Source organism: Muscardinus avellanarius (assembly GCF_963383645.1).
Source record: "Muscardinus avellanarius genome assembly, chromosome: 14".
In the NCBI taxonomy this organism is placed as follows: Eukaryota; Metazoa; Chordata; class Mammalia; order Rodentia; family Gliridae; genus Muscardinus; species Muscardinus avellanarius.
This window is the reverse complement of record NC_137800.1, coordinates 91,782,408-91,920,261: the sequence shown is the minus strand read 5'-3', so window position 1 is coordinate 91,920,261 and position 137,854 is coordinate 91,782,408. Positions and strand designations below refer to the sequence as shown.

The following is a 137,854-nucleotide window of genomic DNA, read 5'->3' as shown; positions in this document are numbered from 1 at the left end:
GATATCTGACCAGGGAGAGGCATTCCCAGTCTGTTTGCCTGGGACTACGCTGCGTGCTGCAAGTGCAATTTCATGGACCTTTACGGAACAGATGAGGTAGAGGCTCTCCTAAATCGAGTGCCACTGCGCCTGGGTCCTCATATTGACATTTCTTTTTCATTTTCTTTCTTTCCTTATTTCTTGTGGTACTGGGGATGGAATCCAGGGGATTCCTACCTCTGAGCTGTACCCCCAGCCTTATTTTTGGGTCTGGGGATGGAACCCAAAGCGTTCGTCCTCCGAGCTACACCCCCAGCCCTATTTTTTTTTTTTTTTTGTATTCTTTATTTTGAAACAGGGTCTCACTGAGTTGCAGAGGGCCTCACTAAGTAGCTGAGGCTGTTCGAGAACCTCGATCTTTACTCTCAGCCTCCTGAATGCTGGGATTACAAGCGTGCCCGCCATGCCTGGCTAGGACGCTTTCTCTCCACTTGTTACACGTGGAGTGATGGCGCGCCCTTTCAGTGGCTCTTTGGTGGCCCTGTGCTGTCTGTGTCTGTGTCCTTCCCACAGGACTCTGCAAGTGACCTTCTGAACCCAGCAGACCCATCTGCTAAGGTCTAGCTAGCTCCCAACAGTGACCCCTGGCGCTGGGGTCTTATTCATGCGGTCTTGGGGAATAGAAATTCCACGTAGCCTGGAGCGGTGGCTCACACCTGTGATCCCAGCTACTCAGGAGGCGGAGGCAGAAGGAGCCCAGGTCCAAAGACAGCTTCAGCAACTTGGTGAGACCCTGTTTTAAAATAAAAAAGTAAGAGCCGGGCGTGGTGGCGCACGCTTGTAATCCCCGCGCTTGGGAGGCTGAGACAGGAGGATCGCGCAGGTTCGAAGCCAGCCTCAGCTACTTAGTGAGGCTCTCAGCAACTTAGTGAGACCCTGTTTCCAAATAAAATATAAAAAAAGGTCTGGGAGTAGAGCCCGGAGGTAGAAAGCCTCTGGGTTCCACCCCAGTACCACCCCCCCAAAAAAATAAAATAAAATAAATAAATAAAAAAGTAAGCTGGGCCTGGTGGTGCACACTTAGGAGGCTAAGACAGTAGGATCGTGGTTCCCAGACAGCCTCAGCTACTTAGTGAGGCCCTTTGCAGAATATAGGGAAGACCATGTCTCTCAGTGAGACCCTGTTGCAAAACACAGAATAAAAAACAGGTCTGAGGGTGTAGCTCCAAGGTAGAATGCCCCTGGGTTCCATCCCTAGTACCAGAAATAAAATAAAAAAATAAGACTAGGGTGGGGTGCAGCTGGGACGCCGTGGGCCCGTCCCGGGGGTTAGAAGCGGGACACTAGCAAAGCCGCGGAGGTCACCCGGGGACACGGGCAGCTCCCTGCGCGCAGCTCCGGGGCTGAAGCTGAAGGGGCGAAAGGTGTTTTAAAAACGCACGCCTGGCGCCGCCTGTCCCGTGTTTCTGTGGGAGATTAACCCACTCTCCTGCTCCCGTTCGGTGGGTTCGACACTTCGGCGGTTCCGAGTTCTCCGGCAGCATCTTTTGGGCTGCGACACCCATGCGGCGTCCACGACGAGGCTCCCTGGTGGCCCCGCGGCTGGGGTCCCTTGGCCCGTGCGGCCTGCGAGGTCAGCAGGCGCGATGGCCGCTTCTCCGGCGCTCCTTCGGCGCTCCTGGGCGGCCTCCCGTCCCCTCCCGGGCCGCTGTGGGCTTGGCGGCTCTGGCGCCTTCCGCTCCTCCGTCCCGTCCAGGTCCTGGCCGTAGCCCTGCACCCACCTCTGCCCGATACCGCAGGGGCTTGAGACACTTTGAACTAGGTCCAGGGGTAAAAGCAAAGGCCACAGATGCCATGCCCGCGTGCTTGCCACCTGCCCTGTTACCACACACACACACACACACACACACACACACACACACTCTTTCTTGTGTGGCCCTGGGGGTGACTCCCGGGCCCTGCAGGTGCGTGGCAAGGCGAGCCTCTCCCACTTAGCTACGCCCCAGAGCCCTCTTTTTATTTTATTTGCAGTACTAGAGATGGAACCCGGGGACACTCTAACTCCGAACTACACCCCAGCCCTGTTTAATTAAATTAAATAAATTAATTAATTTTTGTGGTACTGGGGGTTGGAACCCAGGGGCTTTCCTACCTCTGGACTATACTCCCAGACGTATTTGATATTTTATTTGGAAACAGGGTCTCACTAAGTTGCTGAGAGCCTCACTAAGTAGCTGAGGCTGGCTTCGAACCTGCGCGATCCTCCTGTCTCCGCCTCCCAAGCGCGGGGATGACAAGTGTGCGTCACCACGTCCGGCTTTGTTTTTTAATTTTTATTCTTTTGTCCTGTGATTCCACTTAAATTAGGGAAACTAAGATATCTAAGTGCGTTGTACCAGTCGTACAATGGATGGCACTTGTCATCCCAGCATTCTGGAGGCAGAGACCAGAGGATCACAGTTTGCGGACAGCCTCAGCTACAACTCAGTGAGACCCTGTTTCAAAGTAAAGAATAAAGTATAGGGCTGGGGTGCGGCTCAGAGGTCGAATGCCCCCGGGTTCCATCCCCAGCACCAAAATAAAACCCCAAACCACAGGAGATGTCAGGACTAGAAGGGGACAGGGCGTCAAGGCTGGCCTCGGGCTGGGTGTGGCGGGCAGGCCTGCGCCCCCAGCACCCGGAGGCTGGAGAGGACGTCTGCAGGTTGGAGTGGAGCTCAGCAGCAGTGGGCTCGCAACTCACCAGGCCGAGGGTCTCAGTTCTCTCTTTTCTCCTTTCCTCTTCCTTCCTTCTTTCTCTTTTGTACTGGGGGTTGAACTCAGGGGCATTTTACCTCCATATACACCCCCAGATCTTTTTCTCTTTTATATTGAAACAGGGTCTCGCTAAGACATTGCGAGTCTTGCTGAGTGAGGCTGGCCTCACACCTGTGATCCTCCGGTCTCGGCCTCCCAAGTGCTGGGATGACAGGCAGGCGCGCGCCACCTGGCCTGGCTGCGCGGGCATTTCTACTTGGCTCCCATGCTAAAGAGTCAGGCCTTGCTGTGGGTGTGGGGATGGCACTCCATTACAAGAGTTAAACGCGCACCTTCGTATTTTGCAGATAAGGACGTCAGGAAGTCGGGACAGAGTGATACTTGCTCGGGGCAGGCTCTGAGTGTGTGGCTTTGCCTGGGGGCGGCGGGAGCCGGTGCAGGGCGCCTTTCCCTGAAGACGCTCGCCTGAGCTGAGGCGGAGGAGCGGCCCCTCCCCTGCTGCTGGTTTCCCGCTTCTGGCCTCTGGAATTCTTCTGGGGATTCCTTGAGATGTCTTGGCAATAATTAGACCTCTTGCATGCGCCGAGCTTGCGCCTACACTTTGTCTTGTTTTCCGTCCAATGCTGGCGCGTTGCGCAAGCTCTCGCCGCCCGCGCTGCCGGCGGTGAGTTAGGGCCTATGGCCTGCTCCCCTGACGCCGAGGCAGAGAAGGCTCCCGTTTGCACACAGAGATGCCGAGCCCAGGACGGATCGTGCCTGGGCCGGTAGAGACTCAAACCGCTTTCTCGCCCTCCCTGAAGGAAGGCTAAGAGAGCTAATCGTTCCTCCTTAAAAACAGAAGAGCGCACGGGGTCCCTTCCTAACCTTGGAGGGCGACATCAGAGAAGGGATCCCTGCCTTGGGCTTCTCCGTCGACCCAAGAACTGACGTTTTAGTCCTGGGATCTGGGGATGGAACGCAGGGGCTTTCTACTTCTGACCTCCAGCCCGGTTTTGTTTTTATTTTGAGACAAGGTCTCACTAGGCTGAGACTGGCCTCAAACCTGTGGTCCTCCTGGCTCGGCCTCCCATGCCTGGCTTTTTGGAATCTTTTCTGATAACTAATTTCCAGATAACAAAACTCAAGAAAGTTTTCATACCAGAAAGCATTAGTAGAGAGTTGCGGGCATAGCTCAGTGCCAGAGCCTTTGCCTAGCATGTGGCAGGCCCTGGTCCCATTCAGCACGCCGCGCTGTGGGGGACAAAACCCAACATGCGCAGCCCCTCCCTAAGCCAGGTCTGTGTCCAGCACTGAATAGAACTTTCCTTCAGCACTGCAAACAGCCTCTGCGAGAAGGCCCTGTCGCAGGGTTAGGACATTCTGGTCTTCCCAAAGCACTTGTTACCTACGCGCCCTCCTTGCACAGCACTGTCCTGGGCCTTCTATCTGGAAGGGACAAAGGTCTGAAGCGCCTCGCCCGCTGCGCCTGCCTGCGGGCCAGAACCCGCCCTAGGCGCACAGTCCAGGCCCGGCTGACTTTGGAGCCTGCCCCCCGGGCTCCAGCGCAGGAAAGCGGAGGCTCGCTTTGGGAGGCCGGCGAGCGGGGCCTCCCCAGCCCGGGGCCATTAGTAGTCGGCTTTGTGAATGGAGGCGAGGAGGAGGGCGCGCATACTTGGAATTCCTTGGTCTGGGTGGGCTGCTTCTCTCCACACTTTCAGGATGTGGGAACCGGGAGATGAAAGCGGGTCCCCGCCAGCCTATCGGGTTACAAGGGCGGGCGGGGAGCGGGGCCGGGAAGCCCAGTGAGGGAACGGCCGGGGAGAGTGAAAGAAAGGCTGGGTGCCCGCCGGCCGCGGCTCACGCTTCACGTCACCTCAGCGCTGTGGAATTTCCTCTTTTGGGGGGAGCCCCGTGAACGGAGCTGGGTCAGGTCAGTCGTGGTGCACAGGCCCGGCCGGCCGCCAGGCGCTCCCGAGCCGGGCGCTGTGACCAGCCCAGCTGGCCTGGCAGGCTGGGCACCTGGTGCCGACAGGTCCCGTGACCCGCGCGGGGAGTCCATGTAGGGGTTTTATTTGTGCTTGGCCTCTGTGGTATGCAGGGCCTGACGCCGGGGAAGCCAGGCAAGGCATGGGGAGGTGATTAGCAGAGGCAGGCGGGCGGGCCGGGCGCAGTCCTCTCTGCTGCGGGTCTGCCACGTCCCTGGGGTGCCCGGGGTCCTCTCCGCTGGCTAAAGCCGCGTGCTCGGCACACAGTCGCTCCCGGGAACTTTCCTCCCAGGGATGGTACCCTGCCCAGCACGGGCCTCTCTCTTTCCGTTCTGGGAGAGCAAGCAGCCCTGGACAAGGGTGAACGTGTGCATGGTAAGGCAGGTGCTTCCCAAGGGCAGGTATGCCCTCTGTTTTACAATCAAATAAAAATAGTGGCAGCCACTGGGCATGGTCGCGCATTCCTGGAATCCCAGTGCTTGGGAGGCTGACACAGGAGGATTCCAGGTTTGAGGAGGCCTCATCAAACAGACTCTCAGCAGTCTAACAAGACCGTTTCCAAGTAAAAAATAAACCCGAGCTAGGCATAGAGGTGAATGCTTCTAATTCCAGTACTTGAGAGGCTGAGACAGGAGGATCGCAGGTTCAAGGACAGCCTCAGCACGCACTGAGACTCTCAGAAACCCAGTGAGACTCTGTTTCAAAATAAAACCAAAAACTTGGGCTAGCAGTGCAGATTGGTGGTGAAATGCCCTTGGACTAATATAGTGGAAGATCGTCTGGGTCAAGTTTGTACCTAAATAAAATCCAGCTCTGGCATCGAGCGCAGGGCCCGGGAAGCTGGACCCCAGGCAGGGAGGGGCGTGTGCAGGGAATATAGAGGGAAGGAGTGTTGGAGCCCCCACCCAGGCCCATTCTGGTATTGTGACGGGTAGGGAGTTACTGGGCAGCCTGTGCATCATCGCATGCTACAGAGGCAAAAATATTGCTTTTTTTCAAAAACAAATTAGAATACAGTAACACTGGCATGTCGCCAGGACGGCAGCAAGCTTAGTGGGTGTCCTTCCCGCTTCACAGGCCACTTAGGACTTAGGGCCGCTGCGCCAGGGCCTCCGGCCAGAGCATCCAGCAGCTGAGGGCCTCCCCGCGCTGTCTGTCCTGAGGGTCTGGGATAAAGGTTTCTGGTTGGTAGGTCGCTGGAGCACGCGGACTCTGCACTATTTTTTCTTCCTCCGGGTCTGGGGATGGAACCCATGAGCGTTCGACTCCGAGCTACACCCCCTGCCCTATTTCTTATTCTATATATTTAAAACAGGGTCTTACTAGTTGCGGAGGGCCTCACTCAGTAGCTGAGGCCGGCTTCAAACCTGTGCGATCCTCCTGTCTCAGCCTCCCGAGTCCCAGGATTACAGACGTGAGCATCACACCTGGCTTGTTTTTGTTTTTGTTTTCTGGTACTGGGGGTTGAACCCAGGCTCGTTCTACCTCTGAGCTACTCCCCCTGCCTATGTCCAGCTAGAAAGAGGGTCCCTTAAAGTTATCATGGCGCCAGGCGTGGTGGCGTATGTTTATAATCCCAGCATTCGGGAGGCTGAGAGAAGAGGCCTGCGGTTCACGGACAGCCTCAGCTACTTAGTGAGGCCCTCTGCAACTCAGTGAGACCCGGTTTCAAAATAGAGAATACAAAGTAAGGCAGGAGGTGTAGCTCGGAGGTCAAATGCCCCTGGGTTCCATCCCCAGACCACGAAAAAAGAAAAAAAAAGTTATTGTGGCTTGGCTTTGAACCTGTGATTCTCCTGTCTCAGCCTCGAGCAGCTGGGATCACAGGCCTGCCATACTGTGCCTGGCTCTGGCTTTAGTTTTTTTTTTTTTTTTTTTATGAGGCTTATAAATTTGAAATAGGCACTATATTTGAACTGGTACTTCTGGATTTCTGAGTGATTTCCCAAGAACAGGTAAGGGTAGTAACTGGAGTCATCGTTCCTGCGTGCCCAAAGGAAATAAGTCAACAACCTGTTTTTCTATTCTAGGTCAACACAAAAATTCATTTTTGAAAGTCCTCTAGCCAGCTTAGGTCATCCTAGCCTGCTGATGACCTCAGTGGTTAGGACCCAAGCACCCGAATGTTAAAATTAGAACCGACAGTGAGTACTGACCCTATTTACCAGCCGGGCACCTTGTTTTTATTGAACTAACACTTCTACAGCGTTTGTTGCGTGCCAAGCGCTGTTCTAAGCATTTTACAAATATTTGCTCGCTAATCCTCGCGCAGGAGGTGTTGTTAGGTAACACCCCAGTGGAGCGGCCTCCTTCGCATCCTCAGTAGAACCTGGAGATGTGAAGTCATCTGCCCACCTGGGAGGATTCCAGCGGCTCCCCTAGCGCAGCTCTAGGGGGAACCCAGCCCCGTGTGGCCTGCCTGTCATCCCAGTCCTTGGGAGGCTGAAACAGGAGGGTCGCAGTTGGAGGTCAGACTCAGAGACTTAGCAAGACTCAGCAATGTAATGAGACTATTTCTTTTATTTTTCTCTTTTACTAATTTTTGTTTGTTTGTTTGTTTTGTTTTTGTGGTACTGGGGGATAGAACCCACAGGCATTCTACCTCCGAGCTACACCACCAGCCCTATATTTATTCTTATTTTGAAACAGGGTCTCACCGAGCTGCAGAGGGTCTCAGTAAGTAGCTGAGACTGTCTGCGAACCAGGATCCTCCTGTCTCAGCCTCCCGAATGCTGGGAGTGCGCCACCACGCCCGGCTCCCCCACCCCTTTTTGTGTTTTATTTTGACACGGGGTCTCACTAAGTTGCCGAGGCTGTCTTCAGACCTGCGATCGTCTTGTCTCAGCCTCCCAAAGACTGGGATTACAAGCCTGTGCCACCATGTCTGACATGGGAACCTATTTCCAAACAAAAATAAAAAAGGCTAGGAGTGCGGCTCAGAGGTAGAATGCCTCTGGGTTCAGTGGTTTCTATCCCCACTAACCAGGGCCTAGACACACACACACACACACACACACACACACACACACACACACACACGCCCCTCCCCAGCCCTGGCCGGCCCAGCACCCTCTTCTCATTGGCTCCTCAGCTGCATCCTGGACGGGATGGTTCCGCTTCCTCGAGCTGCATCTAGACCGATTCGGTCCCAGCAGCTCTGACTCCCCGCTCTTGCTCTTGCTGTTTACCGCCTGGCCGCGCCTCTCCGCTGCCCCTGATTCCCCAGATAGGAATTTGGCTGCGGTCCTGGGCTGTGATTCAGGGCGCATTGCACCAGGCCCTCCCGGGTTCACGCCCCACTGGTCAGACTGGCACCCCGGGGCCCTCGCCTACCGAAACCCCTGCCGGGCGTGGCAGGTCCGCCCCAGGAGTCTGGGCAGGACCTCGGAGCGCCTGGAGTGAACGTGGGGGCACCAGGGAAGGCTGGAGTAGACTGGGATGGTGCGAAGAAGGGGCTTTGAGGAAGAGGAGGCCGTCGTGGGGGAGCCCGGAGGGAGGCCCACCACCTGCCAGCGCCTGTGGGACTCACCTGTAATACTTGGGAGGCTGAGGCTGGGGTCGCAGGTTCAAGGCCAGCCTTGACAACTTAGTGAGGTTCTCAGGAACCTAATGAAACCCTGTTTCCAAATAAGAAAATCGGGTTGGGGTGTAGCTCGGAGGTAGAATGCCCCTGGGCTCCATCCAGAGTGCCACAAAAAAAAAAGTGCGTGTTCCCTGTCCGGATCTGGGGGTAACAGGGCAAGGCCCATGTGCCCGCCATTTCCCAGGGGTACCCAAGTGAAGCTGCCACCCGCCCACCCGGTGGGGCCGGAACGGGGCGCAGCGAGGGGCTGGAGGGCCGAGCCCAAGGCCTTGACAAATGTTGACAGGACATACTAATCAGCCCGCAGAGCCCGCGTGGTGGCACACGCTCGTAATGCCAGCACTCGGGAGGCTGAGACAGTGTGCAGCCGGCCTCAGCTACTGAGTGAGGCGCTCAGCAACTCTGTGAGACCCAAGGATAAAATAGGTCTGGGAGTATAGCCCGGAGGTAGAGAGCCCCTGAGTTCAACCCCCAGAAACCCCCCCCCCAAAAAAAAAAAAAAAACTAATACCGCCCTGCCGCAGCAGTTCCGGGTCTGGTCCTCACATAGGAACGCAGCACGGGGCGCGGAGGGGTGAACCCCAAGGCACAGCCGGCCCCGGCGCACCCGTGTTCAGGAAAAGGGGAAGGTCCCGAGGTGAGAGCCCAGGCCCAGCGAGCAGGAAATGGGGGTTTCCTGCCAGGAATCACCTGCTTTTAGAATGAATCCCAGCTGGGCGCGGTAGTACACACCTGTCGTCCAGTACTTGGGAGGCTGAGACGGGAGGAAAAAGTAAAATAGTATAGAGGTCGGAAGTAGAATGTCCCTGGGTTCAATCCCTGGCACGGAATAAATGAATGAATGAATGAATAAATTAATGATTTTTGTGGCACCAGGGATTATATCCAGAGGCAATTTACCCCTGAGCTAAAACCCCCAGCCTGATTTTATTTTTATTTTACTTTATTTATTTATTTATTTATTTATTTATTTATTTATTTACTTTTGCAGTTCTGAGGTTGGAACCCAGGGGCATTTGACCTCTAAGCTACATTCCCAACCATATTTTATTTATTTATTTATTATTATTATTTATTTATTTATTTTGCGGGTCTGGAGATGGAACCCCGGGGCATTCTACCTCCGAGCCACACTCCCTGCCCTATTTTTTATTCCTCACTAAGTAGCTGAGGCTGTCCGCAAACCCTGATCCTCCTGTCTCAGCCTCCCAAATACTGGGGTTACAAGCGTGAGCCACCTTGCCTGCTTTATTCTTTATTTTGAAACAGTGTCTCACTGAGTTGCAAAGGGCCTCACTAAGTAGCTGAGGCTAAGAACCATGATCCTCCTGTCTCAGCCTGTCTCAGCCTCCCGGGTGCTGGGATCACAAGTGTGTGCCACCGTGCCCAGCTCTTATATTTATTTATTTTTTTGTGTGTGTGGTACTGGGGGTGGAACCCAGAGGCTTTCTACCTCCGGGCTATACTCCCAGACCCATTTTATATTTTATTTGGAAACAGGGTCTCACTAAGTTGCTGAGAGCCTCACTAAGTAGCTGAGGCTGGCTTCGAACCTGCGGGATCCTCCTGTCTCAGCCTCCCAAGCGCGGGGATTACAAGCGTGCGCCACCACGCCCGGCTCTTATTTTATTTTTAAAAATTATTTATTTATAGCCAGGCGTGGTGGTGCACGCTTGTAATCCCCGCGCTTGGGAGGCTGAGACAGGAGGATCGCGCAGATCTGCAGCCAGCCTCAGCCACTTAGTGAGACCCTGTTTCCAAATAAAAAATAGAGCTAGGGGTATAGCTCAAAGGTAGAATACCCTCAGTATGGCAAAAAATAAAATAAAATGAAATGAAGTAGGGCTGGGGCTGGGGCTGTAGCTCAGAAGTAGAATGTCCCTGGGTTCCATCCCTCCTACCAAAGAAAAGACAGAAAGCTCGGGGTGGGATTTGGTTTGAGCCCTGAAGTGTTCGCAGGGAGACTCCCGGGGCGGCCCGCTGCAGAGGGGAGAAGGCCAGGCCAGCTCCATCGCAGAGGGCGAGCAGCCGGAGCAGCGGGAGGCGGCGCCGGGATCTTCTGCGGGTGTCATGTGAGTGCAGACAGCTCGGCTCCCGGGCTGGCCGGCGCTGGAGATGCCCAAGTTGGGGAGTGGCGGGCCCGGGACCCCGCTCTGAACGTCAGCTCTCATGAGTTGGCAACAGTTCCTTCTTTCTGAGCTCAGAGCTTCCATTTAGAAATTCCTGGGTCACAAGACAGGGACCGCGGTGGCCCCGGCACACTTGTGGCCGCGGCAGGTGACCTGCACTCGCGCCAGCCTGCGGACGCCCAGGGATCCGGGTGGGCGAGGGATGGCCGTGTGCGGTGCGGCCCTGGCCCTCCCGTTCCCCAGGACGCTGGAGGCCGGCCGCGGGCCGAGCCAGAGACCAGCACAGCAGCCTGGCCCTCCCAGGGGGCCTGAGCAGAGCCAGCACTCCATCTCAAACCAGGGGCTCAAATCCACCCACGTGTGCGTTTCTTGACCTCTGTGGGGGGTGTGAGGAGAAGGGAGGAATGTTCTCTAAATTTGAGGGTGACCAAAAGAATCCTTCTGTTTATTTTTTGGTGCTGGAGGTGAAACCCAAGGGCCATTCTACCTTTGAGCTACACCACAGACTTTCTTATTTTTTATTTGGAAACAGAGTCTTGCTAGGCTGCTCAGGGTTTCACTCACTAGGGGACTGAGGTGAGGAGCCAGCCGGTTGTCCTGGAACTGGCCAACTGGCCATCCTCCTATCTCAGTCCTTCAAGGCTTGGGATTAGAGTGTGGCCGTCACTCCTGGCTAGGAGCCTTTTTTTTTTTTTTTTTTTTTTTTTTTTTTTTTTTTTGCGTGCACCACCATGTCCAGCTAATGCTGTAAATTTTGGGCCTAAAATACCTTTTGGAGCCGGGCGCGGTGGGCACGCTTGTAATCCCAGCATCTGGGAGGCTGAGACAGGAGGGTCGCAGGTTCAAGGACAGCCTCAGCAATTTAGTGAGACTCAGCAACCCAGCGAGGCCCTCTTTCCAAATAAGAAATAAAAAGGGCCTGGTGTGTAGCTTGGAGGTAAATGCCCCTGGCTTCAGTCCCCAGACAGACAGACAGACACACACACTGATGGTCAAAGGTGGGAAGTGTGCTTCTGCAGACAGACTCTGGTTCTTCGGTTTTCCAGGTTGGATCTGTGTTGTTTCCTAGCTCGGCCCCACTGGGACGGCCACACGCAGGCTCCTGTGCTCGCAGAGCCCAGGAGGCCACCGTTTCTGCCCAGAAGGAAGGTTGGGCTATGGCAGCTGGGGTTGGAGTCTAAACCAGCCCCCTACTGAATCCAAACTTGGCAAAACGGCACCTTCCCTTCTTCCCTCCCTCTCTAAAAAAGCAGGCTCGTAATCCCAGCATTCGGGAGGCTGAGACAGGAGGATCGCGGTTCTCAGCCAGCCTCAGCTCCTTAGCGAGGCCCTCTGCAACGCAGTGAGACCCCGTTTCAAAATAAAGAATTAAAAATAGGCCTGGGGGTGTAGCTCAGAGGTAGAGTGCCCCTGGGTTCTATCCCTAGTACCGCAAAGAAAAAAGGAAATAGAAGCAGCTCCCGCCCTGCTGCCCCCAGTACTGAGCTAGAGGCCTCCAGCCTCTGCAGCGAGCCCACTGCCAGCAGGTCTAGGAGAATACTCAGGCAGGTAGGACCCTCACATTCCAGACTCCGACCCAGTGTCCCTGGGAAAAGGCCGCAGTGCAGCTCTGGGGAGGCTTAGGGGGTGGGCCAGCAGCCATGACCAGGGTGAGGAGGTCAGGGCGGCGGCCTTTCATCTTGGCAGGACGCCTCCTTCTAGACAAAGGGCTCTGGCCAGGGGTGCGGCCCACCGCTGAAGGGGGGCTGGCAGGCCCATGGCCTGAGCCCAGGAAGCCAAGCCTCTTGGGTGACTGCTATCTGAGAGAGACCACCCAGCTTCTGCAGGAGGCCTGCAGGGCGGGCAGGCGGCCAGGAAGCCCGAGGCCCAGCAGGGAGACTGGGGCCAGGCCAGGCCAGAGCTGTCTCCGTTCAGCCATGTTCAGCCATGCGCCACAGCTCGGCTTGAGCCAGGGACATCCTACCTCTGAGCTGCACTCCAGCCCCCTTTTTCTATTTAGGAACAGACTGACTAAATTGCCAAGGGTCTCCTTAAGAGGCTGAGGCTGGCTTTGAATCCCTGATCCTATCCTGAATCACACACACACAAAAATCTTTTTAATATTGCGGCCGGGCGTGGTGGCGTACACTTGTAATCCCAGCATTCGGGAGGCTGAGACAGGAGGATCGCGGTTCGTGGCCAGCCTCAGCTACTTAGTGAGGCCCTCTGCAACTCAGTGAGACCCGGTTTCAAAATAAAGAATACAAAAATAGGGTAGGGGGTGTAGCTCGGAGGTTGAATTTGGGTTCCATCCCAATACTGCAAAACAAACAAACAAATAAATTGCTGAGGCTAGTCTTTTTTTTTTTTGTACTGGGAATTGAATTCAGGGGGTATTCTGGATTCAATCCCCAGTACAAAAAAATTCAGGTAGTTACACCTCCAGCCCTATTTTTCATTCTTTATTTTTATTTATTTGGGTTTTTTTGCAGGTTGGGGATGGAACCCAGGGGTATTTGATCTCCGAGCTATACCCCCTGCCCTATTTTTTACTCTTTGTTTTTGAAACAGGGTCTCAGTAAGTTGCGGAGGGCCTCACTAAGTAGCTGAGGCTGGCCACGAACCGCGATCCTCCTGTCTCAGCCTCCTGAACGCTGGGATCACAAGCGTGCCCACCACGCCCGGCTAAACCTTGTTTTGAACCAGCAATCCTCCTGTCTCAGCCTCCCAAACACTGGGATTCCAGGTGTGCACCACCACAGCCCACTGAGAGACTTTTTTTTTTAAAGATGGGTGAAATTTTAGCCTACTTGTTTATTTACCGATGAGAATGATTCAGCAAAGAGGAGGAAAAACCCAAACCCAACCCAAACAAAACAAACGCCCGCTGCAGGGAGAGGAGGAGGTGGGATGGGATCTGGTGCCCAGAGAGGGTGTCGGCCTCAGATAGGGGAAAGGCCGCTTTATCCCCAGAAGGCAGGAGGCAGGCAGAGGGGTGACTCCTGGTGTGGCGGGCGGCCGACCTGCGAGTGAAACAGGTCTCACTAGGTTGATGAGAGTCTCACTTCACTGCCTGCTGAGGCTGTCCTTAAACCCGGGATCCTCCTGTCTCAGCCTCCCAAGTACTGGGAATACAGGCGTGCATCACCACACCCGGCTTTTTTTTTTTTTTTTTTTTTTTTTTGAGGGGAGCAGTTTTGTAGATTAAACCAGAGTCATTCTTCCTTTGAGCTACACCCTAGCCCTATTTTATTTTATTATTTATTTATTTTGCAGTGGTGGGGAATGGAATTCAGGGGCAGTCTACCTCCAAGCTGTACCCCCGTCCTATTTTTCTTATTTTGGGGGGCGATACTGGGGATGGAACCCAGGGGCATTCTACTTCCAAGCTACACCCCCAGCCCTATTTTTTATTATTTGAAACAGGGTCTCACTGAGTTGTGGAGGGCCTCACTGAGTAGCTGAGGCTGTCCGCGAACCGCGATCCTCCTGTCTCAGCCTCCTAACTGCTGAGATGACAAGCGTGCCCACCACGCCCGGCTCCTGTTTATTTTTATTTTATTATTAGTCTTACCGTTTTGTGGTACTAGGGACTGAACCCAGAGGTGTCCTACCTCAGAGCTACATCATAACACTATCTTATTTTTTAGTTTGAAAGAGAATCTTGCCAAGTAGCTGAGGCTGGCCGCGAAGCTGCCATCTCCGGTCTCAGCCTCCCAGGTACCGGGACGACAGGCTGCGCCCGCGCGGCTTTGGCCGTGGTGTGTGCCCGCTGCTCAGTCTCGCCACTCCTCGGTGTCCCCGGTCAACTCGGTGCCCGGCACGAGCGGGTGCGGTATGCGGAGACCGTCTCCAGTCACTGCGAAGAGAACTCCTTGGCTGTGGCTTCCAAAATAGAAATTACACACTGCGCTTGGGGACAGTTCTTCCCCTGCGAGCTTGCTGAGCGCGCGAGGCTTTCTCCAGGGTCCTTGGCTCCTTGAATCCGGCCCAGGTAGCTGGAAGCCCGCTTGCTTCACTGCGAACAGGAGAGGGGCCTGCTGACACTCAGTGGCAGGGCGGAGCCTTAAGCCAGCACTCGGACATGTTTGTTTGGGAATATTAAGCAGGCACAGTTGGTAACTTGTCTGCTCCCTCTGTGCCCAGATGATCCTGGAAGAGACCGCGGAGCCGGGCGTGCTGCCTCCTGCCTGTCAACCCGGTACTCAGGAGGCGGAGACACGAGGACAGTGCTTCGCAGCCAGACCCCGCTGCTGAGTGAGGCTACCCAGTGAGCTACTGATGAGGCCCTCTGCTACTCGGACCCTGCTTCAAAGGAAACAATAGAGCCGGTGGCACGCTTGTAATCCCAGTACTTGGGAGGCTGAGACTGGAGGACTGCAGGTTCAAGGACAGCCTCAGCAACGTAGGAAACCTACATTGCATCCTAGGAAAACACGGTTTAAAAAATAAATAAACCGGACGGGCGAGGTGGCACACGGTTCTAATCCTAGCACTGGGGAGGCTGCAACAGGAGGATCCGGGTTCGTGAGGTCCTTTGCAACTCAGTGAAACCATTTCAAAATAAAGAATAAAAAATAGGGCTGGGGGCGTGGCTTGAAGGTAAATGCTAGTGGGTTCTATCCACAGTACCACAAAATAATAATAAAATAACAAAAATAAATAAGTAAACAGCTGAATGTGGTGGTGCACAATTGTAATCCCGACTTGGGAGGCTGAGACAGAAGGCTTTCTGGTTTGAGGACAGCCTCAGCAAGTAATGAGACTTTCATCAACCTAGCAAGACCCTGTTTCAAACTAAAAAATAAAATAGGGCTGGGGACGTGGTACGCCCCTGGGTTCAGTCCTGAGTGGGCATCCTGAGGTCGGCGGGGGGCAGGGAAGAGTGGGGTCACCCTGAGGTGCTGCGGGCACTCTTGGGAGGCCTGGGCACCCTGTCTTAATTCCCGGGGCCTGGGCAGCTGTTTCCCAGCGCCAACTTTCCGTCCACCTCAGTCCCCAGTCGGGGGGGGCCGTTTCATTATCACGGGTTGGCAGCTGAGCCTCCAGGAGGCCGTGACTGCCGGGTGACGGCTAATGAGCGGCTGGGGGAGCCCAGCCAGGTCTCCTGGCGGGAGGCGCCCGCTGACTGGCGTCCTCGAGGGACGGCTGCTCCCCAGCGCGCCTGGGCGTCCGTCCCAGCCGGGCAGGTTGCTGAGGGCTCGCCTTCCTCTTCGGAAATGAGCAAAACAAGCCAGGCCGGGGGCGCGCTAGTAATCCCAGTCCTTGGGAGGCCGAGACCGGAGGACTTGAGGCCTGTGATGCGTGGTAATTTAGCAAGACTCTTTCAAAATAAAACAAAAAGGGCTGGGGGTGTCGCTCAGAGGTAGAATGCCCCCGGGTCCCATCCCCAGTACAAAAAAAACCCTCAGATAAACGGCACCCACACTTGGCTTCCCCTCAGGAGCCAGGCGAGTGGGCCTGCGGTCGGCGGGGCAGGCGCTGGGCCTCTTCCTCCGCTCATTTCAGTTCTGTGTTCCTGGAAATCTCCAATGGTGTGGGTTTCCATCCCCGCTTTTGAAAGCGGGGGCCAGAGGAACTGAGGCCTGCAAGCTCCGGTTTCTTTCTTTCTCTTTCAGTACTGGGGATGGAACCCAGGGGCATCGACCTCGCGGTCCTCCTGTCTCAGCCTCCTGCATGCTGGACTACAAGCGTGTGCCATCACGCCCGGCTTCGGGGTTCATTTGACAAGAGAAACAGAGGGCAAAGTGGTTAGCAACTGAGGAGCCCTGGCTCTGCCCACCCCGGCCTCCGGGCCTCGGCGGGCCTGGGGACGCACCTGCAGTTCCCGCACTTGGGAAACTGAGATAGGAGGATCACAGATTTGCGGCCAGCCTCGGCAAGTAGCGAGACTCATCAACCTAGTGAGCCCTTGTTTCAAAATAAAAAAGAAAATATCAGTATCTAAGGTAAAATGCCCCTGGCTTAACCCTCAGTATCACCCTCCCCCCAAAAAAGTCTGAACCTTGGGCTGTGGGTGCAGCTCTGTGGCAGAGCATGTGCCTAGCACACAGCAAGTCCTGGGTTCAATTCCCAGCACCCCCCGCCCCCCAAAGAAAACAAGTTGTAGGCCGGGCGTGGTGGCGCACACTTGTCATCCCCGCGCTTGGGAGGCAAAGACAGGAGGATCGCGCAGGTTCGAAGCCAGCCCCGCGCGCTGGCTTAGGAGACCCTGTTTCCAAATATAAAAATGTAAAAAGAGGTCTGGGAGTGTAGCCCGGAGGTAGAAGGGCTTCCAGGAACCCCAGTACCACAAAAAAAAAAAAAAAAAAGAAAGAAAGAAAACCAGTTGTAGGCCTGGGAGCTGCAAAGGCTAGCCAGGGTAGGGGCAAATTCCAGGTCCAGCTCAAGACCAGCGGGGCGCCAACTCCAGCCAGCAGGGGAGGGTTGAAAGTTCAAAGGGCACAGTTCAATCCAGGATTCCTGCATCCTCTCTGGATATCTGAGAAGACCTTGAACAACCTGGGTGCATCTTGGTTTCCTCTTTTATAACAGGAAGACGCGATTAGATAAAGTCCCAGCTGCCTTCTGATAAGCAAAGAGATTTTTTTTTTTTGCCGTACTGGGGATGGAACCCAGGGACATTCTACCTCCGAGACACACCCCCAGCCTGATTTATTTTGAAACAGGGTCTCACTGAGTCACAAAGGGCCGCAGTCTCTGAGGCTGTCCGCACACCTGCAATCCTCCTGTCTCAGCCTCTCAAGCACTGGGATTACAAGTGTGCACACCACGCCCGGCTTCCTACTTATTTGTGTTTCCTTCTTTTGGGGTGCTGAGGCCTGGCCCAGGGTCATTTTCCCTCCGAGCTGTTGTGGGGCGCTGGGGATGGAAGCGGGGTCGCCTCGGAGCGTGGCGGCCTTCTCTTGTGCTTCTGTCCCAAGGCCTGTGCCCGGCTGCACCTCCCACAGGCTCGCTGGCCTTTTCCCCACACTTATGCTCTCAGTTTCTTCCCTCAGTTTTCTTCTTTCTTCTTTCTTTCTTTCTTTTCTTTGTTTTTTCTTTTCTTTTCTTTTTTTTTGCAGTACTGGGGCTAGAACCCAGGGGCATCCTACCTCCGAGTTCCACCCCCAGCCCTATTCTTTTATTCTTTATTTTGAAGCAGGGTCTCACTGAGTTGCAAAGGGCCTCACTAGGTAGCTGAGGCTGGCCGCGAACCGCAGTCCTCCCGTCTCAGCCTCCCGATGCTGGGATTACAAGCGTGCCCACCACGCCCGGCCTCTTCCCACGGTGGTTGGTGGTGGTTGGTTTTCTCTTTCCGGCCTCTTTCCTACAAGTGCGCTCTCCTACCTGCCACTGCTTCGCTTCCTAAAAACGTTACTTCCCCGCGGCCTCCCGCGCCCTCTCCTCAGGCCTCAACCCTTTGTCTTTGGGGTCTGTTCATGCCCTGCACACTCAGTGCTGAGCTAAAACCCCGGGGGCTCAGCCCAGGCCAGTTAGCCAACAATGAGGAGTGGATGGATGGATGGACAGACAGATGGACAGATGGATGGGTGGATGCAGAGGACCACATCTGCTGCAGCCGCCTTCAATCCAGCAGCAGCACTGTGCTCCACGGAGCGCACGGGGACCACTCTCTCTGCATCCGGCAAGAAGCTATCTATCTGCGGCCCCCTCGGGAGCCCCAGCCAGCGAGCTGACTTCCCGGCAAAGGCGAGGGGAGGACCCTCCTCCTCCACCTCCCTCCATTAAAAAAGAGGGCGCGCGGCCAGCTGGGCTATCATGGCGCTTCCTGTTTTCCTCCCTTGAAAGCATCCCGGGGAGGTAGATGGAGCAGAGATCAAGGGGGCCGGCGGCCTCTGGGGCCTGGGGACAGGAAGGGCTTTCGACCCTCTGCTGCCTCCCAAGAACGCGAGTGCGCAGTGGAAGCCGCTTCCCGGGTGGGTTTTAGCTTCGTTAAGGACACAGAGACGGACGTGGCACCATTCCTGACCTCGAGCCCGGACAGTCACCACGAGCGCCGACCACGAAGGAGCGCCGACCACGAAGCGCTTCTCCCCCGCCGGGCGCTCACGGTGCCATGGCCCCCATCGCCCAGATGAGGCAAACAAGGCTGTTGGGCATGAAATGTACTGCCATAGCCTGGCGCGGTGGCGCACGCCGGAATCGCCAGCACTTGGGAGGCTGAGACAGGAGGATCGCAGTCTCAGCTACAAAGGGAGACTCAGCCTGGCGAGCCCCTGTTCCAAAATAAAAAACAAAAACCAGGCTGGGGAGGAGCTCGGTGGTAGAATGTTCTGCGCTCAAGCGCGCAGGTGAGGGTCAGAGGGCTGACTGCGTCTCAGCCGGCCGGAGCCGCTGTTTCCGCCCTGCTGTAGCCGTGTGTAGGGAGGTGGGCCGGCACCGCGGCCACGCGGGTCTCACTTGAAGGAAGGGCCTCGGTCTTGCTTCCCTTCCTGAAAATTTTCTGAAATACATCAGATTCCTCAGATTTGTTTTGATTTGCATTTTTGTCAAAGCCTCAAAAGAAACCTGGCTACAGGAAGTTTTTGTTTGTTTTGTGGCACTGGGGATGGAACTGGGGCAGTCTACCTCTGAGCTCCACCCAGCCCTGCTTTGTATTTGGGACTCACTAGACTGGTGAGATTCTACTTTTTTTTTTTTTTTTTTTTTTTTTTGTGGTACTGGGGTGGAACCCAGAGGCTTTCTACCTCCGGGCTATACTCCCAGACCTATTTTATATTTTTATTTGGAAACAGGGTCTCACTAAGTTGCTGAGAGCCTCACTAAGTAGCTGAGGCTGGCTTCGAACCTGTGCGATCCTCCTGTCTCAGCCTCCCAAGCGCAGGGATTACAAGTGTGCACCACCACGCCCAGCTCAATAAATAAAAAAAAAAAATTTAACAGTACTGGGGTTTGAACCCAGTGGGGCTCTACCACTGGGGATGAAACCCAGGGGTATTCGACCTCTGAGCTACACCCCCCCTGCCCTATTTTTTTACTTTTTATTTTGAAAGAGGGTCTCACTAAATTGCGGAGAGCCTAACGCTGGGATTACAAGCATGCGCCACCACGGCCGGCTCCCAGCCCATTTTTTAATTAATTAATTATGATGCTAGGGTTTGAACCCAAGGGCATTCCATCTCCAATCTACATCCCCGGCCCTATTTTTTATTCTTTACTTTGAAACAGGGCCTCACTAGATTGAGGAGGCTCAATTTTTTCTTTCCTTTGTTTTGCGGTCTGGGGATGGAACCCAGGGGCATTCAACCTGTGAGCCGCACCCCCGGCCTTACTTTGTGTTCTTTATTTTTGAACAGAGTCTCGCTAAGTTGCAGAGGGCCTCACTAAGTAGCTGAGGCTGGCCTTGAACCTACGACCCTCTCACCTCAGCCTCCCAGGCGGTGCTGAGCTGGGCAGGAGGAGGAAGGCGCCCTCCCACTGAGCGGCAGGGAGGGCGGTGCAGCACCCTGAGGCCTGCTGTTTAGGGAGGCTGGGTGCAGATGGGCCTCTGCTTTGGCCTCTGTGATTCCAAGACCCGGGGCTTCGCGGCCACGCCTGTGCAGGGATTCTGGGGTCCTCGGAGATTCCCAGGGTGGGGAACTGGGAACGACTGTGTTGATGTACAAGAAGGAAAAGTAAAAAATAAAAGAGGACCTCAGCCTGTTGGCTGCGCCCCGTGGCTCCGGCCTCCTCCTCTCATTTATTTATGACTCCCTTCCTCCCTGGCCCTGCTGCTGTGTCAATACTGATAAAAGCAAATCGCCCCACAAACAGGTGCGGCTGGGAGCTGGCCCTTGGACAGCTGCCAGGGAAACACGATCTGCCTCGGCTCAGCTGGGAGACCCGCCCCCGCCCGGCCCCCTCTGGGACACAGCACACGCACGCACGCCCGCACTGTGCTGGAGCACGTGTCCTCGGCTGTCCCTGTGTCTGGTGTCCGAGCCCAGCTGGCCATGTGGGCCCTGGGGCTCTCCGTGTGCGGCTGGGGTGGGCGTGTGCAGGCAGAGCCGGCAGCACACAGTCATATTTTCTCTTTCGTTTTCCTCCAACATAGTCAGATAATGCCATTTCAAAGTCCCCAGCAAAGTATTTAAAAATATTTTCTAATCTGGGCATGGTGGCACACACGCTTGTAATCCCGGCATTCAAGGGGCTGAGACAGGAGGATCATGGTTCATGGTCAGCCTCAGCTACTTAGTGAGCCCTTTGCAACTCAGTGAGACCCTGCTTCAAAATAAAAAACAGGGCTGGGGTGAGCTTGGAGGTAGAATGCCCCGGGTTCCATCTCCAGTACCACAAAAAAAAATTAAAATTAAAAAAATAAAGAGCTGGGCGTGGTGGCGCACGCTTGTAATTCCCACGCTTGGGAGGCGGAGACAGGAGGATGGCGCAGGTCCAAAACCAGCCGCACTGGCTTAAGAGACCGTTTCTAAATAAAAAAGTATAAAATAGGTCTGAGAGTGTAGCCCTGAGGTAGAAGGCTTCCAGGAACCCCAGTACCACAGAAAGAAAGAAAGAAAGAAAGAAAGAAAGAAAGAAAGAAAGAAAGAAAGAAAGAAATCTCTAAGAATATTGCCAATCCCACCCCTCCATAAGTATGTAGAAATATTTCCTTTCCAGGCTCACCCATTTCCAAATATGAGCCCCCCAGCCCCCCATACACACACAGGATAATGACCCCACTGGCTAGTTGGTTTGTGCTGCTGGGATTGAACCAGGGGCATTCTTCCTCCCGACCACACCCCAACCTGATTTTATTTTTTGTTTGGAAACGGGGTCTCGCTAGGTTGCGGAGCTGTCCTCACACCTGAGACCCTCCTGTCTCAGCCTTCCAGGTCCTGGGATGACAGGTGTGCGCCACCCACACCCGGCTGCAGAGACATTTTCCTCCCAGGGCTGAGCTGTGGGTTTACCTAAACCAGCATCTCCCGAGCCGGCCGGACACCTCCTCCGGGATGCATTGGGAAGACACCAGCCATATGACTTGGAGTCTGGTTGAAAAAGATTCTCTTTCGCTCCCCCACCCCCCGCCCCTCGGGCACGGCCTCCTGGGAAGGCCTCGGGCTGGGCTCGCGTGCAGCTGGTGCTCCCTGCGGACCAGGAGCAGGGCGGGTGCAGGATGCTGGCACTGCGCACGCGCGGGCCCCGGACCCAGGGGCCCTCGGTTGCTAAAACAGACCATTCCCCAGAACGGTGGCCGGGAGCCACGCTGCCAGAGCCAGCCTGCTGCAGGAGGAGCCAGGCGGGCGCCAGCGGGCCTCTCTACACGCCTCCCCACCTGGGAAGGGTGGACGGCACAGCTGCTGCAGGCGAGGCCCTCACAGGATTGAACACCCCAGGGAGGGGAGGCAGGGAGGCTGCGGCTGTAAGGGGCTCCCTGGTCTAGGACTGGAGGGCCAGCGTCTTGTAGACAGGGGCTTGGATCTGAACTCAGCCTGGAGAGCCAGGGCTCGCGAAGCTCGCTCTGCTCCAGCCCCGTGCAGCGGGCTGACCCACACCGGTCCTCTTCAGCCCCTGGACCCTCTGTTCAAGCAGCTCCGCGCATCCGCCCGCCATGCTGGCCGGGCCCTGCAGAAACCTCCCACGAATCCACTTCGAGTGGCACCAGGGGGGCCGCTTCAGCATTAAGCGTGCGTCTAACCCAGCCAAGCTCACCTGCAGCTGAAACGTCTGAAAAGCAGGCTTGTGGCCGGGCAGGTGCAGTGACGCACGCCCATCATCCCAGGACTCGAGAGGCGGAGGCAGGAGGATCGCAGGTTCAAGGCCAGCTTCAGCTAGTTGGGCCCTCCACAACTCAGTGAGACTCTGTTTCAAAATAAAGAATAAAGAGTCGGGCTGGGGGTGTAGCTTGGAGGTCGAATGCCCCTGGGTTCCATCCCCAGTACTGCAAAAAAATAAAAAAAATAGTGGTAGAGTATACAGCCCTGCATGGCCCACCTCGACAAGAATAAGACAGATCTGAGGAGCGGCTTGAACTGAGGCGCCAGTGACCTCGGCAGCGTGGCCCAGGGCCCACGGTGGCCTCCATCACGGCCGGCCCCGGGGGAGGCTCAATGCAGCCTGGGGACTGACAGCCGGTCCCTCAGACCCAGGCTCAGCGCCGGTGTGTTCCAGCAGGCAGTGAGCGCGCACGCTGGGGTTGGGAGGATAGCCACGCTTCCCAGTCCAGAGCCCCAGTCTTTGATTTTTATTCGCTTATTTACATATGTATGTATTTACTTATGGTAGAGATTGAACCCAGGGGCATTCTGCCTCAGCTACACTCCAGCCCTATTTCGAAACAGGGTCCTGCTAAATCGCTGAAGGCCTCACTAAGTTGCTAAGGCCGCTCTGTCTCAGCCTCCCAAGTCCTGGGATGACAGGCGTGTGCCTCCACGCCCAGCAAAACGCAGTCACCATACAATACGCAAGTGACTTTCTCGCTCCCTGCCTCTCCACCCCTTTTCTTCCTTGTGTATGTATATGTATTTCCTTCCTTCCTCCCTCCTTTTTTTTTTTTTTTTTGGCGGTACTGGGGATTAAACCCACAGGCATTCTATCTCTGAACTATACCCTGGCCCTATTTTATTATTTTTATTTTATTTTACTCTATTTTGTGATACTAGGGATTGACCCAGGGGCATTCCACCTCTGAGCTACATTCCCAGCACTATATTATTTTTATTTTGAAACAGAGTCTCACTAGGTGGCTGAGGGTCCCACTATTTGCTAAGGCTGTCCTCAAACAGGTGAGCCTCCTGCCTCAGCCTCCCGAGGCCTGGGATTCCAAGCATGCGCCACCTCGCCCGGCTGCCGACACCTCTGGGTCAACTTTCCTGCTCGCGGGTTCTTCCTAAACCCTAAACCCCACTTCCCCAAAGCAAAGGGCAGCAGTTTCTTTCCCCAGAAGTCCTTGCAAGGAAGGGGTAGGCACGTGACCGCCATTCCTTCAGTCAGAGACGAGTTGGAGAAGAGCCACAGAGAAGCAGCGTCCTGGGGAAGGGTCTGAGGGCAGCCGCGTCCTCCCGAGCCCAACTTCGCCATCTTTGAGGGGCGAGAGAGGTCAGTTGCAGACTTTCTTTTCTTTTTGGTAGCGCTGAGAATTGAACCCAGGGGTCTTCTACCTCCGAGCTATATCTCCAGCCACCACGCCCGGCTCCTGTGGTCTCTTATTCTTGGGTTTTCCCCTAGGGATGGTCCAGCTCCAGTAACCTCCCCAGCCCTTTTTTGTTTTTTTTTAATTGGGAAACAAGGTCTTGCTAGGTTGAGTGTCGCTGCGTGCTGAGGCTGTCCTTGAACTCGCGTCATCTGAGCCTCTCAAGCACTAGGGTCGCAGGTGTGCGCCACCGTGCCCAGCTCTCACCGCGGCCTTGCCTTTCCGCACACTCCTGGAACATGTGGACCACTTTCTCCACTGGTTTATGTATCTCTCTTGCTATCCAGCTGTGACGCTGGGTGTGTGTGTGTCTGTGTGTGCGTGTCTGTCCCCAGCAGTGTGTGGCACACCCAGGCACTCATCAGTGCCTACCAACTGAATGGATCAGTGAATTCAGGAAAGAACGACGGGCCGTGCGTACACACGCTTAACGTTATGGAGCCAGGCGCCTGGCGCACACCTGCGGTCCCAGGCCTTGGGAGGCTGAGACAAGAGGATGGCAGGTTTGAGGACAGCCTCGGCAAGTAGTGAGACTCTCCTCAACCTAGCAAGACTCTGTTTCAAAATAAAAATAAAATTGGGTTGGGCGTGTCGCTCAGAGGTAGAATGCCATTGGGTTCAATCCCCAGCACCACACACACACACACACACACACACACACACACACACACACAGAAAAATTATTATGGAGAAAGTCATCAAGATGAAAATAAACAATGTGGTTCTCACCCGTGTGTGTGCATGTGCTCTATTTTTTATTCTTTTTCCCCCTCAGTATTGGGGGTGGAACCAACACCTTCTACCTCCGAGCTACACCCCAGCCCTATTTTTTATTTTTTATTATGAAACAGGGTCTCACTGAGTTGTAAAGGGCCTGAGTAGTAGCTGAGGCTGTCTACAAACTGTGATCCTCTTGTTTCACCCTTCCAAATGGTGGGATTACAAGCCCGGCTATTTTTTATTCTATATTTTGAAACAGGGCCTCACTACGTAGCCGAGGCTGGCCTTGAACCTGCGATCCTCCCTGCCACTTTTCCCCAACCGCGCTGAGTTGGGGTCCTGCGTCTCCCCCGTGCCCTGGCCCTTGGAGATGCCCTGCGCCCTGCGGTGGTCTCAGCCTCTGGTCGCCTCCCTGCCGGCTGTGGAGTGTTTGGGAAAGTCGTTGTGTGTTTGGGCGTCTCTAAGTAATGTCTGGTGGGAAGCCGTCTGGCCTTGGCTCCACGGTGCCGAAGCCCTCGAGTCCCATCACTCCGAGCTTCCCCAGAGGAATAATTCCCCAGTAACTGCCCTTCTCACTGCACCCCGGTCCAGGAGGAAAAAGGAGCCCTCTGCTGGGGCCTCAGCTCCCTTCGGCCCAGGTGACAGCGACTGAGCCTGAATTGGTCGCTAATAAGGACACGGTTTCATACTCGGCAGAACACCAGATCCTTTTCTCGGTCTCTGAGCTGCCAGCCAAGGGCTGCAGCCAGGGCTGACCTTGGTCAGCTAAACATTGGCTGTCAGCCCAGCTGAGCACCGAATGTTCAAACACAGACCCCTACACTTAGGAGAAGAACGATATAGACTCTCACAATAGTTTAGACTAAAGTTAAAAAATAAAAAGCAAACCTTATTAACCTGACACTAATGACTAATAACGCAAACAGTTATAATAGCTGCTCAAACCTCCGTGCTTTTTTTTTTCCCCGGGTCTGGGGCTGGATCCCAGGGGCATTCGACCTCCGAGCTACATCCCCCGCCCCATTTTTTATTCTTTATTTTGAAACCGGGTCTCACTGAGTTGCAGAGGCCTCATTAAGTAGCTGGGGCTGTCTGCAAACTGCGATCCTCCGGTCTCAGCCTCCCGAATGCTGGGATGACAAGCGTGCGCCGCCACACCCGGCTTAAAAGACCACGTTCCTGCGCCTTTCCTTCCTTTATTATAAAACAAGTTTCCAACATAAGTATCTTCTGGCAGACAGAGATAGGGAAAGGCTGAGAACTCCCCAAGGACATAGGTGGACAGTGCCTGCCTGAAACTTCAAAGCAGGCATGGACCATGTAGCCCCTGACCTTGCTAACCACGTAACACGTTTTGACCCGTGATCTAACAGAAAAGGCTCACACAGCAGAGATGACTGGCGGCCTGCACCTGCATTTGGGGGGGGGGGAGAAGATTACTGGCTAGACTGCATGGGAAAGGGAGATAATGAATTCTTACAAGAATGTCCCGTGCTCAGAGACCTGAGTCTTGCTTTCTGGGCACCCCGCCGCGTCCCTCTGACCTGCTCTGACTGTTCCGTCCCTTCTTTCTACCTGTGTCATAATGAACCTTGGCTCCAGTTGGCAGCAGGGTGGTGCTGGCTATTTTTTCTAAACTCGCCAAGAACAAGAGGATGGTTACCGGGTACCGTTCGGCCCGGCCCTCGAGGTGGCAGGGAATGCCGCTGGACACCATTTCCCCGGGTGCGGGCTAGGTTCCTAGCAGAGAGGCGCATGTCTCACATTGAAGGCAGATATCACCACTCTCTGATGACAGGCAGATGTCTGCGCTGCTGCTCAACGGCCTGGAATCCTCGCCCCACGCCTCAAACAACCCACAGTTACGAAATTTCTTCCTAAGTATTATCTGCAGATGGCATAAGATATGCAAAGGTCGGGAAGAGCCCGGGGTGAGCGGGGTGAGCCGTCGCCCCGGCCCGGCGGGCCACGAAGGTTTCTCCCCGACACAACTCTGCTATCAGACTGATCCGTGGAAAACGTAACCCACCAGCTAAATCTCACTTACTTGGGTGTGAAAACCAGAGCGCATAATTGGGCAGAATGCTGCGTTTCTGTGAACTTTAAAATAAAATAGAGCAGGACGCAGTGGCACACGGGGCTAAAACAGGAGGATCACAGGTTCAAGGTCAGCCTCAGCAAGTAGTGAGAAGCCCATCAGCCTAGCAAGACTGTTCCAAAATAAAAAATAAAATCGGGCTGGGGTGGAGGTCGGAGGTAGAATGCTCCTAGTTTCAATCCCCAGTACCACAAAAAATAAATAAAAAATTAAAAAGGAGCTGGGTGTGTTGGTGCACGCTTGTAATCCCAGTACTTGGGAGGCTGAGACAGGAGGATCTCAGGTTCAAAGCCAGCCTCAGCTATTTGGTGAGGCCCTCTGCAACTTAGGCCCTGTTTCAAAATAAAGAATAGAAAATAGGGCTGGAGGTGTAGCTCAGAGGTACAATGCCCCTGGTTTCCATCCCCAGGACTGCAAAATAAATAATTTTTTTAAAAGGGCCGGAGGAGTGTAGTTTGGAGGTAGAAAGCCCCTGGATTCAATCTTTCCAGCCCCCCCCCAAAAAAAAAGAGGCCAGTTTTATAGCTCAAAAGCAGAACACCCCTGGATTCAACCCTCAGCCCCCCAACGATAAAATAGGGGACTTGAAAGGCATTTTTTGTCAAGGCGGGGCAGGCTCTGCCCTGCATCTCTGCCAACAGGCGGGCTCAGCTCTGCGCACCAGGTGACTCGCGGGTGACTGCCCTGCGCTGCCTGCCTCTCCTCAGCACCAGCCCCTGGTGGGCGCCCTCTGAAAAGACCCTCCCAGCCCCGCAGCAGCTCACCTGCGGCTCCACCCGGAATCGCCACATCCGCAGGCGTGGGCTTCCCGCTTACCAAGGCAGGCGGCTGGCGTTCCAGCGCCCAGGGCCGGGCGTGGAAGTCAGAGATGGCACGGGCTCCTACCGGTGGCTGACCCAGAACCTCGCCCAAAGAAGAGTGCGCACGGCTGCCGCTCCACGCCTGGGACCGTGGGTGGGACGGTGCAGCGGGACACCTGTCCTGGGCCCTCCAGTGGGCCCCGGCCGGCAAGGACACGCGAGCCTGAGGTCTCCCCGTGGACCCACCCTGGGCTCCCTTCTCTGGCTGTGCCGCGAGTGGGGCTCTGACAAGCGAACACGCTGGCACACAGAATCCCAGGACTTGGGAGGCTGAGACAGGAGGCTCGCAGGTTCCAGGACAGCCTCAGCAAGTCCTGAGACTCAGCACCTGGAGAGACCCTGTTTCAAAATGCAAAGAAAAGCTGAGCATGGGGGTGCACGCTGAGACAGGAGGATCGCAGGGTCAAGACAGCCCCGGCCACTTAGTGAGGTCCTCTGCAATTTAGTGAGACCCTGTTTCAAAATAAAGAATAAAAAATAGTGCCGGGGTAGGGCTCAGAGGCTAAACGCCCTGGATTCAATCCCCAGGACCACCACCAAAGCAAGGGAGCAAACAAGTAAATAAAATAAAGCTGGGTGTGGTGGTACAGGCGTGAAACCCCAGGACTCGGGAGGCTGAGACGGGAGAGCTGCAGGTTTGGAGCCAGCCTCAGCAATTTAGTGAGACCCTGTTTCCAAATGAGAAAAAAAAAAGAGATCTGAGGTATAGCCTGGAAGTAGAAGGCCCCTGGGTTCCATTCCTAGCATCACACAAGTAAATAAACAATAAAAACAAATCAGGGTGGAGTGGAGCTCGGAAGGCTTCAATCTCTAGTACCAAGAGGGGGGAAAGAAAGAAAGAAAGAAAGAAAGAAAGAAAGAAAGAAAGAAAGAAAGAAAGGAGCCGGACGCAGTGGCGCACGCTTGTAATCCCAGCACTGGGAGGCGGAGACCGGAGGACCGGGGTTCGCGGCCAGCCTCAGCTACTTAGTGAGGCCCTTCACAACTCAGTGAGACTGGGTTTCCAAATAGAGTGAAAAATAGGACTGGGGGTGTAGCTCGGAGGTAGGATGACCCTGGGTTCCATCCCCAATACCAAAGAAATAAAGAAGGGAAGAAAGAAAGAAAGAAAGAAAGAAAGAAAGAAAGAAAGAAAGAAAGAAAGAAAGAAAGAAAGAAAGAAAGAGGGCCTGGTGAGATACGCCCTCCCATGTGTGGCCCGGAGGGGCCGCAGGTCCCGTGGGGGGCTCAGCGGCTGGCTCCAGCCCCGGGCGAGCTCCCACCTGGGCAGGTGCACGCCCAGCTGGAGGCTGTCGCTGTCTGCCCAGGCAGGTGGTCTAGCCACACCTGGATCCCAGACGTGTGGTTTTACGAGTGGAGACGGTGCCAACTGCTGTCAGCTCTCCTTTGCCAGAGGTTTGGTTGGGCTCCTGAATTTCCAGGGATGGTGTGAGGCGGGTGCCAGCCACCCACGGCCGGTGGGAAACAGGAAAGGTGTGGGCTGGCCGTGGAGTCCGGGCTGGTGGCCTCGCGTGACACACACACTGTATCCCGAGCACTGCCTCCAGCCCCCCGGGCCTCAGCAGACATTTTGTCGAAGCTGCTGGCAGGGTCTCCTTCAGTGAAGGCAGCTGGGCGAGCAGTCTGTGTCTCAGCCGGGATGGCCGTGGGGGTGGGAACCGGGGACCAGGGTCCCAGTTGTAGGCAGGACTGAGGGAGGCTTGTGCCTGCCTCGAAGGTCCCACACACACCCCTCTCCTGCTCTCTGGGGCAGGGCGGCTTCCACACTTGTCCAGGCTGCAGTCAGGAGCTTCAGCTGGAAGGCTCACATCCCGGCGGTCCCAGCCTCACCTGGGCGCAGGTCACTGGCATCTCCACTCTTAGCCCAGGTCTCTGAGTAGGAGCCCTGCAGCTGTGTCTGGGCCGCCATGTTTGGGAAATGCAGGAACGCGCGGGGTGGAGGTGGGGCAACGTCTCAGGGGAAGAGGTGACTTCAAACCGGGTTGGGAAAGTTGAGACAGGAGGATTGCAGGTTCAAGGCCAGCCTCGGCTGCTTAGTGAGACTCAGCAACCTGGCAAGACCCTGCTTTAAAATAAAAGATATAATTCGGGAGGCTGAGACCGGAGGGTCGCAGTTCGCGGACAGCCTCAGCTACCTAGTGAGGCCCTCTGCAACTCAGTGAGACCCAGTTTCAAAATAAAGAATAAAAAATAGGGCAGGGGGTGGAGCTTGGAGGTCGAATGCCCCTGGGTTCCATCCCCAGACCCGCAAAATAAAATACAATAAAAGATATAACAGGGCTGGGGTGTGGCTCAGAGTTGGTTCCAGCCTCTCCTGTCCCCCACATGCACAATAAAACCGCTTCAGGGAAGAGCGCTTGTCTAGCATGCTGGAGATCCTGGCCCCTTCCCCAGCACCGATCAATCAATCATTCAACGCGCATCAGCTGTTGGAAACAGCATGGTGGTTCATTAAAATACTAGAGGCCGGGCGTGGTGGCGCTCGCTTGCAATCCCAGCATTCGGGAGGCTGAGACAGGAGGATTCCAGGTTCACAGCCAGCCTCGGCTACTTAGTGAGGCCCTCTGCAACTCAGTGAGACCCTGCTTCAAAATAAAGAATTAAAAATAGGGCTGGGGGTGGAGCTCGGGGTAGAATGCCCCTGGGTTCCATCCCCAGTACCACACACACACACACACGCACACACACACACACACAGTAGCATCATATCCAGGAGCCTTAGGTATTAAAATTTTAATGTAGTTAAAATTTTCTTAAACATTCAGGCCTCGGTGACATCGCACTTCATGCACCTGATGGCTGCGAGTGGCCGGAGGCCCCCAGGCTGGCAGAGAGCATCTTCATTAGACAGGACGGGTGCTCCGGCCACACTGCTACAGGGAGGAGGAGGTGGCCGCGCCGCGCCAGGTGGCTGGCTGTGAGCACCCTACCTGTTCCTCAAAGGATCGGGCCGCCCAGGACAGCCCCCGGCCACCTGGCCAGAGCCCGCCGGCCGAGAGGGGGGCCGGGCACGTGGGCTGGCCCAGGTCAGGAGTGGGGCTGGCCAGGACCAGAGAGGCGCGGGGAGGGAGGACGGAGGGGACACCTGGGGGCAGTGCCAAAGGACAAGGCCGCGTGTCTCAGGGGCCAGTGAAGAAGGCCGGGGAGAGGTTCCCTGTCCCTCTTACGAGATACTGTTATCTGACCCGCTCAATCACAGAGCCCAGCCGCCTCCCTCCGACACCCAGTCCAAAGGCCGCCGAATGGGCTGCAATTAGAGGATTTTGTGGGCTGGTGCAAGTCTGGACACGCGGTGCCGACGGCTGCCAGGCCCAGCCCCGCGTCCGCTTTCCAGTGCTTGAAGCGAGCCGAGCCCCAGGGGCTTCCTGCAGTCCTTCCATGCCAGGAGCTAACGCGGGAGATGGACGCCGCCTGCCTTCTGCCCTAGTGGTACCGGGGACCGGTGCACTGGGCAAGCACTCTACCACTGAGCCCCGTCCCCAGCACGCCGCGGATTCTTTTTGAGAGAGTTTGAAAGATGGTCACTAATCTGGAGACAGTAGCCCACATCTGTCATCCCAGTACTGGGGAGGCTAAAACAGGAGGATCACAGGTTCGAGGCCAGCCTCAGCTACTTAGTGAGACCCTCTGCAAGTTTCTGAGACCTTTCCAGATAAAAAATAAAAAATGGGACTGGGGGTGTAGGTCAGAGGTAAGATGAGTAAGACGCCCTGGGTTCAAGCCCCACTACAAAAAAAAAAAGTTTTTTTTTCTTTTATCTCGAGGCATATCAGACTCAGAGCAAAGTGCACAAGTCTGTCCAGTCCGGCGCGGTGAGTTCTGACACATGTGTAAACCCGTGTGAGCTCTACCCCTCGAATCAGGCCGTTTCCTGAGCTCTCTGAATTGCCTTCCTCGCCAAGAGGCCCCAGCTCACTCCAGAGGGGTTCACGCGGGGTCAGGGTTCGCAGCCCAGGCACGGTAAGACTCCTCATCCCAGCCCTTGCCTGGGAGAGGTTTGCGGAGTGTGTGTGTGTGTGTGTGTGTGTGTGTGTGTGTGTGTGTGTGTTGTGGGGCTTGAGCTGAGAGCATTCTACCTCTGAGCTTCACCCCCGGCCCATTATTATATTATTATTATTATTATTATTATTATTATTAATTATTATTATTTATTTCAAAACGGGTTCACAGCCACAGCCAGGCGTGGTGGCGCACCCTTGTAATCCCAGCATTCAGGAGGCCAAGGCAGGAGGATCGTGGTTTGCCGACAGCCTGAGCTATTTAGGCCCTCTGCAACTCAGTGAGACCCTGTTTCAAAATAAAGAATAAAAAATAGAGCTGGGGTGTAGCTCGGAGGTCGAATGCCCCTGGGTTCCATCCCCAGACCTGCAAAAAAAAAAATCTTTTTGTTTGGTACTAGGGACTGAACTCAGGACCTCACACATGCTAGGCAAGTGTTCCGCCACTGAGCTGCTGCCCAGCTTGAGTTTTCTAGATTGCCTTTCATTATTGCTTATAATTCCATAATTAATAGACAGGTGTGGTGGCATATGCTTGCAATTCCAGTACTTGGGAGGCTGAGACAGGAGGATCGCAGGTGTGCAGCCAGCCTCAGCTACTTAGTGAGGCCCTCTGCAACTTAGACCCTGTTTCAAAATAAAGAATTTAAAGCCAGGTGTGGTGGCTCACGCTGTAATTCCAGCAATCGGGAGGCGAAGACCAGAGGATCGCAGTTTGCAGACAGCCTCGGCAATTTAGCGAGGTTCTTTGCAATTCAGTGAGACCCTGTTTCAAAAAAAAAAAAAAAGACTTAAAAAATAGGGCTGGGGGTGTAGCTCGGAGGTAGAATGCCCTGGGTTCCATCCCTGGAACTGCAAAAAAAAAAAAAAAAAAAAAAAAAAAAAAAAAAATTAAAAATGGGGCTGGGGATGTAGCTTGGTGGTAGACTGTTCCTTTGCTCCTGGGTTTAATTCCCAGTACCACAAAAAATAAAAATATAAAAAAGTAAAGAATACAAAATAGCTCAGAGGTAGAATGCCCCTGGGTTCAATCCCCAGTTTCACACAATAATAATAATAATAATAATAATAATAATAACAATTTCGAGACTCCAGGAATAAGGCACCCACTTCACGCACCACACCTAGAGCAGCCCAGCTCCCAGAAGAGGCCGGGCCGGGGCAAGGACGGCCCAACTGGAATTCCCTGGGAAGCCTTCCCGGCCCTGCAGCCAGCTCCCCGGCCCCCCTCTCTGTCGGCCCAGGCCAGGCTGCACATCTGGCTCGGTGGTGAGGTGCAGGGCAGGGCGGGCAGCGACGTCAGGACAGGCCGCCGCCTGTGCCCGGCCCCGGGACAGCGGGAGGCCTCCAGGCCAAGGCAGACACTCAGAGCTGCAGGCTCAGGCCTCTGGCCCTCAGGGCTCCGGGCTGAGCCCTGGGGTGGCTTCCACCCCAGGAACCAGCCACCGGGCGAGGTGGCGCAGGCCATAATCCCAGCACTTGGGAGGCTGAGACAGGAGCATCACAGGTTCAAGGCCAGCCTCAGCTACTTAGGAGGTTCTCAGCAACTTAGGCAGACTGTTTCTAAACAGAAAATAAAATAGGTCTGGAGGGATTCTTAAAGGTAGAATGCCCTGGGTTAAAAAAAATGTGATCAACCAGTCAATGAAATTCCAGAGCCTCTCAGCTCAGCCCCAAAGCCCCTCCTGGATGGCACCCCTTATCCATTATCATAAAACCCACGGGAGCCGGGTGTGGTGGCGCATGCTTGTAATCCCATAGTTGGGAGGCTGAGGCAGGAGGATCTCAGGTTCAAGGACAGCCTCAGCTGCTTAGTGAAGCTCCCTACAACTTATTGAGACCTTGTTTCCAAATAAAAAAAATGAAATAGGGCTAGGGGTGTAGCTGAGAGGTAGAATGTCTCTGGGTTCCATCCCCGGTACTGCAAAAATAAATACATAAATATAATGGAGTTTTATACTTCTCCAATAGAAATATAATGTGATTACTTGTGTAATTGGGGGAGGGTGTTTTATCATTTTCATTTTGGAATAATTTTAGATTTACAGAAAAATTACAAAGATAGTCTGGAGGGTTTCGGTAAGCCCTTCAGCCGCTTCTCTGAGGTTAACATCTTGCATGACCACGGTACAGCTGCCAAAACTAAGAAATTAACATCGGCACAACATTACTAACTCCACTGCTGGTACTCTGTAGATGCCAGTGATTTCTCCAGCCACATTTTTTTTTTCTTTTGGTGGTACTGGGGGTGGAACCCAGAGGCTTTCTACCTCCGGGCTATACTCCCAGACCTATTTTATATTTTATTTGGAAACAGGGTCTCACTAAGTTGCTGAGAACCTCACTAAGTCGCTGAGGCTGGCTTCGAACCCGTGCGATCCTCCTGTCTCAGCTTCCCAAGTGCAGGGATTACAAGCGTGCGCCACCACGCCCGGCTCTCCAGCCACATTTAAAAAAGTAAAAAAGAAACAGTTAAAATTAGCTTTAATTAACCCAATATATCCAAAATATTGTTCTGTCAGTTGATCAATATAAAGACCATAACGGGGCTGGGGCTGGAGCCTGGTTCTGCAGCGCTTGCCTGGCATGTGTGAGGCCCTGGGTCTGATTCCCAACACTGTAAAGAAATGTAAACATAAAGCAGCCAGGCGCCAGCCTGTAACGCCAGACTTAGGAGGCTGAGGCAGGAGGACCGTAACTTTGAGACCAGCCTCAGCAATGTAGCAAGGCTCTCGGCAACTCAGTGAGACCCTGTTTCAAAGTAAAAACTAAAAAAGCACTGGGGGCATAGTGTGGGGGCCCTGGGTTCAGTCCTTAGCACAAAAGAAGAAAAAAAGATGTCTAGCTGAGTCAGTAGATTCACAAATCCAAGTTGTTTCAGACCTTCCATCCTTCTGTCTCAACCTCCCAAGTGCTCGGGTCACAGGCATGTGCCGCCGCGGCTGCTCTTGATTTTCATTAGATTAATTTTGTTTATTTATTTTTGGTTATACTGGGGTGGAGTACAGGGGCCTTCTACTTCCACGCAGTACCCCCGGTCCTATTTTTATTTTTATTTTTATTTATTTTGCCATAATGGGGATGGAAGCCAGGGGCATTCGACCTCCGAGCTCCACCCCCGGCACTTTTTTATTCTTTATTTTGAAACAGGGTCTCACTGAGTAGCTGAGGCTGGCTGAGAACTGCAGTCCTCCTGTCTCAGCCTCCCGAATCCTGGGAATACAAGTGTGCGCCACCACGCCTGGTTTACACATTTGCTTTTTAACTTTTGTTCTTTAAATAGTTGTTTTGGCCGGGCGTGGTGGCGCACACTTGTAATCGCGCAGGCTCGCAGCCAGCCTCGGCTACTGAGTCAGGCTCTCAGCAACTTAGTGAGACCCTGTTTCCAAATAAAGTATAAAATGGATCTGGGAATATAGCCCGGAGGTAGAAAGCCTCTGGGTTCCACCCCCAGGACCACCAAAAAAAAAAAAATAGTTGTTTTGTGTGTGTGTGTATGTGTGTGTGCGCGCGCAGGTCTGGGTACGAAACCCAGGGGCATTCGACCTCCAAGCTACACCCCTACCCTGTTTTTTATTCTTTATTTTGAAACAGTGTGTTGCTGAGTTGAGGAGGGCCTCACTAAGTAGCTGAGGCTGGCAGCGACCAGACCGTGATCCTCCTGTCTCAGCCTCCAGAATGCTGGGATTACAAGCATGGGCCACCAAGCCCGGCTTAGTTTTTTCTTTTTAATAGCACTCAGAGTCCGGCGTGGTGGGCACGCTTGTCATCCCAGCATTCGGGAGGCTGAGACAGGAGGATCAGGATTCGCGGCCAGCTTCAGCTACTTAGTGAGGCCCTCTGCAGGTCGGTGAGACCCTATTTCAAAATAAAGAATAAAAAAATAGGGCTGGGAGTGTAGCTTGGGGGTTGAATGCCCCTGGGCTCCATCCCCAGTACCACAAAAATAGATAAAAACAGCAGTCCAGGCGACTTTTGTTTTGTGCCTACGTGGGTTTGTTGGTAGTTCTCAGTTTTTCTGTTGTGAATACCAGAGACTTCTGCAGCCCGGGGACACCGAGGTCACGAAAGCAGTAGCCGGCCGGTTGGCCGCGGGGCGGACGACTGTCCCCTCCAGGCTGCCGGCCACCTTCCCGGCCGGCCGGAGCCTGGGCACGGAGGCAGCGGGCACCCTCCCAGTCCTGTGTCCCCACTCTGACCCCGGCAGCCCCGCTGCCAGGCCGCCCTGCTGGACGCCAGCCCGGCCTCTGCCCAGCGCTCTCCCGGGGCGGGAGTGCCCGGCGCCACGCGGCCATTCAGCGCTGCCGCCGCGATCTCTTCGTTTTAGTTTATTTTATCTTGCAGCGGGGATTGAGCCCAGAGGTGGGCTGTCATTGAGCTGCGTCCCCAGCGCACACGCGTGCGAGTGCGTGTGTGCGTGCGTGTGTGTGCGTGTGTGCGCGTGCGTGCGTGTGTGTGTGTGCATGTGCGTGCGTGTGTGTGTGTGTGTTGCTGGGGATTGAACCCAGGAACATTCTGCCTCCAAGCTACACCCCTGCCCTATTTTTCATTTTTATTTTTAAAATTTATTTATTTATTTATTTTTGCGGTACTGGGTATGAAACCCAGGAACATTCTACCTCCGAGCTCCACCCCCAGCCTATTTTGTATTCTTTATTTTGAAACAGGGTCTCACTGAGTTGCAGAGGGCCTCACTAAGTAGCTGAGGCTGTTCGCAAACCTCCATCCTCCAGTCTCAGCCTCCTGAATGCTGGGATGACAAGCGTGCGCCACCACGCCCGGCTTAATTTTTACTTTGAAACAGGGTCTTGGTAGGTTGATAAGAGTCTCACTACCTGTTGAGGCTGTCCTCAAATCTGTGATCCTCCTGCTTTTGCCTCCCAAATCTCTGGAATGATGGGCCAGCCTCTGTGCCCGCTTTACAGCTGCAATCTCAGGACAAGCGAGGCTGTGGGCTGGGGTGGCGCTCACTGCTCACCTGACACCTGAGGCCTTGGGCTCATGCTCCAGCACTAAGAATAAAGTAGAAGGGAGAGCCGGGCATGCTGGTGCGCACCCGGAATGCAGTACTTGGGGGGCTGAGACTGGAGGATCGCAGGTGTGAAGCTAGCCTCGGCAACTTAGCGAGGCTCTCAGCAACCAAATAAAAAGTAAAATGGGCCAGCCATGGTGGCGCACACTTGTCATCCCAGCATTCGGGAGGCTGAGACCGGAGGATCCGGTTCGCAGACAGCCTCAGCTACTTAGTGAGGCCCTTTGCAACTCAGTGAGACCCTGTTTCAAAATAAAGACTAAAAAATAGGGCTGGGGGTGTAGCTGGGATGTAGAATAGCCCTGGGTTCCATCCCCAGTGCTGCAAAAAATAAAATAAAATGGGGCTGGGGGTATATAGTCAGAAGTAGGATGAATGGCCCCGGGTCCCATCCAGGGCTCCCAGTCCTCCCAGCTCTGCTCCTCCAGCGTCTACTTGGCGGGCGCAGGACTTGCCATCCGGGCTGGAGGCCGCCCGCCCCCTGGTCAAGAGCCCCAGGGTTCCTGCCCCCACCCCGTGTGCAGACACGCGGGGAGGGCTCCGGCCTGTCCTATCCGCCAGGGCGGCCCAGCTGTGTGACCTTGGACAGGGCCTGGGCTCTGCGTCCTCTGTCAAAGGGGCCGACCCTGACCGCCTCCACCTGGGGACTCGGAGGCTGAGGCCAGCCTTACCCACTTAGCGAGCCCCTCAGCAACTCCCTGAGACCTTGTTTCCAATAGGGGTGAGGGGTAGAAGGGAAGTACAGGGCCGCTGGGTCCCCTCCCCAGAGAGAGAGGGGAGAGAGGGGGGAGAGAGGGGAGAGAGGGGAGAGAGGGGAGAGGGGGGAGAGAGGGGAGAGACTCCTTCCACACTACTTGTGGGCGTGTTAACAGCAGTAGCGTGGAAAGTGGAAAGTGCGGAGCTCAGTCAGTATCGTAAATTCTTCTGATTTCAGGAAAGCAGCCCCTCCATTGAAAACATGTTATTTATTTTTAATGGTTTTCTGTGGTCCTGGGAATGGAGCCAGGGTGCTGAACACTCAGTGACAGTCTAGCCCCTTTTCTGAGGTGCTGTGAACGGAACCCAGGGGCGTCTACCTCTGAGCAACGCCCAGGACGGCTGTGCTTATTCTATTTATTATTTATTTATTGTTTTACAGGTCTGGGGATGGAACCCAGGGGCATTCAACCTCCGGGCTACACCCCAGCCCTATTTTTTTATTCCTTATTTTGAAACAGGGTCTCACTAAGTTGCGGAGGGCCTCACTAAGTAGCTGAGGCTGTCCCCGAACCGCGATCCTCCTGTCTCAGCCTCCCAAGTACTGGGATTACAAGCCTGTGCCACTATGCCTGGCTCCATTTCATGTGTTTGTGTGTGTGTGTGTGTGTGTGTGTGTGTGTGTGTAGTACTGGGGGTGGAACCCAGGGGCTTTTCTTCCTCCGGGCTATACTCCCAGACCTATTTTATATTTTATTTGGAAACAGGGTCTCACTAAGTTGCTGAGAGCCTCACTAAGTAGCTGAGGCTGGCTTCGAACCTGCGTGATCCTCCTGTCTCAGCCTCCCAAGCGCGGGGATGACAAGCATGTGCCACCACGCCTGGCCTTCATGTTTTATTTTGAAAAAAGCCTCACTAAATTGCCGAGGCTGGCCTCTAATCCTGTCTCAGCCTCCCAAGCACTGGGGTTTCCGGTGTGGGCCACCATGCCCGGCTCGCTCCGGCAGTCTCCTAACCCCCGTGGTCAGGGGGCTGACCCAGCCTTCGGCTGAAGGAAAGTGCTCTCCCTGCCCGCCTGGTGTGTCCAGCAAAGCTAGGCGGGCGCGGTGCCGCGGATGCCCGGTGCCGTCCCCAGCCCGCGTGGCGGCTGCAGAGACGGCTGCACTGAGAATAGCCAAGCCGCAGCACCAGGCACACGTGTGCCCTTGGGCACCCTCACCTTGTCCTGACCCGGTTGCCGGGGTCACCCCGGGTGGGAGATAATGCAGCAGTTCAAAGCCCAGGCTGTCCTGAGGAGGTAGAAGGCCCCTGGGTTCCATCCCCAGTGCCCAAAAGAAAAAGACAGCCGCCCGAGTCCAGGGCCCCTGACACAAGTGTCTCCGCTGCCCCGCGTCCAGCAGAACAGTTTCAGAGCCTCGGGCCCCGCCTGTCTCAGGGACGCCACCCCCTCTGTACAGGAGAGACGAGATTTTCAAAGAACTGCGGGCTCCCGCCAGCCTGGGAGGTCCAGCGGCCAACCCAGGGCCCGGGCAGGCCGTCCCTCCCCTCCTCCAGTTCTGGCCTGACCGCCAGCTCCCCTGGGGACGCTCTGGCGCTGAGCTACACCTCCAGCCCTCGGAGGTGGGCTGCGAACCTGCGGCGTTGGGGAGAGCACGCGGGATTTGCCAGGTCAGTAGGCAGGGACAGGGCCTGGGCGAGGCCGCCTCTCCCACGGCCTTTGTTTGCGGAAGGCCCTTGACCCCGGGTGTCACCTCACCAGGCCAGGTAGCGAGCCCTGACTCTGAGTCACGGTGACTCGGGAAATTCACAAGGACACAGGGAACACCCCAGTGTCACCCGGGGACAAGCCTGCTTCCCCCTGCTGGCCTGCAGCGAAACCAGGAATTTTTAAAAGTTTTCTGCGGGATGTTGGCAGAATTCTATGAGGTCATTCAGAGGAAGGCTTAGGCTTTGGGTATTTTTTTTTTTGGGGGGGTGAGTTACTAAAAAAATTTTTTTTTTGTTGGTACTGAGGATAGAACCCAGGGGCCTTCTACCTCCAGGCTACACTCCCAGACCTATTTTATATTTTATTTGGTAACAGGGTCTCTTAAGCCAGCTGAGGCTGGCTTCGAACCTGTGCGGTCCTCCTGTCTCCGCCTCCCAAGTGCGGGGATGACAAGCGTGCGCCACCACGCCCGGCTTTACTAAAAATTTAAAATCTTTATATCTCTGTGTAAGTTAGCTCCTTTTCTCTCTCTCCCTCTCTCTCTCTCTCTCTGTCTGTCTCTCTCTGTCTCTCTCTCTCTGTCTCTGTCTCTCTCTCTCCCTCTCCCTCTCTCTCTCTGTGGTGCTGGGGATTGAACTCCGTGCATTCAGAGCTGTGCCCCAGGGTCTGGCCAGGTCGCTGAGTCTCACTACTTGCTGAGTCTGTCCTGGAACCTATGATCCTCCTGTCAGTCTCTCAGTACTGGGATTGGGGGCGTGCACCACCACGCCAGGCTTTCCTCCGTTAACTCCAAATGAAAGCCGCGCGTGGTGGCTGGGCCGGTGGCGGTGGCGGTGGCGGGGCTGGGGTCCGCTCTTCCCTGTACTCCCCGCACCGGCCACGGCGCCAGCATTCAGCAGGTGCTTACTAAATGCTGGCTGACCGAATGCGTTTGGCAGTGCCCCTGGCAGGCCCTGCCCGTGATACCCCAGGAGGGAGAGGTGGGGCCGTCTGGCTGGTTCCAGCCACAGTGGGACAGGTCCCCGGCAGCGCCTGGTGAATCACCGCTGATGAGACCGGGAGGGCCGCGCCTGCGCTTCCCACACAGGCGGCTGGCAGGCCCCTGCCTGTCGCAGGCTCCCGAGCCAGGGCCGCCGGACCGGCTGCTGGCAGCCCCAGACCTACCCACCCCTCAGAGTCCCTCAGCTGGGCAGCAGCGTCCTCCAGCCCGGGCTCCAACTTCCTGCCCCAAAGAAGTTTCACTGCAGTGGCGTGCCGCGCCCATCCCCAGGGCGTGTGTCCTCCCCTGGCCCCGGGACCTTGGAGGGGGCCTCCGGGCAAACCCTGGCAACAAAGACCCCCCCAGCCTGTACGGGGTGATGGAATTTATTTTATTTATTTGTTTTTATACTGTAATTGAACCCAGAGGCATTCTACCTCTGAGCTACATCCCCAACCCTTATTTATTTATTTACTTATTTACTTATTTATTTATTTATTGTGGTACTGGGGATGAACGCAGAGGTATTCTACCTCCAAGCCACATCCCCAGCCCTCTTTTTCATTGTTTATTTTGAAACAGGGTCTCACTAAGTTGCAGAGGCCTCACTAAGTAGCTGAGACTGTCCGAGAACTGCGGTCCTCCTGTCTCAGCCTCCAAAGTACTGGGATTACAAGCGTGCGCCACCGCGCCCAGATCCCCGCCCCTAATTATTTATGTACTTATTTATTTGATCAGATTGGACGCCAGGCTCCGGGGGGCATTCTTGCTCTGAGCTATACCCCCAGCCCTCAAACCTGCAGTCCTCCCAAGACCTGGGACCTCAGGCTCACCCCACCACCGCTGGCTTGAAGGCCTTCGTCTGAGTTTGTGGAGCACGTGGCCAGGATCAGCGGGGTCCGTAAAGCCAAGGGGACCATGTGCGCCCATTACCCCTGCCCTGTGGAGCCTGGGCCGTGCCCGGCGACCTCGCCAGGCAGGGCGTCATGCCCGCGGCGCAGCGCAGGGGAAGCTCCGCCTGCGGGTGGCTGCGGTAGTGAGCAGGAGGAGCCCATGGGTGCTCGGGAAGGCGCGCAGGGGCAGCGGGCCTCCACCCGGGGGCTCAGGGCCTGGCCAGGCCTGGGAGCAGGCGGAGCTGGCCAGGGTGGCTCCTCCTTCCTCAGGGCCTGGAGACCTGCCTCGAGCCGCAACCCGCCCCGCCTGCCACCTGCAACCCAGGGGACTCGAGGTGGAGGCTGGAGCAGCACCAGCCTGGGCTACCAGCCGGAAGAATCCAGCTCTTCTTTCTTTTTTCTTTTCTTTTCTTTTCTTTCTTGCTTTCTTTCTTTTTCCTTTTGTTTTTTTTTTTTTGGGGTGTGTGTGTGTGTGTTACTAAGGATTGAGCCCAGGGACATTCTACCTACCTCCGAGCTACACCCCCAGCCCCATTTTTTATTCTTTATTTTGAAATAGGGTCTCACTGAGTTGAAAAGGGCCTCACTAAGTAGCTGAGGCTGTCCGTGAACTGTGATCCTCCTTTCTCGGCCTCCCGAATGCTAGGAGCTCTTGTCCATGTCCAGGGAGATCTTGTCTCAAAAAAAAAAAAAAAAAAAGGCTAAAGAAGCCGGGCGTGGTGGCGCACGCTTATAATCCCAGCATTCGGAAGGCTGAGACAGGAAGATTGAGGTTCTCAGCCAGCCTCAGCTGGTTAGTGAGGCCCTCTGCGACTCAGTAAGACCCGGTTTCAAAATAAGAATACAAAATAAAGTCGGGCGTGGTGGCTCACTCTTGTAATCCCCGCGCTTGGGAGGCTGAGACAGGAGGATTGCGTAGGTTCGAAGCCAGCCTCAGCTACTTAGTGAGGCTCTCAGCAACTTAGTGAGACCCTGTTTCCAAATAAAATATAAAATGGGTCTGGGAGTATAGGCCGGAGGTAGAAAGCCTCTGGGTTCCACCCCCAGTACCACAAAAAATATATATATATATATATATATATACAAAATAGGGCTGGGGTGTAGCTCGGAGGTAAAGTGCCCTGGGTTTGGTCCTCAGAAGTCCCTGGGCTGGTGTGTGCACGTGCGCACACACACACACACACACACACACACACACACACTCTGGCGTCTCTGCTGGGCTCAGGCAGGGAGCGGGTGCCCGCAGCGTGGTGTGGTTGTGTAAGACCGGGGTGTGCTTTGTGACCTGTCATTTCACCCCGCTGCCGGGCAGGGACGCTGGCAGTCCAGGCACCATCACGCCCATTTTATGGATGGCAAAGCCAAGGTTCAAAGAGGTGAGATGACTCTTCCCAGGCAGGCTCAGCGACAGAACGGCGGGCGCGGGGCAGGGCAGGCTGGCGACTACGAGGGCCGCAGGGAGCAGAGGAGCGAGGGGTGCCAGGGAGCCACGGACCCTAGAGGCCCGCCTACGAGCTCTTTGACCTGAACAAGAGGGGAGACACTGGAGGGTGTGGAGCGCAGGAGCCACCCGAGTTGACCTAGGCTTTTTTCTTTCTTCTTGGTGCCAGGGATTGAACCCAGAGAGTTTCTACCTCTCAGCTACATTCCCAGCCTTTTCCCACTAATTATTACTTTTTATTTTTTTTTTTATGGTACTGGAGGTGGAACCCAGGGGCCTTCTACCTCCAGGCTACACTCCCAGAACTATTTTATATATTTTATTTGGAGACAGGGTCTCACTAAGTAGCTGAGGCTGGCTTCGAACCTGTGCGATCCTCCTGTCTCAGCCTCCCAGTGCAGGGATTACAAGCGTGCCACCACGCCCGGCTTTTACTTTTTATTTTGAAACAGGATATGAGTTGGAGAGGCTGTCCTCAGACCTGCAATCCTCTGACTTGTGTTTTAAAAAGGATCTCTCTGAGCCAGGCGTGATGATATACACCTGTGAACCCAGTACTTGGGAGGCTGAGACAGGAGGACCTCAGGTCCAAGGCCAGCTTCTGCAATGCAGTAAGACCGGCTGCAAATTTGTGAGGCCCTATTTCAAAGTAAAAGAATAAAATCGGGCTGGGGTGTAGCTCAGAGGTAGAACACCTCTGGGTCCACTCTTCGGAGATTGAGGAGGTGGCCCTGGGCCGCCTCTTCTGCCCCAGCACATGTCAGGGCCCAGCAGGCCTGGCATGAGCCTCGCCCGGCAGCTCTCAGGCTCTGCCAGGGGCTACCGAGCGCCAGCACCTTTTTGGAAGGCAGCTTGTCCATGCCAGTGAGGATGTTATGGCTTCCGCGCCCTTTGGCCCAGTGGGCCCCTTTCTAGGAAGCCCCCTGGGCAAGCCATGCAGACTCAGGAAACGCTGGCAGCCGGCCTCCCGCCCCGGGCACTCAGAAGAAACACTTCCCTCAGCAAGCAGCCGGGCTGGGCCAGGGCACGGCCGCGCGGGACGGTCGGCCGCCCACGGAGCCGCGTCCACCGGAGCTTCCTGTCCAAGGACGGGGCTTGTGCTCCGGTGTCAAGCGCAGCCGGGGCAGCCTGGACGACCCTCTTTTCTCGCGAACCCAGGGCCAGCATTCCACCCTGCGGCGCCCCAGCCCAGAGATGCGCCCGCGGCGGTCCTGAGCACCGGCCTGGGGGGACTGGTGTTTTCTTTTTTCCCCACACTTTTCTGCATCGCTGTGATGTCCAAAGGTGGCCTGCAATTGCCTGCCTGATACCCTGATAAACATCTAGTGTTAGAAAAAGAAAGAGAAAGGACTTGAGTTCCCAGAAGCCGAGGCCTGCTGCCAAGCTCAGGGCAGCCGGGCCAGCTCTGTCCACCTGCCCGCAGGGACAGCGGGCGCCCGGGGGCACAGCACGTCCACAGCCTCCAACCCGCGTCGTAATCAGCCTCAGGGCTGGAGCTGAAAACCACCGGCTTATGGTAGGGCCCACTGTTTATCATTGTTTTATTTTATAGATTCCCCTTCAAGGAAACCAGCTCAGAGAGGCCAAGAGGCTTGCCCAAGGCCACACAGCCAGACAGAGGAAGCTTTGGGCCATCCTGTGGTCCAGCTCCGAGCTGCACACACGGCCTTCACAGACAGGGGTCAGCCTGGCCTTGGGCCACAGCTGCGCCCAGGCCCTGGGGGCTGGGTTGGAAAAACAGACTGACCCCTGCGACCCTGGCCCCTGACCCTGTGGGAGGTGGGCTCTGTGCAGCCTCTGGAGTGGGTGGGTCAGCGCCGTAGAGGAGGGGCGCAGCGCCACCTGCTGGCCCCAAAAGGACCCACAGCAGCCGGAGGCCTGCGCGGGCCCCTGTGCCGGCCACGCTGCTGCCCCCGCCTGTGGCCACGCGGGCGCCCAGCTATGAGCCTTGATGTGGCCAGGCGGAGGGGAACAGCCCGGAGAAGCCACGCCTGTAATCCCAGCACTTGAGAGGCTGAGACAGGAGGATCAAAGGCTAGAAGCCAGTCTCGGCCGCTTAGTGAGACCCGGTTTTGAAATAAAAAATTAAAAAATCAGGCTGGCTGGGTATGGTGGCGCACACCCGTCATCCTAGTACTTGGGAGGCTGAGACAGGAGGATCGCAGGACAGCCTCGGTGAGGGGTGAGACTCATCAACCTGGCAAGGCCCTGTTTCCAAATAAAAATAAAATAGGGCTGAGTGTCACGTGGAGTTGGAATGCCCTGGGTTCAACCCCAGCCCCCACAGGCCCAGGTGCCTCCCCGGGCCTGGCCCCGGCCTGCACCCCGCCTTGCGGTTTTCCTCCGGTGATGCTTCCGAGAAGTCCCACCGAGACTTTCCCGCCAGTCAAGCCCAAGTTCCTCTTCTGAGGGAGGGAAGTGGCGGCCTCTCCCCAGGGCTTTCCGTTTCGTTCTAAGAAGCTGAGGTGTCCCAACTCCGGGCCGGGCAGAGGCGAGCTCGGGGAACACGGCCCACCAGACTCATCCTTCCACAAGGAGGGCAGAGGCGGCTCGGCTCCTGCTCACAGCGCGTAGGAGCGTGGCCGCCCCCTCCCTCCCCTGCTCAGGCGTCTGGGGAGAAGGCGGGCTTCTGAGCCCTGGATCCCGGCTCCCCCGAAGGCTGACTACTGAGGATTTCATTTTTAATTCAAATAAGGAGCTGGCGCTTCCAGGGCTCCATACGGTCTGGTCCAGGCGTCCTGGGAACCTCAGCCCCAGCCACCAGAGAACACCGTCTGCCCGGGGCCTGGACCCGGGGCGTCCTACCCCCAAGCTCCACCCCAGCCCTTCTTACTTGTTTTTTATTTTAGTTGTTAGTTTGAAACGGGGTCTTTGCTAATTAGTTGCTGAGGGTCTGGCTAAGTTGCTGAGGCTGGCATTCAACCTGCGATCCTCCCGTCTCAGCCTCCCCAATCCTGGGATCATAGACAAGCATCAGAGGTCCCAGCTGAGAATGGGTCTTCTTAAAATGGCATGCTAGGTCGGGCATGGTGGTCCATACCTGTAATCCCAGTACTGGGAGGCTGAGACAGGAGGATTGAAGGCCCAAGGCTTTGACTTAGACCCTCAGCAACCTAGCAAGATCTGTTTAAAAACTAAACAAAATAAAAAGGGCTGGGGGTGGAACTCAGAGGTAGAATGCCCCTGGGTTCAATCCTCAGTATGCCCCTCCCCTCCAAAAAAAGAAAAAAGAAGACCCATTCATTGGCTCAGGGATAATAATGCAAAGGACCTTCCGGTCTCAGGACCAGGGCCCCACTGATGGCCGGCACTTCCTACCTGCTACAATCGCGCCAGCGTCCTGCACAAACTTCCCTCTGACCCCCTCAGCCAGCCCAGGTGGAGCCTCCCAGGAGGCCTCCTCCCAGAGGCCTTTGCGGGCAGAGGTTCCCACGCCCGGCTCGCGGGCACGGTCCACGCTCAGCACCTTTCCTAAGTTCCCTCCCACAGAACTATCTCTACTATGACAACACGTGTGTTTTGGGGCCGTGAGGGGGACTCCCCCGAACCATGACGCTGCTCCGTTCACAAGCAGCTGCTGCCGCCACAGCTGCCTGACTCTGATCGCTGTAGAGACGCCTGCGGGAGGGCCAGCCCCGCGGAGGGGCCTCACCAGGTGGCGGGTTCAGGACGTGGAAAAGCCGGTGCCCAGCTGAATCTGAATTTCAGAAGAACAGCAATGTCTGGAGCATGGTCATGCCAAAAAAGGGGGTTGTTGTCTCTCTGATGTTCAAATTTAACTGGCCCTGCTTTTTTTTTTTTTTTTTAAGTGCTGGGGATGGAACCCGGGGGCATTCCACTTCCGAGCTCCACCCCCAGCCCTTTTTTAAATTTATATTTTGAAACAGGGTCTCGCTGAGTTGCAGAGGGCCTCACTAAGTAGCCGAGGCTGTTTGTGAACCACGATCCTCCTGTCTCAGCCTCCCGAATGCTGGGATTACCATGCCTGGCTTCTGCTGGGTTTTATCTGACAACCCTGAACGCTCACTGGCACCAGTGGCAACTCACAGGTGGTTCCTCCAGGGCTAAGCAAAGCTCTGCGAGAGAGACACCGCGGGCAGCTGGGATGGCCACAAGCCTGAGGTTTCAGTGGTCAGAGAAGTGTTGAGATGCCCGGCTTCTGGAGTTCTCCCTACGACGGCAAGAGCTCAGCCTCAGCCCAGGACAGAGATCATGCTCAAACTCCACAAAATGAGCCGGGCGTGGTGGGCACGCTTGTCATCCCAGCACTCGGGAGGCTGAGACCTGGAGGATCGCGGTTCCCGGACAGCCTCAGCTACTTAGTGAGGCCCTCTGCAACTCAGTGAGACCCGGTTTCAAAATAAAAGAAAAAATAGGGCAGGAGGTATAGCTCGGAGGTCAAATGCCCCTGGGTTCCATCCCCAGACCCACAAAAAAAAAAAAAAGAGAGAAAAAATTAGGCAGGGGGTGTAGTTGGGAGGTTGAATGCCCTTGGGTTCCATCTCCAGTACCACAAAATGAGCCAGGCGCAGTGGTGCAGGCTTGTAATCCTAGTACTTGGGAGGCTGAGGCAGGAGGATTGCAGGTTCAGGGTCAGCCTCAGAAGTTTAATGAGACCCTTGCTAGCAACTTAACAAGACCCTATTTCAATTATAAGTGTTATTACAGGCATGCACCACCACGCCCAGCTGTACATCCCCCTTTGTAGACAAGAGCCAGGAATACATAGGATAGAGAAATGTGTCGGCTTTTTTTTTTTTTTTTAATACTGGGGATGGCATTCTGCCTCCAAGCGACACACCTAGCTCTATTTTTTTTTTTTATTCTTTATTTTGAAACAGGGTCTCAGTAAGTTGTGGAGCGCCTTACTAAGTAGTTGAGGCTGTCTGTGAACTGCAATCCTCCTGTCTCCGCTTCCCAAGTACTGGGATGACAAGCCTGCGCCACCACGCCCGGCTTGTATCGGTTATCTACTGCTGCGTAACAAACCGTTCCAAAACAGCGACTTAGGGGGCTGTGGTGGGAGCGGACAGAGGCTCAGGCCTCTTCTCGCAGGGGACCGCCACTGTAGCGATCCTCTGGAGAGAGCCATTTGCCCCCACCGAGCCAGCCCGCCCCACACATACACCCTGAGACCGGGAGGCTCGATCTCACCCTCGGCCATGACCCGGGGCCTCCCAACTTGCCCCACACCCACTCTCGGCTGGCCCCGCTGCGGAGCCTGGCCCTGAAGCCTTGGACTAGCTGGTGTTTCAGAGGCTCTGCCGGGGACAGCGGCCGCCTCCCCCACGCCGCCCCCTCTGCTTCCTGGAACCCGCGGCCCACGGCGGCCGCCTCCAGGACGCCCTCCCCTAGAGGAAGTTCCTCCAGCCCCAGCGTCCTCTTGACCAACTTCCCAGGAACCCTGCCTAGTACATCTGAGGGTGCCAAAGACTTCCCTTTCACTCGCCCAACCCGTCAGATCCAGTAAGTCGGGCCTTTGAGAAATCCCACGTGATGCTACAACATGTCATCACTTTTTTGGAGGGGTGCTAGGGACGAACCCGGGCCTCGTGCGTGCAAGCCAGCGCTCTCCGCTGAGGTGCACGCCCAGCCCCGGCACTGACTGTTCTGGGGGAGGCTCTAAAGTTCTCCCCGGGATTCTACCTCCAAGCTGTACTTCCAGCCCTCTTCATTCTGAAACAGTGTCTCACTGAATCGCTGAGGGCCTCACACAGCTACTGAGGCTGGCCGCAAACCGGCGGTCCTCCTGTCTCAGCCTCCCCAGTACTGGGATTCCAGGCGTGCACCATCATGCCCGCCAAGGGGCAGTTTTTTAGTAAAGATAATAATTTGCTACTTATTAAAGTCATCCTAGAGGCTGAGACAGGAGGGGGGCAGGTTTGAGGCCAGCCTCAGCAACTTCGCAAGGCTTTCAGTGACTTTAGTAAGACCCTGTTTCAAAACTAAAACGGCTGGGAGTGGAGCTCAGAGACACAGTAGCCCTGGGTTCCACCCCCAGTACCAAGAAAGAAAAAATATCTAGCAGAGTTGTGTTGGCTTCATTTTGTAGCTCTGGGGTTGAGCTGGGCCTCACGCCGGCTGGGCGAGCTCTCGGCCACTCGCTACATCCCAGTTCTGTGTGATGTGGGTGTGTGTGTGTTACTGGGGATTGAACCCAGAGCCATTCTACCACAGAGCTATAATCCACGCCCGTGTGTGTGTGTGTACGGACGGGCATGCCACCTCTGAAATATACCCCCAGCCCTACTTTTTTTTTTTTTTTTTTTTGAAACAGAGTCTCACTGAGTTGCTGAGGGCCTCACTATGTTGCTGAGGCTGGTCTTGAACCTGTGATCCTCCTGTCTCAGCCTCCCAAGGACTGGAAGAGAACAGAGGTGACTGTGTCACCTCCCAACCCAACAGAGGCTGGAGAGGAGCGGCAGCGGGAGCTACGCACCGGCCCGCGGAGCCGCACACCAGCTCCTCGTCCCCAGCTCCATGCACCGCCGCCACCCCGTTATGTCACATGACCCCGGGCAACCCGGGAACCGGGCCACCTCCGGGTAGGTCAGCTGCTTTCTGAATGAGGAAGGAGCAGAGAGGTAGGAAGCACACAGTCACAGGATGCCAACTGTGTTTAAAACCTACGTCCTCAGGCAGGCGTGGTGGGCACACTTGTGATACCAGCACTCGGGAGGCTGAGACAGGAGGATCGCTGTTCCCGGACAGCCTCAGGTACTTAGCAAGGCCCTCTGCAACTCAGTGAGACCCTGTTTCAAAATAAAGAATAAAATATAGGGCAGAGGGTGTAGCTTGGAGGCAGACTGCCCTGGGGTCCATCCCCAGTACCCCCCCACCACACACACACACAGCTCTTCTTCTCGTTCCCAGAGAAAAGAGAAGGAGCTGGAAGAGAATGGCCAGCCTGGGGACTGAGTGTGGCGGAGACGAGGCTGGGCAGGTCAGCAGTCAGCGCCTGGCTCCTGGCTGGCCGTCACACCGGGAGTGGAGGCCCCAGAGACCGGGAGCACAGGGGGAGGTCCCCAGGCGTGGCCTTGGCCCCCTGAGGCTCAGTCCCTGGCCCAGGACACAGTGGGGGGGGGGACAGGTCATCCTGGCCACCAAGGGGCGGGCTCTGGCGATGTGGGCCGAGGGGGCCCCTCAGTCTCCCGCGGCCGCTGGCCTGGCCAGTGTGTGCTGGTAAAATATTAACAGCCGGCCCTTGGAGGGCATCGAGGCAGGGGGCTGCCGGGCCAAGGCTCATGTTTGCCGATTCCCGGGTGTAAATACTCCCACAGCGGCCAGTTTTTAAAGAAGCATGTCCCAGAGTGCAGCCTGGGGGTGGGAGGCAGCTGCGCAGTCAGGCAGGGGTGAGGTGGTGGTCAGCAGAGGCCTGTGTGCTGCGCCCCAGGAGAGCCCACACCGCGGCCCCTCTCTGAGCGCAAGTCACCTCAACGTTAAGCCCAGAGGCCTTCTACCTCCAGGCCATACCCCCAGCCATATGAAGAATTGAACCCAGAGAGATTCTACCTCCAAGGTATACCTTCAACCCGATTTTATTTAAACTGTGATCCTCCTGTCTCAGCCTCCCAAGTACTAGGATTACAGATGTGCACATCACACCTGGCTACTATTTGTTTGTTTGTTTATTTATTTATTTATTTATTTATTTATTTATTTTTGTGGCGCTGGGGATGGAACCCAGAGGCATTCAACCCCCAAGCCCTATCTTTTTTAATTCTTTTTTTTTTTTTTTTTTTTTTTTGCGGGTGGGGGGTGGAACCCAGGGGCATTTGACCTTCGAGCTATACTCCCTGCCCTATTTTTATTCTTTATTTTGAAACCGGGTCTCACTGAGTTGCAGAGGGCCTCACTAAGTAACTGAGGCTGTCCGTGAACCGCGATCCTCCAGGTCTCAGCCTCCCTAATGCTGGGATGACAAGCGTGCGCCACCACGCCCGGCTCTTAATTCTTTAATTTGAAACAGGGTCTCACTGAGTTCCAAAGGGCCTCACTAGATAGCAGAGGCTGCCTGTGAACCACGATCCTCCTGTCTCGGCCTCCCAAATGCTGGGATTATAGGCGTGCGCCACCATGCCCGGCTTTGTTTATTTTGAAACAGGATCTCACTAAGTTGCTGAGGGAATCTGCCAAGTGGCTGAGGCTGGCCTCCAGCCTGCGATCCATCCCTCGGTCTCGGCCTCCCAGGACTGGGATCACCTGCGTGCGCCCGCACCCGACTCCAGCACTAGTCCTCCCTGCCCCGAATGGAAGGGCTGCGGCCTGTATCTGCAGTATCTGCTGATGAGTGCCTGGGGTCAAGGCCGGGTCCCAGTGCAGCAGTGCTGGGTGCGCAGGGCTGTGACCTCATCAGCGGGTTAGCCAAGCAAAGGGTTCATACTGGATGGCGAATGGGGGGCGCTAGAAACTGAAGATGGTGGGGCCCGGTGGGAGGAAGTAGGTCATGGGGGCGTGCCCTGGAAGCCGTATCTTGTCCCTGGGTGTCTGTCTGTCTGTCTGTCTGTCTCCCAGCTACTACGAAACCTCTCACTGCAGGTCCGGAGCCCTGGAGCCAGCCTGCCCTGGACTGAATCCTCTAAAACACAAGTCCAGATCAAGGTTCTTCCTCTGTGAGCTGTCACCGGTCTCAGAGCGTGGCTGAGGTAGCCCAGGGGCGCCCGGCGCCCTCAGCTGCCGATGCTGGGCCGTCCGTCCGTCCGTCCATCCGTCCCCGGCCACGCACCGGGCTTCGCCAGCACTGGGGGCCGCGGCACCTCTAGTTTTGCCTTGGTATGTTAACAGTAACAGGCCACGCGCCGCCCTGCTCGCCCTGCTCACTTAGCCCCGCGAGGAGGCCCGGGGAGACCCAGGCCGAGCGGCCAAGCTCAACAGGCTCCGGAGGCGTCGCCCGCCCGGGAGCCTGCGGCCTGCACCTGGGATTTGCGTGTATTTTCAAAAGCTTTCCACTTTGCAACTCAGTGAGACCCTGTTTCCAAATAAAGAATAAAAAACAGGGTTGGGGAAGTAGCGTGGAGGTAGAAGGCCCCTGGGTTCTACCCCAGTACAAAATAATAAATAAATAAATACACCTTTCCGGAGAGCCAGGTGTGGTGGCACATACCTGTGATCCCAGTACTTGGGAGGCTGAGACAGGAGAAGTACGGGATCAAAGTCAGCCTCAGCAACTTAGCAAAAAGACCCTGTCTCAAAATAAATAAAATAAAATGGGGTCAGAGGTGTAGCTCAAGGGTCAAATGACCCTGGATTCCATCCCCAGTACCAAAAATACAGTTTCTTGTCCAAATCCACAGGCTGTGTGGATTTGAGTGGCCCTGGCCCCTAACCACTGGGAGGTGCTGCCCCCTGGTGCCGGCTTGGGGCCAGGCCTGCGGGTGAATCTGAGGTCATTACTGCAAGGCGAGGTGACCTTGGGCACGCTGTGGGCACAGCAATGGCTGTCAAAGTCTGTCTCAGAGAGAGCTGGGCGCCATCCCGTGCAGGGCAGGTGTCTGCCATGCGCGAGGCCCTGGGCTCCATCCCAGCACCAAGGAAAGTCAAAACAAAAACAGGCCATTAGGCCGGGCGTGGTGGCGCACGCTTGTCATACCCGCGCTCGGGAGGCGGGGACAGGAGGATCGCGCAGGTTCGAAGCCAGCCGCGCTGGCTTAAGAGACCCTGTTTCCAAATATAAAAAGTATAAAAATAGGTCTGTGAGGGTAGCCCGGAGGTAGAAGGGCTTCCAGGAACCCCAGTACAAAAAAAAAAAAAAAAAAAAAAACCCAGGCTATTAGCTGGGCTGGCACCACTCGCACTTCAGCATTCGGGAGGCTGAGACCGGAGGATCGCGGTTCGCGGACAGCCTCAGCTACTGCTTAGTGAGGCTCTGCAACTCAGTGAGACCGGTTCAAAATAAGGAATAAAAAACAGGGCAGGGGGTGTAGCTCGGAGGTCAAATGCCCCTGAGTTCCATCTCCAGACCCGCAAACAAACAAACAAAAAAAAAAAAATAAGCACGCCCCCACACCCGCTTCGCATCTGTTTCTAGAGGTTAAGAATGATATGAAGTCAGGCCAGATGGTACATGCCTGTAGTCTCAGTACCCAGGAGGCTGAGGCAGGAGGACTGGGAGGTGGAGGCCAGCCTGGGCAACAGAGCCAGAACCTTTGTTGAAATCGGATTTAAAAGCCTGAGGTGTGGGGGCGCACGCCTGTAATCTCAGTACCTGGAGGCTGAGACAGGAGGATCCGGGTTCAAGGCCAGCCCTGGCTACTTAGTAAGGCCCTCTGCAACTTACTGAGACTGACCTTCCTTCCTTATTTTTCTTCTTTTTGTGTGTGTGTGTGTGTTTGTGGTACCGGGGATGGAACCCAGGGGTGCTCTACCTCCAAGGAACACCCGTAGCCCTATTTTATTATTTCATTCATTTACTTATTTGCAGTACCGAGGATGGAAGCCGGGGGCATTCTACCTCAGAGCTATACCCCCAGCCCAATTTTTTATCCTTAATTCTGAAACGGGGCGTCACTGAGTCGCAGAGGGCCTCGCTGAGCAACCGAGGCTGGCCGCGCCGCGGTCCTCCCGGGCCTGGCTGTACCCCTCTACTCTTGTTTCCTGTGTCCCAGGCCGCACGTCAGACTCACGTGAGTGCTCCCCAGTTCCAGACCAAGTAAGTAAAAAGCCTTTGGTGTTGGACACAGTCATTGAAATGTATTTTTTAATTAATATTTATTTTTTTACCAGTAATCTTGTAAAGCCCCAGGCGATCGTAATGAGTGCCCCAGTTGAGAGCCCCACAGAGTAACGGATGGGCTTTCTGCCAGGGATTTTTCCAGTATTAACACCCATCGACTGTCCCCTGACCCCGGACAGCTTCGCCTCGGCAAACTGGACCCTCAGCCGTCCCCTTCCCTAAGGAAGGGACCACATTTCTCTCTTCCTTCCTTTCTTTTCTTTCTTCCTTCCTTCTTTTTTTCTTTTGATACTGGGGTTAAACCCAGAGACATTCTACATCAGCTTACACCCCCAGCCCTATTTTATTTTTATGTAGCAACGGTCTCGCTAGGGTGATGAGAAGCCTCACTCCTTGCTGAGGCTGGCCTCAAACCTGCACTCCTCCTGTCTCAGCCTCCCAAGTACTGAGATTACATGCAGCCGGCCGCGCCCGGCCACCCACATTTTCTGCAGCAGGTTGGGAATGCACTGTCTGAGGGGCCTCGGCGGGAGGCAGCGCAGGTGTGTGGCTGCGGCTCAGGCCGCCCCCTCCCCCTCGCCCTGAGCCTCCTGGAGCTCGGGGCTCCCGGCCGCCGCCCGCACCATGGCCTGCACCCAACGGCCCGCCAGCTCCTCTGTGTCGGCCCTGAAGGTGTACAGCTGGCCCGACTGCTGCAGCTGGAAGGCCCGGGGGTCGCCCTGCACCCCGGCGGTCACCTGGTAGCCTGGCAGCGGGATGGAGGTGTGGGCGCATGTGTCCTGGGGGAGAGAGCACCGTGGGCAGCAGCCCTCCAGCCCGCCACGGGCGTGCTTGGCACCCCTAAAGCAGGACTTGGAGGAAGAGGGAGAAGGCCCCCGGGCTGTGCCTCGGGTACCGCCGCCCACTGGCCTTGCCTGTCTGCCGTATGAGGCCCCTGTCCTCACCCTGCACGTGCACCCAGGGCTTTACCTGGGGGGCGGCGTAGACATAGAGCACCAGGGGGTCGTGGCGAGGAATGACACACCAGCCTCGGGGCCCGCTCCGGCCCGCCCTGTCCCCCAGGAGCTGCAGGAAGCCGCACAGCAGACTCCCGCCCGGCCTGGCCGCGCCGCCCTTCTGAGGGGAGAGGGTCAGTCGGCCGGGGTTCGAGCTTCAGTCTTTACAGCCGCGGAGAGCAGGGGTACCATCGGGGCTCAGGAAGGGCCCCAGGTGCCTCGGCCGGGGCAGAGCGGAGGGCCCGGCCAGCCAGTGCGTACCCACGGGGACTGGCCACCCATGAGCCGCTCAGGGACGGTGGGAAGGACCGACTTGGGCCGGCACCTGGCCTTTAAGAGGGAGGGGGCGGGGCCCCCAGGCCTGGGCCAGCAGGTACACATCTGGGCCCAGGTCCAGGGCAAGTGCCCTTCTGGGCCTGGGTCTCAGGGCGCAGGACCAGCGGGCCTCTGAGGTCCCTTCCAGTTAGGGGATCTGCCGTCAGCCACCCCGGAGCCTCAGTGTCCCCGACTGCAAACCGTCTCACCAGCTCTCCGCCCCCAGGACACCGGCAGCCCTGGGGTCTAAGGCCGGGAGGGGGCAGGGGGGGGCGAGCAGCAGGCCTCACCTCCAGGAGGCGACGCCTGCGGGCCTCCCTGTGCTCGGGGAGCACGCTGCCCGTGAGGACGGAGTAGCAGTGGAGGCACACGCGGCTGGCCCGGTCGCCGGCATACTGCAGCGGGGCTCGGCAGTCGGAGCACCGGGCGCAGACCACCTGCGAGGGAGACGGGGCCTGACCCAGGGCGCCAGGCTGGACACCCGCACTGCGGCCGAGCCCGGCCTCTGCAGTCTTCCAAGTCGCCCCCCTTTCATGGCACGAGGGATGGAACCCAGGGCATTCTACCTCTGAGCTACACCCCCAGCCCTATTCTATTTTTTAGTTTGCAACAGTCACCGGGTGTGGTGGCGCACACTTATAATCCCCACGTTTGGAAGGCCGAGACGGGAGGATTGGGGTTCACGGCCAGCCTCAGCTACTTAGTGAGACCCTATTTCCAAATAAAGAATTAAAAATAGGGCTGGGGGTGTAGCTCGGAGGTAGAATGCCCCTGGGTTCCATCCCTTCTACCGCAAAATAAATAAATAAGTTAATTAATTAAAAAAAATAAAATAGAGCCAGGCGTGGTAGCACACGCTCATGATCCCAGTACTTGGGAGGCCGAAGCAGGAGGATCACAGGTTCAACACCAGCCTCGGCAACTTAGTGAGGCTCTCAGCAACCCAGTAAGAGCCTGTTTCCAAATAAGAAATAAAATCAGGCTGGGGGTGTAACTCAGAGGTAGAATGCCCCTGGGTTGTTCAATCCCCAGCACCGAAAAAGAAAAGAAAAGAAGGAAGGAAGGAGGAAGGAGAGGGGGGAGGAGGCTGTGGCAGGAGGGTCCCTGGCTGTCGTGGTAGGGCAGGGCCGGAGAGGCCTGGGCGCTGTGGCCTCCTGGATGGGCCTCTCTGAGCCCCAGATATGGGCCCTAGGAATTAGGGGAGACTCAGTCTCCATCCGCTAGAGAGATGGCGTCCAGCAGGGGCATGGCACGGGGTGGGCACTCACGAAGCCGCAGGCACGGCAGTGGTGGCGCCGGCGGGTCAGGGCGTTGAAGGGTTCCTGGCAGCGCATGCACATGGTCACCATCTTGTCCCGGATCCACTGTGGGGCCCGGAGCCCCAGCTCCTCCGACCCCAGCTGCGGGAAAGGTGGGCACTGTGGCTGGGCGTGCGCGGGCTCCGGGGGCTTCTGCCAGCCTACTGTGCCACTGAGCCCGGTGACCCCCAGGGGCTGGTGACTGTTAACCCTCTAGGACGGAAGCCGGGCCGGCAGGCCAAGGACTCCCGCAGTCCTCCAGCAAGCCAGAGCTGGAGTTCACACTGACATCAGGCCCTGGCAGCCTCCCGAAGACACTGTTTTCCTTGCAGTACTAAGGATGAAACCCAGGGCCATTCTACCTCCGAGCTACACCCCCAGCCCTATTTTTTATTCTTTTTTTTTTTTGGTGGTGGTGGTACTGGGGTTCCTGGAAGCCCTTGTACCTCCGGGCTACACTCCCAGACCTATTTTCACATTTTTATTTGGAAGCAGAGCCTCTTAAGCCAGCACGGCTGGCTTTGAACCTGCGCGATTCTCCTGTCTCCGCCTCCCAAGTGCGGGGATTGCAAGCGTGCGCCACCACGCTCGGCTATTCTTTATATTTAAACAGGGTCTCACTAAGTTGCAGAGGGCCTCACTAAGTAACTGAGGCTGTCCTCGAACCAAGATTCTCCTGTCTCAGCCTCCCGAATATTGGGATTACAAGTGTGTGCCACCATGCCCGGCTCCCAAGATACTTTTAAATTGGGCTGCACCCCAGAGAGGGCGCAGGCTCCAGTGGCCAGTGAGGGCGCAGGAGTCCCTGTACCTCGGGCTCCTGGGCGTCACCCTCGGGCCCCTGGACTGCAGCCTTGAAGGTCTCCTTCCTCTTCTCGATCTGGTCCACGGCGGCCTGGCAGGCCTGGGGCGGAGGGCGTGGGGAGGTGGGAGCTGAGGGCCAGTTGGGAGGGGCCGGGCAACCAGGACAGAGGCCGATCCGGGTCCAGAGCGAGAGCCCCCAGATCCCAGCCCAGGGCTGACTCCAAACTCCACAGAGCAGCTGACTCCTTAGGAAGCGTGTGTGCACACGCACACACACACGCGCACACGCACGCACACACACACACGCAACGCGCACACGCACGCACGCATGCACGCACGCACACACACGCACACCCTGGGAGCCCCGTACCTGAATCCAAGAGACCATCTCCTCCCGGGACCTGCTCAGAAGGAAGTACACAGGTGGTGTTGGGGCCCCGCCAGCCCCCGCCCCACCTGCTGCCGGCCACCGAGCCTACCGGGCCTGCAGCTCCAGGGTCCGCTGCTTCCCCGACACCAGGAAGGAGTGGGGGAACTCGGGGTCTGCCAGCTCCTGTACCTGCCGGCGAGGGACGGGCATGTTGGACCCCACAGAGCGGGTGGGTGGGCTGTGCCCCGGAATGATGCGTGTTTGAGGAACCCCAGATGGGCAGCACCTGGGCAGAGCCCGCCGCCCAGGCCTTGCTCTGAGAAACCAGCACCCGGGGCTCCTGGGACCACAGCCACAGTGCAGATGGCCGTGTATGGAGTGGCCAAGTGGTACCGGATTGCACACTCAGATTGTTTTTTTTGTTTTGTTTTGTTTTGTTTTGTTTTTTTTTTTTTTGCTTAAAATGTTAAGAAGGGCCGGGCGTGGTGGCGCACGCGTGTAATCCCAGCATTCGGGAGGCTGAGACCTGGAGGATCACGGTTCGCGGACAGCCTCAGCTACTTAGTGAGGCCCTCTGCAACTCAGTGAGACCCGGTTTCAAAAGAAAGAATAAAAAATAGGGTGGGGGTGTAGCTCGGAGGTCAAATGCCCCTGGGTTCCATCCCCAGATCCACACACACAAAAAATAAAATAAAATAAAATAAAATTTTAAGAAGGCATGGAGCCAGGCGTGGTGACACACACTTGTAATCTCAGTACTTGGGAGGGTGAGACAGAAGGATCACAGATTGGAGGCCAGCCTCAGCTACTTAGTAAAGCCCTCCGTGAGAACCTGTTTCTAAATAAAATATTAAGTAGTTCTAGGGCAAGCCGGGCATGGAGGCACACGCTTGTAACCCCAGCGTTTGAGTGGCTGAGACTGGAGGATCGTGGTTCATGGACGGCCTCGGCTACTTAGGCCATCTGCAACTTAGTGAGACCCTGTTTCACAATAAATAATAAAAATAGGGCAGGGGTGTAGCTCGGAAATCGAATGCCCCTGGGTTCCATCTCCAGACAGAAAGAAAGAAAGAAAGAAAGAAAGAAAGAAAGAAAGAAAGAAAGAAAGAAAGAAAGAAAGGAAGGAAGGAAGGAAGAGAGGTAGGTTCCTGTGGTGCGGGAGCTAGCACTGCTATGCCCGTGTTGTCCAGGAGAGGGCGATGGGTGGCCGCTGGAGCCGGCCCTGGGTGCTGGGGCGGAGCCTCTGGCCTGTGGGCACTGGCCACCGAGCACACCCGCCTCCTGGCCTGTTTCCTGCCTTTCTATCGGTCAGCGTTGGCTTCTTTCTGTCGGCCGCGTCTCCCTGACTCCCGCACACCTCCCGCCCGCCAAGGACACAGCACACACACGCTCAGCCGCCTGGCCTGGGCGTCCTGGCCACTGAAGGACGGGCGCTAGCTGCCCCGGGGCGGGCGAGCTGCGAACCCTGCTCCAGCCAAGGGCGCCTGCCTGCGTTTACTTTCTTATTTATTGGGAATGGGGACTAAACCCAAGGCCATTTTATTTCAAACTAAATCCCCCGCCCTTTTCAAATCTTTTTTATTATTTTATTTTATTTTTTTGGTGGTACTGGGGTTCCTGGAAGCCCTTCTACCTCCGGGCTACACTCCCAGACCTATTTTTACATTTTTATTTGGAAACAGGGTCTCCTAAGCCAGCGCACGTGGCTGGCTTCGAACCTGCGGGATCCTCCAGTCTCAGCCTTCCAAGCGCGGGGATGACAAGCGTGCGCCACCACGCCCGGCTATTTTTTATTTTTTTGGTGCTGCAGATTAAACCCAAGGGCGATCTACCTCCGAGCTACACCCCCTGCCCTAGTTTTTATTCTTCCTTCCTTCCCTCCTTTATTTATTTCTTGCAGTACTGGGGATGGAACCCAAGGGCATTCTACCTCCGAGCTCCACCTCCAGCCCTATTTTTTTATTCTTTATTTTGAAACCGGGTCTCACTGAATTGCAAAGGGCCTCACTAAGTAGCTGAGGCTGCCCTCGAACCGCGATCCTTCGGTCTCAGCCTCCTGAATGCTAGGATTACAAGTGTGCACCACCACGCCCGGCTCTATTTTATTTTATTTTATCTTATTTTGGAACAGGGCCCTGCTGGGCTGCTGGGAGTCTCAGTAGAATGCAGCTCTGTGGTCGAGCACGCCCTGGCTCCATCCTCAGCACCAAAAGGGGAAAAGGCGGTTCCCAGGCCCGCCCAGACCCGCAGACTCAGGACCTGCATCTAAGGAGCATCGGGCTGGTGCACACATTTCATGTGGGGAAGCGGCGGTGTGGACAGGAGGGCGAGCTCGGCAAGGTGGCCCTGGACCCCCTCGTAGGACCCGCAGGAGGCCGGGCCAGGCTCTCCTGGCCCCACGTTTGCGGCTGTCCCATGAGAAGTGGGCAGCCTGGACTCTTCCTGTGCTTGCTCGGGCCCCGCTGGGCGCCGCGGGCTGGGGCTCACCTTCATGCCGGCCACGTCGATGCGTGTCCTCACCTGGAACTGGGCGCCCACCTGGATGACCCTGGGCACGCAGCACAGCAGCGTGTTGTTGAACTGCGGGGACGGCGAGTGTGAGTGGGGGGCGCGGGCACCGCTCCCCTGCACCAGCCACCCGGGACGGCCCACAGGACAGCCCGGGGAGGGGCAGCGCGGGAGGCCGTGCTGTGCGGCTCAGGATGCCCTGGGGCACATGTGTTAACGGCCAGCTGTGATTCAGTCCCGGGCATCGCAGCTCGCTCCGTGGACAGCTCCCCCGTGGTGGCTGGCTGGGTGGTCACCGAGGCGGTGGGTGCGCTGGGAAGCGGGGGCCCTGGGGTGTCTGTGGGGACTGTGCTCGTGTCTCTGAATCCCCTTCCTTGGTGCCTTTTCCTTGCAGCTCCCTGCTTCCTGCCGCCACGCCCTGAGCTCACAGACCTGGCCTGTGGACCGAACCCAGACTCTCCAAAAAACTGTGAGCAAATAACCCGTCCCTCCTCCGAGCTGTGCGGCCAGTCCAGGCTGTCTAGGCTCAAGCCCACGAGGATGGGCTCGCGGGCCACCTGCCTGTGGGCATCGGGGGCCTCCACAGACCTCAGCAACCCGCCACGCTGTCCTCGCAGGCGCAGGGGCTTCTGGGAGGGCAGGCCTCCAGCAGGACCGCCTGGTCTGGGGAGACCCCTGGCTTCTTCAGGGCGAACCCAGGGCAGTGCTTCCTGGGAGCTAACCCAGTTCCCGCCTGCTGTGGATTCTCAACAGCCCGATTTGACTTCAGATCCAGACAGACCTGATCGGAACCCAGTGCGCGCCCTGGCAAGGCCATGGTTGGAGATTCCCAAGGCCCGGAGGCAGCCATGACTTCCCGAGCCACCCGGAGCTCAAAGCAGAAGCCGGCCTCCCCCGTCCACCCTGGGCCTGCGGGGCTGGGCTGGGCCCCCCAGGCTGGCGTCCTGCGCCCCTGGCCCTCACCAGGAAAAGGTGCCGCCCCATGGGGTCTCTGCGGCGGAAGGAGATCTTGAGCACTGGGCCCTCGCGCAGCAGGGCGTTGGAGGGGTCCACCATGTCCTCGTCCAGCCCCAGGCGCTGGTACACCTCCCACAGGCCCTGCAGCCGCTCCTGGGGGACGGGGACGGGCGGGGTCATGGCAGGACGGGGGTCGCAGATGGGGCGCGGTGGGGGTGTGGAGGCCGCGGCTCACCATCTCGGAGATGGCCGCGTTGGAGTGCTGTGCGGCGGAGAAGATCATGTCCAGCGCTTCTGCGACAGGAGCAGGGCCGGGTCAGCCCGGAACCGAAGCCCCAGGACGGCCCCCAGGGCGGCTCCAGCCGCAGCTCCACCCCTTCCTGGCTGCGTGGCTCCCAGCGAGCCACCCAACTCTCCCGGCCACGGTGTCCTCCATAAACGAAGGCCAAGGGTCGGGTGATGGCTACGAAGTCCTGCCGGCCCCGTGGCGCCCCAGGAGGCGCCCCAGCCCCTGGGCCCCGGGTGCGCTCACTCTGGGCATCGGCGTGGTCGGCGGCCTGGGTGGGCAGCTTCTGGACGTACTCCCTGAGCAACAGCTGGTAGCGTGGGATCCTCTGCACCGGCTCCAGCATGTGGTGCTGCAGGGTGAGGCTGCCCGAGGCCTCGCTGCTCTTGGGGAGGAAAGAGACAGCGAGCACTGGAAACCGAGTCCAGCTGGCGAGTGCCGGAAGCCGAGTCACGGTGCGCCGGGCTGGCACGCAGCCCCGGCCTGCTCCTGCCTCACCTGGATGCGGCTGACGACCTCCTGGAAGGCAGGAGACTTGTGGGTCCAGGCGGCCAGCAGCTCGGCGGCACGCTCAAAGTTCTTCACGTATTCACTGTACATCTTCAGGAACGGGGCCAGTTTCTGGATCACGTCTCCGATGCGGGGCATGGCCGACCTGCACGGCGCCAGGGCTCCCTCAACCCCTCTTGTAGTATGAGGGCTGGAACGGGGCGCTCTGCCAGGCAGCTACACCCCAGCCTTTCTGCTACTTATTGAGTTATCGGTTTTGGTGGTGCTTGGGATTGAACCCAAGGGCGCCCTACCTCTGAGCTGTAGCTCTAGTCCCGCCTTCTTAAAATGTTGCAACAGGGTCTTGTTAAGTTGCTGAGGGTCTCAACAAACAGCCAAGGCTCCTCCTGTCTCAGCCTCCCAAGTACTGGAATCCAGGCGTGCACCAGGGCCCCCAGATAGAATTTTTCATTTTAAGAAAGGCAAGTGAAGGATCCAGGCATGGTTGTGCATGCCTATAATCCCAGTATTAAGGAGGCTGAGACAGGAGGATTGCATGCTCAAGGCCAGCCTCAGCCGCTTAAAAAGGCCCTCAGCAACCTTAATTTTTAATTCAAAAATTAAAAATAAGCAGAAAGCTGGGCGCGGAGGTGCGCGCTTGTAATCCCAATACTTGGGAGGCTGATCCGGGTTCTCAGCCAGCTTCAGCTCCTTAGTGAAGCCCTCTGCAACTTGGTGAGACCCTGTTTCAAAATAAAGAATGAAAACTATGGAGGTTGGAGTGTAGTTCGGAGGTAGAATGCCCCTGGGTTCAATCCCCAGTACTGCAAGAAAGAAAGAAAGAAAGAAAGAAAGAAAGAAAGAAAGAAAGAAAGAAAGAAAGAAAGAAAGAAAGGAAGGAAGAAAGAGAGAAAGGACAAACAGCTGGGGATATAGTTCAGAAGTAAAATGTCCCTGGGTTCAATCTCCAGTACCAAAAGAAAAAAGAAAAAATATATGGACACACACACACACACACACACAGCGAGTAATTTCACCACTAAACACTTCAGTGGCCACCTCTGAAGGCAAGGAGGGTTTCTCGCACAGCGGGCAAGCTAGGGGAGCGCGGCCCAGCACCTGCAGGCCCGCGCCTGGCCGGCGGCAGTGACGCACCAGTCCCGCAGGCGGCGCTGCAGCTCGGGCAGGAAGAAGTCCGCGTGGAACCGGTGGATGGACGCGATGTTGGAGAAGATGAGCCGGACCACGTCCTCGGGGAAGGCCTTGCTGCGGCGGGCCTCCCTCAGCAGCTCCTGGAAGAACACCTGCGGCCGAGGCCAGCGGCTCACCGGCTGCCCAGGCCCGGCGCCCTCTGAGGAAGACCGAATCCGAGGAGAGGGAGGAGGCTTCCTCAGCACTTTCCCCCCCTTTTTTTGTGGTGCTGGGGATGGAAGCCAGGGGCGTTCTACCTTCAAGCTACAGCCCCAGCCTGATTTTATTTGGAAACAGGGTCTCGCTAGGTCGATGAGAGTCTCACTTGCTGAGGCGGTCCTCAAACCTGCGATCCTCCTGTCTCAGCCTCCCAGGTACTGGGGTTACAAACTCAGGCTGAAGGATTCTAACCTCTGGCCGCAGCGAGGGTGGGGCAGGGCTGGAAGGGCCCCACTGGGCCCCCCGCCAGGCATCGGGGTGCACCGGGGAGCCATGCTGAGGGCCAGGCTGCAGCCCATGGGCTCCAGGGCCCCGCCTGGCTCTGTAGGTGGCGGGCAGCAGGGTGGGAAGGCGGTGCTGGGGCTGGCGGGCGTCCTGGCCACCTACCTGGTCTAGCAAGTGCAGGCGGGCCACGTATGCCTGCTCCGTGTCCAGCAGCTCCTGCACGATCCTCTTCTCGGGCTCCTGCAGGGCCGGGGTCCAGGGAGGACAGCCGTGGGCTCCTCAGACGGGACCTTGGTCGCGCCCCATGGCTGAACCTCAAGAGACCCGGCAGCCACCACCTCCCCAGGGACTGTGAACACGGGGCGGAGGGGGCTGCCTGGTGAGGGCCCTGGAGCAGAGGCCCATGGGAGGGAATGGAAGGGCCTCGCAGCCCCCCCCCCAGGCTTGTAAATGGACCCGGCCCAGGACGGAATTGTGTCCCCCTCCCCAGGTCACATGCCCTGGCCCCAGCGCAACTGTCTGTGGGACCCGCAAGGAGGTAAAGAAGGTTCAGAGGGGTGCCGGGGTGGGGCCCTAACCGGAGGATCGGCGTCCTTATAAGAGAGAAGCCAGGCCGGTGATCTCAGTACCGGGAGGCGGAGACTGAAGGCTCGCAGTCGTTGGTTTTTGTTTGTTTGGGTACGAGGGATTGAACCCAGGGGCGTTCTACCTCGAAATTATACCGCCAGCCCAATTTTATTTTTTATTTGGAAAAAGGGTCTCGCTGATTGAGGAGAGGTCGCTAGGCCGTGGAGACCTGCGGTCCCCCCGTCTCAGCCTCCCAAGTATTGGGATCACAGCACGCCCGCACGGCCGGCCAGGCCGAGTCCTAATGTCCTGGTCTAAAGGGCTCTTTGCAGCCTGGTGTGGGCTGCGCCAGCGACCCGCACTTGGGCGGCTAAGACAGGAGGCGCGCAGGCTCATGGCCGGCTTCAACAACTTAGCGAGACCCTGCCTCAAAAGACAAAGTAAAATAGGGCTGGGGACGTTGCTCAGAGCTACGCAGGGCTCAGTCCCCAGCAGCACAAAATATAAACAAATGACTCCTTGTGAAGGTGTGAACGGGCCAGCGCTGGGGAGCCCCGGCTGGGGGCCGGGCGGGCCGGCTCCGCTGCGCACCTGTGTCTCGGGCCCGGGCTGGCAGGGCTTCCTCCAGGCCCCGCGGGACAGCTTGTCCTTGAGTGAGCTCAGGCACCTCCCGCTCACCGCCCGGGGCGCGGCGCCCGCGGCCTCCCCCAGGCCCAGCTTCTCGGGGGCGTGCTGGGCGTCCTCCGCGCTCTGGGCTCTGGGCGCTGCTCCCAGGGACCTGGGAACGGAGCGGACGTGGGGTCCCCTTGGCAGAGAGCAGGGCGACGGGCCGTGCCCAGCGAGGGCGCCGAGGGAGGGACCGGCGGTGCCCCTGGCGTGCAGGGCCTCCGAGCTCTCCGTGGGGATCTGCTAAGGAAGAATTCTACTTCTCTCCCACACCTGCCGCGGGGAAACGCCGGGCTTCGAGATGAGTCAGCGTGGACCGCGCTTTATTCTCTGGGGAACTACAAACTTCCCTATTTGAAACGCAGTTCCCTACAGGAAACTTCCTTCTGCAGAAAGTTTTTTCCCCCTTTGTGGTACTCGGGATTGAACCCAGGGGCTCTCTTCATCTGAGCTGCACTGTCAGCCCCATTTTAGTTTTTCTTTTGAGACAGGGTCTCCCTAATTTGTGGAGGCTGGCCTCGAACCTGGATCCTTCTGTCTCAGCCTCCTATTTACTGAGATTATAGATGTGAGCCACCAGGACGTGCCACCACATATAAATTAGAGAGTTAAGCGCCTTTCCTTACTTAACCCTTACTCTTTGTTTTCTTTTTCCAGTACTGGGGATGGAACCCAGGGGCATTTGACCTTCCGGCTACATCCCCAGCCCTTTTATTTTTTTAAACTATTTGTTTTGAAACAGAGTCTCACTAAGTTGTGGAGGGCCTCAGAAGTAGCTGAGGCTGGCCGCAAACCCGGATCCTTCTGTCTCAGCCTCCCAAGTACTGGGATTCAAAGTGTGTGGCAGCCAGGTGAGGTGGCGCACGCTTGGAATCCCAGCATTCGGGAGGCTGAGACGGGAGGATCGCGGCTCGAGGCCAGCTTCAGCTACTTAGTGAGGCCCTCTGCAACTCAGTGAGACCCTGTTTCCCAATAAAGAATAAAAATAGGGTTGGGGGTGTCGCTTGGAGAGAGAATGCCCCTGGGTTCCATCCCCAGTACCGCAAAATAAGTAAAGAAATAAAATTAAAACCCAACTCGGGCAGGATTCCCGAGCCACCTCTTCTTTGAGCAAAGAAACGAGCCGGGACTGAGTGGCCGGGCCACACCTGCGGCTAGTTCCTCAGCTCGCGGCCTCAGGGCATCTGGGCTTTCTGTTCTACATGTGGTTTCTCCTTCTGCATTTCTCTGCGGGAGCCCAGGCCAGCTTCTGCTCCCCCTCGGGCCTCAGTTTTAGATCTGCCAGGGTGCCAGGGAGCTCGTGGAGAAGCGGAGGCCGAGGTGGCTGGCGTGGGCCCACGGCAGAGGGCCGGCGGGCACCCTCCTGAGGACGCCTGCTCCGCCCGTGCCCGAGGGGGGCGTCTTCCTGCGGGGCGCTGGGCGCCCGCTCCACAGGTGAGGGGGCTCCGCTCCCCACGCCAGGGGGGGCGCTGGGAAGGCAGGGCCAGGAGCTGTCCTCGGTACTGGACGGGCCAGCCGCGGCCGGGACCCCAGGAGAGGCGGGCAGGGGCACCCCCACCCCGGAGCCTGCGGAGGCCCTCCAGGTCTCCTACGACGCCGCTGCCCATGACCTGGTCTACTACAGGAGCTCGGCGCCCTACGATGACCCTCCTCCGTCCCAGGCCCCGTGGGAGCCGCTCTCCTCTCCTCCACTCTCCTGAAGTCTGACGACTCGTCCCCACGGAGGCACAGCCAGCAGCCCTTGGCCTCAGAGCCGAGGCCATCCCAGCCCAGGGTCCCCAGGGCAGGCCAGCCTCAGCTACTTAGTGAGGCCTCGGCTGCAAGACCACCGCGCTCGGCCTCCCTCCGCCCACCCCACTCCGCTCGGCCCCCGCAGGCCCTGAGCTCTCCCCACAAGGAGACCCTCTATGTCAGAGTCCCAGGACCCACCCGCGCCGTCCCGAGCGCAGGAAGCCCCTCTCTCTCATGCGCACAGCCCCAGGCCCCAAGTCCCCGCGCACAGCCGGCCCTGCTGTGACTCGGCCTCCACCTGTGCATCCGGCAGCTCCTCCTCCCAGCCCAGCCGCCCACGAGGACCTTCCAGCTCCCGCCCAGCCTGAGGAGGTCAGCTGTCATGTCTGCGAGGTGCTGGAGGGCCGGCGCCAGGCCTGCAGCCCCGCCCTGCAACCTCAGACCCGCGCTGGCCTGGACTTCCCGAGGAAAGGCCAGGCAGGCTTGGGGCGAGAGGCCTCCCAGCCGCCTCTACCTGCAGGTCTCAAAGGCTGTCACCAGGTCAGACACAGAGGTCAGCGTCTCACTCTCCGGCTCCATCCCGCAGACCCGGGGGTGGCCGTGGGCCACCCGAAGCCAGCCAGGAGGGAGGCCTCTGGACAGCACGCTGGGCCACCTGCCTTGGGGACAGCAACGGCTAGGACAGGGTGGAACCCGCTCCCATCTCCCCTGTGGGCTCAGGCTTCAGAGTGAACAAAGAGGAAGCGTCCCAGAGCGAGGGGGGGGACCGATCCCTGCCACGCCACGGGGGAGGAGCCTGCGGCCCGGCCTCCTGTGGGGCTGACCCTCCACTCCTGCGGACCCCAGTTCCAGGAGGCGCCACGGGGCGCAGAGGTGGGTCCCGGAGCTGGGCGCTAGGCTGGCCTCAGCCAGTGGCTCTGGACGGCCACGCTTTCTCCAGTGCGACTCTGGGGGCCCCTTCTCGGATCTAGCTCTGCGCACGGCTGTAAGAAATCAGCTTATTACTAAACATAGGTCACAAGCCAAGGGTGGTGGCGCACGCCTGTAATCCCGGTGCCTGGGAGGCTGACACAGGAGGATCGCAGGTTCGAGGACAGCCTCAGCAAGCAGTAAGACTCTCATCAACCTAGTGACACTCTGTTTCAAAATCAAAGTAAAATAAGCCAGGTGCGTGGCACATGCCTGTCGTCCCAGTACTTGTGAGGCTGAGACAGGAGGACCTCAGGTTGGAGGACGGCCTCAGCAGGTAGCGAGGCTCATCAACATAAAGAGTCCCTGTTTCCATAGAAGAATGAAATCAGGCTGGGGCATAGCTCAAAGATAGAATGCCTCTGGGTTCAATTCCCAATGCCACATAATAAAATGAATAAAAATAAAAATAGGGCTAGGAATGCAGCTCTGAGGTAGAATTCCATTGGGTTAAGTCCCCAGTAACACACACACACACACACACACACACACACACACACACTCATGATCACAAGCCTGGCAGGAAGGAGCTCCAGGCCCCTCACTGGGTCCTCTTGTTTCAGTGACAGCCATCTTCACCTCTGGGTCTCCAGGGAGGGCAGCTTCCTGAAATCCTGAAGGTAACAGTAGCACAAATACTTCTTTTTGTTCTTGCTGTACTGGGATGGGGCCCAGGGCATCATACCTCCAGCGAAATGCCCAGCCCTATCCTATTTTCTTTCTTTCTCCCCCCCCCCCTCTCTCTTTCTTTGTATTTTTTGCGGGTCTGGGGATGGAACCCAGGGACATTCTACCTCTGAGCTACACCCCAGCCCTAGTTTTTTTTTTTTTTTGGTGGTGGTGGTACTGGGGTTCCGGGAAGCCCTTCTACCTCCGGGCTACACTCCCAGACCTATTTTATATTTTATTTGGAAACAGGGTCTCTTAAGCCAGCGCGGCTGGCTTGGAGCCTGCGCGATCCTCCTGTCTCCGCCTCCCGAGCGCGGGGATGACAAGCGTGCCCGCCACGCCCGGCTGTATTTCTATCGTTACCATCCTGACTTCCCTCCCACAAGAGGAAAGTGAGGATCAGAGGTGAAGTCTCTTGCCTAACACCCAGGAAGAGCACAGAGAACTAGATTCCCAAAGCAAAGACAGCGTCCTACAATCCTGCCAAGGTTTGTCCAGAAGCTGGATTCCGGCGCCTTCCTGCTGCCGGCCCTGGGCCTCGGCTCCCGGCCTGCTGGGCGGACCCTGCCGGGCCCAGCTGCTCCCAGCCGGCCGCGCCTCCGTCCCTGCTTCCAAGCCCCATCCCACCCCAGTGCTCCAGGCAGGCTTGTGCACCGGGTTCCGGGCTTGCTCTAAGACCCGTCCTTGCCCTGGCGCGCAGGAGCAGGGCCTCGGCCACCCTGGTTCCCGAGTTCCTAGGCAGCTGCGGGCAGCGGCTCTGTGAGCCTTCCTGGGCGGCCTCCACCACACAAGGCCTGCTGGGCAGCTCCCCTGCATCCTGTGTGCTGTGGTTTGGGGATTGCATCCGAGGGCATTCCACCTCTGAGCTCCACCCCAGCCCTATTGCATTTTTACTTGGAAACAGGGTCTCGCTAGGTTGATGAGAGTCTACTTGCTGACGCTGTCCTCGAACCTGCGATCCTCCCGTCTCAGCCTCTCAAGTTCTGGGATGACAGGTATGTGTCATCGTGCACAGCCCTAAGAGTTACTTAAACCATTCTTTTTTGTGTGCGTGCGGGTCTGGGGATGGAGCCCAGGGGCAGTCGACCTCCGAGCTACACCCCCGGCCCTATTTTTTATTCTTTCTTTTGAAACCGGGTCTCACTGAGTTGCAGAGGGCCTCACTCAGTAGCTGAGGCTGTCCGCGAACCGCGATCCTCCGGTCTCAGCCTCCCGAGTGCTGGGATGACAAGCGCGCCCGCCGCGCCCGGCTAAAACCATTCTTCAATATAACTGAATATCTAGAAAACATTCAGAATGCCAATTCCTTATAAACGTCTCTAATGAGAATAAAAGCCAGGGGCGTGGTGGTGTGCACTTGTAATCCCAGTACTTGGGAGGCTGAAACAGGAGGATCACGGGTTCACAGCCAGCCTCAGCTACTCAGTGAGACCCTCCACAACTTAATGAGACTCTGTTTCAAGATAAAAAATAAAAAATGCCAGGCGCGGTGACGCACGCTCGTCATCCCAGCACTCGGGAGGCTGAGACCGGAGGATCGCGGTTCGCGGACAGCCTCGGCTACTTAGGGAGGCCCTCTGCAACTCAGCGAGACCCGGTTTCAAAATAAAGAATAAAAAATAGGGCAGGGGGTGTAGCTCGGAGGCAGGTTGCCCCTGGGTTCGATTCCCAGTGCTGAATAATAAATAAACAAATAAGTAAGTAAGTCAGGATCCAAACACACGCACACATCCCAGCTGGCTTGGCCCCAGAGGTCCACCCCATCCTTTCCGCTTTCCGTTTGACACGTGGACCAGGATGCCGGGCCCCTGGCTGGGACTCGCCCCTGTGTGCCGTCCCCTGGATTCCTTGCCACGGCGGTTACATCTAGAGCCTGGGTCGGAGCCGTCCCATAAGGCCACTCTTCCTGGATGTCCTCCCTGGTCCTGGGAAGCCTCCTCACTGCTCCCCTCCCCGCCTCCCTCCACGCCGGCAGGGAGGGCACAGGCTCTTCCTTGGCCCCCGCCAAGCATGTGTCTGCCGCAGCAGGGGCTCAGAAGGTGCCTGGGACGGGGTGGACAGACATGACACCCTGAGTCCCAAAGGACCGTCTCATTTTTGAGCTGCAGGTGTGTGAACTTCCAAAGGGAGAGGACAGGCGGGCAAGTTCCCAGGCCCCCACCCCGGCCGGCTGCCAGCTCCAGCCCAGGCTTAACGCCGTGACTGATGGCAGCTGGGGAGGAGGGCCAGCCCGGAGGGATGACGTGGCCGCTGGGAGGCTGCACGCAGCCCGCTGAAACCCGTTCCTGCCGCTGCAGCTGCGGCCCTTCCCCTTGGGCCTCCTGCTCTGCTGGGGCCTGTGGGAGGTGCTGCTGGGCTCCGCGGGGGCCTCGCGTGGTGGGCAGGGGTGGCGCGGCCCGCGCTGCTGGGAGGTGGCCCCAAGCCCTGTCTGTCCTCTACACTCAGGCTTCCTCCGGAGGGCTCGGAGCTGCGGCTGTCCCTCGGCAGGCGCCACCCGACCTTGGCTTCCCAGGAACGCCCCTGTATTCTGGCTGCTGCGTGCCCTGGCCTCTTGCGGCCTGGCGTTCTTGAACGGCACCGTCCAGCACAGGGGGCCGGCTCCGAGGTGGCCCAGCCCTGCGAGGAGCAAGCGGCCCACTAGCGGCCTGAGCCTGCGGCGGGTCGGCTCGCAGCTGGGAGGTTGGCTGCGAGCCCAGACTGCCACTGTGCTCAGACGGCCGCCGTGCGGCCTGCCTGGTATGGACGGCTGGGGCGTTAGTGGGGAACAGAAACCGGTGCGGACTCTCCGGCAGGACCTGGGCGAGGCACGTGCCAGCCCCTCCCTTCTTCCCAAGGGACTCAAGGCCACCAGCGGGCATCGCGGTGGGGGCTGGGCAGCCTGGCCACCTGGCCGGGAGCGGGAGAGGCCGAGGGAGCCTGTGTTTCCAGGGGGGAGAGGGCCGGGAGGCTCCAGAAGGGGGCTGCGGGGACGGCGCCGTCCTCTTATCTCCCCACAACCGGGGGCCTTTCCTGCTCAGCTGCTCTGAGTGAAGCTTGAGTGGCCTGGAGAGAGCTGCCAGGCTGCCCGGGCGGAAGGGTACCCGGAGCTCCCGCAGGGCCGGCTGCCTGCGGGCCCGCCCCCCAGCTCCGGGCCGCTGCCCACACCCAGCAGCGGCCTTATTCCTTATCACTGCTGCTCAATTCCTCTATTGTGTCCTTGGACAAAACGGCCACCTGAGCCAGCCCCAGTCGGCCACCGGAGGCCTGCCCCGGGAGGCCCCTGGCTGGGTCTCCTGACACATCTGGCCTCATTCCTTTTTCTTCTTCTTCCCGTAGTGAACAATGAACTTGGGGGATTTCTGTCTCTGAGCTACACTCCCAACCTTTTTATTTTTATTTTCTATTTTCAACCAGGGCCTCAGCCAGGCGTGGCGTTGCACGCTTGTAAGCCCAGTACTTGGGAAGCTGGGACAGGAGGATCACGGTTCGTGGACAGCCTCAGGTACTTAGTGAGGCCTCCGCAACTTGGTGAGACCCTATTTTAAAATAAAGAACGGAGCCGGGCGTGGTGGCGCACACTTGTAATCCCCGCGCTTGGGAGGCTGAGACAGGAGGATCACGCAGGTTTGAAGCCAGCCTCAGCTACTTAGTGAGGCTCTCAGCAATTTAGTGAGACCCTGTTTCCAAATAAAATATAAAAAATAGGTCTGGGAGTATAGCCCGGAGGTAGAAAGCCTCTGGGTTCCACCCCAAGTACCACCAATAAATAAATAAATAAATAAATAAATAAATAAATAAAAATAAAGAATAAAAAAATAGGCCTGGGGGTATAGCTCAGAAGTAGAATTCTCCTGGATTCCATCCCCAGTACCAAAATAAAAATAGGGCTAGCCGGGCGTAGTGGTGCACGCTTGTAATCCCCGTGCTTGGGAGGTGGAGACAGGAGGATTGCACAGGTTCGAAGCCAGCCGCGCTGGCTTAAGAGACCCTGTTTCCAAATATAAAAAGTATAAAAAATAGGTCTGGGAGTATAGCCCGGATGTAGAAGGGCTTCCAGGAACCCCAGTAACACACACACACACACACACACACACACACACACACACACACACAGGGCTGGGGGTAGCTCAGAGGTAGACTGTCCCTGGGCTCAACCATCAGCACCACAAGTAAACTGACGCCGGCCTCAAACCTGAGATCCTCCTGTCTCAGCCTCCCAAGTCCTGGGATTCCAGGAGTGTGCCAGGCAAACGCTGCAGTGCTTGCCTGGTGCATGCCAGCCCTAGCTGGGCTCCTCTCCAGCCCGGATTCAGGATCCTGGCTCTTGGCTACCAGCCCCCGTCTGCCTCTGGCCCCGCTGAGCCCCGGGCTCGAGTCTCCCCGACAACAAGTGGCTCCGGCAGGTATCCAGAAGGGCGGTGGTGTGGCAGGCCGCCCTTCCCGTACTGCCCTGGGCCAGAGGAACGCTGGCTGAAATCGGTCCTCCTCCAGACTCTTTCTCATGCGAGGAACACACCGCCGCCGCCGCCATGGCGTCAGCACGATCACCATCTCCATTTGGTTCTAGGGACTGAGCCAAGAAGTGTTCCCCAAGGTACACCAGTTTTATTCTTTATTTTGAAACAGGGTCTCACTGGGTTGCTGAGGCTGGCCTTCGAACCTGTGATCCTCCTGTCTCAGCCTACCAGTATTGGAATTACAGGCCTGTGGCCACCCCTGGTCTTCAGACTCCCTCTTGACCTGGTTGAAGCGCAGTCAGCTTAGTTGCACTGGTGGGTACTTGGGATCTTCTGTTGTCTTTACCGCAACATAGTTACCACCCGGATCCCAAGGGCATGGTTTTGGCTATATTCTTGCAATTCTCAAGGTCTACAAGAGCCTTATTTTTTTTATAGTTTTCTGCTACTTGTTATCCTGCTGCTGGGGACATATGGGTGTTCCTAAAGTTTCAATTCCTTAAGTAATGTGACCTTAATAAATAACTTTGAACAGGTGTGTGTGTGTGTGTGTGTGTGTGTGTGTGTGTGTGTGTGTAGTGCCAGGAATTGAACCCAGAGGCATTCTACCTTTGAGATATATCCCCACCCTTTTTATTTCCAAACAGGGTCTTACTAACTTACTGAGGTTGTCCTTGAATCCGCGATCCCCCTGTCTCAGCCTCCCAAGTACTGGGGGTACAGGCGTGCCTTTGGAGTTTTTACTGGGGATCTTTTTCTTGGTCTCCTGAGCTTTGGGTTGTAGAAATACAGTGTAATACAATACTGTTGTTCCTTCTGCTTGGGACCCAGGGGCCTAAGGCACCTATTTTTACTGTATTTCCTTTGGGAAATAGTTTCACCACTTTTAAACAATTTATCCAAGCCGGGCGTGGTGGCGCACGCTTGTAATCCCGCCCTTGGGAGGCGGAGACAGGAGGATCGTGCAGGTTCGAAGCCAACCGTGCCTGCTGGCTTAAGAGACCCTGTTTCCAAATAAAATAGAAAAATAGGTCTGGGAGTGTATCCCGGAGGTAGAAGGGCTTCCAGGAACCCCAGGACCACCAAAACCAAAACAATTTATTCAACATATACTATATGTATATTTGTTGCTGTGGAAGAGACAAAATAATGCAAGATGATATACAAAAGAGCCCCCACGCCAGCCCGCGGCCTGAAAGGGCCAAATAAAGTGGGTGTGGTGGCTCGGGCAGGCTGGCACCCCGCACCTTGGGGTGCTGGGTTCGAGGACAGCCTCTGCAAGCAGTGAGACTCCTCAACCTAGCAAGATCCTGTTTCAAAAAAAAAAAAAAAAAAATAGTAGCCGGGCGTGGTGGGCACGCCTGTAAGCCCAGCACTCGGAGGCTGAGCCGGGAGGAGCGCCAGCCTAGCTACTCAGCGAGGCCCAGTTTCAAAATAAAGAATAAAAACATAGGGCTGGAGGTGTCGCTCCGAGGTAGAATGGCCCTGGGCTCCATCCCCAGTACGTCAAAAAATAAATAAGTGAGATAAAAAGAAATAAATAAAATAGGTAGTGTGGAGGTAGAATGCCCCTGGGTTCAATTCCCAGTACCGAGGGCGAAAAAAAGGAAGGAAGAAAGGGAGGAAGAAAGGGAGGGAGGGCGGGAGGGCAGAAGGAGGCTTCGGGGCATCGGCCTGGGCCGAGCCTGGGCGGAGGCGGCCACGGCCAGGGAGGACGGGCCCGGGGAGAACGGGCCCGGGAGGACGGGCCGGGGAGGACGGGCCCGGGGAGGACGGGCCCGGGGGGACGGGCCGGGGGGGACGGGCCCGGGGGGGACGGGCCGGGGGGGACGGGCCCGGGGGGACGGGCCGGGGAGGACGGGCGGGGAGGACGGGCCGGGGAGGACGGGCCCGGGGGGGACGGGCGGGGAGGACGGGCCCGGGGGGGACGGGCCCGGGGGGGACGGGGCCGGGGGGGACGGGGCCGGGGGGGACGGGCCCGGGGGGGGACGGGCGGGGAGGACGGGCCCGGGGGGGACGGGGCCGGGGGGGACGGGGCCGGGAGGGACGGGGCCGGGGGGGACGGGGCCGGGGGGAACGGGGCCGGGGGGGACGGGCCCGGGGAGGACGGGCGGGGAGGACGGGCCCGGGAGGACGGGCACGCTTGGCTCGCTCCCTTTCGCCCGAGCCCGGCGCGCTCCCGCCATCCCCGCCCAGCCCGCCCGCGAGGCCCCGCCCCGGCTGCCGTCACGTGACGGGCGGGCCTATCGCGGGCGGGGGCGGGGCCGCCGCGGCCTGGCCGGACCCGGAAGTGGCGCGGGCTGGCGGCGCCGGGCATGGCGGGAGCCGGAGCGGGAGCGGGCGCGCGGGGCGGCGCGGCGGCGGGCGTGGAGGCGCGGGCCCGGGACCCGCCGGCCGCCGCGCGCGCGCACCCGCGCCACCCCCGGCCCGCGGCGCCGCCCTCGGCGCGCAGGATGGACGGCGCGCCCGGCGGGCTGGGCGCGGGCGACGGCTCGCCGACCACCGAGGCGCTGTTCGTGGCGCTGGGCGCGGGCGTGACGGCGCTCAGCCACCCGCTGCTCTACGTGAAGCTGCTCATCCAGGTGCCGCGGCCGGCGGGGCGGGGGGGCCGGCGGGGAGGGGGGGGCCGGCGGGGAGGGGGGGGCCGGCGGGGCGGGGGGGCCGGGGGGGCCGGGGGGGCGCGGGGAGGGCGCCGGGAGGGGCCGGGGTGACGCAGCGGCGGGCGCGGGGACGAGGGGCGCGGGGCGGCGTGCGCGGAGCCCGGTGGGCGTGCCGCGGCCTGGACCCCGAGCTAGGATCTTCCGTGCCCCAGGGTGGGGGGGGCGTTGAGACGGACCCTCGGACCCTCGGAGGCGGGAGACGTCAGGCCGGCCCGCCCCAGGGTGCCTTCGAGTGGGGAGGCGGGAAGGGCCGCAGGGCGAGGAGACCCTGCTCAAAACAAAGAGTACGGCCCCGCAGGGTGGTGCACGCCTGCACCCACTGTTGGGAGGCCGAGGCAGGATGGGCACAGCTTCCAGGCCAGCCTCACGACCCAGCGAGACTCACCAACCCAGCCAAGACCCGTTTCCAAACAAAAAGGGCTGGGAGTGTAGCTCGGATGCAAGAACGCCCTGGGGTTCAGTCCCTAGTACCACAAACACGAGTAAATAAATAATTAGTTAATTAGGAGATAGAATTAAAGAGAAGCTGAGCATAGTGGCCCATGCCTGTGATCCCAGTACTTGGGAGGCCCAGACGGAAGTGCAGGTTTGAGGTTAGCCTCAGCACCTTCACCAGACCCCTTTTCAAAATAAACAGAATAGGGCTGGAGGTGTGTCAGGTACAAACCCCTGGATTCAATGAAAAAGAAACCTGGGGTGCAGGGAAGGGGTGTGTGGTGGCAGTGTCTGTTTCCCAAGCCCAAGACACTTGAAAGGGGACAAGACTCCCTGCGACGCCGGGGCCTGTAGGACATCCTGGTGAGTAGTGTAGTGAGTGAGCCGGCCGCCGAGGCCTGGGGAGGGGCCGGCCAGCCCTGGGCTGCTGCCTCTTCCCTTTCCCTGGGCCCTTCCCCTCTTTGGAATTTGTGCTTGTTTATTTTAAAGACAGCCCCCATCCTGAGCAAGGCTGTGATCCCAGCGCTTGGGAGGCTGAGACCGAAGGAGCCAGGTTTGAAGCCAGCCGCAGCCACGTAGCCAGGCTCTCAGCAACTTAGCCAGGCCCTGTCTCAAAGTAAAAAATAAAACTAAGCCAGGCGTGGTGGCGCACGCTTGTAATCCCCGCGCTTGGGAGGCTGAGACAGGAGGATCGCACGGGTTCGAAGCCAGCCTCAGCTACTGAGTGAGGCTCTCAGCAACTTAGTGAGACCCTGTTTCCAAATAAAATATAAAATGGGTCTGGGGAGCCTGGCGTGGTGGCTCACGTTTGTAATCCCTGCGCTAGGGAGGCTGAGACAGGAGGATCACACAGGTTCGAAGCCAGCCTCAGATACTGAGTGAGGCTCTCTGCAACTTAGTGAGACCCTGTTTCCAAATAAAGTATAAAATGGGTCTGGGAGTATAGCCTGGAGGTAGAAAGCCTCTGGGTTCCACCCCCAGTACCACGAAAAAAAGAATAGTTTATAAAATGGGTCTGGGAGTATAGCTCGGAGGTAGAAAGCCCCTGGGTTCCACCCCAGTAACCTCCTCCCTACAAATAAAATAAAAAATAGAGCTGGGGTGTGACTTGGAGTAGAATGCCCCTGGGTTCAATCCCCAGCACCACAATAAACAAACAAACAAACAAACAAACAAATAAATAAATAAATAGGCTGCTGGGGCAGCTCAGAGGTAAAATGTCCCTGGATTCAATTCCCAATACCACCAAAAAAAGTAAAGACAATCCCCAAATGAGAGGAGGATGTTACATTTATAACCTGTGATTACCCCGGAGTCACATTGCAGAGGGCGGACTGAACCTTCAGAAGCACTTGCTTAAGGCAGAAGGGAAAGGAGACTGGTCAGGGAGGTGCTGGGCACACCAGCAGTTCCTGGGCAGCGCCTCCCACTCCCCGCTGGGCGCCGGGCCCCTCCGAGCCTTGCCTCCTGCCCGGCAGCAGAGTGGGTGCGGGCGGCTCCCCCTGCCTCCTTAAGGTCCGCAGAAACCGGGCCTGGTCACGGGAGGCCGTGCCGAGCAGGTACCGGGGGGTCGGCTTGGTGGGGGGAGGCTGGGTGCGCAGCTGCTGCCTTGGGAGTTAGGTCGGAAAGAAGTTTTTCTCTGGAGGTGAAAATTAATGGGTTTATTAAACGTGGGTGTTTCTGCGCTGGGACTGCCCTTGTTGGCTTGAGATGCTGGGAATCCATGGACCTTGGGTTACGGTCTGGGGGTATCTGGGGCACGGCTGGAGCGTGACGAGGTTCTGGGGTGTCTGCGTGGGGAGTCAGGCGCGGCAGTGGAGTTTGTGGGCAGTTAGTGGGGGCACTCAGCGAGACTGCTTGTCTCTGTTCGTTCTGAAGGTGGGGCACGAGCCAATGCCCCCCACCCTGGGGACCAACGTGCTGGGGAGGAAGGTCCTGTACCTGCCGAGCTTCTTCACCTACGGTGAGTGCGGAAGGAGGCGGGCTTCCCATGGGGCCCGGCACCCCGAGGGCCAGGTGAGCACGGTCTGGTCCAGCTGCCCTGTCAGCAGGGACAGACAGGTGCCACCCCTGGGAGTAGGTGGGCGCAGCTTCTCCTGCTGCTGCTACCCCGGCAGTAGACCTTGGCAGCCTCCCAGGCTCCTTCCCTGCCACCCGGTCATCCCCCCCCCCGCTGCCACCACACCTGGGGTCTTGACCTCCCTCCTAGTCCCCTAGAAACAGCCGAGATGGAGATCGGGCCGCCCACCCCGCTCACATACAGGCCCCTTCAGTGCAGGGGCTGCGGCTTACGGACACTAGCTGCCCCTGAGTCCGAGTCCAGATGGCGTCTGTCGCCTTGTGTCTTGGGACAAAGAGAAACGTGTGCCCCCCCCTCCCCTCGAACGGCAGAGCCTCCTGCCTGCAAGTCTGTGAAACACCAGGAAGCCAGCTCCCGCTCCAGGCGGCCCGTGGCAGGGAGAGGCTAGCTAGCTAGGGGCTGCCGCCAGCCTCCGGTGCAGGGCGGCGCCCGGCCCAGCTTGTCCTGGCCCTTCCTGGTCTGTCTTCTTGCAGCCCTTCTACCTGGCTTCCTTGCTCAGGTGCCTGTGGGAACTCTTCCTTTTTCTCCCTTTCCTGAGAAAAACATTTTATAAATAACAGAAATTGGCTTAAAGAAAAAAAAAGGAAGCCTCTAAGCATGCTCACCCGAAGCATGCTGTGAAGGTCTCGCCAGCCATGGCCGGCTCGGAGGGGCTACTGCAGCCTGGGCTGGGGCTGGGGCCTGACGCCGCCGCCTCTGCCCTCAGCCAAGCACATCGTGCAAGTGGATGGGAAGATCGGGCTGTTCCGGGGCCTGAGCCCCCGCCTGATGTCCAACATGCTCTCCACCGTGACCCGGGGCAGTATGAAGAAGGTGAGCCCGTGCCTGGGGTCCCCCGCTCCTCGCTGCCAGCGGGTCCCACTCCCCGCATCTGGACCGGCACCGGGGCGGGCTGCCCTTGGCCTCGTTCTTAGGGCCCCACAGCCCTCTGTGGTGGTGGTCTCTACCCTGGGCTCCAGGCGTGGTGGGCACGCTTGTAATCCCAGCATTTGGGAGGCTGAGACTGGAGGATGGCGGTTCGCAGACAGCCCCAGCTACTTAGGCCCTTTGCAACTCAGTGAGACCCGGTTTCAAAATAAAGAAAAAATAGGGCTGGGGGTGTCGCTCGGAGGTCGAAGCCCCAGGGCCCACCTGAGCTTTGCTTTGTCTCTGCGCTGTGTCAGGCCTTCCCTCCAGATGAGATGGAGCAGGTTTCCAACAAGGACGACATGAAGACTTCTCTGAAGAAGGTGGTGAAGGAGGTGGGTGTGGGGCGCAGCGGGGACCGGGTGTTCTTCCTGGAAGAAACCATTAGGGCCGGGCGGTGGCACACGCCTGTCGCCCCAGTACTTGGGAGGGTCGCAGGTTCGAGGCCAGCCTCAGCAACTTAGCGAGACCCTATTTCAAAGTGAAAAATCAAATTGGTCTGGGGCCAGGCGTGGTGGTGCACGCTTGTAATCCCAGCATTTGGGAGGCAGAGACTGGAGGATTTCAGCTTGCCGTCAGCCTCGGCTACTTAGCAAGGGCCTTTGCAACTCAGCGAGACCATTCCAAAAAATAAAAAGATAAGCCGGGCGTGGTGGCGCACGCTTGTAATCCCAGCTTTTGGGAGACTGGGACCGGAGGATCGCCGTTCACGGACGGCCTCAGCTACTTAGTGAGGCCTTTGCAACTTAGTGAGACCTGGTTTCAAAATAATAAAAAATAGGGCTGGGGTTGTAGCTCGTAGGTCAAATGCCCCTGGGTTCCACCCCCAGACCCGCAAAAAAATAAAAAGACAAAAATAGGGCTGGGGGTGTAGAATGCCCATGGGTTTCATCCCCAGTACCGCAAAAAAAAAAAAAAAAAAAAAAAATCCGGGCTGGGCACACAGTTCAGAGGCTGCTCTCTTGCAGACATCCTACGAGATGATGATGCAGTGTGTGTCTCGCATGCTGGCCCATCCCCTGCACGGTGAGCTGGCCCGGGGCTGCGGAGAGCCTTGCCCCTCCTGAGGGCGGCTGGGCGGGCGGGCTTCTCCCCTCTTCCAGGCAGAGGCCGCAGGCTGCTGTGCTGGGTGGTGAGCCACCTCTCCTGCACTGGGCTGCGTGGCGGTTGCCCCTCTGCACAGCCCCACAGCGGGGTGCTGGGCCCCCAATGGCCCCACGGTGGGGTACTGGGCCGCTCCACAGCGGGATGCTGGGCCCCCACGGCGAGGTGCTGGGCCCCTCCACGGTCCCATGGCGGGGTGATGGGCCTCCCCATGGTCCCACGGTGGGGTGCTGGACCCCTCCATGGTCCCACAGCAGGGTGCTGGCCCCCCACAGTCCCACGGCGGGTGCTGGGCTGCGGCGTCACCTGTGTGCTCTCTCCCCAGTCATCTCGATGCGCTGCATGGTCCAGTTTGTGGGACGGGAGGCCAAGTACAGGTGGGTGGTCCTGGGGCCGGGCGCTGGGCCGTGGCCTTAGCTCGTGGTTGCTCTTGCCGGGCCGCGCAGCAGGCGCTGCAGTGCAGTGGGGGTTCAGTTAGGACAGAGCAGGGCCCCTGCATGTGCTGGCCATGCCCTGGTGACTCCCCAGCCGCCTGTCAGACAGCTTTCCTTCCTCATCCTCTGAGAGGCCGCCCACACTCTGGACGGGGGCTGGCCCACTCTGCTGCGCCCCAGGTCCTCCCACGCTGTGCTTTCTCGCCACGTGGTACCCCTGCCTGAGGCGCCCTGGGTCACCGTCCACTCGGGTCCCCCCCTCCCGCAGGGTCACCGTCCACTCGGGCTCTCCCCGCCCGGTCACTGGTTTCTGAGCTGCTGTTGGCCTCGTCTCGGATTCTCTAATGAAAACAGCCTGTCCTCCCTGGCTGGGTTATGAGGTTGTCAAATGACCCAGAGAGAAGAGTGGCCAGGCCAAGCCTGGCAGGGGAGGGAGTGGGTCTGGTACCCACCAGGGCTCTGCTCTCTGCCAGCCCGGCTTTGCCAAGGCCCATGCCAGTCCTAGGCCGAGGGCCCGTCTCTGCCCTGGGAGGTGGCTCTGCTCGCCCCTCCTGCTGTCTGGCCGGGAGGGAGTGGGCAGAGATGAGCCCCAGGGCCAGCAGGGAAAGGCCGACCCAGGAAGCACAGGAGGGGCGGGGACTCCACCCCACGGGTCACGGGTTCCCCAGCCCTCCCCTGCTGCCCATCCCCTTGCCCAGATGCCGGCCCCCTTGGTCTCCCGGAGCGCTCCCCGTCCGGGTGGGCAGGCTGGCCGAGCAGGGCACCGGGACCTGCTGACTCGTCTCCCGTCTGCCCCCTCACAGCGGCGTGCTGAGCTCCATCGGGAAGATTTTCAAAGAGGAGGGGCTGCTGGGATTCTTCGTGTACGTGAGTTCACACGCCACGGAACCAGCCGCCGCGTGGCTCTATGACAGCCACAGGCCTCGGCTGCCGCTCCGCATACCTCACAGCCGGGCTCGGGGCGGCAGGGCCACGGCTCACCTAGAAACGGAACTGGGCCAGGGCTAGCTCAGTGGTAGAGTGTGCACCAAAGCCGGGTTCCGTCTCCAGCGCTGCAGAGCAGGGAGGGGCTGTTCATCCCTGCGTGGGGAGGCAGCTGGCTGTCGCGCCGGGACCCCTCTGTTCCCCCAGGCCGCGGCGGCATGGAGCTGGCGGGCCGGGGTACCGCGTGGCTCTGCTGCTCTGCCAGGAAGGACCGCAGGCCTGTGCCCTGGGCTGAGGCTGCTCCAGCCAGGGTCTAACATTGACCACTTGAGATTGGCCCTCAGAAGTGCATTTTGCTGGCTCTCGAGGGGTCAGGGGACCGGGCTGCAGGGCCTGTTTTGTATAGGGCCTCTGCTGGCTGGGCCTGCCCGGCAGGCACGAGGCCCCCGGGGGCCTCAGGCCCCTTGCACTTTATTTTTTAAATTTTGTTATCTTTTTGGTGGTACTGAGGTTCCTGGAAGCCCTTCTACCTCTAGGCTACACTCCCAGACCTATTTTTACATTTTTATTTGGAAACGGGGTCTCTTAAGCCAGTGTGGCTGGCTTGGAACCTGCACAATCCTCCTGTCTCTGCCTCCCAAGCGCGGGGATTACAAGCGTGCCCACCACGCCGGCCCCCTTGCACTTTATTGTGCAGTTCACCTGTAGAGTTCACACTGGAAAGACCGCAGGGAGAGCAAGCTGCGTGGGCGCAGTGGCACACACCAACCCTGCCACGCAGGCCGCGGCGGGAGGCGGCAAGCCCGGGCCAGCCTGGAGACTCAGCAAGGTCCCATCTCGAAGCAAAACCATAATCAAAAGGGCTGGGTGTGTGGTTTAGTGGTAGAGTACCCTTGGGTTCAAACCCAGCCCCCCCACAATACAACCACACGGCAAACCCAGGAGCCAGGCTCCCAGGCGCGCCCTTTGGGCTTTTTAAGGTCCAGCCGCAGTCTGCTCTGACGTGTGCAGTGAACACCGGGCTCCGTGTTGCCAAGACTTGCCCCGCGCTGCTCCAGTGTGACGTGGGGTCTTATTTTTTATCCTGTTTAACCAAGAGATAACTGAGCGGGGGTGCGTGTCACGCGTGCATGCACACGTGTCATACGTATGTGGCTTTGGACGGGGGCGACTTGCTTCCGGGGTGCATTGGCCGTGTGGGGAGGCGCTTCATCTTTGGGGCTGGCACTCGAGGCCTGCGGCCGGGGCGGAGTACACCCTGCGCGAAGGGGCACCAGCTCCGCGCGTCGATGGTGCTGCGGCCAGAGTCCAAGCCTGCCAGTCGCACTCGGGTGTACGGGCCTGACAGTGAGCCGGTGTTTGCCCGTGCACCGGTGCCTGGCTTGAGCCGTAGTCTGTCACGACCTCTGGCCATTTTTTTCCATTTTGTGTACTAGGGATTGAACCCAGGGGCCTTCTACCTCCAAGCTGCACCCCAGCCCTGTTCTATTTTTACCTTGAAACAAGGTCTCACTGGTTTGATGAGAGTCTCACTACTTTCTGAGGCTGTGCTCAAACGTGCGGTCCTCCTGTCTCAGCCTCCTAAACATTGGGGTCACAAGGCCTGCCACCACGCCCGGCTCCAAGCGTGTTTAGAGAGCACAGTGGCACCCGGTCTCGCGGTGCTGTGTGAGAGCCTCGCTGGCCTCCTAGCACCATCTGGAGGCCAGTGGCCTCCACATTACCAGGTGGCCCCTGGACTCAGTTCTAGGGCAGAGGAGTGTAGGCAGAGAGGCCGGGAGAAGCCACCAACATGAGCTGTCTGACACCCTGGACGGGCCTGTGCCGTGGGAGCGCAGCTTGGGCCAGCCTGCCTGGCCTGTGGCACCGCGGCCTGCCACGCGGGCCCTGGGGTCCCACCTGCCCTGGCCCGCGCCGCCCGCCGCTCACCCTCACCCGTCACCTTGTCTTCTAGCGGCTTAGTCCCTCACCTCCTGGGCGATGTGGTTTTCTTGTGGGGCTGTAACCTGCTGGCCCACTTCATCAATGCCTACCTGGTGGACGACAGCGTGAGTGACCCCCCAGGGGGGCTGGGGGGCGACCAGAGTCCAGGTTCCCAGGTTGGTTGGACCGAGCACTTGGGCTTCTTGCTGGGCTGCCCCTGGCGCCCGGGCGTGGGGCGAAGGGGCGAGGCCCCAGTTGTCCCTGGGCAGACGCCACAGATGGCCCGAGGTGGCCGGCCCTGCCGCCCCCGCCCACCCTGGGCCTTCCAACATGTGCCTGGGTGGCAGAACCTTTGGTCCTGACTGGCAGGGTGCGAGGCGGGTGCAGTGTCCCGGTCACAGACAGGAGCTCGGGACCCAGAGATTCTGTGGGAGCGAGCTGGACCGCCTTCCCGAGTCCTCGGGTGGGCAGGCAGGGCAGGTGCCACCAGGCCTGCTGTCCTACCAGCTTGGTGGACACAGCTGGGGCATGTTGAAAAGATGTCGTGGCCCCTGGTGGGCTGGGCCTCCTAGTGCCTAGACGGGCGCAGTGGGATGGTCGTGCCCAGGAGGACAGTGAAGGGCCTGGGGGCCAGTCTGCCAGAATCACCAGGTCCGGGAGGGATCGGGGTCGGGGCTGGGGTGTCTGGCACGTCTGTGGCCCCGGCTGAGACTGCTCATGGGAAGACAGGCTGCCCTGACTTGGAGGCCATCTTGACCAGCCTTGCAGTGTTGGGCGACGGGGCGGAAGCTCCAGAGACGCCCCCACCGCAGGCAGGGATGCCAGCCCGCAGCTCTGCCTCCTGGGCGTGTGGCCGGGGATTGGCCTGGGGAGCCCCAACTGGTGGCCCCGCTGCGGCTGGGACGCACAGCCGACGGGAGTGTGTGGGGGGCCAGGCGGAAGGCCTTCCCAGCCAGAATTGAATTTCAGGGTGGGGCTGGAGTCTGTCTCCATTAGGTAGCCGAGCCCTGGTCAGAGGCCGGGCTGGCAGACAAGGCAGCCCCTGGTGCAAAGTAGGAGGTTGGGTGGGGCTGCCATGAGCGTCCCTGGGCGCCCGCACGAACCGCGCTTCCTCTGTCTCCAGTTCAGCCAGGCCCTGGCCATCCGGAGCTACACCAAGTTTGTGATGGGGGTGAGTCCAGCCGGCTGCCGGGGTGGGGGCCGGGGCGCCCGGCGTGGGGCCGGGAGGGTGGCCCCACGCTCAGGCCGCTCTGGGTTTCAGATCGCTGTGAGCATGCTGACCTACCCCTTCCTGCTGGTGGGCGACCTCATGGCTGTCAACAACTGCGGGTAGGTGCTGCCCGGCGAGGCCGGCCCCGGGCTCCCGGGCTCCCGGCCTCACGCCCTCCACGCCCTCCCGCAGGCTGCAGGCCGGGCTGCCCCCGTACTCCCCGGTGTTCAAGTCCTGGATCCACTGCTGGAAGCACCTGAGTGTTCAGGTGAGCCAGCCCTGGAGACCCGGCCACGGCCTCGTGGTGGTGGGTGGGTGGAGAGCATGGGCCTCACCTTCTGAATTGGGGTGCGTTTGTTTTTGCAGTACTGGGGATGGAACCCAGGGGCGTTCGACCTCTGATCTACACCCCCAGCCCTATTTTTTATTCTTTATTTTGAAACAGGGTCTCACTGCAGTACGAGGGGCCTCACTAAGCTGCTGAGGCTGTCCGCGAACCATAATCCTACTGTCTCAGCCTCCCGAATGCTGGGATTACAAGCCTGTGCCACCACGCCCGGCCTGTTTTTTATTTTGACATAGTCTCACAGCCAGGCGTAGTGGCGCACGCTTGTAATCCCAGCACTTGGGAGGCTGAGACAGGAGAATCACATAGGTTCAAAGCCAGGCTCTGCTACTTAGTGAGGCTCTCAGCAACTTAGTGAGACCCTGTTTCCAAATAAAATATAAAATAGGTCTGGGAGTGTAGCCTGGATAGAAAGCCCCTGGCTCCACCCCAGTGCCGCACACACAGAGTTGGACGTAGTCTCACTGAGTAGCTGGAGTTGGGTGGAAACTCGAGATCTTCCATCTCAGCCTCCCAAGTGCAGGGGTTATAAGCGTGTACCGCCATACCTGGGTAAGCTCGGCTTTTTAAAAATTACATAGCAAGCTGGGTGCTGGTGGCACATGCCTAGAATCTAGTGCTTAGGAGGCTGAGCCAGCGGGAGCAGCTTCGAGGCAAATGCTGAGGCTGTCCTTAACCTAGCAAGACTGTTTCAAAGTAAAAATAAAACAGGGCTGGGGTGTGGCTTAGAGGTAGAATTCCCTTGGGTTCATTCCCCAGTACCACACACACACAAAATAAGGATCATAGGTTTGAGGCCTTCAGCAACTTAGGAGAGCTTGTTTTAAGATAAAATAGGACTAGGGTACAGCTCAGAGGTCGAGTGCCCGGGTCCAGTCCCCAGTGACAAGAAACAAGACAAAGCAGCAGAGTCAAAAACGCACACGTGACACGGGGACATCAAGCAGGCCAGCCTCGCTTCCTTCTGAGTCCGACTCAGGACGAGGAGAAGGGCTGGCCCCGGCGGGCGGCTCGGCTGTGAGCTGGCCTCAGGCGCTCGGGTTAAGGACGGAGGCGCCCGGCCGGGCTCCTGAGCCATCTGGACGCCGTGTTGGAGGCCCCCATCCCCTCCCGCGGGGAGCCAGCACACAGGCCGGCCCTGGGTTGGAGAGAGCGGGCGGGGCGGTCCATCCCCCGTGGGCTCGGCAGCCGGCCCCAGCGGGGTCCTCGGGCGCCCGGGCACGGGCAGCCGGCCTCAGCCCGCTGCTGTCTCCCCAGGGCCAGCTCTTCCGTGGCTCCAGCCTGCTGTTCCGCCGTGTGTCCTCGGGCGCCTGCTTTGCTACGGAGTAACCGGGCACCTTTCCACGCGCCTGCAGGCCCTCCTGACCCAGCGACGCCCACACTGCTCCAGCCCAGCGGGGCCTCAGCTTCGTGTCCAGTGTCTCCAGCGTGGGGCGGGCGGGCGGTCACCTGCTGGACCCGGGGGCTGGGGTGGCCCCGGCCTCCCGGGAGGGCCGAGGGAGGCTGTGGACAGGGAAGTTTTGAGGGTCAATCCCACCCGCCCCGCCGGCACCTGCCCTCCCACCGCCAGCTGGGAGCCGCTCCCCTGCTTGTACATAGGCGCTGCGGGGCAGGGCCTGGTCCCGCCTCCGTTTCCTCAACACTACGACAGGGCAGACCTGGGTGGAATCCTGTGCTCTCACAGACACCGGGTCCACCAGGGACGTGGGAGTGCGCAGAAGGCGGGCGCCCCTGCTGCAAAAGCTCATTGTCACGCCCCCGTCCCCCTCAAATAAATGTACTGGTGGTGATTTGGAATTCTGTGGGAGTCTTTTTTTTTTTTTTTGCAGATGAAACCCGGGGCATTTGACCTCCGAGCTACACCCCCTGCCTAATTTTTTATTCTTTATTTTGAAACAGGGTCTCAGTTACAGAGGGCCTCACTAAGTAGCTGAGGCGGTCCTAAAACTGCAGTTCTCCAGTCTCGGCCTCCCAAATGCTGGGATGACAAGTGTGCCCACCACGCCTGGCTGCAGGAGTCTTTCTTGTGAGCTCACGCCGTGCAGTCGGCTCGCCTGGGTGCTGTGGGCACCAGGTCACCATGGCCAGCACTGCAGGGCAGCTGACCTTGAGCACCACCCAGACCAAAGACGTCTTCAAGTGGCCACATGGCCCGGCGCAGGGGCAGAATCCCTTCCACCCAACGTAGAGTCACTTTGGGGTCCAGCAGGGTCCTCCAGCACCTCCCTGCCCTTGCGCTTGGGCATCGGCTGAGGGCTGGGTCTGGCGAGAGCCCTGACCCGCCCCCACTGCCCTGCTGGACTCCCCGGTGTCTGCCACTCTGGCCTCCAGGGGCGCTCCCCGCCACAGCAGGTGTGAGGCTGGGTCTGTGCGCAGACCCCTGGCCCAGCAGGGCTTCCTGCTGTGCGCCATTTTGGGGCAACTCTTACGTGGCGCCTTCTCGGGTTCCATTTGGGGGCCAACCACTTCTGTGGTCCCCCAGGCTTGAGGGACACTGAGCTGAGCAGGCATGTGGAGGGTGGGGGGGCCAGGCCAGCACCGCCCCCAGTGGCAGCTTAGGGCTTACTGCCAGTCCTGGAAGGTCTTAGGGCTTCAGCAGGAGGGCTGGGCGCGGGACCGTCCTTGGGGCCGGTCTCCCTCTTGGCAGCTTAGCCTGCCAGGCACTATCGGAAGGGCCTGTGGGAGCCCCGGGCAGCACCGGGGTGGCCTGCAGCCTGCCTGGGCCCCTGCACACCAGGAGCAGGCCCAGCCTCTGGACGAGCCGACATCCTCTGCCCGCCTTGCTGCAGTGGACGCCACGCCCTTGCCCTCGTATTCATCAAAAGCCAACTTCCTCAGGCTCTGCTTCTTGTCACAGGTTCCCCGTGTGACGGCTCTGAGGGCAGTGACCGACTTGGGCAGGAGCCCCGCCAGCACCAGGGAAGGTGGGGTGGGCCTCCATGGGTCCTGCTTGGCCCAGAGGGTCCCGCACCTGACCACCCTGTAGCCCCGTCGGCAAGAGACCAAGACGACAGGGCGCAGGGGAGGGGGCGCCCCAGGAATGTATCACAGCACCCACAAAGAAGAGAACCACGCGCCGTCTTAAGACTCCCAGCGCGTGGGGCGCAGCTTGTAATCCAGGACCTGGGAGGCTGAGGCGGGAGGTTGCAGGTTTGCGGCCAGCCTCAGCTCCTGCTTGTGAGTCACTAGTACAGTTAAAATGTAAGGGGGGTTGTAGGCCAGCATGCAGCCTGGCCTGGTGCTCACCGCACTCCTGCCCCCCACGCTCACGCACTTCCTGGCACAGAGCAGGACGTCCTGCTCAGCTCCCAGGGGAGGTGCCTGCGACTCCACCGTGGACGCCTCCGAGTCCCAGGGCACCAAGGCGCCACGCCCTGCCTGAGGCGCATCCCGTTTTGGTTTGGGGTGCTGGAGAGTGAACCCAGGGGCGTTCTACCTCTGCACCCTGGCCTTATTTTTACTTGTTTATTTTTGCAATACTGGGGATGGAACCCAGGGGCATTCTACCTCCGAGCTACACCCCAGCCCCATTTTTATTTTTATTTAGAAACGGTCTCACTGAGTAGCTGAGGCTGGCCATGAACCTTCTACCCTCCTGTCATGGCCGCCTAAGCCCTGGGATTGCAAGCGCACACCACCAGGGCCGGCTCCCATCTCCTTCTCGTTTTTTATTTTGAAAGGGCCTTGCCAAGTTGCTGAGGGCTTTATTTATCTTGAGCTAGGGTCTCACTCAGTGGCCGAGGCTGGCCTGGGACCTGCGATCCCCCCTCCCGTCTCAGCCTCCCGCCTTCCGGGATCGCAGGTGCGAGCCGCCACGCCCAGCCCGTAATCCTTCATTTCCACGTGTCCCAGCTGGGCCTGGGCAGCAGCGCCCCAGAGGGCCCCATGGCAGGCCTTGGCCCGAGCCCACAAGGGCCCACGGGACTCCTGAGGCTGCCTCCCCGGGGCGCGGAGGGAGGGGAGGCACCAAAAGAGGGGTCTCAGGGCCCTGGGGGGTCGTGGGACCAGAGGAGGAAGCCTTGCCAACGTGCTGGCCCCCCACAGCCCTCCTTTGCCAGCCCCTCGTAAGCACCAAGATTCCAGGCACTCTCACATGGCTTTATTCAGGGGTGGGCGCCTCCCCCGGCCCCCGCCTCCAGCCACAGAACCCCACTCGCATGGGGCTTGGCCTGCATGCCCCGCCAGGACAGGAGGGACTCCATGGTGGGGCAGCCGTGGTGCGGCCCCAGGTGGCGTGGCGAGGGCGAGGCTGCGGCTGTCCTGTGGCTTCGGGCAGTCAGCGTCTGATTTGAATGCTGGGCAGGTGGCAGTGAGGTGCTGACCTCTTCACCCTGGGAGGCAAAAGGCACTTCTGGGACAGCTCAAGGCACAGGCTGGGTGACCCTCCCGCTGTGGGGGGCACGCCTGCCTGCCCCTCCCAGAAGAGGCGCTCCTGGGCCCCCTCCAGAGGGTAAAGGGTGCAGGCCTGGAATGTGGCCCCGGGGGCTTTGGGGCCACCGCGCAGGGCCTGCCCAGGAAGCCGCGGCCCCTCACTTGGGCCGTCCAGAGTGGGCAAGAGGCCAGGGTCCCCGCACCGGGCCTTGCCTTAGAGGGGTCCTCTTCAGAGGGTTGCAGCCCACAGCAGAGGAGGCAGCAGCAGCAGCCCCAGGGGAGGGCCCCACACAGGACCCGAGGCCTTTGCCCTGGGGTCCCTGCCCGGCCCCTCTGCCCCTGTGGGAAGGAAGGGGGTCTGCCTGAGCCCCGAGCTGCCGAGCACCCACCAGCCCACCGTGTGGCTGGGAGGAAGCGCCGCTCAGAGCCCGATGGACCCTACCTGGCAGGGATGACTGCAGGGCCAGCACACGCCCACCTGTGGCGTTAGTGGAGGCAGGGGCTTTGGGGGCGTCGGGCGGGGTGCGTCCCGCGCGGCCCCGTGAAGCCTGCAGCTCATCTGAACTGTGCTCCGCTGGAGAGACTGAGGCCGGAGCCTCCACCTCAGCCTCCTCCTGGGCACTGGGTAGGGGCCCCCTGGTCCCTGTCGCTGGTGTCTTGGGGTACAGGGCTGGCTCTGGGCTCACGGAGGTTGCTCTGGTCCCATTATCTGCTCCGTCTGCATATTCTGGGACAGGAACGTGTGTGGGCTGGGGGAGAACTGGCCCTCCATCCCTGGAGAGCGGGTGGTGAGTGCTCCCGCCCAAGGGGCCCCCGCTGGCCAGGGAAGGCCGGGCCTCGGTGGCCAGGGAGGAAAGCTGCGTTGGCGCGGAGGATGGAACCGTGGTCACTGGGGCGCCCGAGGCCTCTGTGGCCGAGGAGCTCCGTGCTGCTGTTGCCGGGGAAGCGGCACCGGCCCTCCCTGAGCCCGAGGCTGCCGCCGCCCTGGTGGAGGTGGACGGGGCCTCGGTTCCTGTGAAAGGCAGATCCTGGGCGTCTTCCGGGCCTTCGATAGGCTCTGAGGGGACAGAATGTCTGGTGTTGGTGTCGCACGCCGCCCTACCTCACCAGCCATCCTGCCGGCCGCACCAACACACGCTGACAGAGCATTGCCAGCCGCGTCACTACGGGGACGGTGATGCGCTGACACTGGCTGAGAGCCGGGCGAGGGCGCGCCGGTCATCCCAGCGCTGGGGAGGCCGAGACCGGAGGACCGCGCTCACAGCAGCCTCCGCTACCTAGTGAGGCCCTCTGCAACTCAGTGAGACCCGGATTCAAAATAAAGAATGAAATATAGGGCCGGAGTAGCTCGGAGGTCGAATGCCCTGGGCTCCATCCCAGTACTGCACAGAAAGGAAAAGAAGAAAGTAAGATGATGATACCGTCTGAGAACAGACCGTTTTCTTGTTGACACAACTGCTCCTACATCTGCCTCCTTTTCTTGAGCCCGAGGGTGTAGGTTCCACCTCCGAACTACGCCTCCAGACCTATGTATTTATTTATTTTTGCAGTACTGGGGATGGAACCCAGGGACTTTCTACCTCTGAGCTACACCCCAAACCCCACTTTTTACTTTTTAGTTTGAAACAGGGTCTCACTGAGTTGCAGAGGGCCTAAGTAGCTGAGGCTGTCCACGAACCATGATCCTCCTGTCTCAGCCTCCCGAATGCTGGGATGACAAGCGTGCCCACCACGCCCGGCTTTAGTCTTTATTTTGTAACAGGGTCTCACCGAGTTGCAGAGGGCCTCACTAAGTAGCTGAGGCTGGCTGTGAACCGCGATCCTCTGGTCTCAGCCTCCCCAGTGCTGGGATGACAAGCTGCGCCTCCACGCCCAGCTTTTTTTTTTTTTTTTTTTTTTTTTTGGTGGTCCTGGGGTTCCTGGAAGCCCTTCTACCTCCGGGCTACACTCCCAGACCTATTTTTACATTTTTGTTTTTTGGAAACAGGGTCTCTTAAGCCAGCACGCGTGGCTGGCTTCGAACCTGCGCGATTCTCCTGTCTCTGCCTCCCAAGCGCGGGGATTACAAGCGTGCGCCACCACGCCCGGCCTCCAGCTTATTTTTTTACAAACTGTCTTGTGAAGTTGCCCAGGGCCTCACTAAATTGTGGAGTCCTCCTGCCTCCAGGCCCCGCCCCGCCCACCGGCGTGGCCACGCCCACCTGGCCTGGGGCTGGGGAGGCTCTGGGCCCTGCGCTGTCCTCGGTGCTACCCAGGGCCTGGGATCCGCTCCGCGGCCGGGGTCCAGGGCTCGCCCCACTCACCACAGAGGGAGGTCTTGCAGCCATAGCCGGGGGGACACTGGGAGCACGGTGTCCCCTCTTGGTAGGGTCTCTTCCCCTTCACGTTACCCCTGCGGGAGGCGAGGACAGGTGGGCTGGGGCGGGCCGGTGCCCATCACCCACGCACGACTTTGTGTGTGTGCGTGTGAGTGTGAGACTGGAAATTAAACCCAGGGCTGTTTCTACCGCCAAGCTGCACCCCCAGCCCTTTTTATTTGGAATTGTGGTCTTAATGGGTCTCCGAGGGTCTCGCTAAATTGCCCAGGCTGGCTCCAAACCTGCGTCCCTCCTCAGCTACTTAGTGAGGTTCTCAGCAACTGAGACCCTGTTTCCAAATAAAATATAAAAAATAGGCCTGGGAGTCTAGCCCGGAAGTAGAAAGCCTCTGGGTTCCACCCCCAGTACCACCAAAAAAAAAAAAAAACAAAAAACAAAAACCTGCATCGCAGGTCCCGGGCCACCACGCCCGCCCGCCCGCCCGGCTGCACAGCTTCTTCTGGCCTGCGTCCCGCCCACCTCCCGCGGGCTGGGGCTCCCGGCCCGCCGCCGCCCGGCACGTACGGGGGTTCGTAGTTGCACACCAGCAAGTGGACGTTGGTCTCCTCCACGCCCTGGAGCTGCTCGCAGAAGTGGGCGCCGCAGCCGATCCGCTCCGTCCTGCTCCACACGAGCTGCGGGGCGGCCCAGCCTTAGTCCCCACGGGCCGCCTCCGCCCACCTCGGCCCAAGCGAGCAGGCGGGGCAGGGAGTCTGTCTTGCAGTCTGCCCTCCTCAGCGAGCACACCGCCCTTTCCCCAGGCCTCGCTCCTTCCTGTGCGTGGGGGCTCTGGGGATGGAGCCCGGGGGCATTCCTCCTCCACCGCAGCCCTCTTTCCCCCCTCGGAGGCTGGCTAGCTCCTGTCCTGGTCTCCACGGGATTACAGGCGTGTACCACCATACTGTTTATTTTTTGTTTTGAAACAGGGTCTAAGTTGCAGAGGGTCTTGCTAAATTGCTGGGGCTGGCTTTGAACCTAGTATCCTCCTGTCTCAGCCTCCCAAGTACTGGGATTATGAGTGTGCGCCACCATGCCCTGCAGGAACGAATCTTTTTTTTTTTTTTTTTTTTTTTGTGGTACTGGGGATGGAACCCAGAGGCTTTCTACCTCTGGGCTGTACTCCCAGACCTACTTTTTATTTGTTTGGAAACAGGGTCTCACTAAGTTGCTGAGAGCCTCACTAAGTAGCTGAGGCTGGCTTCAAACATGTGCGATCCTCCTGTCTCAGCCTCCCAAGCGCGAGGATTACAAGCGTGCGCCACCACGCCCGGCTAGGAATGAATCTGAAATGGTAGAATTTTAGGTGTCTTTTGGGCACAAGAAAAGTCCACGGAAGGGAGCAGACAGAATTACTCCAAAAGCGGGAATCGTGCCCAGGCCAGGTCTCAGGCCGCGCTGCCTGTTTGTAGGGTTGGGTCTCTTGGCTGCTGGAGTGAGCGCTCTTGAGTGTGGCCCTTGTGCCCTGTTTTGAAATAAGAAATAACATAGGAGCCAAACGTGGTGGGCACGCTTGTCATCCCAGCATTCGGGAGGCTGAGACCGGAGGATCACGGTTCACGGACAGCCTCAGCTACTTAGTGAGGCCCTCTGCAACTCAGTGAGACCCGGTTTCAAAATAAAGAATAAAAAATAGGGCAGGGGGTGTAGCTCAGAGGTCGAATGCCCTGGGTTCCATCCCGAGACCCGCAAGAAAAATAAAATCAAGACTAAAAATACCACCCAGGGCCGTGGGAAGTGGACGGGTGTGGCAGGAAAGGAGCTGGGTTCTTTCTCTTGTGTTTGTCATGTTCTTGTTTGTGTTTCAAACGCATTGAGAGGAGGAAAAGGAATTCAGTTAATACAATATTAAATCCCCCACCCTACCCCCATGCGCACACACACAGGTGCGCCTGCTGCTTGGGGTCCAGGCTTTCCAAACCCAGGGAGAAGCCGGCCATAAGCAAGATGTGCCTGCGAGAGGCGGGGTGCTGCGGGAGGCCCCGACGCTCCCTAAGTGGCCCCGGCTCCTACATGCCGGCCCCTGTAGCGCCGGGGCTGGAGCCCGGGCCCTTCAGCCTCTGGGCTGCACTGCCAGCTCTATCTTTTTTTTTTTTGAAACAGGATCTGTTGCTGCGGCTGCCCTCGAACCCACAATCCTCCTGGCTCAGCCTCCAGGCGCGGGGAGCTCAGCACGAGCCCCCACGGGGTTCACACATTTGGCCACAGAAAAGTTAAACAAGATCGTTTGCTTTGTCAGCCCCTGGCTGACTGCAAGCAGCGCAGTAACGCAGTGTTGGATGTCAAGGGCCAACGAGAGAGGGCTGCGAAGTCAGGAGCCTTAGTGTGCAGCACAGGCCGCGTGTGGCTGGGCGGATCGCAGAGCTGCAGAGGGCCGGAGCACAGCCGTGGAGCACAACCACGGAGCACAGCCACGGAGCACAGCCACGGAGCACAGCCGAGCACAGCCACGGAGCACAGCCGCGGAGCACAGCCGCGGAGCACAGCCGCGGAGCACAGCCGCGGAGCACAGCCGCGGAGCACAACCACGGAGCACAACCACGGAGCACAGCCGCGGAGCACAGCCGCCGAGCACAGCCGCGGAGCACAGCCGCCGAGCACAGCCGCGGAGCACAGCCGCGGAGCACAGCCGCGGAGCACAGCCGCGGAGCACAGCCGCGGAGCACAGCCGCGGAGCACAACCACGGAGCACAACCACGGAGCACAGCCGCGGAGCACAGCCACGGAGCACAGCCGAGCACCACCGAGCACCGCCGCCGCCGCAGAAGCTGCCCGGTGACTCGCTGCCCCGTCGGCCGCGGGGCTTCAGAAATGTGTGTGCTGGGCTTGACTCCAGGGGCGGTCCATCCATCTCCAAGCTACACCTAAGCCCCATTGTATTTTTATTTCGAAACGGGGTCTCATTAAGTCGCGTGGTTGGCCTGGAACCGCGATCCTCCTCGCCAGCCCCCGTGTCAGAATTGCAGACCCAGGCCACCCTCCTGCCCGCTACAAGATGTCGTCTTTAAAGAGAAGGAATGGTGCAGGCAGTGAGAAGCCGACGTCGTCAAAGGCCTGGACGGCGCGCGCATGCGCGAACCCAGGTCGAGTCTCCAAGGGAGCGAGGGCGGCTGAGAGCAGAGCGAGGTGGGCACTGCCCGGCGCCGCCCAGCGCGCGAGCCCGGCCGCCCCCTGCGGGGCTGTGGACGCGCGAGCCCCGCCCACCAGCGCGGGCCCCACGCGAGGCCCCGCCCACCACGTGTGGGTCCCGCGCGAGGCCCCGCCCACCAGTGCAGACCCAGCACGAGGCCCCGCCCACCACGTGTGGGCCCCGCGCGAGGCCCCGCCCACCAGCGCAGACCCCACACGAGGCTCCGCCCACCAGCGCGGGCCCCACGCGAGGCCCCGCCCACCACCCTGGCTCCCCGCCCAGCGGCTCAGGCCCCGCCCACCACCCTGGCCCCGCCCAGCGGCTCAGGCCCCGCCCCGGCCCCGCCCCGCACCTGCGTGTAGTGGCCGCACACCTGGCCCGGGGCGCAGGCGGCGGCGCTGAGGTTGTAGTGCTCGCGCTCGTGGAACCACTCCTCCATGGCCAGCGGCACGTCCAGGCCCTCGTCGGTGATGGCGAACAGGTTCTCGCCGCGCCGCCCGCGCGCCGCGTTGTGGCCCCACACGCACCTGTGCGCGTAGGCCTGGGCGAAGGCGGCCAGCTCGGCGTCCCAGCTCTGCGGGGACAGCGGCGGGCAGCGGGCAGCGGGCAGGACAGCGGGCGGGGGCGGGCCTCCGCGGAGCCAGCCGTGGCCCCCTCCCGGCCACCTGGCCACCACCACGTGTCCTGGGCAGCAGCAGAAGCGACCGAGGGCCCAACTGCACGGGGTCCTGAGGTCAGGGCGCGTGTCCAGGAGGGCGGGCGCAGGTGGGCGGTGGGCCTGGGCTGCCTGGGCGGGGCCGCAGGCCCGGGGCTCTGGGAGGGTGACAATGGATGCAGGGGCCAGGAGGAGAGGCCGCCCCCAGGCCGGGCCCTGGGTGAGCCGCCAGTGAGCTACGGCCACCAGGAGCCGGTGCTTGGCACAGGCCACTCCTGTCTCCCCACTCTACAGGTAGGGAGCCTGAGGCACAGGCGTGAGTCCTGGGGTTAAGTACTGTGGCCAAGGTCGCGCAGCTGATGAGTCGCAATGGCCAGTCTGGACCCAGAGACTGTCCCCGGGTGAGCCTGAGACCTACGTTTACCCTGGCGTCCCCCAGGGGCAGTCTGCCTCCCAGATACACCCCCAGCGCTACTTTTTATTCTTTATTTTCAAAAAGGGTCTCACTGAGTTTGCAAAGGGCCTCCTACATAGCTGAGGCTGTCCTCAAACTGTGATCCTCCTGTCTCAGCCTCCCAAATGCTGGAATTGCAGGCTTGTGCCGCCATGCCCGCGCTTCTCAGCTGTGTCCTTTGAGTCCCAGCACAGGTGCCCGCCAGCCCTGCTCGCAGATGGAGGCTCTGGTACCGTGAGGACTGCCGCCCTCAGGCAGTGCGCCGAGCGTGCGACCACTGCGTTTCAGACTTCCCCGCCCACTCCACCGGAGCCATCTGGCCTGTGTTGACGGGTGTGTGGGTCTAACTGGACCCCACAGTCTACGGATGGGAAGCGGAGGGTCCGCGAGGTCACAGGCCCCAACTCCCATCAGTGCAGACTAGGCATGGGACCCAGGGGTGTTCTACCACTGAGCTACACTTCCAGCCCTATTTTACTTTTTAAGGGGTTCTTTTTTTGGAACTGGGGCTCGCACCCAGAACCCTACACCTGCAAAGCGGGCGCTTTGCCACTGAGCTACATCCCGGCCCCTTATTATTTTGAGACCTGGTCTTGCTGAGTGGCTGAGGCTGTCCTCGAACCTGCAATCCTGTCTCAGCCTCCCAAGCCCGTCTGCACCTGTTCTGCCCCTGCCCGGGCTGGGGCTTACAGTGCACCCTGGCCCTCTCCCCTTCTTTCTGGGAGGTCTCAGGCCCGCGCCCCCTCAGGGCTCAGGCCCCTGCGGGAGGGGCAGATCACTGCAGCAGAGCCAGGCTGCCCCTGCGCCCTGGTCTGCCTGTCTTGAGACAGTGCGGCCCGCGGTGGCGGCGAGGCACTCACCATGCGCCGCATGTCCGCGGCGGGCGGGGACACCTGCGCCCGGTACAGGTTGTGCAGCAGGAGCACGGCCTGTCTCTCCTCCTCCATGAGGGCTCCGGCGGGGCCCGAGGCGGCCAGCAGCAGCAGCGGCAGCAGCGGCAGCGCCCGGCGGCCCCAGGAGCCGTGCATGGCGGCCAGCGCTGTCCTCCGCTTGCAGCCAGGGGTCTGGCAGCGGGACTTAAAGCCCTCCCCACACAAGCACCACCCGGCCTGGGTGGGGCGCAGCCCAGCTCTCACACACAATGTCCCGACCAGAGCGAGTCCACTCCCCCGGTCCTCGGCCAAAGCCGCCTCTCTCTGCCACGGGGCTCAGGCCAAGGGCTGTGTGCCTGGGATCCTCGCACAGTCCCCGAGGCCGGGTGCACCCCTGGGCGTGAGGACCGAGGAAGGGAGCCGCTGCCAGCCCCGGGGAGTCAGGGAAGCCAGCCGCCCCTGGCCCAGGGTCAGGAGCCAGAGTGTGGCTCCTGGTTCTGCCCTCGCTGTCTGTTTCTGGCAGAACGGAATCGGCGACAGTCATGGGTCCTACCCCTGGGGCGGGACGGAGGAGTGTGCGAGGTAATGCAGGTCCAGGGCCGCTGTGGCCCTGGCCCCGGAGGTCTGCGGGCACGCACAGCCCCATGGCGTGGCCAGGCTGGCCCCGAGGGAGCAGGGCAAGGGCACGAGGGGTCCTGTCACGGGGCTCTGCACTCTGTGTCCTGGTGAGACCCTATCTCCAGAGAAAACAAAGGGGCCGGGCGTGCTGGTGCCCGCTGCCACCCCAGTGCCTGGGAGGCGGAGACAGGAGGGTCCTGCTTCGAGGCCCCATTTCAGAAGAAAATAGGGCCTAGGGTGTGGCTCAGAGGAAGAGCGCGCCAGGTTCGATCCCCAGGACTGCACACACGCAGGCGCACACGCACGTAAAAGCTTGTTTCAGTCAGAGTCACAGGCAATCTAAGCAGGGAGCATTGGCACACCGTCTCTACCTGGTAAGGGTGAACATCTCGAATAATGAAGAGCGCCTAAGCTGGCGTGGTGGCGCACGCTGGCAATCCCAGGACCTGGAGGCTGAGACAGGAGGATCACAGGCTCCCAACCAGCTCAGCCACTTAGTGAGGCCCTGTTTCAAAGTAATAAAAGTAGGGGTGGGGGTGTAGGTTGGAGGAGGTGGAATGCCCCTGGGTTCAATCCTCAGTACTGCCAAAAAAAAAAAATTCTGAATTTTGGAGTTTTGTTGTTTTTTTGGTTGTGGGGAGCCATTAAGGTCTTCCCTTTAAGAATACTTCTGACTGTCCTTTGCCCAGAGCCAGTAAGGTTTGGGGTCATGGAAAGTTCAAGGTCTGAGAGGAGCTCAGGTGGGATTGATTGGTTTGACGCTACGCGCACAGGTGGTGACGTCACGAGGGTTGATTGGTTTGACGTTACGCGCACAGGTGGTGACGTCACGGGAGTTGATTGGTTTGACGCTACGCGCACAGGTGGTGACGTCACGGGGGTTGATTGGTTTGACGCTACGCGCACAGGTGGTGACGGCACAGGGTTGATTGGCCGGGAGCTGTATAAATAGGACGGGAGTGGTAAACCCGGGATCGATCAGTAGAGGTATCGACCCGGGAGTGGACTGGCGATCCTTCCGTGAGAGAATGAAGTATTCTATGAATAAATTCTTTTCATCCCCGCTCCTCTCTTCAGACCCGTACTCTTGCCGGCTGGCTCCGCACGTGGTCCAAGGATTGAATCAGGGGCACTCTACCTCTCAGGTTCACTCCCAGCCCTTTTGGTTTTTTTTTTTTTTGGTGGTACTGGGGGTGGAACCCAGAGGCTTTCTACCTCCAGGCTCTCCTCCCAGACCTATTTTGTACTTTATTTGGAAACAGGGTCCCGCTAAGTTGCTGCGAGCCTAAGTAGCAGAGGCTGGCTTCGAACCTGTGCGAGCCTCCTGTCTCAGCCTCCCAAGCGCAGCCCTTTTGATTTTGAAAGGATCTCCTAAGTTGCTGCGGGTGGCCTTGAACCTACAGGTTGTTTTGTTTTGTCCTTGCAGGACAGACAGCCTCTGCCCTGGGGGGCTCAAGGCCCGCAGCTGAGCGTGGTGAGGTGTGAGGTGGGGGTCACTGGCTTCTGTCCGAGACACCTTCCCCAGTCGGCCCTGGTCACCAGGCTCGCCACACCAGGACTGCCCTGGAGCCCTGGGGAGCCAGAAGCAGTGGGCCGAACCTGCCCCGACTCTGGCATGGACACCGGAGCCGGCGGGCTGGAGTAGGAAGAGGTTCTGGGGTGCCCTTGCCCGAGCGGCCTGTGGGGACCTGTGGAAGTCCGGAGGCAGGCCCTCACCAGCCACCCAGACTGCCAGGACTGCCCTGCGCTTCCCGGCCCCGCGCTGAGTGATGGCTGTGAACCAGCTCTCCGCTCGTGGCCCTTTGTTACAGCAGCACAGACAGAGCTCGCTTCTCGAGGGCCCCTTGCTGTGGGAGCCTCTTATGCCTGAGCTCGGCTTGTTTACTTTCTGATACTGATATTGAACCCAGGGGCATTCTACCTCCAAGTCACACACCTAACCTTATTTATTTATTTATCTATTTGTTTATTTTTGTGGTCCTGGGGATGGAACCCAGGGGCATTCTACCTCCCAGCTACACCCTTTTTATTCTTTATTTTGAAACAGGGTCTCACTGAGTTGCTGAGGCTGGCCTTGAACCTGTGATCCTTCGTCTCAGCCTCCCAAGTACTGAGATTACAAGTGTGTGCCACCACACCTGGTTTATTTTTTATTTGTAAACAGGGTCTCACCAAGTTGCTGAGGCTGGCCTTGAACCTGCGATCCTCCTGTCTCAGCCTCCCAAGTGCTGGGATTACAAGCCTGGGCCACCCGTGCCCGGCACTAATGCTTAGTTCTTAAGCGTTATGCTATTCCTCGCCCCATCTCTCTGTCTCCTCAGATTATAAAACTTCAGAGAGCCAAGAGCATGTTTCTTTATGTTACTCCAGGGCCCAAGGGTGGGCACAGGGACAAACCCCAACACGCAGTGGCCCTGGGCTTCGCCAGGAGATGCCGAGATGGCAGAGGCAGGAGGGCTGGGCACCCGTGGTGGAGGGAGAGGGCGGGGAAGTGGAAGCCTTCTGGGACACTGAAGGCCTGGCCCCGGAACAGCCTGTGCTTGGTTCTCGCCCGTGGCCGTGACCGCTGAGCCGCCCGTGCTGCCAGGGCCCTGGGTTCCATCTCCAGTACCGAAAATAAAAAAAATAAAATAAAAAGAAGTAAAAAAGGGCTGGGGGTGGAGCTTAGAGGCAGAGCGCCCCTGACTCCACCCCTAGCTGCCCCTTGCACACACACTCATGGAGCGAGGTGAGGCTCTGGGGCTCCGCCTGGGCCGCCATGGGCAGTCTGGAGGCTGGCTCTGGAGGCCGCAGAACCGTCACGCAGGGCGGAGCAGGTGAGCGGCCTCCCCGCTGGCTGGGGAGGCAGAGCCCTCCAGAGCCGCTTCCCAGACCACGTACAGAGCCCTGGGCCGCTGGTGCGGCTGGAGGGGAAGAGGCCACTGAGTGGGCCTTCACGCCAACGCTGAATTCCGTCCTAGGCGGCGGGCTGTGGGTTGAGGGCGGGCTGTGGGTTGAGGTCGTTTACACTGCAACGTGGAGGCGCGCCCCGAGGCTGTGGAGCCACCTTCCTGCGAGCATGGTCTCGCTCCACACCCTCCAGTTCCTGCCTTTTTCCTGCAAATGACATCATTCTTTTCTTTTTGCGGGGTCTGGGATGGATCCCAGGGGCATTTGACCTCCGAGCTACACCCCCAGCCCTATTTTTATTCTTTATTTTGAAACCGGGTCTCACTGAGTTGCAGAGGGCCTCACTAAGTAGCTGAGGCTGCCCGCGAACTGCGATCCTCAGGTCTCAGCCTCCCGAATGCTGGGATGAGAAGCGTGCCCACCACGCCCAGCTCTAGCTTTTATTTTTAAAAAGTAGCATGACCCAGTCGTGTGCTATGGCGCACACCTGTAACCCTAATACTTGGGAGGCTGAGACAAGAGCATCACAAGTTCAAAGCCAGCCTCAGCTACTTAGTGAGGTTCTTGGCAACCTAGCAAACCCTTTTTAATTTTTCTGGTACTGGGGATAGAACCCAGGATGAATTCTACCACCCTACCACCAAGCTACACCCCCAGCCCTATATTTTATTTCTTATTTTGAAACATGGTCTAAGTTGTGGAGGGCCTAAGTAGTTGAGGCTGGCAGTGAACTTGTGATCCTTCTGTCTCAGCCTCCCAAATCCTGGGATTATAAGCATGGGCCACCACGCCTGGCTTCAAAACCCTGTTTTTAAAAAACAAGCCAGGGGCAGGCGTGGTGGCGCACGCTTGTCATCCCCGCGCTTGGGAGGCAGAGACAGGAGGATCGTGCAGGTTCGAAGCCAGCCGCGCTGGCTTAAGCGACCCTGTTTCCAAATAAAAAAGTATAAAAATAGGTCTGAGAGTGTAGCCCGGAGGTAGAAGGGCTTCCAGGAACCCCAGTACCATCAAAAACAAAAACCCAACAACAAAAAACAAGCCAGGGGTTGGGGTGCACACTTGTAATCTCAGCATCTGGGAGGCTGAGACAGGAGGATCGCGGTTTGTGGACAGCCTCAGCTACTTAGGCCCTTTGCAACTCAGTGAGACCCGGTTTCAAAATAAAAAATAAAAAATAGGGCTGAAGTTGTAGCTCAGAGGTCGAATGGCCCTGGCTCCATCCCCAGTACTGCAAAAATTAAAAAAAATAAAAAATTAATAAAAAAATATAAAGGGCTGGTGTGTAGCTTAGAGGTAGAATGTGTTCCTGGGTTCTATCCCTGGTATCAAACAAGAAAGAAAACTGGCCTGACCGGTCTCATTTTAACGACAGCATGTGTGCCGTCCCACCAGCCATATTCCAGAGATGCCAGGACGCAGCGCACCTGACGTGACAGTGCTTTCTGGGGGAGTTCTCCTGACTGCCCAAACTGTCCTCAGCTCTTTATTGTAAGAATGTACTGTTTTTACAAAAATAAAGTCACTACTATGACACCAGGCGCCTGGTAAAACGTCTGTCCTCGGCGCGGGGTCTAGGCCTGCCCGCTGGTTTACTGGGAAAGCCTCCAGGACGCGTCACACCAGAGGAATGCGCGGTGACGCAGTGGGCCACGCCGGGCAGGGAAGGCCACTGGAAAGTTCACAGCGCTGTCCCGAGGCGGGATTATAACTTCTAATTGAAGCAGGCTGGGGCTGGGGTGCAGCTCAGCGGCAAGGCCCTTGTCCAGCCAGCTCCATAAATAAATACGTTTTATTTCTTTTTTGGTCCTGAGGATTGAACCCAGAGGCATTCTACCTCCAGACTACACCCCCGGCCCGATTTTATTTATTTGGAAACAGGGTCTCACTAAGTTGCCAAGGCTGCTTTGAACTAGCAATCCTCCTGTCTCAGTCTCCTAAGTACTGGGATTACAGGATTGCACCCCCATGCCTGGTTAAATTAAAAAAAAAATCTCTATATATTTGTTTATGGTATTGGGGATTGAACTCAGAGGTGAGCTACACCCCCAGATCTATGTGATTGTGTATTTTGAACAGGGCCTCACAAGTTGCTGAGGCTGGCTGCGAACCTGTGATCCTCATATCTCAGTCTCCCAAGCGCGGGGATTACAAGCGTGCGCCACCACGCCCAGCAAAAAATAAAATATTTTTAAAAGCCAACTTGGAGCCAGATGCGGTGGCACACGCTTGTAATCCCCGCACTTGGGAGGCGGAAACAGGAGGATCGCGCTGGTTCAAAGCCAGATGCGCTGGTTTAAGAGACCCTGTTTCCAAATAAAATATAAAATGTGTCTGGGAGTGTAGCCCGGAGGTGGAGGGTTTCCAGGAACCCCAGTACCACCAAAAAAAAACAAAAACAAAAACAAAAACCATGAAAGCTTTAGCAGCTGTGTGGTACGCACACCTGTGACCCCTGTACGTGGGGAGGCCGAGTCAGGAGGATCGCAAGTTCAGGGACACAGTCAGACTCATCAAACTAGGGAGACTGTTTCTAATAATAAAACAGGACTGGGGTTGTAGCTCAAAGGTTCAATCCCCAGTAAAACACACACATCCTCAAATGTATTATGTGGATTATCAATTGATTCTTAAGTTAACATGTAGGGGCAACAGACCCAGAATAGCAAACTTGGCACAGAGGAAAATAGTGGGTGGCGGGCGCTCGTGACCCCAGTGCTCAGGAGGCTGAGACCGGAGGATCGCGGTCTGCAGGCAGCCTCCGCTACTTGCGAGGTCTCTCTCTGCAACCCACTGAGACCCTGTTTCAAAATAGAGAATAAAAAACAGAGCTGGGGGTGCAGCTCGGAGGTAGAATGCCCTGGGTTCCGTCCCCAGTACCGAAAAAAAAAAAAAAGTAGAATGAAAAAGAGGACTGGGACTGTAGCTCAGAGACCGAATGGCCCTGGATTCCACCCACAGTCCTGCAAAAGTAATAATTACTAAACTTCTAGCTGGGTGTCGTAGCACATGCTTGTAATCCTGGTATTTGGGAGGCTGAGACAAGAGGAACACAGATTTGAGGACAGCCTCAGCACCATAGCAAGATCCTGTTTCAAGACAAAAAGAAATGAATAAACAAAAAGGGCTGGGGGTGTATAAATACAGAGCTCAGAGGTGGGATGTTCCTCCAATCCAATTCTCAGTACCACACACAGACAAAAACATCCCAGAAATTTAAACATGTATGTAAAGTTGTGTGTATGTACAAAAGAAATTGCAAAATAAAAGCTAAAGATGCGTACATGAAATGGATTAAAATGCCGCCGAGCAGCCGGGAGTTCCTGGCCTGTGGCTGCGGGGAGCCGGTGGGGTCTGCAGCCACCCTGCGCCCGGCTGTCCCGCCCGGGGCTGCCCTGCATCAGGACGCGCAGGTGTGGAGGCGAGGGGCGCCTGGGCCGCCACGCTGCAGGACAGCGGGCGGAGGCCGTGCAGCCCTGCCCCGGGGTGTGTGTGTGTGTGTGTGTGTGTGTGCGCGCGGCCGTGCCCCCAGTCAGAGGAAGCTGGAGTTGAAAGGACAAGAACAGGAGAGCTCTTACCAACACACACTTTTAACTGCAAAAAGTACAAACTGTCATGACAAGGAAAGTTAATTTGCACACACTCCTTGCGTGGCCGTCTGCACACCTGCCGGCCCGGAGCCCCCGCGGCGGCCAGGTGCCCGCCTCCTCTGCGCACTGGGCACCTGTTCCCGAAGCCCTGCCGAGCCCCTCCAGCTTTCCCGGGGCGGGGCCCTGCCTCCTTACACAACACCCTTCTCCCGCCATCTCAATGCCCGGCCGCTCCTCCGTCTCCGGGAAAGCAAACGTCAGATGTAGTCAGCGCTAATACTTAAATTATGCAGGGCAGGGAGGCCAGGCGCTGCGGGGCCAGGACGGCAAGCCGGCCGGAGGGCCTCTCCTGCAAGCCAGCCCGGGCCAGCCACGCCCGGGCGTGGTGCGCCAGAGCCCAGCACCTGTCTGCAGGGGAAGCTGCTGGAGCTGGGGGACCAGCCCACGCCCAGAGCCACGTCCGGTTCTGCCTGCACCCGCAGCCCCGAGCGTGGCGAGCACCCCAACTGTCCTGCTGTGGGGCTCGGCTCTGAGGCCGGTTCCTCCGGCCAGCCGCCCAGTGGCTGTGGCTCAGGAGGCCCCAGAGCTAGGGGAGCTTAAAGCCTGGACCCGTTTACTTTGTCTTTCTTGTGGCACTGGGATTGAACCCAGGGGCATCCTACCTCCAAGCTACACTCCACCCTATTTTTTAGTCTTTATTTTGAAACAGGGTCTCGCTGAGTTGCGGAGGACCTCACTAAGTTGCAGAGGTTGTCCTCAAACCTGCGATCCTCCAGTCTCAGCCTCCCAAGTCCTGGGGCTACCGGTGTGCGCCACCATGCCCAGCTAGTCCCTGTAAGTAGTGGAGGCCAAGAGGCAGACACGGGCGGGTCTGCTCTCCTGCTCTGGCTTCTCCTGCAAGGCAGACAGAAGCTAAGGTTTGCTGTGGGGAGCAGCAAACACCAGCCACACCTTAGCCACAGAACAAGGAGGCCCGTGCTGGGCTTCAGAAGGGAAAACAGGTGAGGTGGAGCCCTCCTGGGGCCAGCGTCCCTGTCAGGCATCCGGAGGCTGCCGCGGCCGTGCCCCGCTGTGCCCACTCTTGAAGAGTGCTCGGGAGGGATGCGAAGGGCCTGATAAAGATCACGTGCGAGTTCTTGCTCCTCCATGTCTGCCAAGAGTTCTGAAAATAAGCCCTGCTCGCTGGCCCTCGGCCGCCCTCCCACCCCATGGCACAGGGGCCTGCCCCGCCTCCGCGCCCACCACAGAGCAGGTCTACTGGGGGTTAAGGAAAGCAGGCCCACGGAGGCAGCCTGGGCGCAGGGATGGACCAGGACGAATACTATCCCCTCAGAAAATGAGGCCAAGTCTGCCATCCACAGGCCGCTGCTAGCTGACAGGCAGGCTCTGCTCCCGAACCACTACCGCTTACCCCCCTTCCCTAGGAGGCAGGGGGGCGGCAGGCCTCCTTCCTACGTGTGACAGGTGTGCCCAGAGCCCAGGCACCTGGACATAGGCGCCGCCACGACCGTGGCAGCCTGCCCAGCAGAGCCGGCACCTGGGGCCGCAGTGCGCATGCCGGGACCTCCTGGCAGCCGCCACCAGCACGCACTGCGAGTCCGCGTCTTCCCAGAGCCCGTGCGCGGCTGCCGAGGGCTGCTGTCGCTCTCCTCGGCCTCCTCTCCCAGCCGGGCCATGCGGAGGGACACCACTCCCATCCAGAGGCGGCCAGCGCCCTCCGTGCTCCGGGGCAGGTCTGCCGCTCAGGATCAGCCCAGAAGGCTGACCGCTCTGCGGAGCCCTCCGCAGCACAAGCCCCCGGCTGGCCCTCCGGCGCCAGCACACGCAGGGCTTCTCGGTTCCAAAGCTTCGGGCGAAGTGAGCACTTTACAGACATTTAAGACGGAAAAGGCCAAAAGCAAGTGGGAGGAGACGAGGCAGCGTGGAAGCAGCTCCGTCCCGGGGCCGGCGGAGGCCGGGACCGTTCAGTCCACGCACACAGCAGCCTGGCCAGGCTCTTCCTAAGGCGGCTCAGGGCGAGCCTTCCTTCAGGCTGGCTCTACATCCGCTGTGGCCTTCCGAACAGCTGAGCGGGCCTGCCGGGGGAGGGCTGCTGACGCCGGGCTGCCCACCACGGCCAGGTGGAGTGGAGCGAGGGGTGAGGACGCCGGCTGCCGCCTGGGTCTCCAGTCACTTGAGGGCAGGTAGCTAAGCAACCAACCTCTGGCCAGCGGTTTCGCTGTCTGTTTTATTTCCCCTTTCAGCCTGTGTCCCAGCCCTTGGGCTGCTCCTCTAGAGTTCTGTCTCCGACGGCTCTGCCAGAGTGGTCCCGTCGCAGACGACCAGAGGCTGGGCACCTCTGGGCACGACGTAGACCTTCCAGTGCGCGGCTCCCGCGTACCCTTTGGGGACAACAACAGAGCGTGAGTGGCAAGGCGGCCACGCCGCTCCTGGCCTCAGCTCCTGCGCCCTCGCCCTCTGCAAACTGCAGGGCAGGGCCACTCTGCGCCAATGCTCCCGCCCCCGGAGCTGGCCTGGCGTCAGCAGGCCGCAGAGCCGGTGCTACCCACTGACCCTGTCGCTTCTCAGTGACAGCAGGGCCCTGACAGGGACGGGACCTACTGGCCAGCTCTCCTCAGGTCAGTGTGCCAGGGCTCGGGGCGGCACGTCCAGATGAGCCTAAGTCAGCGTCTCCCGAATGGGTTCTGTGAACAGGGGTGCTCTAGAACACACTCCAAAGAAAAGGGGTTCCACGGCCGAGCCGGGAGGCGCGGCCCTTCAGGCCTCTGCATGCTGCCGCCCTCGCTGACCAGGCCCTGTGCCTGGAGGAACGGCCCTGCCCTGTGCGCTTGCAGACTGAAGACCTCGTGCTGAGTTGTTTTGACCACTCTACAACACATTAAACAGCAAACCAGGCCAGGCGTGGCCACGCACACCCGTAACCCCAGCACTGGGAGGCTGAGACAGGAGGATCAGGGTCCACAGCCAGCTCCAGTTCCTTAGCGAGACCCCTCGGCGAGGGCATGGTGACACTTGTAATCCCAGGACCTGGGAGGCCGAGACAGGAGGATCGCAGGTTTGTGGCCTGCTACTTTGCGAGGCCATCTGCAACTTAGAGAGACCCTGTTTCAGCACGCTTGTAATCCCAGCATTCGGATTGCGGTTCACGGCCAGCCTCAGCTACTTAGTGAGGCCCTCCGTAACTTAGTGAGACCCCGTCTCAAAAGAAAGAATAAAAAATAGAGCTAGATATGGTGGCGTATACCTGTGATTCTGTACTTGGGAGGCTGAGACAGGAGGACCGTGGTTTGCGGACATCCTCAGCTACTTAGTGAGGCCCTCCACAACTCAGTGAGACCCTGCTTCAACATAAAGAATAAAAACCAGGGCTGGGGGTGTAGCTCAGAGGTAGAACACCTCTGGGTTCAATCCTCAGTACCAAAAAAACCCAAAAACAAACCAAAAAAACCCCTCAGTAAGTAAAAGAAAAGAATCTGTACATGCGCTCCCCAGGGCATGCTGGGCCCCTCATCTTCAAGCTGAGAGCATGCCTGGGCTCCAGCCGTTGCTGCTGGGCGCGGGAAGGCCGGGCAGCGTGCGGTGGGTGTGCCTGCGGGCGCTGACCCCTCCCTGGGCATCACCCTTGAGAGGCCTCCAACCCAAGGGCGCTGGCCGCCCGTGGCCCCTGCCCCTCCACTCGGGACGGCTCTTTGCCGACAGCCGCAGAGCTGCCCTGTCACGGCCATCCTTGGGGCCCCGGGTCAGGGGTCAGGGCCTGCTTCCACCCTCAGGTTCCACGATGGCAGCTGCAGCCGTCGCTTGTCACTCTGACAGTCACCCTTGGTGTCAGTCAGACACAGGAAAACGGATCTGGAACAATTTCCATGCAAGATTCTGTTTCTTTTTTGGGGGGAGTACTGGAGATTGAACCCGGGGGCATTCTACCTCTGAGCTACACACCCAGACATTTTTGCTTTTTGTTTTGAAACTAGGTTGCTGAGGCTGTCCTTGAATCTGAAATCCTCCTGTCTCAGCCTCCCCAAAACTGGGCACCCCGGTGTGCGCCTGCACCCGCGTACGCTCCCTGCCTGAAGGCGTTTCCAGAACAGGCCAGCTGTGCTGTGCGTGGTCAGAGCTCCGTCTGCGCCTGGTTTGTATTTGGCACCCCAGCTGACGTGAAGGTTATGTAACTCGGACACAGCTTGGCACGGCCTGTTTGTTCCCAGCCCCCACACAAGAGGAGACCCTTGGGGTGGCGGAGTGCACAGAAAGCCCCTGGAAAGCTGCCTGGGCTCCGCCGGGGACTGAGCCCCACCCAGGCTGAGAGGCGGCCGAGCCGAGGCCGTGGGGACGGCGCGCTTCTGCCAAGACCGCCGTCACGCTAATTGCTGCTGACGGCAGCGGTAAAAACCCGCTCCCCGACACGCCTCCTAAGCTCGTGGGGAGGGCGCCAGCCAGAGCCCAGGGCGGGCCACACGGGACGTTCTACGTGAGGCTCGGCGCTACCTCGCAGGCGTGCGCGCTGGACGCCGCCTCTCGCCTGTAACGTGAGGGACCGGTGGAGCGTTTCCAGAATCCCTCTGCCCCGAAGTTCTATGACCAGCAGACACGTGCCTTCTAAACCGTGTGTGCACCGGACACTTTTCTTTGCCCTGTCGCTGTTCTATTTCGGGGCGTAAATCCACCGACCCTGTTAGTGACAGAACGCTCTGCTGCCTCGCCCTGGGATCTGTCCTGCACCAGCGGATGGCACCAGGAGCCCGCCCGCGACGCCACCTACCGATGTCCCCCGGCTCGATGGGCATGGCCACCGTCTGGCAGTGCTGCCGGCACTGGAAGGGGGGGATGAGCTGCAGCATGGCCTCGCCGCTGCCGATGGTCAGCAGGTCGTGCACCCTGTGCATCTGGGGCACCGCGGGCGGGCAGGAAGGAAAGAGAAACAGCACGTGAGCTTCCCAGGAGCCGCAGCGGGCGGGAACACCACCGCAAAACTCACAGCAAACGCTGCGCCTCCCTGTATGTACCGGCAAAAGCTCTCTTCTGGGTTCTTGTAAAGAGACAGTGATTTACTGGGACACATCTCAACACTGGCCCAGAGCCGGCCACATGAGCTTCAGAACTGCAACCTCTGAGCCCCAGCTTCAAAGTGGGTCAAAGGCAAGCTGCAACATACGTGGCACAGGACAGTATAATCTACACAACTGGAACAATACATGCTTATATATATTATATGTATAATACAATATGATATAATCACTGGGCATGGTGACACTTGTAATCCCAGGACCTGGGAGGTTGAGACAGGAGGATCGCAGGTTTGTGGCCTGCTACTTTGTGAGGCCCTCTGCAACTTAGTGAGACCCTGTTTCAGCACGCTTGTAATCCCAGCATTCGGATCGCGGTTCACAGCCAGCCTCAGCTACTTAGTGAGGCCCTCCGTAACTTAGTGAGACCCTGTTTCAAAAGAAAGAGTAAAAAAACAGGGTAGAGGAGGCCGGGATTGGTGATGCATGCTTGTAATCCCTGCACTTGGGAGGCTGAGACAGGAGGATCGCACGGGTTCGAAGCCAGCCTCAGCTACTTAGGCTTTCAGCAACTTAGTGAGACCCTGTTTCCAAATAAAATATAAAAAAGGTCTGGGAATATAGCCTGGAGGTAGCAAGCCCCTGGGTTCCGCCCCCAGTACCACCAAAAAAAAAAAAAAAAAACCTAGGCCAGGGGGTATAGCTTGGGGGTCAAATGCTCCCGGGTTCCATCCCCAGACCTGAAAAAACAAACAAAAACAAACAAACAAACAAACAAAAAAACGGCAGAGGGTGTAGCTCAGAGGTCGAATGCCCCTTGGCTCCATCCCCAGACACAAGGAAAAAAAAAAAAAGATAATTATATACTTAAGGGCCGGAGATAGCCCCGGCTTTGTGCAAGTGAGGCAAGTGGGAGCGTTCTATCATTGAGAGACACCTGGCCCCTCTTGCTGGAGCCTGGGGGAGCCGGGTCTAGCAGAGGCTGGGCTGTGGTTGGTCTGAGGATACAATCTCTAGAGGGCCAGTTTTCCCTAGACTTTAGGATCAATAGATGGTCTGTGAAGATTTGCACACATGTATTACGTGGCACTGGGGAACTGGAGCCAGGGGCACTCTACCTCCGAGCTACACCCCAGCCCTAGTTTTTATTCTTTCTCTTGAAACAGGGTCTCACTGAGTTGCAGAGGGCCTCACTAGGTAGCTGAGGCTGGCTGAGAACCTGTGATCCTCCTGTCTCAGCCTCCCAAGCGCTGGGATGACAGCTGTGGCCACCACGCCAGGCTCTGGCGTCTGGTGTGCTGTGAGGCCCGTGGAGCGGGCTGACACAGGGCGGCGGGTTCCCCTCCCCCCAGCTCCGGCCTGTAGGCAGTGGAGGTCCCAGGTCTGGCCCCAGGCCCCCCACCACTGGCCCAGCGCTGGGCACTTTGGCCTCACCCGGCCCGTCCCCAATTCTGTTTCTAAGGCAACGTGACGCCACTTTGTCCCCACTGGTACTGCAGGTTGAGCCCAGGGACATTGTTTCCGAGCTATACCCAGAGCCTTATGTTTTTGTACTGGGGATTGACCCTAGAGGCGCTTCCTCCAAGCTATGTCCCCAGCCTGATTTCCTCTCTTTATTTGGAAGCAGGGTCTCCCGAGGTTGCTGAGAGCCTTGCTATAATGCTGAGGCTGCCTTTGAACCTGCGATCCTCCTGTCTCAGCCTCCCAAGTACTGGGATTACCAGCGTGCACCCCCGCGCCCAGCACCCACAGCCTTTTTGTTGTGTTTTGAAACAGGGTCTTCCCAGGTTGCTGAGTTTTACCATATTGCCTAGTGATGCTGCTGAGGCCGGCCTCAGACCTGTGGCCCTTCTATCTTACCTACCAAGTACTGGGATCACAGGTGTGTTTGTAAACCAAGAGGCCAGAGACAGGAGGGTCACAAGTCTGAAGCTTAGTGAGACACTGCCTCAAAATAAAAAAAGGGGCAGCTGGGCATGGTGGCGCATGCCTGTAATCCCAGCATGTGGGAGGCTGAGACAGGAGGACTGCAGTTCACGGCCAGCCTCAGCTGCTTCTTAAGTGAAACAACTCAAGTGAAACCCAAAATAAAGAATAAAAAATAGAGCTGGGGGTGCAGCTTGGAGGGAGAATGCCCCCTGCACCAGGTACTGGGATGGGGCTCCATCCCCAGTACTACACACACACACACACACACACACACACACACAGTATGGCACTCCCGGGCCCACAGTACTAAGTTCCATAGGAGGCCTGATGTCCTGGGGTGAAATGGGCCTCCCTCCCTCTTCTGCCCCAGGTGCCTTGGGCTGCTGGCCCCCAGACAGGCACAGGGATGGCGGGTGGCATGCTGGGGCTGGAGGCGGGCCTGGCGGGATGCTTTGAGAACCAGACACTGGCGCTGGCCTTTAGGTGCCCTCCCCTTCCCAGAACAGCCCCGGCCCAGCTGCCATCAGCGTGTGAGTAGTGTATCTCCTGCCTGGCTGGCTCCTGGGCAGGCGGTGAGGGTGCCGTCAATGTTCCAGCGGGAGAAGCGGCACACAGGCCATCGCCCAGGGCTGTATCATGAGGAGGAAGACGGAACCGCCCCAGGGCCTGTGTTCTAGGACAGCAGGATAAACTGGGTGAAGTCTGAGACTGAAGACAGCCCCTCCCGGCTGCTGGCAGACACAAGTTCTTACTTCTAGACAAAAGTCATTGTTTTTATTGGCTTTTAAATTCCTTCAACACAATTCAGCAAATCTGGGGCCAAACAAGAGTAACAGGAGACTGAGGAGTCTCCCGGTAGGGCGTCACCGTTTACGAAATCGAATTTTTTTCCCTTTTAAACTGGTGCTGGGGGTTGAGCACAGCCTTCAAGCATGAGCCCCGCCACTAAACTTTTTTTGGTTTTGTGGTGCTGGGGATTGAACCCAGGGGCATTCTGTCTTCAAGCTATACCTCCACCCAATTTTCTTTTAATTCATTCTTTATTTTGAAATAGGGTCTCACTAAGTTGCAGAGGGCCTCAGTAGTGAGGCTCTGGTTGCGAACCTGCGATCCTCCTGTCTCAGCCTCCCAATTGCTGGGATTACTAGCGTGCTTCACCATGCCTGGCACCCTAAACTTTTTACAAAGGAGTTTAAGTTTTAGCTTTTCCAAACCAATCCAAGCTCAACATGTTCAGGAATGAGCTCAACAAAGGAGCGATTCAGAGGAGAGCAGACAGACACACACAGAACAGCCCTGCAGTGCAGCCTGGACGCCGCAGGTCGGAGGCCGTGCTGCGGCCCCGCCTTCCCCCGTCTCCAGCCCAAGCCTCCCGCTGGCTCTGGCTCGTGGCGGGCTTGGAGGATCCTCCTACTGACCTGCTCTGTGACCCCGACAAACTCTTCACTCCCTATCTACAGAATAAAGATCTGGATTATTTATTTACATACTACCAATCTCTAGCTTGTCTACGTTCTTATTTTTTAATTTTAATTTTTGGTGTTGGGAATTGAACCCAGGAGCATTCTACCTCCGAGCTACAGCCCCAGCCTTCTTTTTTTTTTTTCTTTTTTTTCTTTTTTTGGTGGTACTGGGGATGGAACCCAGGGGCCTTCTAACTCTGGGCTACACTCCCTGACCTATTTTTTTTTTTTTTTTAATTTGGAAACAGGGTCTCTCAAGACAGCAAGGCTGGCTTCGAACCTGCGCGATCCTCCTGTCTCAGCCTCCCAAGCGCAGGGATTACAAGTGTGCGCCCCCACGCCCGGCTCCCAGCCCGATTTTATTTTTACTTTGAAACAAGGTCTTGCTAGGTCAACGAGAGGCTCACTACTTGCTGAGGCTGGCCTTGTACCTGCGATCCTTCTGTCTCAGCCTCCCAAGTACTGGGCTCCAGGCGTGTGTCACCGTGCCTGGCTCTAACTTGCCTACTATTTTTATTTTTCTGTAGTGGGGATGGAACCCAGAGGCATTCTACCTCTGAGCTACACCCCTAGCCCTATTTTTTTATTCTTTATTTTGAAACTGGGTCTCACTGAGTTGCAAAGGCCTCGCTAAGTAGCTGAGACTCATTTTGGGGTTTCTTTGGTGGTACTGAGGATTGAAGTCAGGGCATACTATGTCTGACCTACACTCCCAGCCCTATTATATTTTTATTTGGAAACAAGGGTCTCACAAAGTTGCAGAGGGCCTCACTAAGCTGCAGAGGCTGGCCATGAACCTGCGTCTCCTGTCCCCGAGCACTGAGCTCAGGCTGAGCCCACGCCTGCTCGCTTTGCAACTGGCGGAAGGGAGGCAGCCTTCGGCGCCGTGCCCTCCCAGCCTGTGCTCCCCCAGGGCAGAAAGCAGGAGCAGCCTCGGAGCAGCCGTGTGTGAGGGAGGCCTCCGCTTCACCATCGGCCCAGGCCCAAGCGCTCTGGACATTTCCTACCTTGCTCCCCACAACAGGGTCCGGGTGAAGCAGGAAACACTTTTTCAAGGAGGAATCTTTGGGAAACGGCAAGTGGGCAAAAACAGGAAAAAGCTCCTGTAAAACTTGTGATCTGTTCAGGGGTCTTCTCCTGGAAAGAGCGAGACAGAAGAGGTCAGCAGACTGAGCGCGCAGCCGTCTAGGCGGCGCGGGGCGGGGAGCAGCGGAGCGCACCACCACACCCGAACAGCGTCCACGAGGACCGAGGCCATGGCGTCCTCCTCCCCAGGCCACTGCACAGACCTCATCTGTGTGGGGCGGAGGAGGGGGAAGTGACGTGTTCACTCCGTCTTGGCAGGGACCAGTTAACAGCGGCCAGGTGCGGAGGGCAGAGAAGGCCCGGGGAAGACTGATTAGCTGCTTAAACTGGGCGTTCTATCTGCAAGTCTGTGGCAAGTTTGTTTGTTTATTGTGGTGCTGGGATGGAGCCCAGGGCATCTACCTCTGAGCTACACCCCAGCCCTATTTTTTTTAATTCATTATTTTGAAACAGGGTCTCACTAAGTTGCTCACTAAGTTGCAGGGGGCCTCACTAAGGAGCTGAGGCTGGCCTCTAATCTGCGACCCTCCTGACTCAGCTTCTGAAGCACTGGGATTCAAGTGCGCCACCGCGCCCGGGTGCTTCCTGGTTCTGTACATTTGTCATTAGCCGGGCGTGGTGGGCACGCTTGTCATCCTAGTACCTGGGAGGCTGAGACAGAGGATCGCAGGTTTTCTGCCAGCCTCAGCCACTTAGCGAGGCCCTCCGCAAATCAGTGAGACCCTGTTCCAAAGTAAAGAATAAAAAATGGGGCTGGGGTGCCGCTCAGAGCTAGAATGCCCCTGGGTCCACCCCTAGAGCAGCGCAGGGCAGGGAGGATGCCCCAAGCCCGCACCAGCCATGGTCCCTGCGGAGCAGCTCCGCGTGGAAGCTGCTCTGCTTTCTCGCTAGAGGCCACCTTCACCCTGGCCGAGGCCTCGGGCTCTAGAGACAGGCTGAGCCTCGCCGGCCCCTCTCCTACCCGAAAGGCACAGCCCGGGCCCCACTTCCCAGGGCTTTGGTGAGGTCACCAAGGGGCAAGCGGCAGACAGCGCGCCAGGGCGCCGCGGCCCCTCCGCGATCTCCCGACGCACGGCTGATGGCTGCCGGCCGACAGCTGAGGTGGAACCGCTCTCCGACTGGGCCGCCGGGGCTGCCAGCTGTGGCCCCTGCCCCTTCCCTCTGCACACGCACAGGCTCAGCCCCTGGGACTCACCAGGGGTACGGGAACGGGAACCACCGCTCGGGAAGGCAGCGCCACCACCTGGCGAGCGGGCCCTCGGGGAAGCCTTCGGTCAGCTCGGGGTAGCGGCACAGCGCGCGCTGCGTCTCCTCGGGCGGCAGGGGGCGCCCCGTCTGCACGGAGGAGGCGAAGGCGGCGTTACCTGGGTGCTCCATGGGTGCCGTTACCTGGGTGCTCCATGGGTGCCCGGGCGGCCTGGGGAGGCCCACTCCCGGCCTACCTTGATCACCAGAGGGCGCAGCCTCTCGAAGCTCCGCGGCGCGTCCTGCAGGAGCACCACCTGCAGGGCCAGCTTCCCCGCGCAGCCCGCGCAGCCGGCGGGGACGGGCTCAGACTCGTTCTGCTCGCCGGCGCCCCAGGGCTCCGCGTCTAGGAGGGCAGTGGGCAGGAGGGCCAGGGCTGAGCCAGGGGCTCTGGGCGCAAGGGAAGAGACGCTAACTCTTCAGTGGGAGACCCGGGGTGGGGATGCGGAGGCAGAGGCACAGGCACCTGCACACCACTCTGCTGAACTCTGGGAATATCTTCTCACATGGACATGTAGTGTCTAAATCAAATCAATACGTAAAACCACCACTGGAAAGGCACTCAGCTACTGAGTTCTCGTGTGTGTGCGCGCGCGCGCGCGCGCGCGCGCGGTCCTGGGGATTGAACCCAGGGGCATTCCACCTCTGAGCTACACCTTCAGCCCTAGTTTATTTTTTTGTTTGGAAACAGGGTCTCACTAAGTTGCAGAGAGCTTCAGGAGGTGGCTGAGGCTGGCTATGAACCTGCGATGCTCCTGTCTCTGCTTCCCAAGTGTGGGGATTACAAGCGTGTGCCACCATGCCGGGCTTATACTTTTTAATCTGAAACGGGGCCTCACTAAGTAGCTGAGGCTGTCCACCGACCATGATCCTCCTGTCTCAGCCCACCGAGTGCTGGGATGACAAGCGTGCCCCGCGCGGCTCCCCACCTCGCAGGCCCACCTGGGAGCGCTGCGCCCTCGCGTCCCGCGTGCAGAGGAACGCCCTTATTTTCTGGCATGTGCTTCTTGGTGATGGGCAAGGACATCAGCCGGATGTGATGGACGAGGGAGCGCCAGGTGTGAGCCCCGGAAAGCACCGGCTCGGGTGCCAAGGCGCTGAAGGGCTGGACCACGAAGTAGGCGGTGAGCAAGACGAGCCCGAGAGCCAGGAAGGCCTGCGGGGATGAGTGATGAGGGTTGGCCACGCTACCCCAAGTGGAAACACCGGCCCGGGCCTCTTCTGCTATTTCCAACGAGCCTGGGGAACCCGTCGGCTTCTGTGAACAAGACACTTGCACACTGGAGAGCAAGCAACGTCCGAGAACTGTGAGGCCCGCAGCCTGCCGAGCTCCTACCGAGCAACCAGAGGCACTAGGGACTGAGCCCAGAGGCATTCTGGGCCAGCCGCCAGCCCTTCTCATGCCACCTGGAACAGACTCACTCCGTTGCTGGGGCTGTCCTTGGTCCTCCACCCTCCGTCCCAGCCCCGGGATCAAGGTGCCGCGCCCGGCCCTCACTGGCTCATCTGTTATCACACAAGAGCCAGCTGTCCCGCGGCCCCGGAACCCACGCGCACACTCGCCTTATACACAGCGACGAGGAGTGGGCGCTGCGGCGGCCCCCGCCGGGGCTCGTTCTTCTCCAGCAGCTGTCTGATGAACTTCTCGATCGCCTTCTCCGACATGCCGCACTGGTGGCCCGTCTGCCTCACCAGATCCACGGTCTCTGAAAGCTTGTCGTAGATGCTCAGCTCATGGGCAGCGAGGTCCATGTCTTCCAATGCAAAGTCCCTGGGAAAGACGGGGAACAAAGCGGGTTCTCTAAAACGCCCTCCCGCAAGCCACCCCAAGGCGAGGGTCGCAGGTTCGAGAGCAGCCCCAGCAACTGAGTGAGATCTCTACCACTCAGTGACACCCTGAGGGTACTGAACGGCTGGGTCTCCAGGAGCGCGCGGACGCGCGTTCCAGCCTCTTCTGCTGCTGAAGGCACGCCACCCCATGTAAGAGGGCGGAGCACGGCGAGCCTGCTCTGCGGGGCACTGGGATGCGTCGCAAGACGTTTGGGTTGGTGTTTTGGTGCTGGAGATTGAGCAGAGGGGCCTCCGACCTCCGAGTGTCACCCCAGCACTATCTTGTTCTTACGCACAAACAAGGTCTTACTAAGGCGATGAGTCTCACTGCCCGCTGAGGCTGTCCCCCACCCGCGGTCCTCAGGCGGCCCCTCGAGCCCTGCGCTCCGTGCGCGCCACCACACCCGCGTCTGGAACTTTTTTTTTTTTTTTTTGCGGTAGTAAGGATTGAACCCAGGGCATTCTACTTCCAAACTCATCCCCAGTCCTATTTTTTATTCTTTTTTTTTTTTTGCGGTCTGGAGATGGAACTCAAGGGCATTTGACCTCCGAGCGACATCCCCTGCCCTATATTAGAGTCTTTATTTTGAAACAGGGCCTCACTAAGTTACAGAGGGCCTCACTCAGTAGCTGAGGCTGGCTCCCAAACTGCGATCCTCCTGCTCAGCCTCCAAATGCTGGGATTATAAGCGCGCACCACCACGCCCAGCTATGAAGACATTTTTGATGATAAATAATGGAGAGGTAGGCCGGGCGTGGTGATGCACGCTTGTAATCCCAGTATAGGAGGATCACACAGGTTCTAAGCCAGACTCAGCTACTTAGTGAGGCCCTCAACAACTTAGTGAGACCCTGTTTCCAAATAAAGTATAAAATAGGTCTGAGAGTATAGCGTATAGCCCGGAGATAGAAAGCCCCTGGATTCCACCCCCAGTACCACACACACACACACACACACACACACACACACACACACACACAGAGGTAGCCAGGTGTAGTGGCACATGCTTGTAATCCCAATACTTGGGAGGCTGAGACAGGAGGAGCCCAGGTTTACAGGCAACCTCAAAAACAAAACAAAATAGAACCCAACAAACTGGAGAGATACCACAGGCATCAAGGGGGTGGAGAGTGAGACAGTGGGATTGCAGGTTCGAGGTCAACCTCAGCAACTTAGTGAAGCCATTTTTTTTTTTTTTTTTTGCAGTACTGGAAATGGAATCCAGGGGCATTCTACCTCTGAGCTACACCCCAGCTCTATTTTTTAGTCTTTATTTTGAAACAGGGTGTCACTGGGTTGCAAAGGGCCTCCTTAAGTAGCTGAGGCTACCCCTGAACCGCCATCCTCCAGTCTCAGCCTCCGGAGTACTGGGAGGGCAGGCAGCGATGCTCCCTGCTCACCTGTTTCATGAAGTTGCCACGTTTTTCAACTTAACCCCCACCTTCTCCAGTGGGCTCTATGAAAAGCAGTCATCTTCTCCCGCAGTTTCCAGCCTCCCTCCCTCCAGAGCCACACTCCTTCCTGCTTGTTTACCAACCTGCTGAAAGCACGTTTCCGCCCCACCCCGCGCTCAAGGTCACCTTGGCCTTCCAAAGCCAAGCCCTTGGGCACTGGCCGGTCACTGCCCCGACTTCCTCCTGCGCCTGCTCCCGGCCTCGGCGGCGCGCTTGCTCTCCCCGAGGCTGGCAGGGCGCCGCTGTCTGGCCTTCTCAACAGCCCCGTGACTTGAACCCCAAATCTCTCCTCCAGTCTAGGTTCCCGCCAAAACCCAAGACCTGTTTTTTTTTTTGGTGCTGGGGATGGAGCCAGGGGCACTCTACCTCCGAGCTCCACCCCAGCCCTATTTTCTATTCTTTACTTTGGAACAGGGCCTCACTGAGTAGCTGGGCTGGTTGTGAACGGCGACCCTCCTGCCTCGGCCTCCCGAATGCTGGGGTTACACGCGTGCCCACCCCGCCCCCACTCGTTTATTCAACTCCCGCCAGACACCCTGACCCTAAATTCTCTATTCGTAATGTGTCCATATCCCAACTGATGTTCCCCCTTCGAAGACCCTTTTTGTAACGGAAACACTTGCCTTCAAATTAAAAGCTCTCGTTCCCATCAAGGACCCCAGTGCTAAAGTCCTCTTGGGTGAACCCAGGGAATCCTCTCGCTCATTACCTCCTCCCTAGCTTGACACTAACCGCAGTCAAGGTTCTCAACCTCCTCCTAAGACCAGCCAAAAGAACTCTCTGGAGTCCCAGACTCCTCCCCTGTCCACAAGTTACTTTTCTGAAGCATACTGGTTGACATCAAATACCTGCCAAGAGCCCCACCGTCTGCTGCGGCGGTCAGGCACTGAAGCTGGAGAAGCCCGGTGCGAGCGCTCCATCGTCCCACCTCCTCCCCGGCCAGGAGACGCAGCCATCCTCCCCAAGCCTCCAGGCTCTCATTTATAAGTGGGGATATATCAGCCGGCCGTGGTGGGCACGCTTGTCATCCCAGCATTGGGAGGCTGAGACAGGAGGATGGCGGTTCATGGCCAGCCTCAGCTACTTAGCGAGACCTTTTGCAACCCAGTGAGATCCTGTTTCAAAATAAATAAAAAATAGGTCTGGGGGTGCCTCTCAGAGGTAGAATGGCCCTGGGTTCCATCCCAAGTACCAAAAATATATCTCCCCACAATGTTGGGAGGATTTTACTACCATCCTGTCCTTTTTCCCTCCCTCCCTTCCTTTTCTTCTTGGTACTGCCCACTGAGCCCGGGGGCAGTCCACCTCCAGCACTCCAGCCCTTTTTATGTAGAAACTGGGTCTAAGTAGCTGAGACTGTCCTCCAACCTGCAATCCTCCTGCCTCAGTCTGCCAAATACGTGGATTATAGGCATGTGTGCCACCACTTGGCAAAAGGATTATAAAATGACGCATGTAAGACACCTGTTCCGACATCCAAATTAAATACTCAACAGTGGCCGGGCGCGGTGCGCACGCTTGTCGTCCCCGCGCTCGGGAGGCCGAGACCGGAGGATCGCGCTGGCTTAGGAGACCCTGTTTCCAAATCTAAAAAATGTAAAAATAGGTCTGGGAGTGTAGCCCGGAGGTAGAAGGGCTTCCAGGAACCCCAGTACCACACACACACAAAATCCTCAACAGAAACGATTAAGAAGTGAAGTCCAATTACTCAGCACAGCCCCTCTGGTCTGGGCCCTGCCAGCCCCTAAGACTCCCGTGCACAGGCCTCCCTCACAGTCGCACCGGCCGCCCGTCTCCCTGCCTTTCGTCCTCATAAACACAGCTGCCTGGGAAGCCGCTGCGCTCGGTCCTCGGGTGCGCGCCTTCGAGCAGCCTCCGCTTGCCCTTTGAGCTCCGCACGGCTCTGTTACTTTGTACTGGGGCTGTTTCCTTGTACACCTCCCACACCAACTTTCTAGAAAGCGGACGCATGGAGAGAACCCCGCAGGGCGGAGGGTGGGCTGTCATCCACCCGACTCCCAGGCTGGGGCTCCGAGCTGCAGCCTCGTCGGTACTGAGGAGGACGCGCCCAAAGTGAACATCCTGCTCCCTGCCGGCGGGCTGACACTCACAGCTCGCCATTCTACTTTTTATTTATCTATTATTATTTTTTGCGGGTCTGTGGATGGAACTCGGGCATTCGACCTCCGAGCTACACCCCCGGCCCTATTTTTTATTCTTTATTTGAAACCGGGTCTCACTGAGTTGCGGAGGGCCTCACTAAGGAGCTGAGGCTGTCCGCGAACCGCGATCCTCCGGTCTCAGCCTCCCGAGTGCTGGGGTGACAAGCGCGCCCGCCACGCCCGGCGAGGCTTAGTATTTTTTTAAGGCATGTTTAGCGGGAAAATGATTGCTGAAGACTTCATCATAAGAAACTACCAAAGAGCAGTCGCAAATGTCAGATGCCAAGCAGACGGGGGTCGTCTCTATCGCGAGGCTCGTAGAAGGCGAGGCCTGGAGAATGAAGCCCCAAGATCCCAGGCCGTGCCTCTGCACTCGTCCTCGGTCCGCACACCAAGGCCTCTTTCCCCGTCCACGCGCGTCACCGAGACGCCCGGGCCGGGCGGGGACACGCCTGGGGTCCCAGGACTCGGAGGCTGAGCCTGGAGGTTCGAGGCCAGCCTCAGCATGGGCGAGGCCCTCCGAGACCTCGCGAGACGGATTCAAAACAGTCAAACGGGGCCGCGGGCAGCTCAGGGCGGAAGCGGGCTGGGTCCCCGGCACCATCGACAAAGCACTCGCGCTCCGTCGGGCCCTCTCGCCCCCCACGCAGGGTGACGCCCGTCCCGGGCGGGTGCGGGGCGGGCGGCATGGCGGCGGGCGGCATGGCGGCGGGCGGCATGGCGGCGCCCCCCTCCCCGCCTCGCCCGGCACTCACATGCGGCCCGCGCCCTCGCGCGGCTCCCGCCTCGGGACTCGGCCTCCGGGCGCGGAGGACGGGTCGAGCGCTCCCCGCTTCCGGGAGCGCGACCCGGAAGCGATCCCCGCCGCCCGCGAGGCCGCGGCCCGCCGGGCTCCTCCCCCGGCGCGTGACGTCACCGCGCGGAGACTCTCGCGATCCCTGGAGCTGGCGGTCCTCGCGCCCCCTGGCGGCCGGATACATGGCTGCGGCTCTTTTCTTTCTTTTTTACCCGGGGGCTGTCGACTTCTGAGCTACACCCCAGCTCTATTTTTTTTTGGTGGTACTGGGGTGGAACCCAGAGGCTTTCTACCTCCGGCCTATACTCCCAGACCTTTTTTTTATATTTTATTTGGAAACAGGGTCTCACTAAGTTGCTGAGAGCCTAAGTACCCCAGCTCTGTTTTTTATTCTTTATTTGGAAACAGGGGCTCACTGAGTTGCAGAGGGCCTCCCTAAGTAGCTGAGCTGAGGCTGGCCGCGAACCGCGGTCCTCCTCCGTCTCGGCCTCTCGAATGTTGGGATTCCTGCACCTCCACGCCCGGCTCATTCATTCTTTATTTGGAAACAGGGCCTCACCGAGTGGCTGAGGCTGCAGGGGAACCTGGCTGCGGCTCTTTTCTCTGCTGTCCTCTGTCTGTAGCCCTAGCCTGAGTTGGTCTTTCCCACCCAGCCGCAAATTTCATAGGCGAATGGATTCGTCGGCGGACATTTATTGAGTCCCCTCAATGTTGTGCTCCAGACAATCTGTTGGGCATTAGGAGATCATGGGAGAATGCTTGGGAGGCTGAGGCAGGAGGATTGCAGGTTGGAGGCCTCAGCAACCCAGACCCTGTTTCAAAGTAAAAAATCAAACAGGGCTGGGGGTGTAGCTCAGAGGTAGAATGCTCCTGGGTTCAATCCCAGTACTAAATAAATAGGTAAATAAATAACTGGCTGGTGGTATATTTTGGGGGCAGAATGCCCCTGGATTTCAAATTCCCAATACAGGAGGTGGGGGATGAAAAGCAGTTCTTTCCCTAGAGTTCCTACCTTCAGGGAAAGACAAGTCACTCGATTTTGCTTTTGTTTATTCACGGAGGATTGAACCCAGCAGCATTCTACCTCCGAGCTGCACCACAGTCCTAGTTTTCATTCTTTCTTTTTCTTTTGGTGGTCCTGGGGGTGGAACCCAGGGGCTTTCTACCTCCGGGCTATACTCCCAGACCGTTCTTTATATTTTATTTGGAAACAGGGCTCACTAAGTTGCTGGAAGCCTCACTGAGTAGCCGAGGCTGGCTTCGACCCCGTGAGATGCTCCTGTCTCAGCCTCCCAAGCGCGGGATGACAAGCGTGCGCCACGCCCGGCTTAGTTTTCATTCTTATTCTGAACCGTCTGCCTAAGTCGCTAAGTCCCGGAGCCCAGGTGGCTGGGGCTGTCCGCGAACCGCCATCCTCCCTCCCCCTGGCCTCGCCCGTGTCGCTGGCCTGTTCTGCCGGCCATTCCTGCCGTCCATGGAGGCCTCTGGCTTTGTGGCACAAACAGCCCACCCCGTGGCTCATGCAGCCGATGGAGGAGCAGGGAGAGGCCCCGGGCGGAGAGGAGAGGTGGGGTCGGCATGGCGGCGGGCTCCTCATCCTGCCCCAGGCGAGTGCCAAGGCGCCCTGTCTTCTGCAAACAAAACACTGCTGGGCCGGGCGTGGCGGGCGCGCACTGGGAGGGGACAGGAGGACCGCGGTTCGCGGACAGCCCCGGCTACTTGGCGAGGCCTGCGGCTCAGCGAGACCTGTTTCAAAACAAAGAATAAGCGCGGCGTGGCGGCGCTCGCCGTCCCCGCTGGGGGCCAGGAGGGCCCGCAGGTCGGAGCAGCCGCGCTGGCTACAGACGTTTCCAAATAAGAAGTATAAAATAGGTCTGGGAGTGGAGCCCGAGGTAGAAGGACCCCAGTACCCCCCCACACTAATAATAATAATAATAATAATAATAATAATAATAATAATAAACAGGGCGAGGGTGTAGCCCGGAAGCCGAATGCCCCTGGGTTCCCTCCCCAGACCCGCAAAACAAAGTGCCGGGTAAGCCATACAGCTGTGTACAAAATTCCCCCTTCCATCTCGGCCCAATCGTGGGGCTAAACATTCTTCAAGTCGAAGGCGGGGTGGTGACGCAAGCCTGGAGTCTCAGTACTCGGGAGGCTGAGACAGGAGGATCGGGTTCGAGGCCAGCCTCAGCCACTTAGTGAGCCGTCGGCAATTTAGAAAGACCGTGCTTCAAAATAATAAAACAGGGACGGGAGCGTAGCTCGGAGGCGGAATGCCCCTCGGCTCAATGGAGGAGGAGGAGGAGGAGGAGGAGGAGGAGGAGGAGGAGGAGGAGGAGGAGGAGGAGGAGGAGGAGGAGGAGGAGGAGGAGGAGGAGGAGGAGGAGGAGGAGGAGGAGGAGGAGGGCGGGGAAGGAGCAGCAGGAGCAGCAGCGGCTGTGCAGTAGTAGTGGTGGAAATAGTTCTTCGATTTGATTGCTTGGCGTTCACTCCAATCAGAGCGAAGCTCGCTGTTCCCGCCTCCCAGCCCTAAGCGGCCCAATCGCAGGGCCGGGAGCGTGGCGGGCCGACGCTCGCGGGCGGCTTTACGGAGTGGGCTTCGCGGGATCTCGCACTCCGCTCCTCCCTTCCGCCCGCTCCGCCTCGCCGGGCACCCCGGCTTCCGACCGCAAGAAGGCTCCGCTCCTCCCGCGCCCCAGCCGCCACGCTCCAGTAGTCCGAGCAGAGGGCGGGGCCGGAAGTGTGCCGCGGCGCGTGGGGTCCCCGGGCGCCGGAGCGGAGGGCGGGACCGGAAGTGAGCAAAGGCGCGGCGGGTCCCCGGGCGCGGGAGCGGAGGGCGGGACCGGAAGTGAGCAAAGGCGCGGCGCGTCCCCGGGCGCCGGGGCGGAAGGCGGGGCCGGAAGTGTGCACTGCGTGGCGCGTCCCCGGGCGCCGCCGGAAGTAGCGACCGCTGGAGGAAGAGCCCGCCCGCTCCGCGATGGCGGCGATACCCCCGGACTCCTGGCAGCCGCCCAACGTTTACCTGGAGACCAGGTGAGGGGCGGCAGGGCCGGCGGAGGCGCGCGGGGCCGCGGCCTGGGCCCGCGCGCTGCTCCCGGGGGCCGGCCTCCCGCCCGCCCATTCATTCACGCCGCGAGCGGGGTCCACCCCGGCCCCTGCGTGTGGAATCTGAGCCGGCCCGGCCGGACACGGCCCTCCCTTCGGGAGCGCGGGGGTCGTCGGCTGCGGTCCCAGGACTCGGGAGGCTGAGGCGGGAGGGCCGCAGGTTCGAGGCCAGCCTCAGCAGCTCAGCGAGCCCGTGTTGCCAACTCAGAACGGCTGAGGGTGTAGTTCAGAGGTGGAATGCCCGTGGTCACCCCAGCACGCACACGCACGCACACACGCCGGGGCTGGGGCTGGGACTCGGTCAAGTGCCCCAGGATTTGATCTCCTGTAGCGAAAATAAGTGCACGCTCTGCGGTGGGCTGTGGTGCGTAAACACGTTAACGTGAAAAGAGGGCGCCGGCCGCCCAGGTCGCGGGAGGCAAGGCAGTGGGGTCCGCCTGGGGTCCGCCGACGTCGAAGGTGCGCTTTCGCTCCCCCCCATCTTGGATCTCCTATTTTTTATTTTTATCTTTTTGCGGGTCTGGGGATGGAACCCAGGGGCATTTGACCTCCGAGCTACACCCCCTGCCCTGTATTTTATTCTTTATTTGGAAACGGTCTCACTGAGTTGCCGAGGGCCTCACTAAGTAGCTGAGGCTGTCCGCGAACCCCGATCCTCCTGTCTCAGCCTCCCGAATGCTGGGATGACAAGCCTGGGCCACCACGCCCAGCTTCCTCCCTCCCAATTTTGGCAGGGAAAATGTTGATTTTTTTTTTTTTTTTTTTTTTTGCAGTACTGGGGATCAAACCCAGGGACATTACACCCCCAGCCCTATTTTTTTAAATTTATTTTTATTGGTGCATTGTAATTATACATCACATTGGAGTACAAGCACACATCATCCAGTTAGCCCTCATCCAGCCCCCATCCCATTCCCTCCCCCTCCCTCAATCCCATGCTTGTTTGGTGATTAACTTTGATACATTTGTTTATGTACCTCCTGCTTTTTTTTTTTTTTTTTTGGTGGTACTGGGGTTCCTGGAAGCCCTTCTACCCCCTGGGCTACACTCCCAGACCTATTTTCTGTATTTTTGAAACAGGGTCTCTTAAACCAGCGCAGCTGGCCTCGATCCTCCTGCCTCTGCCTCCCAAGCGCAGGGATTACAAGCATGCGCCACCATGCCCAGCTACCTCCTGCTTTTTAAAGAGGCTCCATCCTCCCCTATTCCATACCCTCTGATTGGTCACCTTAATTGCTTCACTATAGGGCTCTTTCTATAGCTTGGCCACTTCCTGTTGCCCCTTTCCTCCTAGTTATTGCTGATTAGGGGAAGCATCTGGTTTTAATTTTCTGCAATATTTCTCTGTGCATGCCGTGTTGCAAATACCGATCCCACTCTTGACGGCCCCAGTTGTGGCCTGGCTACCCGGTGGACTGATCCAGACCTCGCTGGCTCAAGCAGCGGCCTTGCCTCATGGGAGGCCCTGGTTCTGGCCTCGCTGGCCCCAACACTGGCCTAACCCCTCAGCTGGCTCCTATCCCGGCCTCGGAGGCCGCAGCACCAGCCTTGCCTCACGGCAGGCTCCGATGCTAGCCGCTGGCCCCGGCATCGGCCTAACCCCTCGGCAGGCTCCAATCCAGGCCTCGGAGGCCTCAGTAGCGGCCTTGCCTCACGAAAGGCTCTGATGCCGGCCAGTGGCCCCGGCACCGGCCTAACCCCTCAGCAGGCTCTGCTCCCGGCCTCGAAGGCCCCAGCATCAGTCTTTCCTCGCGGCAGGCTCCGATCCCGGCCTCGCTGGCCCCAGCACCGGCCTAACCCCTCAGCAGGCTCCGATCCCGGCCTCAGAGGCCTCAATAATGCCCTTGCCTCACGGAAGGCTCCGATGTCAGCCGTTGGCCCCAGCACCGGCCTAACCCCTCGGCAGGCTTCGATCCCAGCCTCAGAGGCCCCAGCACCGGCCTTGCCTCACAGCAGGCTCCAATCCTGGCCTTGCTGGCTCCGGCACCGGCCTAACCCCTCGGCAGGCTCTGATCCCAGCCTCGGAGGCCCCAGCACTGGCCTTGCCTCATGGCAGGCTCCGATCCTGGCCTCGGAGGCCTCGTTAATGGCCTTGCCTCACGGAAGGCTCCGATGCCAGCCGTTGGCCCCAGCACCGGCCTAACCCCTCGGCAGGCTTTGATCCCAGCCTCAGAGGCCCCAGCACCGGCCTTGCCTCACGGCAGGCTCCGATCCTGGCCTTGCTGGCCCCGGCACTGGCCTAACCCCTCGGCAGGCTCTGATCCCGGCCTCGGAGGCCCCAGCACTGGCCTTCCTCAGCCTATTTTTTAAATCTTATCTTAAAACAGAGTCTCACTAGGCTGACAAGAGTCTCACTACTAGCTGAGGCTGTCCTTGAACCTTCGATCCTCCTGTCTCAGCCTCCCAAGTACTGGCGTGACAAAGGTGCGCCACCACGCCTGGCTGAAATGCCCAGTTTTACAATGAAATGGCTTGACCAAAGCCTCCCCGGTGGTAAGTGGAGACAAACCGTCCCTGTCTCACTAAGTTCCTCAGCCCTGTTACCACCCCCACCCCTGCTGCCGCCTCTTTGGAAGAAGTGATCTTTCCGAAGGAGGACAAGGGCTCCTGCTAGAGAGCCTTAAGAAGATTTTCCTTGGTCCTCTAATGGCCTAAAGTTAAAACTTTTCAGTCCAGCATTCAGGATGATCCCCCCACTCCCAAGTCTGGCCTTGCCTGCCTGCTGTCCCCGTCAGCCGCCAGGGTCGCAGGAGGTCTCTGCTGTCTTGTTGCTACCACCTCTCCTGAGCTGTCTGTATTCACGCCGGCTTCCTCCCAGGCATCTTCCTCATCCTCTTGGTCCTGGGGATGGAACCCAGGGGCATTCTACCCGAGCCACACCCCTCGCCCTATTATTTTTAATAACCATGGTCCTGATGACTAGAGCTGTGCCCTCCCTGCAGCATGGGACTCATCGTGCTGGAGCTGTACTGGAAGCACGCGCCCAAGACCTGTAAGAACTTCGCCGAGCTGGCCCGTCGGGGCTACTACAATGGCACTAAGTTCCACCGGATCATCAAGGATTTCATGGTCCAGGGGGGCGACCCCACAGGCACAGGTACGGTGAGCCAGCGCATGCAGTGGCCCTCAGCACTGCGTGACCGGGCGGCCAGGCTGCTCCTCCTGGGCCCGGCCTGGGTTGGTCGATTGTGGCGCCGTTCCTGCCTGCCCCACACAGGCGTGGAATTGACTGGGATGCAGTTTGACCCCTGGGCTCGGTAGTTTCTCAGACCTTTGTGTATTGCCCAGTGAGAGCGGATAGTAGTCGCCTGGACTTGAGTGAGGTGTAGCGTAGCCTTCCCAGTCAGCATCCTGAGACTTCACCCACCGGGAAGCGTGGACCACGAGACACTCCGCGGGGGCGGCCTGCCCAGGGGCGGGAGGACCGATGTGGCGCCTGCGGGGCTGAGGATTTGTCCTCTGGGTGGTAAAGTGTCCGTGGAGGGCTCAGCAGGGGAGCATGGCGGTTTAGCTCATTTAAGAAGGGTCCCCAGAGGGAAGGGGCACTCGGTGCCCAGAGCCCCCCACGTGGCAGTCTGGCCCTGGGGAGGCGGCACCAGGTGGAGTCCGTGCTTGGCAGGTAGAGGGGAGGGTGGGGTCTCCAGGACGCTGGTGCGCGCAGAGTCAGAAGCTGGGTCTGTGCCCAGCCACAGGAGGTGCAGGCAGGGCAGGGCACCGCATCATGGGGACAGGGACCTGAGGCGGGGCAGCGTGGAGCCCTGTGTGGCCACTTACGCGAGAGAGACATCTAGAAAGGCTCGCAGAGTGCCCGCGGCGCAGCGCTGGGATGGGAGTTGCCGGCCCTGCCGCTGCTGGTTTGTGGGAAGGTGGCAGTCCTGAGGAGGTGGCACCGGCCGGGCCAAGGCCTGTGCTCAAAAGCGCCCCCTAGAAGGCCGTCCTCAGCCGTGGCCCCCGGCTGGCCTTCCTCTTCCTTGTCCGGGTGGTCCTTGGTTCCTACTGGGCAGGGATGAGGCCCAGTCCTCCAGCCACGCCCTGGAGCTCCGCCTGCGGCCGACACAGGCCGCTGTCCTCGTGCCCTTGGCCCGTGCGTGCGCGGGGCTGAGGGAGGCGGGTGCTGTTGGGAGTGCGCGGCAGGCCGCGGTCTTGGGAGTGGATTTTCGCAGGGTGTGGTATGGTTCGGTATGTTTCTAGAGCACAGGTGCCTGGGCGGTGAGAGCCCCCGTCTGCCAGGTCCCTCCACGCTGCACGAGGACAGCGCTTTCCCCGGCGGGCTCCTGGGAGAGCAGCAGAGGTGGGGCGGCCTTGGCGGCCGCGCTGTCAGTGGCGAGTGGAGGGGGCTCCTTGCGTCTGGGCGGTTTCCTGGTGGCCCCTGTGTGCTCGCTCCAGAGTGCTCAGGGAGACTGATGGGGCACCTCCTGTGGTGTCCCTGTGGGAGCGTCTCCAGCGTAGCTCTTCTGCACTCAGAGCCTCCGAGCCCAGAGCCCTGCACGGCGCCCGCCAGTGGGCGCATGTCAGCAGCACAGCAGGTGGGAAGCGGGAAGCGGGTGCAGCGCTGCGTGCCCATTACCTCAGTGCTCGGGAGGCTGGGACAGGTAAACGGTAAAAACTAAAAACAGCCGGGTGCAGCTCTGACGTGGTGCCCTGGGCGCGGCCCCACAGCACAGTAAGCAAGCGCACGCCAGCCTGGGCTTCGTCCCCTTCACCACCTGTCACTCCCGCCACCACTCGCTCCTTAAGCAGGAGAGCTTTGACTCCAATGTTGTATTTTTAATTTTTACTTTTCAGTTTTGAGAGCTCACCAAGTTGCCCAGGCTGGCCTTGAACCCAGCGCCCGGCGGCTGAGGCGAGCCTTGCTTTCGTCCCTGGTTGAGGGGCACAGGTGTCCACTCCCTCACCCGCAGCGTGGCTGCCTGAGTTGGGTTGGGGAGGATTTGTAGGCAGGGCTCAGCTCCGCAGGGAAGCGTTCTGATTGGCCGGCACAGGGTCAGAGCTTGGGGTATTTCCACTAAAATACTCGTGAAAGCGGAAAATCAAACACCTTACCATCTCGGACTGTGAGCAAGAGGTGATGTCAGATTGCAGGGGACTTGGTGTTCTTTTGATAATGCCCTGCATCAGTGCATTCTTGGCGGTGACCTCCTTAGTTCAGTGAGCAGGAGGAAAGCGCTCCTGTTCTGAAGGAAGGTGCCCCCCCCCCCAGGACGCCTGCGGGGGTGTGCCTGGCGGGGGTGTGCCTGGGGGTGTGTCTGGCGGGGGTGTGCCCCTCTGGCCACGGCCTCCTCAGCGCTCTGTGGCGCCCCTGCTGGTGGGCTCGGGTGGGCGTGGCTTGCGCCTCTTGCTCTGATTGGGTAGGGTGTGGGTTCGGGTGGGTGTGGCTCACGTCTCGCGCTCTGATTGGGCAGGGCGAGGCGGCGCATCCATCTATGGCAAGCAGTTTGAGGACGAGCTCCACCCCGACCTGAAGTTCACGGGTGAGCGCGGGGCGTGGTGCGGTGTTCAGGGCTCTTAAGGACCTCTAACTAAAGGAGACCAGAAGCTTCCCCGGCCACCAGCCTCCCGGGCCTGGGGTGCTCACCTGGGAGGCCCAGGCGGCCTCTTGTCTGAGCCCAAGCGCCCTCCCCGTCTGTCTCTCTGTCCTTCCAGGGGCCGGGATTCTCGCGATGGCCAATGCGGGGCCGGACACCAACGGCAGCCAGTTCTTTGTGACCCTCGCCCCCACCCAGTGGCTGGACGGCAAGCACACCATTTTCGGCCGGGTGTGCCAGGGAATTGGGATGGTGAACCGCGTGGGCATGGTGGAGACGAACTCGCAGGACCGCCCGGTGGACGACGTGAAGATCATCAAGGCCTACCCGTCTGCCTAGGCGTCCTGGGCGGGCTTCCTAGGGTGCTCGGCTCTCCTGGTGCCCGGCTGGGGCCAGGCCCCCGCCGCAGATCACCGCCGACTCGCCGGGGACGGTGAGTCGCTCCGGGAGCTTTGCATTCGGCCTGCGCCGTCGCCGATGGCCATGGCATGCAGAGGTGCCCGCCTTGCCCGGCCGGGCTCGCATCTGTTTTCCCCTCAGAACCAGCACATCAGCAGAGCTGCTGACACTTGAGCACCCCAAGGCGCTGAACTCCTGCCAAGTGGAGAGTGCGGCCAGCCTTCTGCCGAGGAGCTGTCACGTGGGGAATGACAATGGGCAGCGCTCGAGGAAAGAATTTATCAGAAGGAAAAGCGCTGGCGTCTCCCCAGGAGGGAGCCGCGCTTCCAACCCAAGGCTTCAGGGAAAGCCGCCAGGGGCGTTTGTACAGGCCTCCGTGGAAGTCTTTCTGGATGGGGGAGTTGTAGGGGGTAAGAAAGGAAGTCCATGCCTACTTAATACCAAGAAACTTCCAGAATAAAACGCAGTCGATGGTTCAAATCGCAGCTGTGGTCTGGTTCTAAACATCGTGCAAGGTTCTAATACCATTTCCTCTCAGCTAGTGTTGCAGAGCTCATGTCTTCAAGCTTGCCCATCAAGCCAGCTGCCTCGGTGCACACCTGTGATCTGAGTGCTTAAGGAGCCGAGACAGGAAGATTGCAGGTTCGAAGACAGCCTCTGCAACGTAGCGAGACCCTCGGCAATTTAGGAGGCCCTGCTTCCAAACAGAAACTTAAAAAGGCTGAGGATGAGCCGGGAAAAAGGCTGAGGATGAGCCGGGCGCGGCGGGCACGCTTGTCATCCCAGCACTCGGAGGCTGAGGCGGGAGGATCGCGGGCCACGGACAGCCTCAGCCACCACTTAGACCCTTCGCAACTCAGTGAGACCCTGTTTCAGAAAGACTAGCTGGACGTAAGCCCCGAGCTTGGGGGGCAGAGCAAAAGGCTGGGGGTGGTGAGGGCTTACTGGGGGTTGGGTGGGGCTGGTGTGATCAGGGGATGGGAGAGCCACTGGCAGGGAGGAGATATCAGACTCGGGGGGAGGCTTAAGACTGGGGAGTAGATTAGTGCTGGGCGGGGGTGGTGAAGTCCCACGTGCCGAGGGCAAGGTGTGTGGCCCTGGGCCCACCCAACCTCCCCCCTTCACTGCTCACTGCTCGGTGCTCTTCCCCTCCCCTGGCAGTCAGCCAGAGACCGCCTTCCCAACGCCACCCACCCAACATGCGGCTGGGAGAGGTCTTCCCAAGGGCGTGGACAGCGGGGCCACGACCACGTTCCTGCCTTCCCCGAGACCTGGGCTGGTGGCCTAGGAGGAGCGGGGGCACCGACAGCTGCTGCTGCGGGGGGCATTGAGGGGCAGGGCCCTCGTCCCCGCCGCAGTGGACCGTGGGCATCAGATTGGCATGTGGCCCCAAGAGCCCTGGGGTAGGCACCGTCCCGGGCACAAGACAGGGAAAGTGTCTTCCACCCTCCGGTCAGCAAGCACCGGCATCGCCTGAAGTCAGCTGTTGAACTGTTGTTTGACAACTATCACAATTGTTTTGGGGGGAGTGTACTGGGGATGGAGCCCAGGGCATTCTGCCCCCCAGCCCTTTTTATTTTGAATCAGGGTCTTGCTAAATTGCTGAGGGCCTCCCTCAGCGGCTCACTGCGAACCTGCGATCCTCCCGTCTCAGCCTCCCAAATACTTTTTTTTTTTTTTTTTTGGTGGTAGTGGGGTTCCTGGAAACCCTTCTCTGGGCCACACTCCCAGACCTATTTTATGTTTTTTTATTTGGAAACAGGGTGTCTTAGGCTGGCTTCGAACCTGCGTGATTCTCCTGCCTCCCCCTCCCAAGCACGGGGATTGCAAGTGTGCCCCACCACGCCCGGCTTAATTCTTTATCTTGAAATAGGTTCTAAGTTGCTGAGAGCCTTGCTAAGTTGCTGAGGCTGGCCTTGAACCTGCAACCCTCGGTCTCAACCTTCCCCAATACTGAGATTACAGGCATGCACTACCACGCACGGCTTATTTATTCCTTCAAACTGATGGTTCACATCAGGGAAACCACAGAGCAGCGGCGTGCGAGCGGCCTGTGGACAGAGGGCTTTGAGGCCTTCAGCCTTGGGGTCGCGTTTCCTGGGAGTTGGGACCCTTATTCCTGGAGCCACGATCTGAACCAGACCTCCGGAGGCCTACGTCTCTGAACCACCCATCAGAAGACTCCTTGGCAGTCAGGGACCTCCAGCCCGTGCCATCCTGAAGACAGGCCACTAGAGGCCGCTGTGGCACTGCTCAGCCCGGCCTCCGCCTTCCAGGGTGCGCAGAGCCAGCGGCTCTGGGCTTGTGAGGCTGGGATGCGGTGTCCGGCGGGCACGGCGGGAGCCTCTGGGCCTCTGGGCGCCGCTGGCGGGCCCCTCTGTCCCGGAGGCCGGTGGGGCGGGTGGAGGAGCCCCGAGGCCGGGCCAGCTCCTCCCGGCCCAGGGCACTGGCTTCAGGTGCGGCTCATCAGTCAGCAGGGACCTGAGGCCGCGGGTACCTTCTACCTCCAAACTAAACTTCAGCCCTACTTTTTGGGTTTAGTTTGAAACAGAGTCTTGCTAGGTTGGGAGTCTCGCCGCTTGCTGAGGCTGCCATTGGTCCTGTGGTGCTGTCTCGGCCTCCCAGGTGCTGGGATCACAGGCGTGCGTCGCCACGGCCGGCTGGCTTATAGATATCTGAAGGTTGGCATTATTGTGCCCTTTCTTGGATGAGCGAGCTTGGGCCCGGAGGCACCTAGCACAGGCCTACCACAGAATGAAGGAAGGGCCGAGGAGAAGGCAGGACCAGGCTCGAAGTCGGGGTTTCCGACCCCAGATTCGACAGAGGAAGACAGGCACGGGAAGAGACGCGCTCCTGGCTGGCTGTGTGGCCAGAGCTGGGCCTGCCTCGCGCCGGCGGACAGCCATCCTGACTGCAGTCTCCCGGAGCGTCCGGCCCAGCCCGAGCCAGCCCCGCGAGGCACCAAGCTCCCCCGGACAGAGCACTGCCCTCTGCCGGGGCAGGGGAACACAGGGGAGTTTACTTATTGGATACCAGGAATTAAACCCGGGGGCCTTCTACCTCCCAGCTAGACCCCCAGCCCTTTTTATTTATTTATTTTGAAACAGGGTCTCACTGAGTTTCTGAGACAGGCCTCAAACCTGTGGGTCTCCTGTCTCAGCCTCCTAAGCACCGGGATCCCAGCTGTGCACCACCACGCCCAGCTTAAACTCTGTGATTTGGTGATGAGATTTTTCTCCCAGCACCTCCTTTTATTATTTATTTATTTATTTATTTTTGCGGGTCTGGGGATGGAACCCGGGGCATTCGACCTCTGGGCTACACCCCCAGTCCTATTTTTTATTCTTTATTTGAAACAGGGTCTCACTGAGTTGCAGAGGGTCTCACTAAGTAGCTGAGGCTGGCCGCGAACCGTGATCCTCCCGTCTCAGCCTCTCAAGTGCTGGGATTACAAGCGTGCACCACCACGCCTGGCTCCAGCACCTCCTTTTCTACTTGTGCTCTCATGGTGACTCTGGGGAGGGTTTTGTGCGAGGAGCGTTATCCCCCCCCCCCCCCCGTCTTTGTGTACGCACGGCTCTCGTGGCCGAACCCTGGCCTGGCCCCTGCTCCGTGACTGCTCTGGCGCTGTGCCGCACCCCAGCCTGGCCACCCCATCGTGAAGCTGGGCATCTGAGAAGCAGACTGGCGAGGTGGCGCGAAGAGAGCCCTGCGCTGCCCTCCGGCTCCTGGGCCTGACACCTGAGCCCTGCCCAGGCACTGATGGAATTACCAGAGAACAGGGAACAGGGCCTTCCGGTAATGGGGCAGCGGAAGTGGAGGAGGCAGGGCTCTCCCTGTGCTAAGAGACCCAGCAGGTGGCGGGGTGCAGGCCGCAGGGCGCTGAGGGCAGGGCTGACATGGCTTCCACGCAGAGCCAGGCGCCCGGCATTTCCCGCACGCTGCCGCTGCCTCGGGCAGCCAGGCAAGCAACGAAGGCAGCGTGGCATGCAACTGAGTTCAGAGCTTAAGAAAACAAAGCCAGTGTCTCATCCTCAGTGGCTGGGCAGGCGCGGAGCCACCGGGTGACGCCTCGGGCCCCTCTCCGCCCAGGCACGCCCGCGGCCCAGGCAGGGAGGCAGAGCCCTGAAGCCCAGGCAGACTGTCGGCGCAGCCGCGAGGCCTGAGCGTGCCCAGCCCGGGAGGCTGGCTGCTACGAGAGGCCTAGTTTGCTTCTGAGCTTCTGAAGAAATGTGAAAATCCTGTTCTCCACTCCCTAAGATGTTCCAGCAAGGGGGAGGGGGTGTCCACAGAGTGCAGAGTGTGGACTCCCAAGAACTTACGGGCTGTAGCTCAGCGGTGGAGTGCTTGCCCAGTATGCACAGGCCCTGGGTTCCACCCCCCACCCCACCCCCCCAAAAAAAAAGCAAGAGAGAAGCAGTACTTGGGAGGCTGGGACAGGAGGATCACAGGCTCATAGCCTGGGTCAGCCGCTGAGTGAGGCCCTCAGCAATTTAGCAAGACCCTGACTCAAAATAAATAGGGCAGCCCCGTCCTCCCAGAGGGAGGATGTAGCTCAGAGGTGGGATGCCCCTGGCCTCCATCCCCAGGACACCCCCTCAAAAAAATTCTGAGAGTTGTCCAACAACAGTTCAACAGCCGACTTCAGACTTGAGTCTCTGCCCGGTACTTGCTGGCTGGAGGGGAGGGCGGTGTGTGCCCGCGGCAGAGACCAGGCCCTCTCGGGCACACGCGCCAGGCACGCGGGGCCTCACCAGCAGCTGTCTCCAAGGCGAGGCGGGCTTCTGCTGAGTGCTGTCCTTGGTGCTGGGGCTGCGACTGAACAAGACAGCCCTGCCTGTGTGGAGCGGAAACCGAGCAGAAGGGTGCGGGGATGGTGGAGCCGTGACTGGAGGGTCCTGAGCGGAGGAGTGCCTGTCCAGACTGGTTTTAAGTGGATCGGGGCCCTTGGAAGGTTCTGGTTGCTGAGATAACTGAGAGTCAGGGCTGCTCTGGATGCAGGGCAGAATGGAAGGGCCTGGCTTCCCTGCCTGAGCTGGTCCACACCGCAGCAATGAGCCTGAGAGCCGTGAGCCCGTGAGCCATGAGCCCGTGAGCCTGAGAGCCGTGAGCCTGAGAGCCGTGAGCCCGTGAGCCATGAGCCCGTGAGCCATGAGCCCGTGAGCCGTGAGCCTGAGAGCCGAGAGCCCGTGAGCCTGAGAGCCGTGAGCCCGTGAGCCATGAGCCCGTGAGCCGTGAGCCTGAGAGCCGAGAGCCCGTGAGCCTGAGAGCCGTGAGCCCGTGAGCCATGAGCCCGTGAGCCGTGAGCCTGAGAGCCGTGAGCCTGAGAGCCGAGACCCCGTGAGCCATGAGCCCGTGAGCCGTGAGCCGTGAGCCCGAGAGCCGTGAGCCCGTGAGCCTGAGAGCCGAGAGCCCGTGAGCCATGAGCCCGTGAGCCGTGAGCCCGAGAGCCATGAGCCCGTGAGCCTGAGAGCCATGAGCCATGAGCCCGTGAGCCGTGAGCCCGAGAGCCGTGAGCCCGTGAGCCTGAGAGCCATGAGCCATGAGCCCGTGAGCTGTGAGCCCGTGAGCCGTGAGCCTGAGAGCCGTGAGCCCGTGAGCCATGAGCCCGTGAGCCGTGAGCCTGAGAGCCGTGAGCCGTGAGCCGTGAGCCCGAGAGCCGTGAGCCCGTGAGCCTGAGAGCCATGAGCCCGTGAGCCGTGAGCCTGAGAGCCGTGAGCCATGAGCCCGTGAGCCGTGAGCCCAAGAGCCGTGAGCCCATGAGCCCGTGAGCTGTGAGCCTGAGAGCCATGAGCCCGTGAGCTGTGAGCCCGAGAGCCGTGAGCCCGTGAGCCTGAGAGCCGAGAGCCCGTGAGCCATGAGCCCGTGAGCCGTGAGCCCGAGAGCCGTGAGCCCGTGAGCCCGTGAGCCTGAGAGCCATGAGCCATGAGCCCGTGAGCCGTGAGCCCGAGAGCCGTGAGCCCGTGAGCCTGAGAGCCATGAGCCATGAGCCCGTGAGCTGTGAGCCTGAGAGCCATGAGCCCGTGAGCTGTGAGCCCGTGAGCCGTGAGCCTGAGAGCCGTGAGCCCGTGAGCCATGAGCCCGTGAGCCGTGAGCCTGAGAGCCGTGAGCCGTGAGCCGTGAGCCCGAGAGCCGTGAGCCCGTGAGCCTGAGAGCCATGAGCCCGTGAGCCTGAGAGCCGTGAGCCATGAGCCCGTGAGCCGTGAGCCCAAGAGCCGTGAGCCCATGAGCCTGAGAGCCGTGAGCCCGTGAGCCGTGAGCCGTGAGCCTGAGAGCCGTGAGCCCGTGAGCCTGAGAGCCGTGAGCCATGAGCCCGTGAGCCGTGAGGCTGAGAGCCGTGAGCCCGTGAGCCTGAGAGCCGTGAGCCATGAGCCCGTGAGCCGTGAGGCTGAGAGCCGTGAGCCCGTGAGCCTGAGAGCCGTGAGCCCGTGAGCCATGAGCCCGTGAGCCGTGAGCCTGAGAGCCGTGAGCCGTGAGCCTGAGAGCCGTGAGCCCGTGAGCCTGAGAGCCGTGAGCCGTGAGCCTGAGAGCCGTGAGCCGTGAGCCTGAGAGCTGTGAGCCCGTGAGCCATGAGCCCGTGAGCTGTGAGCCGTGAGCCTGTGAGCTGTGAGCCTGTGAGCCGTGAGCCCGAGAGCTGTGAGCCCATGAGCCATGAGCCTGTGAGCCATGAGCTGTGAGCCGTGAGCCTGTGAGCCGTGAGCCTGAGAGCTGTGAGTCCGTGAGCCCACGGCTGGCTGCGCGCTGTGCCTTGCCGTTCCTTAGGAGGGGAGTTTCTCCTGGGGGGAAGAACTGGTGACCTTGAGTTTGCTCTCCAGCAAAGGCGGGGCTTTCACGAGATGGCCGTCCTAGGATTTCTGCTAATGGACGGAATCAGACTCTGCCCCACTCCCCCTTTACTGTCAGGCGGTTCAAGTTCCTGCCCTTCCTCTTCTCTTCTTCCTCGGTCCCTGCGGTCCCTGTCCTGCGGTGTGGGGTGTTCGCAGTGTCAGCGCCCCAGCTGAGGGGTCAGTGGGCTCCCGTCCCGTCCAGCGCACACTCACCCAGTGAGCCGCGGCCCTGCCTGGCTCGGGGCTGCATTTTGTTTTTGTTTTTGCGGGTCTGGGGGTGGAACCCAGGGACAGTCTACCTCCGAGCTACACCCCCAGCCCTATTTTTATTCTTTATTTTAAGGCAGGGTCTCACTGAGTTGCAGAGGGCCTCTCTAAGTAGCTGAGGCTGGCTGTGAACCGCGATCCTCCTGTCTCAGCCTCCCAAGTGCTGGGATGACAAGCGCCCCACGCCGGCTCAGGGCTGTCTTCACCCAGAGCAAAGGACGCCTTTTTCTAGCTTGTCCTTCCCCCTTGGTACTGGGGTCAAACTCAGGCTCGTTCTACTTTGGAGCTACGCCCCCAGCTCAATCTTATTTTTAGTTTTTTTTTTTTTTTTTTTTTTTTTGTATGTGTGTGGTACTGGGGATGGAATTCAGGGGCATTCTGCCTCCAAGCTACACCCTTATTTTATTTTTTATTTTGAAACAAGGTCTGACTAGGTTACCGAAAGTCTCATTATTTTGCTGAGACCGGCTGTGCACCTGCGATCCTTCTGCCCCAGCTCCCAAGCACTGGGGCACCACCACGCCCAGCTTACTGTTTTGTTTTCTGAAGCACGGTCTCACTAGGTTGCTGAGCGTCGCACTACCTGCTGCGGCTGGCTGTGAACCTGCGATCCTCCTGTCTCAGCCCCCCAAGGACTGGGGCCGCCAGCGTGTACCATCACGCTGGGCTGCAGCGCGTTCTAAGGAGCAGAGTGGGCAGCCCGCCTCCCTGTCCCTCGCACAGTCCGCGCCCCCGCCCCCCAGCGCCACCTCCTCCAGCAGGGCAGATGGGAGGGCAGAGTACCCAGAGGGGGGCGAGGGCGGCAGCTGCCTGAGCCGAGCCACACTGGCGCCGCGTTCCCTTCTCCTCCTTATCGATGCTGCGAGTGGCCTCTGGAAATTGCTCTGCGTCATTAACACGCGGATTAGGTCAGATGAGAGCGCGTCTGCAGTCTTGGGGGCGAAGGCAAAACGCTGATGTTGATTACTCCAGATCTTCCAGGCCCGGCCTGCTCCGTGCTCCAGGTTCTTAATCAGGCGGACGTGCGCCACGGTTACGTGGCGGGCGGGCCGGGGTCAGGGTTGGTTCTAATCTGGCTGTCGGCCCGAAGCGTCGACAGCACCTGCTGGCCTGCCCGCCGGCTGCCCTGGGTGCACGGATGACCAGGTTCCTCAGCACTGTCTCCTCTCTGGGGAGAGAAGCCGTCCGGTGGGTTGGTGGGCCGCTGTGGAGCCGCAGCAGGGCTTATGTTTGGGGCTCAGCCGTCAGCCACACGAGTGGCGTGCCTTTCGGACCCCACCTCCTCCAGTGGGTTCTCTTTGCCTTCCTTTGGTACTGGGCATTGAACCCAGCGGCATTCTACCTCCCAGCTACACTCCCAGCCCAATTTTATTTTTTATTCCGAAACAAGGTCTCACTAGGTTGCTGAGGCTGAACTGGAACCCGCGGTCCTCCCGTCTCAGCCTCCCAAGTGCCGGGATGACAGGCGTGCGCCACAGTGCCTGGCAGCAACCCCTTCTGCAAAGGCTAGAATCAGACGTGACGGGCTGGAGAAGCCGAGGCCTAGTGCGGGCCTCACCCGGCTGTGTTCTCCCCCAGCAACCCGGCTTCCACTGCCTCCCCCCAGGGCCCAGCCCGCCCCTGGCCGCAGCACCTGCCTCTCTGCCCCGGGGCTTTTCTTGGCCTGGAACCTGCATCGCTACAGAGATGAAGACAGGCGGCGGCGGCTAGTGCATAGTCTCAGCTGGCCCTCGCCGCCCGCAGGGATGACTGGCTGTACGCCTCCCGGGGCTGCTGGGCCTGCCTGTCTCCCCCGTGGGGCGTCCTCTCAGGCTTCCTAATGAATACCCAGCAGGCCTTTGCCTCCAGGGCGGCTTCTGGGCACCCAGGTCAGACGTGTCCCCAAGGCATCTCAGTGTCAGCCCTCTGCCGTTTCCCAGCCTCCCCTCCCCCAGAGCTGCCGGCCACGCTCCCCCACGGTACTGGAGATCAAACTCAGGGTCCTCTGAGCTACAGCCCCAGACTGGTTTATTTTATTGTATTTTATTTTATTGAAATCTGGGCATTCTGTCTCCAAGCTACACTCCCAGCCCTATTTTGTTTTTATTTTGAAAGAGGGTCTCGCCAAGTTGGTGTTGGTGAGCCTCGCCGCTGGCGGAGGCTGTGCTCAAACCGCAATCCTCCCGTCTCCGTCTCCCAAGTACTAGGATGTACAGGCGTGTGCCACCATGCCTGGCGCATTTTTTGTTTTGAAACAGGGTCTCGCTAGGTCGCTGAGGCTGGCTCTGAGCCTGCCATCCTCCTGTCTCAGCCTCCCAAGTCCTGGGATTCCAGGCATGTGTCGGCGGCCAGGCCTGGCTGCATCTCAAGTGTGACTGTCACGCTCTGCTCTCGACTGCCTGCCTCAGGCCCCCGCCTGTCCCCAGCCTTTCTGGACACCAGCTTCCCGACTCTCAAGAGTGGATAATGATATCTCGCTCCTATAATTATCTTAAGAATTTTAAAGCACGCACTGGTCCTTCGAATATACT

General features: G+C 58.7%; 5 protein-coding genes across 6 annotated transcripts; 2 read left to right on the top strand and 3 right to left on the bottom strand.

Annotated features, from left to right (window-relative positions):
- Positions 1 to 53,162: 53,162 nt before the first annotated feature.
- FGD2 (FYVE, RhoGEF and PH domain containing 2) lies at positions 53,163 to 65,805 on the bottom strand (the record flags this gene model as incomplete). Its single annotated transcript, XM_080710426.1, has 17 exons — positions 53,163 to 53,384; positions 53,575 to 53,721; positions 54,206 to 54,352; positions 55,184 to 55,315; positions 56,025 to 56,117; positions 56,388 to 56,418; positions 56,497 to 56,576; positions 58,875 to 58,967; positions 59,859 to 60,005; positions 60,088 to 60,146; positions 60,385 to 60,523; positions 60,637 to 60,793; positions 61,783 to 61,931; positions 62,425 to 62,502; positions 63,421 to 63,607; positions 64,698 to 64,964; positions 65,741 to 65,805. The coding sequence occupies 17 exons, from the start codon at positions 65,803 to 65,805 to the stop codon at positions 53,163 to 53,165; spliced, it is 2,193 nt and encodes a 730-aa protein (XP_080566552.1).
- Positions 65,806 to 73,615: 7,810 nt separating this feature from the next.
- MTCH1 (mitochondrial carrier 1) lies at positions 73,616 to 84,710 on the top strand (the record flags this gene model as incomplete). Of its 2 annotated transcripts, XM_080710598.1 has the most annotated exons (12): positions 73,616 to 73,882; positions 76,274 to 76,358; positions 77,182 to 77,288; positions 77,639 to 77,716; positions 78,350 to 78,407; positions 78,811 to 78,862; positions 79,723 to 79,782; positions 81,798 to 81,942; positions 82,890 to 82,937; positions 83,028 to 83,095; positions 83,169 to 83,244; positions 84,580 to 84,710. In XM_080710598.1, the coding sequence occupies 12 exons, from the start codon at positions 73,616 to 73,618 to the stop codon at positions 84,649 to 84,651; spliced, it is 1,116 nt and encodes a 371-aa protein (XP_080566724.1). In that variant the 3' UTR covers positions 84,652 to 84,710. The 2 variants fall into 2 exon arrangements, with proteins under 2 accessions (XP_080566724.1, XP_080566725.1); XM_080710599.1 differs by lacking the exon at positions 73,616 to 73,882 and having other exon boundaries at positions 76,289 to 76,358; positions 81,798 to 81,891.
- A 2,715-nt stretch (positions 84,711 to 87,425) lies between these two features.
- PI16 (peptidase inhibitor 16) lies at positions 87,426 to 95,314 on the bottom strand (the record flags this gene model as incomplete). The annotated part of the gene is made up of 8 exons (XM_080710425.1): positions 87,426 to 87,653; positions 87,731 to 87,854; positions 87,942 to 88,032; positions 88,136 to 88,750; positions 89,997 to 90,085; positions 90,576 to 90,685; positions 93,530 to 93,751; positions 95,147 to 95,314. The coding sequence occupies 8 exons, from the start codon at positions 95,312 to 95,314 to the stop codon at positions 87,426 to 87,428; spliced, it is 1,647 nt and encodes a 548-aa protein (XP_080566551.1).
- A 9,209-nt stretch (positions 95,315 to 104,523) lies between these two features.
- Positions 104,524 to 114,745, bottom strand: LOC308273342 (bombesin receptor-activated protein C6orf89 homolog; the record flags this gene model as incomplete). Its single annotated transcript, XM_080710424.1, has 7 exons — positions 114,542 to 114,745; positions 113,921 to 114,134; positions 113,176 to 113,324; positions 112,929 to 113,068; positions 111,655 to 111,784; positions 107,012 to 107,135; positions 104,524 to 104,633 (listed from the first exon to the last, which is right to left on the bottom strand). The coding sequence occupies exons 1-7, from the start codon at positions 114,728 to 114,730 to the stop codon at positions 104,524 to 104,526; spliced, it is 1,056 nt and encodes a 351-aa protein (XP_080566550.1). The 5' UTR covers positions 114,731 to 114,745.
- A 7,453-nt stretch (positions 114,746 to 122,198) lies between these two features.
- PPIL1 (peptidylprolyl isomerase like 1) lies at positions 122,199 to 128,190 on the top strand (the record flags this gene model as incomplete). Its single annotated transcript, XM_080710423.1, has 4 exons — positions 122,199 to 122,254; positions 125,269 to 125,423; positions 127,729 to 127,797; positions 127,970 to 128,190. The coding sequence occupies 4 exons, from the start codon at positions 122,199 to 122,201 to the stop codon at positions 128,188 to 128,190; spliced, it is 501 nt and encodes a 166-aa protein (XP_080566549.1).
- Between the last annotated feature and the right edge of the window lie 9,664 nt (positions 128,191 to 137,854).